General features: G+C 39.9%; 6 protein-coding genes and 10 pseudogenes across 12 annotated transcripts; 10 read left to right on the top strand and 6 right to left on the bottom strand.

Moving 5' to 3' along the window:
- The first annotated feature begins 11081 nt into the window (after window positions 1-11081).
- Window positions 11082-11591, top strand: LOC148936382 (uncharacterized). Its single transcript, XM_089078385.1, has one exon. It carries the CDS (start codon window positions 11082-11084, stop codon window positions 11589-11591), a length of 510 nt encoding a protein of 169 aa, XP_088934511.1.
- Window positions 11592-13648: 2057 nt separating this feature from the next.
- LOC105425492 (matrix metalloproteinase-24-like) lies at window positions 13649-14560 on the bottom strand. Its single transcript, XM_011636288.2, has one exon. The coding sequence runs from the start codon at window positions 14558-14560 to the stop codon at window positions 13649-13651; it is 912 nt and encodes a 303-aa protein (XP_011634590.2).
- A 7546-nt stretch (window positions 14561-22106) lies between these two features.
- LOC148936381 (uncharacterized) lies at window positions 22107-25092 on the bottom strand (annotated as a pseudogene).
- Window positions 25093-25347: 255 nt separating this feature from the next.
- Window positions 25348-35978, bottom strand: LOC105425490 (uncharacterized; annotated as a pseudogene). Its single transcript, XR_016139568.1, has 2 exons — window positions 33488-35978; window positions 25348-26292 (listed from the first exon to the last, which is right to left on the bottom strand). The product of XR_016139568.1 is annotated as an uncharacterized LOC105425490 (transcript).
- A 20-nt stretch (window positions 35979-35998) lies between these two features.
- Window positions 35999-37327, top strand: LOC148936380 (uncharacterized; annotated as a pseudogene).
- Window positions 37328-54099: 16772 nt separating this feature from the next.
- LOC105431879 (uncharacterized) lies at window positions 54100-134679 on the bottom strand. 6 transcript variants are annotated; one of them, XR_016139569.1, is made up of 5 exons: window positions 56827-58219; window positions 56664-56750; window positions 56518-56577; window positions 56368-56421; window positions 56179-56264 (listed from the first exon to the last, which is right to left on the bottom strand). XR_016139569.1 is itself a non-coding variant. In XM_089078357.1 (4 exons), exons 2-3 carry the CDS (start codon window positions 56184-56186, stop codon window positions 55617-55619), a joined length of 345 nt encoding a protein of 114 aa, XP_088934483.1. In that variant the 5' UTR covers window positions 56187-56264; window positions 134579-134679; the 3' UTR covers window positions 54100-54733; window positions 55582-55616. The 6 variants fall into 6 exon arrangements, 5 of the variants coding, with proteins under 5 accessions (XP_088934483.1, XP_088934480.1, XP_088934481.1 ...); XM_089078357.1 differs by lacking the exons at window positions 56368-56421; window positions 56518-56577; window positions 56664-56750; window positions 56827-58219 and adding exons at window positions 54100-54733; window positions 55582-55747; window positions 134579-134679 and having other exon boundaries at window positions 55973-56264; XM_089078354.1 differs by adding exons at window positions 54100-54733; window positions 55582-55747 and having other exon boundaries at window positions 55973-56264; window positions 56368-58219.
- Window positions 57538-58726, top strand: LOC148936379 (uncharacterized; annotated as a pseudogene).
- On the top strand, window positions 74757-75527 carry LOC148936378 (uncharacterized). Its single transcript, XM_089078384.1, has 2 exons — window positions 74757-74995; window positions 75071-75527. Exons 1-2 carry the CDS (start codon window positions 74757-74759, stop codon window positions 75525-75527), a joined length of 696 nt encoding a protein of 231 aa, XP_088934510.1.
- LOC148936377 (uncharacterized) lies at window positions 85554-86839 on the top strand (annotated as a pseudogene).
- LOC148936376 (uncharacterized) lies at window positions 86611-87871 on the top strand (annotated as a pseudogene).
- On the top strand, window positions 89368-90877 carry LOC148936375 (uncharacterized). Its single transcript, XM_089078351.1, has one exon. It carries the CDS (start codon window positions 89769-89771, stop codon window positions 90759-90761), a length of 993 nt encoding a protein of 330 aa, XP_088934477.1. The 5' UTR covers window positions 89368-89768; the 3' UTR covers window positions 90762-90877.
- LOC148936374 (uncharacterized) lies at window positions 92412-93581 on the top strand (annotated as a pseudogene).
- Window positions 93724-96346, bottom strand: LOC148936373 (uncharacterized). Its single transcript, XM_089078350.1, has one exon. It carries the CDS (start codon window positions 96344-96346, stop codon window positions 95183-95185), a length of 1164 nt encoding a protein of 387 aa, XP_088934476.1. The 3' UTR covers window positions 93724-95182.
- LOC148936372 (uncharacterized) lies at window positions 99437-100553 on the top strand (annotated as a pseudogene).
- Window positions 100649-101256, top strand: LOC148936371 (uncharacterized; annotated as a pseudogene).
- Window positions 133882-143227, bottom strand: LOC148936370 (uncharacterized; annotated as a pseudogene).
- Between the last annotated feature and the right edge of the window lie 952 nt (window positions 143228-144179).

Genomic DNA, 144179 nt, shown 5'->3' with positions numbered 1-144179 from the left:
GAGATTTCAGTCTTGAAGATGAACCGTGCTGGACGCCCTCAAAAGATTGAAACGGACGAATTACAAGCACTGCTGGATATAAACTCTGCGCAAACTGAAAAGGAGCTTGCAGAATAGCTTGGCGTTACGCAGCAAACCATTTCCGTACGTTTACATACGATGGGAAAGGTTCAGAAGGAAGGCAGATGGTTTCCGCATGAATTGTGGACCGAAGACAACAAAAATCGTCGACGTGACACTACACTCACTTTGTTTTCAAAGTTCCGGAAAAAAGATTTTCTGTACAAAATCATTACAGGCGATGAAAAGTGGATTCTTTATGATAACCCTAAACGTAGAAAATCATGGATTGACCCTGGTCAACTTTCGACATCGATGCCAAAGCCCAATATCCACGCCAAGAAGGTTTTGCTCTGTATCTGGTGGGATTGGAAAGGAGTGTTGTATTACGAGTTGTTACAACCGGGTGAAACAATCACGGCAGACCGCTACCAACAACAATTGATCAATTTGAGCGATACATTAGAAGAAAAGAGGCCATTTATTAGCCAAGGACGTCGTAAAATGATCTTGCTTCATGACAATGCTCGACCACATGTTGCGAAAGCACTCAGGACCATATCTTTGCATTTGGCTGGGAACTTCTCCCACGCGGTGTATAGCCCAGATATGGCGCCTTCCGATTACTACCTATTCCGGTCGCTGCAGCATTATTTGGCTGATACACATTTCGTGAGATTTGTAGAGATACGAAAATAAATTGATGACTTTATCGCTTCGAAGCTGGTGAGCTTCTACCGTCAAGGAATTCGCAAGATGGCAAAGAATCGTTGATGCAAACAGGGAATATTTCGCTGATTAATATTTTTTTGTTTGTTTTTGAATAAAGATTGAATTTTACAAAAAAAAAGCTCAGAACTTTTTTGTACACCTAATATAAGATAACAATTTTTAAACGTCTTATTAAGGACATCTTAATATTTCTTAATATTTTCTGAGATTTGCAGATTGTGTTCTAAATATATTGGCTTTCAAATGATAATGGTTGAATTCACATACTTCCTAAAGAAAAATTATGTAAGAAAAAATAATAAAAATCAAAATAGAAATAGTTTTAAAGATAACATAGTACTCTTGGGTTTATGCATAATTCCGTAGCGAAAATCGAGTAAATTTCAAACGCAAAATATTTAGCAAAAAGCAATTTTAATCAACTAAATATGTTCCATTCTGTTCAATGACTTTCTGCTATTTCTTCACGAGCTTCATTATTCCTCTTTCATAGAAGTCCTGAAATTTTTGGGCAAAGAAGTCATTCAAGTGGTTTTTAAGAATATCCAGGGAATTGAAGGTTTTGTTATTCAAATTGTTCTGTAGCGCCCGGAACAAGTGATAGTCTGAAGGTGCAAGGTCCGGATTATACAGTGGGTGCAAAACATCCCACCCAAGCCGCAATAACTTTTGCCGAGTCATCAGAGAAACGTGTGGTTTAGCGTTGTCCTGATGGAACACAACGCCCTTTCTGTTTGCCAATTCGAGCCGTTTCTGATCGATTGCTCGCTTTAATTTGGCCAGTTGTAAGGAGTACTTAGTCGAATCAATCGTTTTGTTGGGTGGCAGCAGTTCATAATAGACGATTCCTTTCCAATCCCACCAGATACTGAGCATGATCTTCTTCGGGAGTAGATAAGCAAGGGGCATCCTAAGCCCTCCGAGGCGAGAGAAGGGTGAGGGAGCGAGGAAGATCGTAGAATCCCCAAGAGATTCGTATCCGCAGGAATATCCTCCTGGGTTAGTAAGGATGGTTTTCTTTCCCCAGGGGATTTGTATCCGAGAGAAAGTGGATCCCTCTGGCGGTCGTCGGGGTAGGTTTATCCTCCTCGGTCGGTAAGGCGATCGCGGGGTTTCCCCGGGTCGGTTTCTCCTAGGCGTTGTCTACGGGGATGCGACGTGTGCGTCTTCGACGCCGCCCTAGCGACGCCTAGCGTTTTCCACGGGGTCTAGCGCGTCCTGTTTCGCGGAATGCCGCGGTTTGTATTATTGTATTATTTTTATTATTGTATTATCTTATTATTGTATTATTTTATTTATTGTATTATTTTATCAGAAACGTAAAAAGAGGAAAGAGATATTTGTAGGATGCTGCGTGTTTTGTGTCTAGGCGTTTTCCACGGGGTTTAGCGCGTCCTGTTTTCGCGGCAACGGGAAGACGCGCATTCTGATTATGTAGAATGCCGCGCGTTTTGTCATTTCAGTATGTCGCGGTTGTCGCGATTTGACACGTTTTCGACGCTGCCTCCGAGCATATATTTAGTCGTGAGAGGCAGTTTTTTCCATTGTTAAGAACATGGTATATGGAAGAAGTCGCGCTTAATAGCGGCTCGTCTTCGAGCGAGAGCGATGATCCGCTTTTACGCGCGTTCGATCGTAACGTGACGCATCACGATCTCGACGACGGTCGTTGCGAGTTGATTATCGAGAGTGACGATAGTTTAGAGTGTCACGAGACTATCGCGCCTGGCAACGATGAGGAGTGGATCGTGGTGAGAGAAGACGTTCGCTGGAACGTGGCCACGTGTCACTTGCGACGGGAGATCGGTACAGAGAGCCCGCGAGAGAAACTGTGGATCGGAACGTTGCTCGCTCTGAGCGACAGAGCGGTGATCTACGAGAGAACAGCGAGAGAGAAAAAAGTTCGAGATGTTAAATTCGTCATTCTTACGGACGGTTGGGGTAACACTGTGTGGGAGGTTGCGACATGGAGAAGAGTCGCGATCTTCTCGAACGCGCAGCGGGAGTTGAAGGGATGTGCGCCTATCGCGTTTAGAAACGGGAGTGTATCAAGTGTCTCGAGGTCTTGAGAGATAGATGTGAGAATAGAGTCGATCCTACAGTTACCGGAACGATAAATTCTTTGGTCTCTCGAATAGCGCAGTTGGAGGGTGCGAGACTCGCTTTGAGTCGACGTTTTGGTTACTTGGGTGCAGGATACGACGGTTCGAAGGGATTCGAATAGGTGGATATCGAGACGGCCTTCGCGAATCGCATACGAACAGGTGATAAACATCGAGTACGTCGAACCTCGACGATTTCTCGAGGACGCGAGGGCCACGGTGCTCGAGCGAATGCAAGTTGATTTCGATATGCACGCGTGTTTAAAGATCAACACTGTGTTTCACGGGGAGTTCATCGCGAATAATAAGAGCGCTGTTAAGAGCATTCGCACAAGGAATCGTCAGCTACTCAGTATGTCCGATCTACGAGAATGGTACGACGGAGATGTTATGAATGTTGTTCTGACGTCGCTGGAGGAATTTCAGGAACGCGATAGCTATTGGGCTTACTTCGGATATTAAATTTGATGATCAATGTGAACAAGTGCAATCCTATGCACGCTGGATGTTGGGTGACACTTCCTCCGAAGATAAGATATAAGAGAGCCGTGATTAATGTACATTCAAACGACAACGCGTGCTTCGCGTGGGCGGTAATAGCCGCTCTATATCCCGTTAATCTACACTCGGACAAACCGTCGTCATATCTTCACTATTCGTTGGTGCTGAATTTCGATGGTATCGACTTTCCTATGACGCTACGAAACATCGCTAGGTTGTAACGGCAGGGCCGTTACGAACCTACATACATATATATATATATATATATATATATATACATATACATAAATATATACATATATAGAAACGCTTAGCTTACTACCCTGCACTACCCATCCCGCTTGCACGTACACCACTTGCGCTATCGCAGTCGCTCGCTTGCCTATAGGTCGCACGCGTCATCTCGCTCACGCTATCTCGCTCGTGGTGCCCCCACGCGATACCGACTCCCCGCCACCGGATCGACGGCGCGCAGTGGGAAACGCCGGCCGGGTATATAAGCCGGCCGGCCGAGACATCGAGACCAGATCCTATCCTGCGATCCGACTCCTGATACCGACCTAACCAGTTACTATCTCTCGGGGCCAAGGTTTCACTTGGCTCTGCCGGCTTTCTCTACCTACGGGCTGAGGTTTCACTCAGCTCTGTCGGGTTTCGCCGACTCCTGTCACCGCTCCACGGGCTGAGGTTTTACTCAGCTCTGTCCGGTTTCGCCGACTCCTGTTACCGCTCCTCGGGCTGAGGTTTCGCTCAGCTCTACCGGGTTTCGCCGGTTTTCATTGCGAAGGCAGGGCTCGACGTGGCACTCGACCCTGCCCGCAATACCTAACCGTCCCGCCTGACATTAGCTCGTAAGTGCATGCGATAGAGATTAAGGCCGCTAGTTATAAGTTAGTAATCCTAAGATCCCTAGTGGTAACCGCGCCGTGTAAATAGACCGTTGTTGACCGCACGCCGCACCCGTCCTGCGCATCTCATCGCCGTACGCCAACCGGTTGCGTCTCCGCTTTGCTACCAGCGACACTGCGACATCATCCGGCTCTGCACTCTATATCTACCTTCCACCAATAAGCGATCTTTTCGTCGCCACTTGTGTTCGCGTACGCTTGAGTCTCCCTTCCTCTCGAACCCGGACACCGACGAGCCGATCCGAGCGTCGAGCGAGATGACTGCGTCACAAGGTTCGAACGTCTTAACGATGTGTCTATCAACGTATTTGCCATTCGAGAGAAAAGGGAGAGGAACGGTATCATGATCGTTCCCTTGTCACTCACGGGGAACAAGAAGTCTATGCACATAAATTTGCTTTATCTGTTGAACGAATGGCGCGGCGATAACGTCGGTCACTTCGTATGGATAAAGCACCTGCCTCGACTGTTAACGTCGCAAATAAACAAGCATAAGGAAAAAAAATAAAAATACATATGCGACCAATAAACGTAAAAGAGAGACTATGCTCGTCGCGAGATAAATTTTGTATTAATTATAAATTGTATTTTTCAGATGTCTACATTATTTTTACTCGAACGAGAAATTGGTCGCGCATAGTATCCAATGCGGAAAAGCGAACAACTGCGCCGTTATTCTTCCGAGCGAGGACGACAAGTTACTCTTCTTTCATAATCACGACAAAAAGGAAAGACTACGATTCGTCGTGTATGCCGATCTGGAGTGCGTTTTAGAAAAGGGAGATCAATGGTTCACTGGGAATCTCGACGATAGATTCACCTATCAACACCACAAGGCGTTCAGCATGGGATATTATTTGCGCAGCACGTATAACAGAATCGTATCCGTATAGATCTCGCCGAGGCGACGACTGCGTCTCGTGGTTCGTCGAGGAGCTGCGCGCTCTCGCGTGTCGCGTGAGAAAGGTTCTGTGCGCGAGCGTACCAATGTCGGAGCTCACGCCGGACGAACGGAGCGCTTTTCAAAATGCGACAAATTGTCACGTGTGCAGAAGGAGCTTTGAATATCGTACGATATTCGCGTGCGCGATCACTGTCATCTTACCGGACAGTACAGAGGACCCGCGCACGCGAGCTGCAATTTGAACTATCAAAACTCGTTCGTTATTCCCGTTTTTTTTCACAATCTGTCCGGTTACGACGCGCATTTCATTATCAAGGATGTAGCGAACGCTTTTGAGGATAGAGTCGATCTGTTACCGTTGACTAAGGAAAATTATATCACGTTTTCAAAAATCATCAACGATTTGGCGTATGGAAAATGGAAAAATTGTGTTAAGCTACGTTTCATGGATTTGTTTAAGTTTTTCAATACCAGTTTAGAAAAAGTAGCTTCGTATCTAGATCGGGAAAAATTGATCACGCGATTCGAATTTTCCGATCTCGTCGCGGAGAATTTCGAGTTGCTCACGCGCAAGGGCGTATTTCTGTGCGAGTACATCAATAGCGTTGATAAACTGTTAGAGACCGAATTACCGCCGATCGAAGCCTTTCACAGTTCTTTAACTGGCGAAACTGTGAGCGTTAGCGATTACGAACACGCGCGAAGGGTATGGGAGCGTTTTCGCGTGAGAACTCTCGGCGAGTACAGCGATTTATATTTGAAAACGGATGTGCTTCTCTTGGCGGATGTTTTCGAAAATTTTCGGGATACCTGTATGGAAAGTTACGAATTGGATCCAGCGCATTATTTTACCGGGATACACGTAGGACGCTATGTTGAAATACACGAACGTTCGATTCGATCTGCTTACCGATATCGATATGGTGATGTTCGTAGAGCGTGGTATACGCGGCGGTTTGCACCAATGCTCGAACAGATACGCGTGAGCTAATAACCAATATGAATCGTCATACGACTCGTCTCAACTGTTGTCGTATCTCATGTACTACGATGTAAACAATCTCTATGGCTGGGCCCTTATCGTATGCGGAATTTCAGTGAGTCGAGGATGTCGAGAGTCTCGATGTTATGTCCGTGCCACCTGATTCCGATATCGGTTATATTCTAGAAGTCGATCTCGAGTATCGTGATATCTTCACGACGACCACGCGGATCTTCCGTTCTGCCCGACCGCCGGGAAATCGAAACGAAAAGCTACTCGCCACGCTCTACGACAAGTCGCGTTACGTGACGCACTATCGTAATCTTCTGTAGTGCGTGCGACACAGTTTACGCGTGACAAAGGTCTATCGCGCGTCGCGGTTCGTGCAATCTCTTTGGCTGTGCGCGTACATCGAGCTCAATACGGAACGAAGAACTCGCGCGAGCAACGAGTTCGAAAGGAATCTATAAGCTGATGAACAACGCGGTTTTCGGCAAGACAATGGAGAACGTGCGCGATTACGTAGACGTGAGGCTCGTGACGCGTTGGGACGGAAGGTATGGCGCGGAGGCACTGATTGCGAAACCGAATTTTCACAGTAGGAGCGTCTTCGACGAGAATCTCATGGCTGTCGAGTTGCGCAAACTCGAGGTTCAGTTTAACAAACCAATTTATGTTGGAATGTGCATTTTAGAGATATCTAAGATGCGATTGTACGAGTTTCATTACGATTATATGATGCCGCTTTATCGCTCTAAATGCAAAATCATGTACACGGACATCGATAGCTTGATATATTTTCTGAAATGCCGGAACGTTTACGAGAATATGAAGCGAGATATCGCGAGATTCGACCAGCGATTATCCCGACGGCAACGCGTACGATATACCGCATGCGAACAAAAAGGTTCTCGGTTTGATGAAAGATGAGAACAACGGAGCGGTCATGACGGAGTTTATAGGACTCAGGGCGAAGAAGTACACTCTGAGAGTTCTGGGAAAGAGCGATACGAAGAGAATAAAGGGCGTCAAGAGGAGTACCGTCGCGAAAACGATAATATTCGAGGATTTCGCGCGTTGCTTGAACGAATCGTTGCAGCAATCGAAACGTCAGATGTGCGTACGCTCGATGTTACACGAGGTTTACACCGTGTTCGAACTAAAGCTAGCTTTGAGTTCTCACGACGACAAACGATACTTAATACCTGGTTTCACCGATACATTACCGTGGGGTCATTATAAGATACCGTTATTAGATATTAATGTAGTATAAAACTTTTACCAATGTAGAATAAGTAATATTTTATACTCTTTATTCATTACAATACAGCTGTTTTATGAATTCAAGAGTTGTGTGTATTGTCCATTCCTAACTATTTGACGAAAACTCTATCATTCTTTCTACGTAGCACTTTCTCTACGAGACAGATATCGGATTGGAAACTCGCAGTAACTCGTGTTTGTAAAATCCTCCGGCTATTGGCTCTTTACGATAGTCTTTCAGCAGATACGTCACGGGATTCGTACACTTTAGCGATTCGAAAAATTTCGGTTGTCCAGTTAGGCATATATCCCTTCTCGAAAATCGTTTTGAACTTGCTGACGCTGACCGGATCGTTCACCTTGAATCTTGCGGGGGCTGCGATCTTCAAGTGACTGTATACCGTGGAGAGGAGTCTCTTGGCAATGGCAAGAGTTACGTCCACCGGTCGCATTCCGATCGTTCGATGTTCGCGGGTATTATACTCCGAGATTAAACGCAGTAGAGCATCGAGCCATCTACGATCCATTGAACGTGAAGAGCTTCCACATGTTGTTCTTGAGCGTGCGATTAAATCGCTCCACAACCGCCGCCTTCATCACCGAGTACGTCGAATAGTGACGTATATCGTACCTATCAGTAACCGCTTTTACGGAGGCAGAGTAGAACTCCTTGCCCTTGTCCGTTTGTAGATTTCGCGGATGTCGAGCGTCGTCGCGAAATATCTTGGACAATGCCGCGGCTACCTCGCTTCCACTCTTGCTCTTCAGCGGCACAGTCCACGCGTACTTGCTCAACACGTCGATGACCGTCATCACGTAGTTGTAGCCTTTGTTTCGTCGCGCGTACGGACGCATCTCGACGACATCGGCCTGCCACAGGTTGTCGTAACCGCGCACCACGACTCGACGTGGCCGCGGAAAGTTTCTTCGCGCGGGCGCGTGAAGCTCCTCGACGAGTCTCCTCTTCTCGACGCTCATCGCTGATTTATGAGGACGCGCGATTCGTGTTGGTTTTATTCGTGCTCGCGCATTCGCTCCTGTTCCTCGTTCCAAACGTTAATCACGTGTTTCATGGTATTTGGATCCATTATATTATATTATATCCATTTTTAGTGCGACTAGTAATTCGTTTATCGTTTCTCTAGTTACTATTTTATTCAGGTTCAACGAGGCCAGCGTCTTGTCCAGCGTCTCTCTCGTTACCGCTTTGTCCGTCAGTTCTCTCGCGATCCTCGTCAGATCTGTCACGCTACGCGCGAGATTCTCCACGTTCGTCGATATTCTCTCGCGGCTCATCGACGACGCGTCGCAGGAACTTCTCTAGATTTCGCAGATTCCTCTAGGATCTGCGTTCATTTCTCCTGAGCGTCGCCAAGCGTCTCGACGGTCTTTCGGATCTCGCTCGAGTCTCTAGCTCGCAGTTTATCCTGTTTTTCCCCCGTTCGTCCTAACGCACGTTGAAACATGGACAAGTCTTTAATTCGTTGGTTGTTCTATTTATCGAGCACTTATTCCGTTTTCCTTATTCGTTTATCGAGATCGATGAGCGAGGCCTCTCTTCTCTCCTCTCCTGTCGCAGTGATTCCTCTAGATTTCGCATTCGTTTCTCCTGAGCGTCACCGAGCGTCTCGATGATCCTTCGGATTTCCTCAGATCTTTCTCTCGCGATTCGTCCCGTTTCTCGAGGTCTCATTCCATCGCGTCTCCTCTATTCGTTTGTCGTGATCGACGAGCGAGGCCTCTCTCTTCTTCTTGAAGTGTCGCAGAACACTTCGGTCTTTACATCGTAATACTGTTTGGAAAATATTCCGAATTCGCTTGTTCATATCTTCCAGCTGTTTTCGTAACTCGTTCGTTAGAACTTTCGACTCCTCACTTCTTATGCGAAGCGCGTCGTCGACGTAATCCTTGGTCGTCGCGTTGGTATCGTCGATCGGCGTATCCAAATGGCATATCTTGCGTCTGTTGACGTAATCGTCCGGATTCAGGCAGAGCGCGCTGCGACGCACGTACGCCCGCAGGGATGCGATCGTCGAACGATCGTCAACGCTGTCTCTCCAGAGACTTCTCGAATTTGTTTACGGACATCATGCCTTCGCGGATGACGAATCTACCGCGCGCGATAATCTGCTCGTAATCCGGGATCTGCGTATCGTATTTGAAAAACAATCTGACTACGTGCGCCATAGATTCCTCCAATTCGCCGATCGATCTGGCCGTGCTCTCGTTCATCTCCGACAGCAACGTTCGAGTGCTCGCCGAGAGTTTGCTCGTCTCGGAGATTCTCGTTTCCGCGTCTCGAAACTGAGCTACGCTGTCCACGTAGCTCTTCCTCGCGATGTCAGTATCAGTTTTAGGTGCGGCTAAACGCCGTATAATTCTGTCTCTCGCGTAGTAATCGTCACATAGACAGATCGCGTTGTTACCCACATAGCGACGTAGGGAATCGATCGACAGTCGCGAGCGTGCCCTACCACCTCCGCCGAACGATTCCAACGGTCTTCCGAACTTGTTCACCAATATAACGGGAATACCGATCGCCGCGAGCGCGCGCCGCGTTTTACTCGATCGCGTCGCTCTCGCGAAGCTCCTCGAGTATCGATAGAATCTCGTTGTCGTGAGCGTCGTTGCCAACTCATCGAGAGGCATCGAGCAATTGAAGTCGATCGACTAGCTCGAAATGGAATCGTCCCAGTGAACGTACTCGATTCCTTTGTCTCTCACCCGCATAGCGGATGGAACAGAGTCGATCCCCTTTTTTCTCGCTTTACCAGTATCAGCGCTACTTTTGTCTCTATCGAGCAATAGCGGCGCGATGATATGCTTGTATTTGAAACCTTTGTTTCCTAGAATGGGCATAAGCGCGTTGTGACCACACCGATGAGTGTTCGTAGTCAACAGTATACTCTTGTACGTTTGCTTGTCGTTTTCCGTGTACACGGCGTCGTCGGGAAGTCTCTTGAAGATCAATTCGTATAAGCCCGGGGTACCCGGATATCGCGTGTCGCCCACGATCACGCTGTCGTCGGCGACCACGTCGAATCGCCTGTCGCCAAGCATCGAGCCATCCAAGTCGAAGTACACCCCGTAAATGTGATCGATCTCGCTCTGTCTGTCCCCGCTTAAAAGCACGCCCATATATTTGCGACCTAACAGTCCCCATTACGCGTTCGAGATTGATTCCTCCGATTCATTTCTAGGGACTCACTGTCGCGATCAATAGCGATCTCGTCGAGAGGCGTCTCTTCGTCGATCTCGACGGTGACTCGTCGTCGTCATCGTCGGTCTCGCGTTTCCTCTTAGCGCCGAACGCGATCGATTCTCTCGGTCGATTCGTTTCGCGCGGTGTTCTCGGCGATTCGTTTCAACGGTTAAACGATCGGCTTGAGTCGCCTCTCCAGCGCGATCTCCTCTTCTATCTCACCCGGTCTTTAACTCTCTGTATTTTTTACATATACGTATATACGTATACGTAATACGTATATACACGTATATACTCTATACGTATATACGTACGTACAGAGTTCTGAGATCTTCGCGCCGTTTTTTCTCGCCGAGCGACGTCCATACCAGCGTCGCGTCAACGTCCATACTCGCAGCAGAAGCTAATCAACAACTGCGTCACGTTTATGTTCGACGAGATTCGATACGAGCTTAATGGCGTGGAGATCGATAAGAACAGAAACATCGGGATAACGACCTTGATGAAAAACTACGCATCGTTAAACTATGAAAGAGATAGAGCTTTACAGAACACCGGATGGGAAATACCGCCTATAGCATTGAACGATTTCAACTTTTGCGTGCCTCTCAACGTACTCCTCGGTTTTTGTAAAGATTACAAACGCATAGTGATAAACGCGCGACACGAACTTCTGATATGCGCTCGCAACGGTAACAATTGCGTCGTGGCGCATTCAGATCAGAGACCGCAGATCACATTGTTGAGAAGACAGTGGCGAATGCCACACGTGATACTGAATGACGTTAATAAACTGTCGCTTCTGCGAACGCTGGACAGCGGACGATATCTGAGTATGGGCTTTCGTTCGTGGGATCTGTACGAATTTCCACTGTTGCAAAGTACGACCAAGCATTCGTGGGCGGTAAAAGTGGCGACGCAATTGGCGAAACCGTGATCTTCGCGCTACAGACCAGAAGGAAAAACGTACCATCGGAAGACGTTTCTAAATTCGACGATTGCAAACTGACTAATGTAAAATTCTATTTGAATTCCGAGTTCTATTCCTACGACGATATGAATCTAGATTTCGAGCGTAACAAGTTCGCAGTGCTGTACGATATGTGTCTGAAATTTTGAAAGGCGTATTACGGGTGCGAGACCTGCGATCTGTTCATGATTGTCACTAGATATTTGCAATACGGTCCGCTCGTGGTCATCGATTGCTCCCCGCCAGAACGAATCGATCAAGAACGCCACCGTCGACGTTCGCGTAGAATTCGAATGCAAAGAGAACGTTCCGGCTAACACAACGGCTTATTGTCTCATCATTCACGATAGAGTACGTACGACGTTATAGAATATAATCCGCTGACGAACGTCGTACGTAAACTCACGTAAAAAAAAACAGGAAACCGTGATTTTCTCTACGCGATATCGATTACAAACGTATAAGGAAGAGCGGAGCGTGAAAAAACAGGAAATCGCGGTTTTCCCTATGCGATAGCGATAACGAACGTATAAAGAAGAGCGAAGCGCAAAGATATCGAATTCTCGCGACGATGTCGAACGTATCGATCTTCGTCGATCTGCAAGGTTTTACCGTTCGGGAGAAATTTATGGTTAAAGAGATGGCGATATTAAAAAATGGAAAAGAGCTGACTCATCGAATGTTTCGAGAAGCGATTCCCTGGAATCTTCTTACAAAGACGGAAAAATGTAAAGCGTGCTGGATAACCTCCAATCATCACGGCAGTGGAGCGACGGCGACGTCGCATACAGATTTTCGAAGCACGTGATTCGAAGCGGCGTGTGCGATCAATCGCGAGACGCGCCTAAACGAGTGTACGTCAAAGGCTTGGAGAAAAAGAAGTGATTAGAGGAGATTCTCGGCTGTGACGTTATCGCGGACCACGACGTCGAGATTATCGACGCGGAGCTGGAAAGGACGGTTCTCCGTTAGTATTCTGCAGATACTTCAAGAGAATGTGTCATTGCTCGACAAACTGCCTCCACGTATCGGGCGACATCGAGACCTTCTTGCCATGACTATCTCCCAGGATAATATTCACGCGCGAGGAACGTTCAAGAGTGACACATATATTGAGAAACTTGTATCCCGTCTTAGTCAAGGGATATTTTCGTTCTAGAATTCTAACTGGATTATTCGGCATTGTTATGACTCAACGCAATCGGTCTGTCATCGTCGAGCGTCCTCTTCCTCCTCCTCGCGTCGTCGCTCTCGTCAACTCGACGCGTCTCGGAATCCTGCGAGTGCTCGATATCGTACATCTTTACGATCGGAGAGATCGCGCGATACTGTTTGTAAACGTTTCGTATCCTTCGCTCTATACACTATACGAAAACTTCCGTGCCTCTTCCTCCTCTCTCTCTTCTTCTAAATCGTCCTCGCTCGAAAATACGTTCCTCATCTGAACGAGTCTTTTCAAAAGAGCGTGCAATTGTTCTAACAGTCCGTCCCTTGGACACACGATACCAAAAATCTCCGGATCGAATTTACTGGCCATAGTTACACTCCTGGTAAATTCGTTATACTTGAAGAACTGTCGTTTAACGAGAAAGTACAAATTATCATCGATGTATCGAACGGCGGACGTTACAGCGGGTGGAATCCCCGGAAATATCGCGTGTAACGAGTTATGTCTGACGGCTATCATCGAGCAGTCGTCGATCTCGGCCACGATCTCGTCGTTGTAAATCGCGAACGTTCGTCCCGCGTTAGTCTTAACTACAGCGTTGATTTTTGCGTTAGGAAGAAGATTCATATTTTTCAGTTTCCTCGGCCAACCCGGTACTAGCTCGAAACTCGGAAATTCTACCATGTAAACCATGTAATCGTCTATGAACAATACGAGTTGGTCGTCGATACGCGCCCGCCAAAATTATTAGGAAGGAAACGCAAATAGTTCATCAGTAACAACGACCTGCCGTAAGATTTTCTGTTTAAGTCGACCGTCCATAAGTGACGCCGATACGTCACGTACGTTTTATTTTCTAACACCAACACCGCATTGACGCGTGTCGCAACGCGCACAGATTCGCGGAATCCTCCGTGTTGCGCGTCGCGATCGTCGTCGTCGCTGGTCTTAAGACTTCGCTCTTATTTCTTAAACCGTATAAATTCTGAATAGCGAGAAAATCCGCCTCGCTCAATCGCATGGAAAAGGTCTTAGAAGGGACGAAGGCGTACATTATCGCATTTTTCTGAGGACTGTGATGTAATCCTAACGCGTAACTGATCTCGTGCGTCAACGTATGTAGCAGATGAATCGTATCGTCAGGATTAGCGGTCAGCTCGATGTGCCACCTCTCCGCATTATCCATGTGTACCTCCGACACTTCGGACGATGATAAAAAAGCGTGAGCTAGCACGTTTCCTGATCCGTTCAGCAACGACGGACATATTCGGCTTGATGTCGAGGATCTACGAACATGTGAAAACTCTTCCGAAACGATAGCACGATATCGGGATTTATCGAATCGCGCTCGAACATCAGCGACGAATTCGCCGCCCACATCTCGAACGCGACCTCGGTGACTCGTAGAACGCTCTTGCCAGGTGAAAGTTTCAAGCGAGATGCGTCTTCGCCCATTTTCTCGGAGACTTGTCCAAGTCACTCGATATATCTTTGACGCCACATCGCGGCGTTTACGCATTTGTTCCAATGTAGCTTCATTAAGAACGCCATCACCAGGTATACGGTAATACTCCTGGAAAAGTGCAATCGCGTGTCTAAGAGCCAACGTCGCGTTATCGGATATTGTTTGCACGTTATCGCCATCCAGGTATCCGTAGGTTTGTAAAAACCGAATCGCCTCCTCGTCGCTATCGACGATAGAGTCGTGAATCGCCGCGATAACGGCTATCGCGCACGCGATCACGGCGATCCCGCGCGCGGGCGTCATCGCGCGAGACGGGAGTCGAATCGACACTGCGCGTCGCCGATCGAAATACGCGCGAACCGCTCGATTGATGTCGCCATCGATCGCGAGAGAGCGGAGATCAACGCGATGAATCGATCTGAGTCGCGAATCGGAAATTTCAACCGCTTTAATTTCTATTCTCTATTGTGCGATAGCGAGATTATTTACGTCGAACGAGCCCAAATATAAGATCTCTCGTAGCGCGATTACACGCCAACGAATGACGAATCTCGCTAAAGATTTCATACGCAATATCATTAAAAGTACATAATAGAGAACAAAAAGCATAACGATAGAATAGCGATAGAAACAAATAAAGAACGATGGAATAAACGATAGACAAATCTCTTATCGCCGTTGTAGTCAGACTTTCTGTAGTCACGCGTAGCGAGCGCAAAAATGACGCATCGCACAATCATCTAGATATCTTTTTTTCCTCATCACTCTTTACCTCTCTTTTTACATTCCTAATGAAATATTCTCTCGTTATTATTAACACTCCTACGACGATTTTCTCTTCGCGCGACTCCCACCTCTCGTCTCTCTCTCATACGTTCCCGATAACGTCATCCTTGGTATCGCAAAATTAAAGACTTCCGACGCGTCGCCGATCCGCCTCTCGTCTCCGCGATATGCAAACAAACGAGGAAAGGAAACTCCGTCTCTCGCGGTTAGTTAATCGTCGCAACAACAATGCGTATTAATGACAATTCGCTTTTTTTTATTTCAGCATATCTCGTACATATATTCGTTGTTTTATTACTCAACATCATATTTGTATACATACTCTTACACATATATATTCGTATACATATTCGTGTACATATTTTTATACATATCAGTAATTAATATACATATATTCATATCAGTAATTAGTATACATATATTCATATCAGTAATTAGTATACATATTTAGTATATACTCTTTTACATAGACATATACTCGCGCAAATTCGCATTCTTTACCACAATCGATGCCTTTAACGATAATTCGCGCGAGCGTCATAGCGATACATCCCTATTCGCTGTCGCACTCGACGCTTCTCGCTTCCCCGCGCACTCCGGGCACTCTCCCCAGATCATCGGCGACTCGATCTATTAACTATCGCACCAACTCCTTCTTCCGATCCGACGCGGAGTGCAAAAATTGAACTTTCAATTTCGCGTATTTTCACCAGTTGCATTTCTTCTTGACTATATCCTTGACGTTGTACACGTACATTCGAACCAATTCGCAATCGGTTCCTCTCTCGCCCGGAGATCTCGCCTCGAGCTGTCGTCCACCCTTCAACTTTGTCACGTACTGAACGAATCAGTCAGTCTCCTCCTTGTCTCCAGATAGGGACGCGAACAATGCATCTAAACCACTGCCACAACTCTCGTCATTCCTCCTCGCCGTATTCAGATGCGCAAGATACTTCTCGTACTCGACATCGAGATCCCTCTTCGTCATTTTTAAACATGCCAGATATTCCCAGTAATCTCGTATCCAACTCGAAGAAGCCTTCCTCGTTATCTTGATCTCCATAAGCGACGCGCGCTCGTCCGGCGTCGCGGAACTCTCGACCAAACGAACCATGCTCTCCCCAAAATAATACGAGTTCCACAGACCCTTCCGACTCCATACGTCGGTGACGATACGTATAGCGTTCCTCATACGCTCGGCCTCGCGTATACACGCGATCGGCTCCGTTCCTCGACGAAGCGCCAGATTAGACAGAAATGCCATCATCAACCGCAAATTACACGCCGTCGAATGCATAGACGTCCACATCGCGCGCATCAACTCGACCGCGTCGCTCTCGGCCTCCGCTGATATCTCGTTCTCCTCTTCCCGCTCGATCGTAGGCCGTTTCTTACGTTCCATCGTCATCGCGCGTTTCTCCCGTCCACCATCTCGCGTTCCATCTCTCTCGAGAGCTCGAGCGATTCGTCTAAGAGCAATATTATCTCCGGATCCTTCAATTGACTCTCCGGAACATTAAACTGACTCTCCATCTTGCAAACTATATAACAATATATCATCGATACTCTTAGTTAAATATTCTAACGCGACATAAAAAAAACGCCAAACCAGGACGCGCTAAACCCCAGATGCGGGAAGCGCTAAACCCCACGAAAAAACGCTAAGGTGACGCGCGTATTCTACATAATCAGAACGCGCGTCTTCCCGTCGCCGCGAAAACAGGACGCGCTAAACCCCGCGGAAAAACGCCTAGACACAGAACGCGCCTAACCGCAGTATCTTACAAATATCTCTTTCCTCTTTTTACGTTCCTGATAAAATAATACAATAATAAAATAATACAATAATAAGATAATACAATAATACGATAATACAATAATACGATAATACATTAATAAGATAATACATTAATAAGATAATACATTAATAAGATAATACATTAATAAGATAATACATTAATAAGATAATACATTAATAAGATAATACATTAATAAAATAATACAACAATAATAAGATAATACAACAATAAAATATTCTCTCGTCATTATTAACACTCCTATGACGATTCCCTCCTCGCGCGATCCCCATCTCTATATACATTCCCGATACTGTTGTCCTTGATATCGCAAATTGAATCTCTCGTTATTATTAACACTCGTATGACGATTTCCTCCTCGCGCGACTCTCACCTCTCGTCTCTTATACGTTCCCGATAATATAACGTCACCCTCGGTATCGCAAATTGAAGACTTCCGGCGCGTCGCCCGATGCGCCTATCGTCTCCGCAATATGCAAACGAACGAGGAGAGGAAATTCCGTCTCTCGCGGTTAGTCTTAATCTCATATATATTCATATACACAAGCCATAGTTATATTACAATTATAGTACATAATTATATGCACGCACACTTAGTTGCGCTAATTGATGCCAACGCGCTCTCTTCTTTTTCTCTCCTCCTCGTACGCAGCTGACGAAACGGTATTGCTTTTTCTCCAATATTTGCGATGAGCGCAAAAAAACATTTCGTCGTCATCGTTGTCGTTAAATACGTCGTAATAGCCGCTTTCATGAAAGTTCACCATGTACTCTTGTCGTCTGCTAATCTCGATCGGTTTCTTCTTTTCGTAGAGTACCTCCAGTAAAAGATTATATGCCAGCCCTCGATAGCGATGACATACACACGCCTTTATTATCTTTTTAGGTGAAATTTCACGCGGAAATCGATCAATCGCGCCTCTTTAACTAATTAGAAATCGGAGTGTATTGTCCTCTCACCACGTACTCCGTCACATTGACCGATGGATACGCTGTCACATTTCGCAATGGAGAAGATGTTAGGTCATCCAGCGAATGGCACCAACACATTTCATCGTCATCGATCATTCCTGTCTGGCACCGATTCGCTACTTTGATGGTTCTCGCCATCGTAAACACGACGACAAGTATCGCTCAAAAGAATCACCTCGATGACGCGTCAAACCGCAACGTTCTACAAAACAGGACGAGCGGCACGCGTTATATCCTCATAGACGACGCCTAGACACGCCTAAGGCGACGTAAAAAAAAAAAACTGCGACATCCCGCGAAACAGGACGCGCTAGACCCCGCGGAAAACGCTAAGGCGACGTAACAAACCGCGGCATCCTGCGAAACAAGATGCGCTAGACCCCGCGGAAAACGCTAGAGCGGCGTCGAAGATGGGGAGGACACACACGTCGCATCCTCGTAGATAACGCCTGGGGGAAACCGACCCGGGGAAACCCCGCGACCGCCTTACCGACTGAGGATAAACCTACCCCGATGACCGCCAGAGGGATCCACCTTCTCTCCACCGGATACGAATCCCGTGGGGATTCTACGACCCCCCCCTCCCTCACCCCCCTCTCGCCCCGGGGGACTTAGGACTCCCCTTGCTCATCTACTTTCGGGTGTAATCCAATCTTTGCGACCGTCTCAGCAGCCTCTCAGCGCTTCATGATCTTTTTCGACTGACATTGTTATAGACAAGCCACTTTTCATCGCCAGTGATCATCCGCTTTAAAAATGATTCGTTTTGATGGTGTTTAAGCGAATCGCAAGCTGAAATTCGGTCCATTAAATTCTTTTCGCTCAGTTCGTGCGGCACCCAAACATCAAGCTTATTTACAATCCCAAGCTTCCGTAAATGTCTCGAAACAGTTGATTGGTCAATGTTGAGATTATCCGATCTCTGTAGTCGTCAAATGGCCGGTTGGAGTCGATTAAAGTCTTGATTTGATTGACATCAAATAGTGACTGGTCGACCAGAGCGAGGAGCATCTTGGGAATCAAAATCTCCGCAACGAAATTTCGCAAACCACTTTTGACACACTTTCGCTTACGGCATTCTCTTCATACACAGCGCATATCTTTTTGTGAGTTCGCGACGCGTTTTTTGCCTTTTCGGAAATAAAAAAGCGAAATACACCGAAAATATACGTTTTTTCCTTCCATGTTCAAAATATAATTAAACTTCATATACATCACGGATCTCGATAAATATTTTCTTAAAATGTCGGCACAAATTTCAGCTTTAATATACGACACTTAATGTATGACACTTCATATGTTTGACATATGTGCGAGCAGAAAAACAACTGCAAACAATATCTGTCGGAATTTCGCTACGGAATTATGCATAGATCCAAATAATTATGTAACGGAGTGCATCCCTCCGCTCCGTTCCTCCTCCGATTTTCCCCCGACCGACTATCCGTCGGGGACCGCCGAACAACAGGCGGAATGTGGCAGTGGCCGCAAAAGGCATTTATGCCTCCTTTTTTAATCATTATAATACGCGAACTCCGAAGCGGAAATATGTCTGTTTTCGTGGTATTTTCTCGCACCGCGCCACGCGTCGCGCCACCAAGCGCTAGCGTACCCCGCGCCGCATCACGCACCGTACCACCGAGCGTAAATGCGTCCCGCGCCGCACCGACGCCGCGCCACGCAAGCAAGCGAGCATCCCGCACCGCGCCATTACCTTCCCACCGAATTCCTTCCCTATTCTTAAACATCCCCGGCTCCTATTCCTTATAATCCCCAAAAAATCAATTATACCCGATTCTTTTTTTTCCGCTCCTGGGGAGAGGGATGCTAATCCCGAGATCGACCAATCCGACCGATCTGACCGAAAATACCGAGATCGATCTCAGTATAAAAAGGCATCGCTCTCCACAGGAAATCACTCCTCGTTGACTCCTGTTCCTCGCTCGTTTTCCGAGAACACGTCTCAAGGAAGCGAGCATCCGAAGCCGGTAGAAAGCCTGAGTTTTGTTGGGGCCTTCCCCAACGCGCCAAGTTTCGCTTGGCTTGGCCGAAAGCCGTATCTCTGAATCTCTCACGGCAAGCCGAGAGCTGCTGAGGTCTCCCCAGCGCGTCGAGTTCGCTCGATCCGACTTCGCCGTTCCCGAGATTTCTCCGCCGGGCATCGGGATTCTCCCCGATACCACCGTTCCTTTCCGAGCATCGGGGTACGCCCTGGTCGGCCGAGTACATTCGGCACCGACGCTTCTTTCTCCGCACACAGCTGAGGCCTTCCCCGGCTGGCCGAGTTCATTCGGCACTCACTGAGACAGACGAGGGGTACACCCTCCGTCAGTCAAGCCTTCTCGGCAGCGAACGGGCCCACCCGTTCTCCGATCTAAATGATCAAATGCCCTCGCGAATACGTCACCCTCGCGACAGCGCTTTAACATCACTGGCGATTTAAAGATCCACGGTGAGCACGTGCGACACCGCCGCTGCCGCGCGCGCCCCGCGCCACCAAACTTCGCGCAGCGAACAGTATCGCATCGACCGCCGAAGCGATATCGCATTTGTACACTCAACCATACGCGCGCCGATCGCCGTTTCGCCCGTCCACAACCACGACCATTCGCGAAGATCGGTGCATTCCAACGCACCGTTCCCTATCGTTTGGTGAATAAATCATTGTTGCAATACATGTCTAACAACAATAAGCGAATTTCTGTCTCCAACGTCCTCGCTTCCTCCTCCTGGTAACCGACTGACCGCTCTTCGCGCGGAAAAGCGAGACCATTTTAATTATAATAAAATAATAATTATAATAAAATTAATACCTACATTATTTCTAAAAAACTTTGAACAAGCAATTTCTAATTAGATTCAAATTAATTTTTAATGCTATCGTTTAATGAATATTTGTTAAATACATGAATATTTGTTAACTTTAAAGCAAGCCAATTTTCTTTTCTCTTTCCTGAACAATTTTTGAGTGGTATCACTCTTCTTGCAAGAATACGGTATATTATGAGCACTAATATTTATATATATCTATCGGTGCATGTTTTTATGAATAAATTTTTCAAATTTATTTTTAAATAATTTTAAATTACTAATCATGTAATAAGCCATATTTATGCTTAAAAGTATTGCAAATTAATAGGCCATCGTTTTAGTACAAATTGGAATATTTTTATTGATTTATTTATAATACAGTATATGCTACTTTTCACTTATTAATAATCTTTTAATAAACTTTTTAATAACTGCAACGACAATTATTCAAGATTTTATTATATTTTTGGGTCTTAAGAATAACATTGTTCTATATTTGATATTTATTAGTCATATACATTCTTGTCATCAAAAGCAATAATTTATATTAATTTATAATGATTTATACTAAAGATGTTATGATATTGAAGCAATATTGAAGCAATATTTCAAAACAGATGTATTAATTGTATTTTATTAAAAATATTGGTTCTCGAAATATATTATACAATTAATCTATAAAAACAAAAATTTTCAATAATTCAAAAAAAATAATATACAATATTATATATATAAAAAATTTCAATAATACACTCATCTACGTGTTAATGTATACCTATGTATGCGAAGAAATCTATATGTTAGTATCGGGCCTCACATACAGTTTGCATATATATATATATATATATATATATATATATATATATACATATATATATATATAAAATCACGTAGTGTACTCCAAATGCGGGAGTTTTGAGACATCCTGTATATATATATATATATATATATATATATATATATATATGTATATATATACAGGATGTCTCAAAACTCCCGCATTTGGAGTACACTACGTGATTTTTTTATGCTAAAAAAAACAACTTTTTCCTTTAGCAAAATTGCGTGCGACGAGTAGTTTTTATCAAATTAGTAACCAAATTAAAAGTGACGAATGAGCGCGCGTATGTACGTAGCGGTCAAGGCCGGCGTGCGTTCCTCAGGCCGATGCGGTACCTAATCTTTGACAACTTCACGTACTATTGTTTAAAATATGATAAAATATGATAAAATATGATAAAAGTTAACAAAATCAGTGTTGTTTTCATCCTTTAACGATTTAATAAAAAAATTGTTTGATTTCGTAGCATTATCTCGAAATAAAAATAAATGTTAATAATATAGTGTGTGAACTGAGCATTCTATTATTTTAATTACTGCTCAATTGCATATAAAAAAATATTGAATTTAACGAATTATTTAGACTTCATAAAATTTTTTTGTTAGTTTTAATTATTCGTTAATTTTTTTTTTCGTTTAATTTATTTTTTAATTATTTTTTATTTTGGAAGATTTGCCATTAAATATACGAATCATGCCGGAAATATTTCAACTTACGCAAGATAGTTTTATTCACAGAATTAATGTATACAAATAAAAGGATTGCACTTCGAACATCTTTTATAAATTTAAAATTTTAATCAGCTCTTTTCAGAACTACAACTATTATTATTAAACTTAACTATTATTATTAAAACTTACGAATATCTCAGTACATCACAAATGCTTACGAATTGTGTTTTCTATTTTATTGTTTTAATCGTGTAACCAATAGAATGTTTTAACAGAATATGTAACGCTTAATAAGGAAAAATTGAACTTTTGAACTTTTTAACAATTATAAATAATTTAATCAAATTTTTTATGAAGGAAAATTTTTTGCAGAGCATATATGCAATATGTATAATACTTTAAATACGGTTATTTCAAAATATTTAAAATATTTTTATAATATTTTTGACATATTTTTAAAACAATTATTTACATAATGTCTAAATTATAACTATCAAAATTATTTATTTTATCAAATATAATTTTTCATATTTTTCTTACTTAAATAATTTTAGCTTTTTATAATTTTTTTAGCTTCTTTGATACAAGATATTAAAAATAATTTTACACATTTACGAAATATGTGAAAAAGTTTCAAGATTTCGGTACAATCGTTATTAAAATTTTATGAGATTATGTAATTATTTTAATATTATAAAGATAAATATTATTATAGTATAATCTTTTGTTAATTTTTTCTGAGAAAATAAAAAGAGAACCAGCTTTTTCAAAATATCTTAAATTATAAATTTAAATATTTTATCTTTAAACATATTATCAATCAATTTTTTTACTTTTCGTGATTACGTACTCACGTAATTAATAAGTATTCGTTAAATTCAGTATTTTTTAATTGTCATATGCAATTGCGCAATTATCAAAAAATATATTAAAAAATAATTAAAATAATAGAATGCTCAGTTTATATACCATATAATTTACATTTATTTTTATTTCCAGATAATGCTACGAAATCAGAGATTTTTTTTATTGAATTGTTACATAAAGGATGAAAACAATATTTATTTTTTTAACTTGTATTATATCTTAAACAAGTACGTCAAAGTCGTCAAAGATTAAGTATCAGGCCGCGCCGGCCTGAGGAACGTGCGCCAGCCCTGACAGCTACGCATATACCGCAACGCGCTTATTCGTCACTTTTAATCTGGTCCACTGTAAAAACTACTCGTCGCAATTTTGCTAAAGGAAAAAGTTGCTTCTTTTGGCATAAAGAAATCACGTACTCCAAATGCGGGAGTTTTGGGACACCCTGTGTATATATATATATATATATATATTGTGAACATATATATATATATATATATATTGTGAACATATTGCAAAAATAATAAAAACATTACATATGATAAATCATATATTAAATAAAAATTGTGTAATAAACCAACACATTATATAATTTACAATACATTTTTTATAAAAATATATAATTCTATATAAATATATTCGAGCGTAAATTATATATAAATATATAAAAGATATAAATATATTTTTTTAATTTTTGTAAATATAATATAAATATAAATATAATTGTAAATATATTTAAAAAATTTTATTTTTTTATAAAATATTTATTATAAATTACATACTGTTGTATAATATATAGTACTAAATAATTTTAATTTAGTATTTCATTTGTTATTAATTTATACTCTTTTTACTATTTTTGTAATATACATATATTTTGTAATATACATAACATGTGTAATAGAACTACACATATTATATAGGACAAACTGTACCCAAATAAATAAAATATTCTTAGATTTTATAAAGAAAATAGAATGCATTTTATTATTTGCATATATGTTGCGCATGTGTGCGTGTGTGCACATTTTTACATTTAATCAGTTTCGATATTATTTACTAAAGACATGACGACTAATTTATTATTATTATTTTTAAACGTAATAGTAATACATTTATTTGCAATTTCGTTAAGTTGGCAACACGAAATATCGTCAGATTTTTCGACGATATATGAAAATTGTTGAGATGATATATTGCCACTTTTATATAATTGTTCGCGATGAAGAATTCGTAACCTATTACAAAATAACACATACTTTTCGCCTGCAAGTGTTTCTACACTACATAAATATAATATTAGAAGTATGGATTTCTGTTTTGTTATGCTATTCGATCTCTTTATTAATCTTGAATAATTCGCTCCGTGGTACAAAATGTTTTTATAAATAAACCTCAAAAGTTTTTACAGTATCATTAATACGTTTTCTCATTAAAAATTTACGATATTTTTCAATTAAATTTAATTGCTTTTCATGTCAGGAACCAAATGCTCTTAAGGTATCTTCATATTCGAGACATTTTTGTACTTTACATTCGTTCATAATGGAATGAAAAACAACTTTTCCTTTATCACTACAATTTTGGTGATTGAAAACAGTATTCTGTTTAATATAATTAAAATGAAAATAGGATTTATAAATTTGTTCGGGTACAAATTGAGTATCATCAAATGAATTTTGTAAAATACGGTTGAAACTTTCGAAAGAAAAAGTGGACTATGCCCAAAGTGCACCAAATTTTTTAACCGCTGCCGGTATATGTAATAATAAGTGAATATTGTAGTTCATAAAATGTTCACTGTACAATTGTTCAACGTCTAGTACAAATTTCCGAATTGCAAAAGTAGCGGTAATGTATTCGTCATTAGAAATTTTTGTCTTCAGAAAAATGTGTATGTTATAAACGTATAGTAACCATTGCTTAAAGTGCAACCAGTTATTTTTGTGACAATAATCCATCCAAACAGCTTAATGAATAATATAATAGGAAATTTTTAAATTCGGATGCCTTCCACAATTTATAAAGAGAAATGGATTGAGGATTTCTTGTTTTAGAAGGAGGTTTTAGAAGGAGGTTTTATATTGGTTAATCAAACAGCGCTTCATGTTTGCATAAAGATCACATTTTTTTGTGATTTTTGGAGTCAAACCATGCGTTAACAAACTATTTAATTTCTTCTTCTGTAATATTATGCAGATATTCTGGTGGAAAAGATGATATAATATCAATTTATTATTAAATATAATAGATAATAAATAATTATTATTAAATATAATAGATAAAAGTGCTATAATGGATGGACCCTTAATTCCTTTCATATGTTTTGAATTTAGCAATGCTTTTTCTGCCTGTATTTTGTAATGTCTTTTTGTTCACAATGTGTGTACATCATTGCAATAGACATTTTTGTGTCCCGTTTATCATCAACCCAAATCTGCTTATCTTTATGATAACAATAGGAGCATCCATACTTTCCTGTTTCATGCGTTGTATCATTGGCCTTGCGATAGTATCAACAGGAGCCACAAGAATGTGAATGTGTATTTGAATTGGTTCTTTATGGATAAATGTGATGCTTTGAAAACTGTGATTATGTAAATCAATTTTCGGTAAAGTTCTTCGGTAAAGGGTTTCAAGAAAGTACTCATAACGGATGTAGCAGAACCATAATCCGATTATCATCATGTGATGTTTACGCAGACGATATGGCAATTCGTTGATTGTTATTAAAATAGGCTAAATAGATCACGAAGAAGAATTGAATAATTGAACATCATCAGTGTTCCACTGTATAATTATGTCATTTATTCCAATGATATTTTTGAACTTCAATTTTTGATAGAATGTACCGTTTGTAATGTCAATTTCCATATCACTGTTTTTTCGAAAATGCAGAAAATCTTTGGTATTTATTAGTATAATTAACTGGTCTTTTAAGGGAAGATATATAAAATATTTCCTATCTTTTTTTAGTTTCTGTCGATTATAAACTTTGGCGCAATTATTACATTCAATAGTAACTTCTGGATCAGCAAAATGTAAAATGGTAACACATACAATCTGAACAATAGTAGTATATACAAGCATTACTAATCAGGAATGACTTCAGAAATAAATGTTTGAATACATGGCACTTGCGTGGCAATCAATTACTTTGATGAAATCCTGCAAAGCAGCGTCGGTGAAATGATGACGAAGAGCCAAACTCATTATGAGGATTTCACTTTCTTCCTTCGTGAGGTCGCAATCTTCGTACAATACTTCTCGCAACTGCAAAAGAAATGAAAAATAATAATTCTTTTACTAATATTCAAAGATATTATTTTTAATTATTTGAAATAATTTAATTTGAAATATAATTTCTGTATTTGAATCAGCGATAATTTCACTCATTGCCAGCTCAGCTCTTACATAAAAGACTCCAACACATTAAAAACAATAAATGACAAGTTTTTCTTAATATTATATTTTTCTATATATAATAATTAAATACTAAATAATAATTAAATTATCTAAATCTGGAAAATGCAAAAAGTCATATGACACTGAATATATATTATACGTCATATGACACTGAATATATATTATAGATAGATAGATTTATTGTTCCCCTCAGGGTTACAAAAAACAGAGAAAAAAATCCGTACAAATCCGTTACGCAATTAACTTAACCTAACTTAAAAGTAACTTAATCTAACTTAACCTAACTTATAACTACCGCCGCTCGCTACACACACGGAGGCCCGGGTGGGACCTCCGCTTCCATCGCAGGCTTCACTCCAAAAGCAAAACACGCAAACAACCGCGACCACGACCGGCAGATTCTCTCTCTCTCTCTCTCTCTCTCTCCCTCTCTCTCTCTCTCTCTCTCTCTCTCCTCTCTCTCTCTCTCTCTCTCTCTCTCTCTCTCTCTCTCTCTCTCTCTCTCTCTCTCTCTCTCTCTCTCTCTCTCTCTCTCTCTCTCTCTCTCTCTCTCTCTCTCTCTCTCTCTCTCTCTCTCTCTCTCTCTCTCTCTCTCTCTCCTCCCTCCCCCTCTCTCTCTCTCCCTCTCCCTTTCTCTCCCCCCTCCCTCCCTCTCTCTCTCCTCTCCTCTCCCCTTTTCTTTCTCCCTCTCCCTCTCCCTTCTCTTCATTCCTTCTCTTCCTACACCTTCCTTTCCTCTCATCCCCTTACCTTCTAAAATCCTCCAATCTCCTTAGCCATTCCTCTCCCTCCCCTGCCTCCCCCAAGGCTATCTCCACGATCTCCTGCCAACTTCCTCCCTCCCCCCACCTTCCGCACTCCTCCCACACATGCTCCCACGACTCCCTAACCCTCCCGCACATCTTGCACATTCTGTCCTCCTTCCTACCCCAATAAATGCCTTCCCTCTTCCAGCCTGAACTTTGCCACTCTCAACCACCTACTTTCCCCCATCTCTTTTTTAAATATCCCGGTATACCGTCCCCTTTACCTTCCCACTTATTATATTTCGATTCCCCAATCCTTTGCCACCTCTCCTCTCTTTGCATACTCCTCCCTTTCCACCAAAGCATTAAAGTCCATGTCCCCTTCCTCCTTTTCCTCCTCCATCCTCCTCATTTCCTTTTCTCTTTCCCCGAAGAATTCTCCTCTCTCTTCCTCCCAGTCTGACAGCTTCCTCCCTGCTTTTATCTTTCCCCTTATTTCCTCCCAGTATTCTCTTGCCACCTCACTTCCCCTGCTACTTGCCAATCTCTCCTCAAATCCCCACGTTCTCCTTGCCGCCCTAACTCTTAATTTATCTCTCTACAATTCTTCCCTTAGCAGATATCCTGGAGGTTTTCCAACTCACCCCCCAACACACCCTTAAATATCTTTCCTGCAATCTTTCAATTCCCTCCCTCTCCCTCCATCCCGTACAAAATCACCGCCCACACCAAAGCGTCGAATAACCACACCCTTTTCCCCCATTCCCCCCCTCTCTTGTCCTCCGTTTTTTTAGAATACATATCCCAGATACTTATGCCTTGACCTCTTCCACCGCTCTTCCCTCCCAATACCTAGTTTACCTTCCTACTTCTTCCCCCTCCCTTCCGAAACCTCAAGATCTTCGACTTATCCACGTTCACGGTCAAATCCTTTTTTTTCATATATCCCTCCAATCTCGCCATCATTGCCATCATCCTCTCCTCCTCCTCAAACAACAATACCAGGTCGTCTGCGTATGCCAGAATGTACACCTTCTCATCCCTCAGCCTTACTCTTTTCCAGCCTCCATTCCTCATATAATTCCTCTACATCCGCTATCAGCAGATTAAACAACCTCGGAACTAACGGGCAGCCCTGTTTCACCTCCCTGCCCGTCCAGAACGCCTCACTTATTTCGTGCCCTATCCTCACTCTATTTCTTGTTTCCCTAAATACATCTTCGCATCTTCTCACCAGTCTCTCCCTCACCCCCTCTCCTTCTTATTTCTCTCCCCAGAACTTCCCTGTCCACAGAATCAAATGCGGCCTTTAGGTCAACAAAAAACGCCACCATTTTCCCTTTTCCCCTCAACTGTCTGTTCACCAGATAGTTGAGCGCGAACATATTATCCATTGTACCCAGTCCCTTCCTGAAGCCCGGGGTTTTTCTCCTCTACTTCCTTCTCTAACCTTTCCCTTAATACCATAACGTAAATCTTATAAAGCGCTGGCGCCAGGATCACCCCTCTGTAGTCCTTCATCCCTCCCCCTCCCCTCTTTTTTTAACCGGAACAATTATCCCATCATTCCAATCCTCTAGCCACTCCGCCCCCTTCCCCATCCTCTTGCATAATCCCCATACCCAATTCATCAATCTTTCTCCTCCGTACTTCCACACTTCCCCCGGGATTCTATCCATTCCCATCACCTCCTTCAACTTTCCCACCGCTCTCACTACCTCTTCTCTCGATATTTCCGGTTCGTCCCCCTTCCCCTCTGTCCGCCCTAGTTCCTCTCACCACTCTGCCCTCCACTCCTCCCAACAATCCCTTAAAGTATCCCACCCAGTCCTCCATCCCAATTTTCTCATTTATTCCCCCCCGCCTCGATCTCCTCTCCTTGTTTATCACCTCCCATACCTGCCCTTCTGACCTTGCCTGCTTCGCTACCTCCATTTCTCGCTCTCTTCCCTCTTCTTTTTTTCGCACAAATTGTTATACTTTCTCCTTCATTCTTTATACTTTTCGCCCTCCCCTTTATCCTTCTTCTACCTTCTAAGTTCCTCCCTAATCCTTTTTTTACACTCCCTACATTCCTTATCCCACCATCCCTCCTTTCCTTTTCCGCTCCTATCTATCCCTTGTCCTTCCCTTAGATTTCCTTCCTTTATCCCTTCTTTCAGCCTTTCCCAACTTATTTCTTCTTCCTTTCCCTCCATCTTCCAAAAGCACTCGACCTTCTCTTAAAAGAGCCCCTTACCTTCTTCCGTCCATTTCCATCTAATTCTCTCCCCACTCTTTCTTTTTCTTGTCCCTCCACCACCACCTTTTTATTCAAACCGTCACTGGAAAATGATCTGACTCCACCCTCTCCTCTATCTTTAACCTCTCTACCTCCTCCCACATTTCCCTATCCCCTATTACATAATCCAGTACCGAATCCCCGCGCCCTCTGGAATATGTCCAAGCACCCTTCCTACCCCCCTTCCCGCATCCATTGAAGATATACCATCCTACTTCCTCCAGCTTGCCTACTAACCACCTACCCTCTTTGCTTATCTTCCCACCCATCGATCTTCTCTCCTCCTCCCCCTCTCCTCTCTCCTCACCCTCACTATCCCCCCATCGTTCCCATTCTCGCGTTAAAGTCCCCCCCCCCACTAATGTCCTTATTCCCTCGCCGCAATCCTCCGCCCATGTATCCAATTTCTCCCACTTCTCCTCCAAATCCCCATTCACATAGACCCCCACTATTCTCCACTCTTTTCCCTCCACCCTTATCACCTTCGATAACAGACTCTCCGCCTTCTCCTTCTCCACGATCTCGATCCCCCTCCTCACTCCCATCATCATCCCCCCCATCGCTCTACCTTTTTTGCTCCTTCTTTTTGCCAATTGTACATCCCAATTATATCCCTTCGGCAGTTTTCCTTTCGCCTTCTCCTATCCCTTCTCCCATGTCTCCGATAGACATATCTCAGTCCATTAAACTCTTCCAGAAATCCCCATCCTTATTCCCTATGCCCGCCACATTCCAGAATACCATTTTGCAACAATCCTCATCCCTGCTTCCTCCTTCTCCACTGCGTCTCTCTTTTCCCCTCCCCTTTCTCTCCCTTCTCGCTCCCCCCTCCATACGTCTCCGCCTCTCCTCCCCTCTGGCTCTCCCCTCATCCATCTAATCTTCCGTTCCACTATGCCCTCTTTCCCCCTTCCCCCGAATTTCTCCTCTCCTGATCACCTCTTTTTCTCCCTGCCCTATCCCTCAATACTTCCTCCCTCTCGTCCCAGAACCACCACTCCCCCCTTCTATTATCACTTTGTTGTTCCCTATCCATACCCTCGCACCTTTTCTCTCCTCCTCCATTACTACTTCTCTGAATTTCTAGATCTTTTCTCCATCCACGTCAGGTCATCTTCAATCCAAACTTTTTCCCCCTTTAAGTCCTTCTTTTTCCCCATTACTTCCCTCTTATCTCTCTCTTTCAACCTTATCACCGCCACTCCCCCTCTCCTCCTTCCCTGTTTTCACCACCTTTATTTCCTCCATCTTCACATTTGTCCCTATTTTTTTTAGCACCTCTTTCACCCCTTTCCTTGGATCTCCTCCCTCCTCCCTAAAGTCCCTAACCACTATGTTATTTCTTCTTTCATATCTTTCTCTTTTTTCCTCTCTCCTCCTCCAAGATTCTCACCCTCTCCTCTATCTCCTCGCTCCCCTTACCTCCCCTTACTCGCCTATCTCCCTTTTCCAGCAATTTTATTCTTTCCTCCAACTCTTCTATTTTCTTCCCTCCATCCCCTCCCTTTAAGTCTTTTTCCAGCTTTAACTTCAGCTCTCCCATTTTTTTCCATCCTCTCCCTTTCGACCCTCCATTCCTCCTCCCTTCTTTTCATTTCCTCCAGTTCCCTTCTAATGCCCCCCCCCAACTATTCTCCATCCTTTCCCATTTCCCCTTGAACTTCTTCATCCAGCCCTCCAGTGCCTTCGGAATAACATCTTCCCGCCCTCTTCGGACCTCACCGGCGACCTTGGAGTTATCTTGCTCCTCTGGAAGCCTTGCTCCTCCTTTTCCCTTTCCCCCCCTTCCTAATCCATTCGCTGCTTCCTCCTCCAACTCTCTCTTCCTCTTCATCATCTCAATAATTCCCCCGCTATTCGTCCTTTCCCTTCCTCTCTCTCTTCCTCTCGCGTCCTTTCCTCTTTGCCCCCTCTCCCTCATTATCTCCTCCCTTACCCCTTTGCTCTCCTCTTTCTCCATTCCTCTTACCTTCTTAAGGCCACCTTCCTTTCTCCACTCCGGCTTGACTCTACAACTGCCCCTTGTATGCGCGCCTTAAGGCCCATGTGCCGCATACTCTAGAGGTCATCTCTCTACCTTCCCACTTTACTCCTGACCAGAATCCGCTCGCCTCTATGCGTCAAATACTCTCTCCCTTCCCTCCGCTCCTCTACCCGCCCTCCCTACCAAAGTACCTAATCTCTCTCTTCTGTCTCCGACTTTCAGCATTCCACTCTCTCACCCTTCTCTCCCTCACCTTTCCTTCCACTCTCCACACTTCTCGCTTCTTCTCTCTCTGCCCTCGCACACCTTCCAAACTCGCCACTTTCTCACACTCTGCCTCAAATTATGCTGCCACACGACTCTTTCCACACCCGCTCCGGAAACGAAAGTCCATGTTATATGTATATATGAATATATATATACGTATTATAGCCAACGACGATTGTCTAAATGCTTAAAATCTTTTTCGCTTGATTTGATACTATTTGACAATTTCCTTATTAATTTAAAGTTACAAATGTTTTGATACAATGTGCTTAGTTTAGCTAGTTCAAAATATATATTGTAACAAATTATTAAGCAATGCGAAGAAAATATTTCGCACTTACTAACATCGGCTATAATTAACATATTTTGCATCAATTTTAATTCATCATATATTAAGTGCAGTAATAAGTTTGTTAAATTTTATTAAATTGTGGACAGTTTATATTTATAAACATTTTCATGCAGAAACCAAATTTAAAGAAAATATAATTATAAAATATAATTATTTATTCTTCATGAAAAAGTGCAGTAGACATCGAACATACATGTGTCATAGCTACGAATGTAAGTCCTTAAACTCTCTTTTTCGCTTAATCTGATATATTACTTACACTATTCATTTTTTAATTAGTTACAAAGTCAGCATGCATGTAATAATCAAGTTTAAGCAATTAAATTATAATAAATTAGCACATCAGATTAAGTGATGAAAGTTGATATGAACCATATATACTTTTTATCGATTGTAATTTTTCATCAAGCATATGTATAATCAAGTTCATTAACGCTTATTAAAGTGTAGATAATTTAATATAAAAATGTAAATGTTTTCATACAGAAATCATGTTTGTATAACATATAAATCTTATATAATATTTAAAAACCTATTTATATATTTAAAAAATGAAAAATAAATTATAGACTGAATAAATTGCTGCATGATTTTTCTATGGATTTGAGAATTTTGATATAAAAATGTTTACTAACAGTATTCTGAACGATTTGACTTAGAGGGCACATTTTTTAAACATATTTTTTAAGCAATCATTATTTATAATATCAATTCATTAATTAATATTTACAATGATCGACGTGTTGGCTCATGTAATTTTTCTGGAGACTTGCAAAATGATGGGATGCTCATTAGCATCTTGAATCACAAACTGGTTCAATTTGATGGCAAATATTTTCGCTTATTATTTATTAATAAAATTTATTAGTAACTATATTAGTAAATAAATAAAAAAATCTGTCTCCAAAATTTTGCATCAATTTCTAATATGTATCAATAATTTATAATTTATTTTTTATTCTAAAATATTACATAATTATATAATACATTCATTATATAATATAAATAGTTTAATAGTTTAATAGTTAAATATTATATCCTCCGATAATAAATTATTTTTGAATTTTATGTTCTTTACTTGTGAAAAATATTAATTTTTACGTAAAATGATTTTAAACAGATATGAAAATGCTATGTACTGTGTAGGGAAGGAGAGTACCAAATAATGAGCACTTCAATTTAACTTTTCTTCGCTGCATATAATAATACATTTTTTGCACTTCTATCAGACGTTGATAGTTTAACTACATACTTTTCTACAAAGCTCTTATTTACACTAATCAATAAGATGAAAAATGGACATACTAGATGGAATAGAAAGTTGTACAGACCGAGTATCTTCTATGATAATTAGCCTTTACAACTTTCTATTAAAGCTAAATCTGACACATTAAATATACTAAAACATGTACCTGCTCTAGTGCATTATTAGAATTAGTCGCAGTATTTACATTTTCATTCATTTCATAATTTTCTTCATTATCATCCGATATATCATTGTCCAATCTATCACTGTTCATATTCATGTCATCGATGGTATTATTTTCTTCATTATCATCTGATATATCATTGGTCGATCTATTATTGTTCATATCCACATCATTGATAGAATCATCATCACTGATTCAGTCACGACGTCTATGACTGGAAATGTGGAAACATTCGGCATACTGACATCACTTATCATTACCACGGGTTCAAGTTGCAGTTGATATTCATTATAATCATCAGAGTTACATGGTTGACTTTGGAAAAATGAACACGTTGTATACAAAAAATAAGATAATTAAAACATTAATTAAACACAAATTACACAATACATTTCAAAAACATTAAACAAATAAAAGTGTAAAGTAAAAAATTAAAATAAACAACTAGAAGCCGATCGAAATCTGAAATATCAATATTTTATCAGGTAATATACGATTATATGTTTACTTATAAGCAAAATATGATATATGAACCACAAGAAATTGTTTTAAAATATACTTATTTAAAATAGTGCCTTCAACCTTCCAGTAAATATATAATTCTTTTGACATTTTTGAAAAAATTGAATATACACTTGTAACGGAGCGCATCCCTCCGCTCCGTTCCTCCTCCGATTTTCCTCCGATCGATCATCCGTCGGGGATCGCCGACCATCAGGCGGAGTGCAATAGTGACCGCAAGAGGCATTTATGCCTCCTTTTTTAAGCTTCTGAAATTCGCGAACTCCGAAACGTCGGAGCATAGCAAGGGAATACCGTGTAAACATGACTGTGTTGTATTCGTGGTATTCCCCCCACGCCGCACCACGCGTCGCGCCAGCAAGCGCTAATGCTCCCCGCGCTGCACCGATACCGCGTCACGCAAGCGAGCGAGCGTCTCGCACCGCGCCACGACCGCATCTATAAGCGCGTAACCGATCCGCGTCCCGCGCCGCGCCGTTATCTTACCACCGAATTCCTTTTCTATTCTTCCACATCCCTCGCTCCGATTCCTTATCATTCCAAAAAACAATTATATCCGATCTTTTTTCTCCGCTCCTGGGGAGAGGGATGCTAACCCCGAGATCGACCAATCCGACCGAAAAATACCGAGGTCGATCTCGGATATAAAAAGGCATCGCTCTCCACAGAAAATCATCCTGTTCCATGCTTGCCTTCTGAGAGCATGTCTCGAGGAAAGCGAGTATCCGAACCGAGTCTGGTAAAAAGCCTGAGTTCTGTTGGGGCCCTCTCCAACGCGCCAAGTTCGCTTGGCCTGGCCGAAAATCATTTCCGAAACTTTTCACAGCAAGAGCTGCTAGGGTCTTCCCAGTGCGAGTTCGCTCGATCCGACTCCGTTGTCTTCGAAACTCCACCACCGTGTATCGGGGTTCCCCCCGATACCACCGACCGATTCCGAGCACCGGGATACACCCCGGTCGGCCGAGCTTACTCGGCACCGACACCTCCATCTCTCGTCACAGCTGGGGCTCTCCTCGGCTGGCCGAATTCACTCGGCACTCTTGAGACAGACGAGGGGTACACCCCCCATCAGCCGAGCTCTCTCGGCACGGAATGGGCCCACCTGTTAACCGACCTGAACGGTCCGAACACCTCGCGAAAATTTCACCCTTGCGACAACGCCCGCGCTTATAACACGCATACGCAATTTAAATCATCGGAGGATTTAAAGGTCCGCGACAAACACGTACGACCCCGCCGCCATCGCGCGCGCCCCGTGTCACCGACTTTCGCGCAGCGTATCGCGTATCGCGCCGACCGCCGGAGTGATACCTCATCCGCGTAAAAACCGTAAACATGCGCCGTCTCGCTCGTTCACGGCCAATTTTATTCGCGAATATTGATGCATTCCATCGCACTACCCACTGTTATTCTTTTTATTTGAATAAACTATTGTTACAATATAATTTCGCCTAACAGCTGACTCGAATTTATAACCAACATTTCTGTCTCCAACGTCCTCGCTTCCCCCTCCTGGTAACCGACTGACCGACTGATCCGCGCGAGAAAGCGAGACCGTTTTACACTTAAGAATCAATCACAGAGAGGCTGGTCATATGACTGTCTTGCTATCTCTTTCTTATACTTGAGGTTTCTATACTGCGCATCCACTTCGTGCAGACATCACTTATACATAAGGGAAAAGTAGAAGTTAGCAGTTTAGTGTAATATATAGAAGTCTGTGGCTCGACTGTTCGGCTAGCACACGTACAAGGTTCCTTTCTCGTGTGCGTCATCTCCTCCACATCAGCGACGATATGCCGTTGTACGCAAAATTGACATCTTTGGCGTCGCATTTTTCGAGCGTGCGCATTCGCGATTCATACAGGTGCGAAACAAAGAAAGAGATAAGTACATATGTGTCGGACATTATTGCGAATAGCGCGAAAATGCTTATTGAATCTAAAAATTCAATAAGACTACCTAATAAACTTGATCCACTACTGGAAATAAAAAATAAGTACATTATCCAAAATAATGAATAAATAAAACTTCGTGATGATCGAATGACAAAATTATTTCATTATATTCGTGGAGAGATCGCAAGAATTATAATGATGGACGATTATGAAATGTCCATAATGGTAGATGATAAAAAATGTATTCTCGTTGAATTTGCAAACGAAAACGGCAATGTCGCAGTGGGATATTTAGATTGATTGATCGGCAATAACCGAAACAAAAATAATATAGATCAATTAATTAAAAATTGTGAAAATGTTATTACACATTGGCCAACATTCGAAATCAGCAAATAAAATGAACAAAATTATAAAAAACGTGCAATGAAATATGCATGTGATAAAAATCATTGCATTTGGAGGTTAGTATTTAATGAAAAAAATAATATAAATATTGATCGATATAACAATAAGATATGTGTAGGTGTGTAGGTTTATTGTTACTATAATTTGGCTATATATAGGGGACATACGTAAATGGATTATGAAATGAAATTTCCGCTGTACACATATATTGATTATATATATTGATTAGTATATTTTCATACATGTATATTATCATTTTTATAGATTGGTCGAGCATGTTCAAATAACTGATTACATATGTGAAATATGACGTGGTTAATCTATCTAAAGAGGAGCGAAAAATGTTCGCAAAAAAGAAAATCAGCAGCGATAAAGAGACGGATGATCAAAGCAGCCAGTAAAGCAGTAAAAATAGTAAATTAAAAGTAAATTCATACTTTTACTTCATCTAATTTCTATTTTATCAAATAAATTGGAAATAATGAAACCATGTAATATATAATGCAATTTTAAAATATGATTATCGGGAACATTAAAAGTTTTTACTTCATTATGATAATTCTAATTTTTCCAAAATCTTTTTCAATTGTTGATTTATTAATTTTATTCACATTTATTTTGCTTTATATTTTTTTACAGCGAAAAAAGGAAATTATGAAATTAAGAATCAATGTCCAAAAAAAAGAATACAATAATATTATAGAAAAATTAAAAAAAAAACGATGAAACCAAAAGAGTATCTATATATAATTTTCATATATATGATTTTTAATGTTTTTATTTGAAGTTTATGTAGTATTCCACTTTTTTATTATTATTAATCAATATTGAATTCGCAGAACAAAAAGACCAAGAGGGTAAGGATTCATCCAATGATGAATTCATTGGTTTGCAATTATTATAATTTTAACAAGGATTGAAAAATTGAATTAGGCATTTGAAAAAAAAGTACAAAAATCTAAAAGAAGAGAACAGAAGGCTAATAATTTCAGCATCAGAAGGTATTTACATATTTGTCATTAATTATTTGTTTTTCGCTATCAGGAGACACGGTAGTGTCTCGGGTGTCAAGTCAACCGAGAACACTACCGTGTGACTTTATGCGAGTCGTCGAGGTTCGAGCATCTGAAATTATCGAATCTCAATAACGGCTATACTGATCAAGTTCTAAATAGGCTTGATCGATAGCTTGAGTCTGACTTGCATAATAAAAGTATTTTTATTTTTCTGCTACGTGCCCTACAAGCAGAGATATTGCTACACAAAGTTCGATTTGGAAATTTTTACTTTAAGAAACGTCATTATCGTCGCCTTTGTACGGCTGCAACGTCTGTTACGAGATGTCATTATTAATCTTATCGACCCAGCGGATTATCAGATAACTGAGAAGTCAAGGTTATTGTAGAAATCTAGCGAATCAATGTTCGCTGGGTCCTGCAGTGACCCTGATTTATCGACTTGATTTATCCGCTGGGTTCATAAAATTGATTGATGTAAACACGGTAGTATTTTTGGTTAGACCTCTCGGGTATCAATATAATAATAAATACGCGTATATTAAAATTAAAAAGGAAACATTAGCAGTATTAATAAATTGCATACTACTATTATTCTTTTTCTGCACGTCCGAGTGGCCAAAGATGTTGACGTTCGCGGCGAGTTTGACAATTTGTAATAATTTCGGAGTGTAACTCATGTTTGTGTCTATACTTTGCAGATAAGTTCTTTCTTTGCAGTAAGTCTATTTTTCATTTTATCAGAGATATTATTCTTTTATTCAATCTTATCTACATACTCTTATTATGTCACTCTAGAAAAATCAGTTCCAAAGCGAATAAAAATGAAAATTTGTCAATTAAAAAAATAACATATCTAGAGAACTATACATATATTATAATTTTGAATCATATTTCTAATCAACTATTTATTATTAGACAATTACATACACATATATATATATATATATATATATATATACATATATATATATATATATATATATATATATATATATATATAATTGCAAAATTTACAAAGAATTTAAAGATTGATATTTGATAATTTCATCTTAAACTATTTAATAACAATATATATGTGTGTATATATACACATTGTTTGATCGGATTGCATAGATGATTATTTAAGTTTATTATTTCTTCCAATATATATATATATATATATATATATATATATATATATATATATATATATATAGAATATATGAAATAATAAGATTACATGTTTATTTATTAGGTATATATATACACTATAAAATTACCTTTTTTTTAAAAAAAGGTAAACAAAGGGTGTCAAGTATAGTGGATATTGCCAACTCAAATGATTGTGTAAAATTTACATAAAAGATTTAATATCAATAATTGGCGCCAAGTTATAGTCTTACAAACATGAAGCTACAAGTCAATTTACGTTTTTATTACAAAGAATTATAAAGTAACAGTAATAAAACAGTAATAAAATAAATGATAAAATTTTATTTAAATAAAAAAAATTTTTATGTAAAAACATTTGGCGCTGCTTAGATCAAACGAAAATGCAAAACTAATGATGAGATTATTTGAATGTTACAAATAAAGGCAAAATTTATTATTTAATTTGATTAAATTATAATTACACACACACACACACACACACACACACACACACACACACACACACACATTTTATTCATATTCTTTTTAGAGGTATGAGCAGCGCCAAGTATTTTTACATAAAAATTTTTTTTATTTAAATAAAATTTTATTATTTATTTTATACTGTTACTTTATAATTCTTTGTAATAAAAACGTAAATTGAGTAAAGCAATTTTGTGATATAAAAATATTTTAAAGCTAAATAATTACTACCACTTGGGTTAGAAAAAGAAGTTTTTAATGGATAGAAAGATATACATATAATTTGGTTTTTATTATTTTGAAATTAAAAAACTACAACTTGAGTTTTATTTTTTTAAAACAGTGGTTTATCAAATCTTTTATACGATTGAAATATATAATTTGACTAAAATGAACTTGTAGCTTCATGTTTGTAAGACTATAACTTGGCGCCAATTATTGATATCAAATCTTTTATATAAATTTTACATTATTTGTGTTGGCAATATCCACTATACTTGACACCCTTTTTTTATCTTTTTTTAAAAAAAGATAATTTTATAGTGATATCAGACATTTTGAAGTATTCCACTATACTTGACACCCTTTTTTTACCTTCTTTTAAAAAAAAGGTAATTTTATAATATATGTATATATGTAACGTACCCGCCGTGCAATTTCACGTAGTTCCACCGTGAAATGTTCGGAATCGGCTGTCCCGTGAATCCATTCGATACCGTGGAAGTTTTGCGAGAGCCAGTTGTTTTCTTTTCTCGATTTTTCGGGTAATTCGGTAAATGGATACGGTAGTAACACAAACCAATGATCTACGAAAGCTTCGTTAACCCCGATGAGCGCAACTTCCTTCGGTACAAACTTTCCCTCGATGTCACGGAAACTTTGTATCGACGATTATATCCATGATGTAAAATATGCTTTTTTCCGAAGTGGCGTAGTTCATGTGTCGAGTAAAATTGAAGCTGTTTTCCGTTGTAGTTCGAATAAATATAAGGAGTGACCACAGTGGGGGGTGAGGTTTCCCACCATTGTCTTTATCCGCTAAAATCTACAATGACTTGACGCGAAGAGTTGATTTCCATCACGTTTTCGAACTCTGCGTAAAGGATACAATTAATCGTTGTTGTAATCGCCTTTTCGAATCGTACCCTCTAATCGTAAACTTCCATGTCTGACAAGATTCCAATGTCCTGCGCAATTTGCCGATAGATCGGGAGTGAGATCGAAAACGAAAGCGTGAATCCATCGGCATAATCTTCTCTGCTTATGGAATTCCCCTCGTTTAGAAAATGGATGCCAGTTCCTGAGAAGAGGATGTTATAAGCCTCGATGTAGAGCGGCTCGTCTTTTGAAAAATTTGGTTGCAGCGGTCTGCTCGGAATTTGCATGCCATCGGCATATAACGAGAAGAAATTTATACCGTAATTTTTGAAATTAAATGGATTTAGCTTTCTATCGCCGTTAAACGCTTTGTTATCGACGAATCCGACTATTACGCGTTTTGGAAGCTGGCCGAGTATCGCGTTATCAATCGATTCTCCTACCACTCCTGCGTGAATCGTGAACGTTTTAACTTCGACTCGTGTCAGAGGATACTTGGCGGTTGTTTTACTCAACATTCTCGCATGATCGAGTAACACTCCGGGGCTTATTTTTGCTCTTCTTATGAGCAAACTAGCATCTAGAACGTATTTTCGACGTTGAGTTGGCTTCCATGAGATAAAACGCATCTCTCGAGCGAACGAGTCTCATTCTAATCTCTACCCCATTAATTAAAAATTTATCCTGATTAAAGACGTCACAATGAAGATGTCCTATTAGATCCAGCGAACGACCTCCTTGGACGTATCGGGCGCGTCTTACGAGAGCTTGATTTGGGGTTCTCAATTCTAATAGCGCGTCTATATGACCGGACTCGTCCGTGTCCCAGAGAGAATAAGTCAGATGGTTTTTGTCAGTGAAGAATAATTTAACAAAATGCTTCGATGTACGCACGGTACGCGTAGGCGTTCGGGGGTGATACGAGTTTTTGATTGAAGTATACATCGATCTGGTTGAATATCGAATGTAGTAGATGATTTACAGGGCCTACTTTGTTTCCTCCGCTGTTCGAGGGCCGGGTAAACTTTCCACTCGTACGCGAAGGCTTAGCATGGTATGCATGAGATCTGGATAATCTTCTCCGTGTCCGGATACGACGAATTCTATAGGTGCATCGTCCGCGAGTGAAGTTTGTAATAAATCCATTGTGAACTCTCGATACTCGTTTGAGTAGGTGGTAAACTGAAAAGATCGAACTCATTCTTTAAACACTCGCTCGAGTGAGTATGGAGAAAAGACATATTTCTCAAACTTATGATTCACACTCGCGTCAATTAAACGAATATATCGGATACGGTGCGCTTTTTCCCGCTATTTCATCGATGTTTCGCCGGCTTGTTAGTTTTTTCGCCGCAGCTTTCCTTTTCGATGATTTTTTATTCGTTTTTTTCACGCCGATTTTCGTCGATTTCTTTTTTTTACCGACTCATCTACGTTTACGAACAGAGCTTCTCCCGGATTTACCGGTGCGTGCGTCGTGCCCTCCAAAGGGAAACTGAGCCACGCGCATTTTTGCAAATGTTTTATATCCCGATCCCTTCATTAATTCGCTTATATTTTCTCTGGTTTTTCTCTTGAGATTTCTACCCGATTCCTTGAGTCGCGTTTTGAGAGCTTCCTTGAACGGAGTATTGTTTTCAACATCTTCTATCACGCCAATTCCTGCGCGTAAAGCTTCTTTTCCGAGTGCACGTATTTTTTTCATCCTTTACGCTCTTCAAATCGGCAAATCTAATCTTATTATCTCTTTGACGTACGTGGAAGAGACTGGAGGGAAATTGAATTTCGCTAAGCGCGACTTCCCATTCTCCGAATAAATGTACACTGTGTGGTGAAAAAAGAGGATGTATTTCCCGGAAAATACTTCTTACTACTATCGCTCGGAAAAACCAAAAAAATGCTGATGAAAAATTGCTCCTTCTCCATCTTGGAGAAAAGTTAAACCCGAAGCGGGGATCCAACTGTCGAATTTGTTGAGATATCCTTGCTAGCTAACTAGCAGCTGTTTATTAACACCGCGTCCTCTGCTCTTTATCACGCGCTCGACGATAAACTCTTCTTCCATCAAGTTTTTATTGACCCGTGCTAATTCTTGTTCATAAAAAATCTCATCGATGTGTTCATCCGATAAATCGTACAATTCGTACACGCGGGATTTTCGCCAATGGAGAACGCGACAAACTCGAAATATTTCCTCGCTCCACCGCGCTTCGTATCCTTTCTCGAAAGTGGCTTTCGCTCTACTGACGCGTACGAGATCGTTAACATCGAATTTAGCCTTTTGTTCTACTACTTTCGACGCCCCCTTCTCTCTCTCCCCTCTACGTCGTTCCATATTTTCGCGTGCGATGCGGGCATTTTCTCTCGTAACGGTCGCCGGTTGCATCCTGATGGACGAATGATGGGTGTGATTGTAAGTGCGCACGATATCTTGCAACACATCGATAACGCCGCGTGTTTTTATACGTAAAATAGCGCCACATTCAGTCCTTCAACGTTCTATTAAAGCATTCAACGACAGCGGCTTTGATGTCTGGATTGGGAGCTACGCGATAACGTATGCCTCTTTCTTTCAGAAAATCTTGCAGCGGACGTGCGGTAAATTCTTTACCCTTGTCGGTTTGTAAGTACACGGGCGCTCGTCCATCGCTTCTCGAGAGAATGTTTTGGAAGCCCCTTGTCACGCAATTACTCGTTTTATCCCGCAGCGGTTCCACCCAAACGAATTTGCTAAGTACGTCGATAATCACGAGCAGATAAGAAAATCCGTCGTTATAACTCTTGAGACTACGGAGTTCGATCAAATCGGCCTCCCACAGATCGTCGATATTCGTTACGTTGTAACGTAATCGTGGAAATTTTCGCCTCGAGGGGCGGTGCAGTGTGTACGCGTCTTGCGATTCGAGCCAGCGAGCTACTTCTTTACGAGAGAAATTCGGTTTAGCGGCACGCGATAAGTTATCCGTTGCCGAATACCCCGCATAATGCGCTGAATTGTAATACAAATTTTCAAGCTGGTCATTTCAATTCACTCCAATCGAGTAAACGTCTCTTTCTTGCCTGTCGAGAATCTTTCGCGAAGGTTATAGGGATATCGTCTTTACGAAAACGCGGCGAAAGAAACAATGCGCACTTCGCTCGCTCTTCTTCTTTGGTCTTGCGTTTTTTTTCCTTTCTCATGCGTCGTACCCTCCTCGTCCCCGTCGTTGTCGTCGTCGTTAAAAGTTTTCTTGGTATTTTCGGGATGAAACTCGCTCGTAGTGGTGATAATATCTTGACAAATGTGATTGCTAACAATTCCTTATTTCCTAAAAGTACAGCCGGGGTGTTCGTCGTACGCAGTAATCGTGCAAACTGACCTCTTCCTATTGCTTTCACCGTTTTTCTTTCGCGCATCGCATCGTTTATCAGTTCCGTGATATTCGAATCTTTTATAACGTTACCCTCGATAGTCACGATTCCTTCTTCGTTCCAAGTAATTCTCGCGAGTACTGCTTTATCAATCAAATGTTTCAAAAGTAAACGTGCCTTGGCATGCGAGTTTCGGCACATTTTCTAATATTTTTTCGACGCTTTGCCGCTCGCGCCTACGCAAAGACTCGGTCCGTAGTGTATTACTTACGTATTCTTCGAGATGAGGAGATTTGCTCGGTGATTCGCGCGCCTGTTCCGCTATGTCTCCCTCCCGCGCATCTGAATTGTTCTCATTGACGGCGTTACGCGTCGAATCTTTCTTTTGCGTTTTATCAAAATGAAGATATCGCCAAAGTACTTCCTTATACAATTTCCATTTCTCGCTTACATCGCGCGGAGTGGGTGAATTAAGAATCCTGCTCATATCTGAATCGAGTCGTGATAAAGGCGTACTGGGTGTTTGTACGGAATTTAAATTTTCTCCCTGTATCATCTCCAAATTCTGTCGTACGGCGTTTTCCGTCGTGCCTATTACCGGATGTTGTTGTTGGAGCCGATGTTGCATTCTTTCGAGATCCGTGGAAATCAAGACCATCTTCTTTGCCCTTTCCATAACTCGATTTCTTTTCTCTTGAACTACCCTCCGATAATTTTTGAAAATAGGAAGGATAGTATAGGCCCGATAAAATACGGTAAAAATCCGCCTCGCTGTAGTAATAGCTTTTTTTTACTTTTCCAATTACAACATTTTCTCGCTAAGTGACGCAAAGTTGTTTTATATCTTAGATGATTTTTTTCACTGCGTTCGAGCGGAACGTTATCCTTGAGAGTATTGAAAACGCACTCACAAATACAGCGAATGAATTTTTCGTCTGCCCAGCGTAAGAAAGAGGCGCGCTGATTTTTGTTCGAATAACACAGCGCTTCGAGAAGACAGATATTTTTCTTATTGATCGAGCATTCCGCGATTTTTTTCGCATTAATCGATGACGTTCTCTTCTTCATCGCGAGGAATTTGCGCGATTGCCGCGAGAGAATGCGTGGACGATACTTTTATAGGAAACTTCCGGAAAAGGATCTGCGTGCTACATAAATGTAATTCGCTGTATCATCAGGAAATATGCTCGTGCGAAAACGATACTCGTCCGGAGTCGATTGTTTTAAATCGAGCAATAAATATCCGTGAGGTTGGGATGTGGCGTCGTAATACGCTTCCTCGAGAAATTTTAAATCGTTCGGATAAACTTGACGAGCAAGATGACGAATTTGCGCGCGATCCCGGGGATTTTTGAAAACCGCAAAGTAATTCGCGTTCAGAGATATATCGCGTTGTCCACACCCCTGATGAAAGAGATTTTGTGTGATGAGAATTACGCTGAGATTTTTATGATGACTTCCCTTGGTAAACAGATCGCTTCGCTCGAAGATGATTCCCTCATAAGATCGTCAATTATTATCAATTTCGGACGAGCTGGATCGCTAGAATAATCTTCCGGACGCGGTAATCCCTCGTGAAATTCGATCGCCGCAACAAAATCTCGAGTTTCGTATTGAATAGTTGATAAGCATTCTGCCATTCCGCGTAATAAAGCAAAATTCTTTCGAAACGTACATCGGCCATTTTGGATAAATGACGAAGAAATTTCTTCACAAAAATCGTTTTCCCACATCCTGTGGGATCGCACACGATCGATGTCCACGGATGTTTCCACCAAACCCCGGATAAGAAGGGAGGGTGTGCGTCACGGCGGGGCCCGACCACGAACCAGTCGTGAAAACTCGTAATTATTTTGCGAAAAAATACCACCTCAGCCAGGAATCGAACCTGGATCTCCTGCTTACCGGGCAGGCATCTTATCCTTTCGACTACCGAGGCATGTGATGATATTTATCGCAAATAACGTGTTTAGAATAACACGTCAACAATACAATGATACATATATATATATATATTACAATATACATATATACATGTATTCTTTCGAATCCCCACGACCGGTACTCCAGAGAGATGATGGTCCTATTCTCTCGATGGATGCAGGTCGGACTGCAGCGGCGACACCCTCCAACGCCATTGGCAAATATACAAATAATCCTCCTGGAGCACGACAGGAGAGATTGCATCAAGCATGGCTCGAGCCCCCGAACATCCATTTTACGAAATGCCAGATTCGCGTCTGTGCGCGATTTCATAAAGGCTGATGGTTGTGAGAGGGCTGTAAGCTTATCCCAGGGGGGCTCATCGCGGCGAAAATACACTCGCGCCAGCGTTCCCCCGCGAGAGCGAAAAACACCGCGGGGCGAGCTGATTCACCCCCGCGGTGTGAGCAAGCTTATCCTCGAAAATGCTCGCGCCAGCGAAACAGCGTTATAAGCTAGCCATATAGTTTGCGTTAAAAAATTAAAGATAAAATCATTTTTCTTAAATATAAAATATTTTTATATGAAATGAAAAATCTTTTTTAAAATTTGTTCTATATATATATATATAAAGGTAAGAATATATATATATATATATATATATATATATATATTCTTACCTTTTCTATAAAAGGTCGTTTTTATAAAAAATACAGCGAGGGAAGGAAATTAAAGAAATCAAATTTTTCTGTGCATGTAAATGTTTATTTTTTTTAAATGGCGGAAGAAAGGCGGAAAGGAGTTACGGGAAAAAACATGTTTTAAGAAATATAATTTTTATAGATTTATTTAAATAAATCGAAAATCAATTTTATAAAAATAAAATTTCTTAATTTTAAAATTACAATATTTACTTAAGATATAAATTAATATTAGTACATATACACATTTACATTATTTTTACATCTCATTCTCTGAGAAATATATTTTACAAAAATTTCTTACAATCTTTGATTAGGGGCGGAAAACTCGATTATTTAAGAAAGATTAGGACGAGAAAATTTATTCCGATACATAATCGTACGGAACCGAATAATGGTTATTAATAAATCTACGTTTCAGCAATACCGGTGAGCATATCTTTGTTTCATCTCGCGTAATAACGTGAAACGCTGTGCGTCGAATTGCATTGAAATGTAGATTTATCGATGGACCGGCTTCGTCTCGTATTTCCTTTTCTATTAACATATTCTTAATACTACTAAAATTTATTAACCCGCTATTCGATGAATTTAAAGTAATACTCTTAATTTTACATGTTTTGTGTGTGCACCTCGACGGAGTACGAACAACGTACGCGTAGAATTTTGGACTACCGGAAACGAACGATTCGATGTAGCCGCAGCCGTAGCTCTCGAGCTCGTCTGTCATATCGCCCAAGAAATTTCCCATACGCGGGCATACTCATTCGGATCGCTGGTACTAACATATATACACGAATCCGTGTCGTAATATAAAACCCGTTTATCCAATAATTCTAAGTAACTGTACAATTTTAATCGTGCTTGCGCCGTTGTGTATGCCGCGATCACAACATTCGTAAGCGGAGAATGCACGACCGCCTCTTTTCGGAGTCGCCACGAAACATATATTACTTTGTCGTTTACGGGTAATATACCGGTTATCTCGTGCTCAGGACTCGTAAGCAAAGTCATAAATTGCTGGTAAGATTTTATAATTTCAGTATTCGGCAAATTGGATCGTTGGCCGAATTTTCCCCAAAATGAATTTAAATAAAGCTTAGCGACCGAACATAAACCGGGATTGCGTGCGATGTTTCGCCTGTCGAGTGTGATACCCTCGATTTCCTCATATTCCCGAAGATAACGCTCCTTAGCATCATCGTCAGCGTCTCCCTGCATTTGCTCGGACAGCCGCTCGCTTCTTGTTTTAATTGCAAAAAGGTATTAATATATTCGGCAAACAGTTCGCCTTGACGAGTATCGCTATCATATCGCGCAACTTTATATTCCCAAATTTCGCTCACATGCGTCACGAGATAATCCTTCTCGACGGTTTTGCGTAATTCACAAGATACCCAGGTACCCTCAAATTCTCGATCCACCGGGCTCTCGTGAGTACACTCAACTTGTGAGAACGTTTCGCAGCAACTCCAACATAACGCATACAATAATTTACCTTGTACGCGATACCGGATGAAAGAGATCACGTGGTGGGAGTACTTTACATCGCACGAGACCTTCGACCGAGTTGAAATTATAATTTAGTGATACCTCGATTAACGAAGAACACTCTTGCCCTACGTAAATTTTAGGATGCCCGATCGGGAAAACGGTTTTCAATACGAAAGGATACAGAGAACATACGTCGACGTAACGTATTTTTTCCGTACCTGAAACTTCGTATCGCGACGACGATATTTCCCGTGCATCCACCATAAAACGCTTCGCGAGGATCGAGAGGAGTGTTCTTTATAAACGGATGATCCTTAAGAAAATTCTGCATTTCTCTATTATTCGAAATTTCTCGGTCGAAGGAGCACTCCCATTTCTCTATCACGTGGTAACCGCGTTTACGAAGGCGCCATGACATCGCGAGCGTCCGTTCATAGCGCGCGTCGATCGTATCCCCACGATTCACAAACGAAAGCGTACTATCGCGATTTACTTTAAAACACGAAGGGCACCCATGTCAGAAACAACCGTGAAATTGTAGCACCCAGCGTCGTGACCCATTTTCCGTAATCGTTTCGTAATATCCATCAACGGGCGTACCATCGACTTTATATTTGCGGCCTCGCCCCGCGTGGATAATGGGATGTCTGAGTTCGCGTTCCAGCCACTGCAGAGCTTTGTGCGATTGCCTGTCAACGTTTCTGTAACCGCCCGACGGAATGACTCCTATTTCCTCCTCACGCAAAAAGTGTTTACAAAAAACTCTCATGCATGTGGAAGCGATAGTCGCATTTGCATTCTTCAAACGGACACACGTTTCCGTTCCACGTTCTAAAAATATTTTTCTAAAATTCATGCACGCTCGTCGAAGGATATCTACATCGTTTCGACAATATCTGATAATTTCGCGTTGAAAGTCAAAAATATAATTTTCACGAACCATTTTCGCGTGCCATGCGTGGAACTTTTCGCGTTCTTCCGGCGACATGTGATCGGGAGAATAATATCTAGCATCGGGAATTGATCCTATATACGATTGGTTATCGATAGTATTAAATAAGTGCGGGAAATAGCCTTTATTCGACGTATCGCTCAGACCAAAGGCCTCAGGTAAATCGGATAAACGCATCGGCAGATAATTAATGCTATCGATAAACTTCGTATGTCCGACCGTCATTACGATGAATTTTGTTCCGTTCAAAATAACGCGCGGTTCATGGGTGGATTTTCTACTAAATATTTTAAGATAAATTGCGCATCAAACGCTTTCGTTAAGCGCGATACAAATAATTAGCATTATGCGCGATACAAATAATTTGTTTGAAACATTTTGTCGTTCGCGTTGCGAAATCGACAAATTGTTTCACGGGGTCGAGACGGAATACGAACTCGCGCATTCCGCACCATCGGCATGTCGCACCGTCATGTCGTCTTCGTTTGCACATGCTACGCAAATTTATTGCATTACGCAAAGAGTCGGTACATGAATTCTCACGTTTTCGGTACCTACGAGCGTCTCGTCTTGCCGCGTTTCAAAATCGTAAAATATAAACGCGACACGACCGTTTGTTTGTTCGTTCATCGCAACGTTATCATTTTCATTTTCACACACCTTTTTTTCTGCTCGCATTATCAGGGTACTTGTACCTTCGCCGGGATCACTAGCTTTACGAGCAAGAGGGCGCATGAAACATAGATGATTCGACGGTTGTAACGAACGACATATTTTACAAAAGATCGTGTCGCATTTATATACCGTGTTTGCACGTATAAATCGCCCGCAATCGCTACAAATTTTAACGGAATTACATGCTCGCGCGAGATTTCCCGTTATATGATTTTTCCGCTCGATGACGCTCGAAACAAGAATTACTGAAAAACGTACGGTTACACGCTTCGCACCTAATTATTTCTCTATTACGATTTACGCACGGAGGTGAGGCGCGACAACGAGGGCATTTTTTTGCGCAACGATGTCCCCTATCGTTTCGAAAGTATTTTTTCGCAAAATAATTACGAGTTTTCACGACTGGTTCGTGGTCGGGCCCCGCCGTGACGCACACCCTCCCTTCTTATTCGGGGGCTCGAGTCATGCTTGATGCAATCTCTCCTGTCGTGCTCCAGGAGGATTATTTGTATATTTGCCAATGGCGTTGGAGGGTGTCGCCGCTGCAGTCCGACCTGCATCCATCGAGAGAATAGGATCATCATCTCTCTGGAGTACCGGTCGTGGGGATTCGAAAGAATACATGTATATATGTATATTGTAATATATATATATATATATATATATATATATGTGTATCATTGTATTGTTGACGTGTTATTATGCAAAGTCTCGTCCGGATGGATATATTGTAGTCGCGCTCCGTCGCGCTGTCTCCAACAGGCTTCTTAAAAGTTCCTTAAAAAGGCAAAAGATGGCGTTCTCGCGACCTCGGCCGTAGCGCGCGCCAAGGACTTCATTGTGTTTCCTGTTGCTGCGTTCTTCAACAGCTTCGTGAACATCTTCTTCTTTATACATTTTATAGTGTGTTTTTTCTTTTAGAGAGCATGGGCAAATCTAAGAAAAGGAAGAGGTCAGCTTCTCATCACCGTTTAGCAGGTCTCGAGGATAAACTGACGCAATTAATAGACGTCCTGGCACAAAGAGAGGTTAGGAGATCCCGATGCCTGTCTCGATCCTCTCCTCTACCTTTAACCCCGTGCCAGGAAATGGTCTTTGGGCAACGCCTGCGAGTCAGGAAGGGCCCCCAGTCTTGAATGACTCAGGTGTGTACGTGCTTTCTGGACCCATATTTGGAAAATATGGACGGAAAAATCGACACAACCTTTTTTCCGCTCCTGGCCGGAAAATTGTTTTGGGCAACGCCTGCGAGTCAGGAAGGGCCCCCAGTCTTGAATGACTCAGGTGTGTACGTGCTTTCTGGATCCATATTTAGAAAATATGGGCGGAAAAATCGACACAACCTTTTTCCGAGGTATAACTCCGGATATGTGACAGGTTCGACAGATAAAGGTAACGTAGCTTTTGGATCTCCCCTGGTGGTTGAAATTATGCAGATGGACAATCCTCTGCCTGATAGAAACGCCGCCCCGGAAGCAGATTCCGATCAAACAAACTCCTTGCCGGAAAATTGTTTTGGGCGGCGCCTGCGAGTCAGGAAGGGCCCCCAGTCTTGAATGACTCAGGTGTGTACGTGCTTTCTGGGTCTATATTTGGAGAATATAGGCGGAAAAATCGACACAACCTTTTCGAGGCATAACTCTTTACATGTGACAGGTTCGACAGATAAAGGTAATGTAGCCTTTGGATCTCCCCCGGTGGTTGAGATTATGCAGAGGGACAAACCTCTGCCCACGGTTCTGCCAAGTAATGACCTTGCAAAAGAGATATTTGCTTCGGAACTCGAAAAGAAGGAGGTGCGGCCCTGGAACGAACTAGTCTCCGACAAAATGGCACCTTACAGGTAAGGGCCTCCTCACTGATCAGCGCGACAGTCTCTTAAAGAAGTACTCTCCCTCTGAGGAATTGGCTTTCCTCAAGGCTCCCAAGCTCAATCCAGAGTTTGAAGCCGGGCTAAAGACCAATTCTATCATCCAGAGAGACAAATTTAACAGCAGAGACCAAGAGCAAATAGGATCTGCATTATGTGCTTTTGGGGAGGCAATCTCGGAACTCCTCATCCCTGAAATTCAGCAGTCGCTCCGGAAGTACGCCCAGCGGTGCCGAAAATCAACGAAGGAGCGAGAATTTTGGCAGATCTCTTGTATCGGCTTCCCTTGGTCAGGCGGGCACAGATCATGCCTGCCCTTAATCTGCTTGCCAACAACAGGGCAGATACTATCCTATCAGACGATTTTATCTTTGGTGAATCCTTCAGAGAAGAATTAAAGAAAGCGGCTACCTTGGAGAAATCAAGCAGAGACTTAATTAGAGCAACGTCAATAATATCCAGGAAAGGACAACCTAGCAAGCGTCAGATACATACGGCTCCCGCGAATACGACATCGGGAAATGCCCGGGCCCCCGTACCTCCGAAAGCCTCGACAATACGGAGAGCAGGGGCGTCGACAAGCAATCGTCAAGCAATGTATCGTTCGAGATCTCGGTCGAGGAGACGTTAGCTGAAGAGGTAGATATAGCCGGTAGGCTGTTCCTTTTCCCTCCTCGTCGGAAAGAAATTATCACAGATTACATAGTTTTGCAAGCAGGTTCTGAATACAGACTACTTTTCAGTCACCTTCCGCCTTTTCAGACCGACGAACCTCCGGCGTACCTGTCTGAAAAGGATCGAGAGATTTCCAGTCAGGAAATAAGTAGACTTAAGAAAAAAGGGGCAACCGAATCTGTATCGGATTATATAGACTAACTTTAATTCCGTTTTTGTGATAGAAAAATCATCAGGAGGCTGGAGATTTATATTAAAATTAAAATGCCTTAACAATTTTATTATAGCTCCACACTTCAAACTCGAGGACTGGAAGACAGTTATTCGCCTTTTTTCACAGGGCGATTTTCTTGCTTCGATCGATTTGGAAGATGCATATTTGCTCCTGCCGATTCATCCTGATGACAGAAAGTATCCACAGAAAACTCGCGTTATATTAAATAAATACGGAATGCTACACACTAAAATTTTGAGAGAGAGAAATTTCTAGCTCTTTTGTCGGTAGACGGTAACCTTGAGGCTCAAACGTCTTTTCCTGCCTCAATCAGAGAAGATCTTTTATGATGGAGAGCAGTGTTCGAAAATTATTCACAATGCAACAACATTAGAACAGGCTATTTTAAGCTTGAAATATTTACGGATGCCTCCCTGACGGGACGGGGCGCTATCTGTGGTGAGGCCCGAACACACAGTTTCTGGTCTCCAGAAGACAAGTAAAATATTAATTATCTAGAACTTTTAGCTACGTTCTACGGCTTACAATGTTTTGCTTCGCATTTACGTGAATGTGATACTCTCCTGAGAGTTGACAGTTCTACTGCTCTCTCTTATATAAATCGCATGGGCTCAATTCGATTCCCCTATTTGTCTGCCCTCGCCCGAAAAATCTGGTCTTGGTGTGCAGACTGCGATTTATTTATTTACGCTGCATATATCCCTTCGGCTCAGAATAGTGAGGCAGATGCCGAATCTCGAGTTCGGAAGAAATGGAATGGATGTTCAATCAGGATAATTTTGACACAATTGCCCCTACTTTTGGTCCTTTTGATATCGACCTATTTGCCACATCAACTAAGGCAAAATGCTCTCGTTTTGTTCCTTGGTTTCCGGGGACCCGGGGGAATATTAATAGACGCTTTCTCGCTAGATTGGAGAAATTTTTACTTCTATGCATCTCCTCCCCTTATCTTGATTTTAAGAACCTTACGAGAAATTATTTCCAATAAGGCGGAAGGAATTTTAGTTATCCCGTGGTGGCCAGCACCTTGGTTCCCAGCATGGACCAGGATTTCCCTGGTTACCACGAAATTATCCGCCAAGCTTTCTTGAGAAGGGATACATCGGTGTCCGCGATTGAGCCGATGTTAGCATCGATTACAGAAGTTACAATTGCGCAGTATTCCAAACCTCTCAGATTATGGTCGCAATTCTATAACGAGAGAGGTGAAGATATCTTTTCCCCGTTTACCTCATCTGCGCTAGAGTTTTATCATCTTGTTTTTCAAATTCAAGGTCATACTCCACCTTAAACACGTATCGCTCGGCTACTTCCATTATTCCTTCTAATAATAGAAAATAGGTCTCCATCCGTTCGGGAGACTCTTTAGGGAGGTTGCTGTGTTAAAACCGCAAAAGCCGCGTTACGATTTTACTTGGGATCCATCTCCGGCGATTGCTCATTTAGCTGCTCTGTATCCATATGAGGAGCTCTCTCTGGAACTTATTTCTAAGAAGTTAGTTACCTTAGTCTCGGTCCACGGTGGTGGTTTGCGCTTTGGGAGGTAAGATTGGCCGGTTATAGTCGAATATGAAAAGAATAATCGACTGTGATTGGTCGGTTTCTTGTGGCTTGGGGATTGAATACTTATTGTGGACCGACACTTACTCGCCTTTACAACTGCACAAAGAATGCAGACTTTAGCGGCCATCCAGTGTTCGAATATTGTTTTCTCGAACTCTATAGTTAGTAAGATCCCGACGCGTCTCAAAACTTCGGGGATTGGCAGATACCAGCCTCGACGCGTTTTTCAAGCCTTTTCTGGATAAACCAGATCCTTGTATCTTTTCCCTAGTGAAATAGTACCTTAAATTTACACAAGACCTTCGCCAGGATAATCATGACTTTTTTCATATCATATCGCAAACCATATAAGGCAGTCTCCTCCCAAACATTAGGTAAGTTGAGTTAAAACAACTCTTGAAATAGCAGGAGACATTTCTATTTTTTCTGCTCATTCTACTCGTCATGCCTCCACTTTGCAGCCAGCAGAGGCATTAACATAGACGAAATTAGACGAACCACAGGTTGGAGCAAATCTTCAGACATCTTTGCTCTTTTTTATAATAGAAATATTAACGACTCGTCTTTTCAGACGACAATTTTGAATACACAAGTTTTCTTTATTTTGGCATTGAGATGTTCAGAATGATTAAAATATACTTTTCTACCAAATCTTAGCTTTAAATAGTTACAATATATCCATCCGGACGAGACTTTGCATAATTGAAAAATTGAACGAACTTACAGTGAAGTTCGATTACAATTATGCCGTCTCGTTCGGATGGATACTCCCACCCACCCAACCCTTAGTATCAGATTTGGCAACTTTAAAATAATGAAGTCCTTGGCGCGCGCTACGGCCGAGGTCGCGAGGACGCCATCTTTTGCCGTTTTAAGGAACTTTTAAGAAGCCTGTTGGAGACAGCGCGACGGAGCGCAACTACAATATATCCATCCGGACGAGACGGCATAATTGTAATCGAACTTCACTGTAAGTTCGTTCAATTTTTCAATTCTAAACACGTTATTTGCGATAAATATCATCACATGCCTCGGTAGTCGAAAGGATAAGATGCCTGCCCGGTAAGCAGGAGATCCAGGTTCGATTCCTGGCTGAGGTGGTATTTTTTCGCAAAATAATTACGAGTTTTCACGACTGGTTCGTGGTCGGGCCCCGCCGTGACGCACACCCTCCCTTGTTATTTGGGCTCTCGTTGCACGTTTCGCAGTAACCGCCGCACGAACCGCCTGCAGCTGTTAAATTTAATATAGGGTTATAATGACGCGAATCTTCGTAATACATTATATTTAATGTATACAAAGGTTCGCGTCCGAGGGAGGCGAGTAATGCGCGACCGTCGTACCTCGGTTTTTCACCTCGGCCAAAACTACTAAAATTATAAATTATTATAGCGATATTTTCCGCGGCGAGAAATCGTTGAAAACGCTCGATTTCATTATATCCGCAACCTTCCTCGGGGATCACGATACCCGCGCTCCTCATTAACTCAATCGCCAACTTACACTGTAACGAAGAAGTCGCGTATCTTACAGATTCCCACCATTCGTGCAATTCTCCCGTGCGCAGAGTACCACGTTCGCAGTAAATCCTCGCCGCTACGAGGAAGCGAGGAAGGCATAGATTGTCGGAATTTTTTATTTGTAAAATCGAGCGTTTCGCGATGCTTTCTCGCGTTAATTTATTTGATCCCCTTGCCCCAAAGGTACCGCTACGTTAAAAATGCGTATGGTAAAATTCATCGCAATATCGAAACCCCCGGCGCTTTGCGTTACCGAACTCACGAGTTTCCATATGTCCTCGTGAGTCAAGTCTCGCGCCAGACGAAACGAAAGACCTGCCGGGCCAAGCGATAAATTTGTCGAATCGAAGGATAACCCCACGTAATCGTCCAGTCCGCTCAAACGTATCGCATACGTGGATTTCGCGAAACGCGTTTTCTAAATAATTCACGATATCACTAGCACCTTCCGCGAGAGGACGTATCGCGAATGTCGCCTCCCTACCTAGTACTTCAAATTTTTGAAATTTACGGGTTTTTCGCCCGTAATTCAATATAAGTGAAATTTTCACTGACCGTGTCGCTGTCGTCGACCGCGGCATCCTCGTCGGTTAACCGGTGCTCCTGCTGTTGCTGCTGTGATGCTGCTGTTGAAGATCCGTCGAATGGTTCTGAAGCTGGTGTAAATAACGATCTTCTTGTTCTTCTTCACGTGAAACGCCTCCTGTATTGAAAATTTGTACTGAAAATGGGAAACAAAAAATATTAATGATAAATATTTTAATTCTATTCGATTTTTATGTTAGCGAATAGATTCCAGCATATCGAAGGTATCTCTTGAACAGCTTTTCTCTTCGCTTTTACAAAGCTTTTATAGAGCGTATTAATCTAGCAAAAAAAACATTTAATTATAAATTTATCGGAAAGAATAAATTATCTTAAAATTTAAAAATAATATTAAATTTACCTTCATAATTTTCCGGAGAATAGCCCGTCCGTGTTTCGCACTGATGGAAAATCGTGCGAACCTCGATTTCTTCTTCTAAAAGCTCATCGCATATTTGCTCAAAGGCTCTTCTCCTGTTTCCATTTTCTTCGCTCGTCTTCTTCATCGTCATCGTCATCTTCTTCTCCTTCTCTATCTTCTTGTCTTTCTTCGTCAACTTCTTCTCCTTCTTCATCTACATCTTCTTCTTGTTCTTCGTTTTCCCCCTCATTTTCTTCTCTATATTCGGATTCATCTAGGTCGTTTGCTTGTACTAAAAAAAAGAAACATCGTTGTTATTATTATTATTATTATTATCTTTTTTTCAAGAATTAGCTAATATGAGTTTTATAACTTTTATTATTTTAAATAATTACTCATGCGGTGTGTAAATTTCGGTGTCGGCTCATCATCGATATTTTCTTCCGCATCTGAAACAAAAGCTTTTATTAATTGAATTCGATATTCAGTGAGATAATTTTGAAAGCAATATTTGCTATTTTCTTACCTGAAAGATATTTTCTTACCTAGATCAACCGTTGGGATACCCTCCTCAGGTTACACGTCTATCCGCATTCGCACTCGTCCTAAAAATTCGATATTTTAATTTAAAAATCTGAAAATTTAGAAATCTAGATTTTCAATTATATCAATTTTCTATTATTTTACTCACGCTCATTTACTCCTTCCGCCTCGTTTTCGGCGGGGCATCTCAATCCTCGTAGTTGGTACGGATGTACAATCGCGATGTTATCTCTCGCTTAAAAAATATTTAAATTTAGAATTTTTTATACCTACATATTCTAATTTCAATTACTTTAAAAATAAATATTTACCTCCTCCGGTGCACCTTGTAAAATAAGCGATATGTCCGCCAGCATCATCCTCCCCCACACCAGCTATTGCACCGGTTATATATTCTTTTACAATATTCAAAAGTCTTTTGTCCACGAAATACCCTAATCTGAACATAATGCTCAATAGGGTTTTCGAACACTCCGGTACGAATTTTGCAAATGTGATGTAATTTGTTTCTTCTTCATTTATTAATAATGAAATATAAACACTCGCGTTTATCGTCGGGTTGATATTCGCGCACACGATAAAAAATCTTCTTAATTTTTCACAGAATGCCATTTTTTCACTCCTTTACTATTTTAGAATTAAGACAGCGAACGAATCGGCGCAATAATGTAAAAACCGACCAAGTCAGAAAATATAATCTCGGAAATAGACTTTTCTATAATTCCGTGCGGTATTTTCTTTTCTTTTCTATTTCTCTAGCTAAAACATAGCTAAAAGAAAATGAGCTCCCCACTCAAGAAACATCTCTAACTCCCTTATTTTGTAGTTTCTAGGTTTATTAAAAAATATTTTGCGAAGAAGTTTTAAAAGTCTAGAAAATCTAAAGTTTAAAAGATTTTATAATTTTACAATTTAAAATTTTTAAATTTTAAAATCTTAAAATTTAAAAAATTTTTTTAAATTTTATAATTTTTCATTTGCCCATCTGCGCGCGCAGTTCTTTTTTCTTAGTAGATAAGTCAATGAACTCGACGAATTCGTCAGCCCTCGGTTCATTCGAGTGTTATCCTTCGACGTTTCAACTTCGTAAATCCGAAGTAGTCTCTCATTTCGATGCTTGTGATTATTAATTACATTTGAGAAGAAAACAGGAACAATGGCGAGCCGAAAAGCTGTTCTCGATACCGAGAAGCGTAATACTCCGGAACCGAGCAATGCCCCCGATTCCGAGAGGCGCAAATACATCTGCGATATTTCGAAAGGAACGAGGAACGAAACGACAAGTTCCATATGATGCTCTCGACAACATATGGACTCAACATCTCTCACACGAAAAGGATACACGTTGGATTGCAAACAACAAACGAAGGAATTTTTGTGCCAATGGTTAAATTAACCGGTAATACAAAAGGAATTTATTTCGACGCTGATTCCTGGCAACAATTCCTAAACAACATGGGGCTTATCGATGAGTATTTAAACACTAACAATAAACCGGATCCTATCATTGTCAAAAATGTTGCGATCAACTTTACCTCCTCTTATGGGTCACGATCCATATTACTGGCGTATAAAGAAAATGAAGATTATGGAAAATATCGAAATTCAACATCGAGGAACGACTAGCGAGGATTCGCAGCCACCGACGAAGAGGCGTAAAACCTATGCTATCGCAATTGTGATGCAGAAGAGTACTTTCACGTTTGAAAAATATTGTGAAATGTGTCGACGCGCACTTAAAACATTTACAAAACATGACCGACAATGTTAACAAATGCGCGCAATATCTTATAAAAGAAATAGAATTAAACCTTCCAAAAAGTTACATAGATAGCGATATTGTAAAACTCAGTTTGAAAGGAAATTATCACGAAATCGCACGCAATGTACATACGCAAATAAACGATTTAACATTTCTGGATATGTATTTCGATATAATATTTGTGGAATTAACTTCTCTGAGATTTAATGAAATTCTTTATATTATTTTTTCAAATCGTAATTTGTAACTTTTATTTATGAATTGATATAATATGTACAACGATATAACAATAAACTTAATGATTTTGTAACTTAAATTCTAGTCTTTGCCCCTCTTATTTTCTTTTCAACCAAAAAAATTAATGCGCTACGTTGCTTCGAGCTAGAAATATCTAAAAAATTTTTCAGACATTGCGTTTGTTATAGAATAAGAGCTTCATATAGCTCCGAGTTCGTTAGAAAAACATTTAGTGCGAACTTGTTCATTCCTGTTTTCCTATCGCATTCCATTCTCGTCAGGTCAAGTATATTCTCTTCAGACTTCCCTCATCTTTCTTGTCGCAGATATCGCTTTATCGAATCCTGAGCGGTCTCGAAACAAATTTTTAAGGTTCGCTAGCTATTAGGCGTCGAGAAACCTTTCGTCTTAAGAAAAACTCGATTTACATCTCATATATACAAAGTAACAAATTCCCATATATGCAAAGTAAATTCCTACTTTCGGGGCGTTCTGCGTATCGTACCGCAAAAAATCTTTTTCCATTAGCGCCGGGGTCGAGCATATTCCCTTCAGACGTTCATCATCCTTCTTATCATTGGCGCCATTTTGTCAAACCCACGAGCGGCCCCGGAACAAATTTTAATAGTTTTTCGTTAGCTATTATTATTAGGTTTGGAAAAACCTTCCGACTTAAGAAAAAAACGTGATTTGTATCTCATATATACAAAGAATCAGTTTCCTTCGATCTAAGCTGTATATCATACCATAAAATTTGCATTCCGTTCTCCAGGACAAGCATATTCTCTTCAGACGTTCGTCGTCCTTCTTATCGCTGGCATCATTTTGCTGGAGTCCACGAGCGACCTCGGAGCAATGCAAAGAATTAATTTCCTTCCTTCAATCCAAGTTATAAAGTCATTCATACCATATCATACCATAAAGTTCATATTCCATTCTCGTCAGTATATTCCTTCAGTCGCCTGTCATCTTCATAGTCGTTATTTTATCAGACCCCAATCAGCTCCGGAACAAATTTTTAATGGTTTCACTAACTATTAAGCCTCAAGAAGTCTCTTCAGAAAAATCCGATTTATTCCCCTCGTATACAAAGAATCAATTTCCTTTCTTCGCCCCGTCCTGTTTACCGTACCATAAAACCGCATTCCATTCTCCGCTAATCAGGTATATCCCCCTTCAACACCCCGTCATCCTTCTTGTCGCAATTTTATCGCACCCCCGATCAGACCCCGGAACAAATTCTCCTCAGGTGTCCGCCATCTTTGCACACGCCATTTTGTCGGACCTCGAACGGCCCAGACACTTTCACCCCCTCCCCCTATCTTTTCGTCTAGCATTTCGACAACTAATCACACCCCGGGCAGCTTTGGGAGCATCCAATCACACACATGGGCAATTATGGGAGCGTCCAATCACACGCCGGGCAACTATGGGAGAATCCAATCAGAACGCACCACTAATTACCTAATTATCTCCTAATTATCACGCCCCTCAGTCAATCAGAACGCTCCATTTCCACGTGGAGACCCTATCTTGACAGCTGAAGGTCATGCCCCTGGCGCCAGTGGGAAAGTGATAGGGGTTTGTTTTGACGCCCCATAGCAGCCCACATACTACTGACGGACGTGCTGTCGTATCAGGGAGGGCTCCGATACTCAGCGGTAGAATTCGGTGACAGCGGAGATGGATCGAGCGAACTCGGTGCGCTGGGGAGACTCCCAGTAACCTTCGGCTTGCCGGGGAAGGGCTTGAAGACGGTTCGGCCTGGCTAAGCGTATTTAACGCGTTGGGGAGATCCCCAATAAGTCTTAGGCTTTCACCGGAATCGGATTCAGATGCTCGCTTCTGTCGAGACGTGCTCTCAAGAGTCGAGCGCAGAACAAGATGATCTTCTTTGGAAAGCTTTTATACCGAGATCGACGGTATTTTTTGGTCGGATTGATCGATCTCGGGGATAGCATCTCCCTTCACAGAAGCAGAAAAAAAGAAATTGTGTAATTAGTTTTTTGGATAGATAATGAATATGGATGGATAGGAAAAGGAGTTTGGTGATGAGGTATCGGTGCGGAGCAGGGTGTTCGCTGGCTTTCATGGCGTGGCGTGATGCGACGCGGAGAGCATTAGCACTCGGGGACGCAGCGCGTAGTGCGATGCGGGGCGCGTTAGCACTCAGAGACGCGGTGCGGGGGGAATACCAAGAAAACACGCGTGGATTCGCAGTATTCCCACGCTATTACTCTGAATTTCGGAGCATACTTTGCACAGATTAAAAAAATAGGTAAAACGGCCTTCTGCGGCCTCAATAACCGCGTAATACCTAAGGAACATTGTATGGAGAAATAAATACATGGAGATCAAAAGTAAAATCAGAATCTATCAAACGTGCATCAGACTAATAATGACCTATGTAAGAGAAACCAGAGCAGAGACAACATGCACTAAGTGATATCTGAGAACAACTGAAATGAGAATACTCCAACTAACTATAGAGTATACAAGACGACAGAAAGACGAATGAGAAAATGAGACAAACGTGTGGATTCCAGCACGTAGTAAGATGGATGGAAGAAGAAGACGCAGGGAGTGGAGAAATCATGTCAACAGGATGGAAGATGACAAAATTCCAAAAATCGTAAAAACGAAGACCAATTACAACTAGACCCGTACGAAGACCATCAAAGAGATGATACGAGAACTGAACATCAGGTTCACAGGAATAAAGGGAGGACAATATATGTTGAGAACGACATGTTAGGACCAAGTCCTAACAAACGACGAAGAAGAAGAAGAAATGAAAAGAGTATGAATGGGCTGGACGGCACAGTTGCTCTCTCGTCAAGTGTCGGTCAAGTATTGAAACATGACCCTTCGAGTCGAAACGCACTGTGTATGTGTCGGCATTAGATCAACGATAAGGAAACGCTATGACACCGTGGCATAAACGTTCATCGGTGATTTTCAGAAAATTTAACTTATTTTACCAGGAAAAAACTTCGTGCGATTAATAGAATAGGGGAAAGAAAACGAGGACTTATAAAAAAATTAAGAAAAATTAAAATCTAAATTAAATTTTTAATGAACATAAAAATATATATGATTTAAAGAAACAAGAGAGATGGTATGTGTGTAGAGGTGTGTGAGTGCGTGTATGATCGCGGGTGTTACATTGATACGGAGGCCATCGGGTAGGATTTCAACAAAGAGTGTGAATGTTTGAAATGAATCTTTTGAACGATGATTCTACCAAGTTATACAATGATAATTCTTCAATTAATTTAATTTAATGATATCGATATTTCGTCATGAGATTAATAAAAAGATTTAACAAGAAGTATATAAATGTAAATAAAAATTAATATGTGAGAGTTAAAGAGGAGAGGTAACCTTGGTTTTTTTTGGAGGTGGATTATTAGGTCAAGCGAACGGGAAGGTTCTTCGAAATCGGGGAAAAAAAGGTTCGTCATGGAACATAGGAATGGGGGGAATAGGACTCGAAAATGGATACGAGATTCTGATTCGGATCAGTGTACGGGGGCATAATTTGGCTTTATCGCATAAATTAAACATTTTAACGGGTCGATAAGTAAATTAGGAAAAAATTGTAAAAGTAGATTATGAGGAGATTCAGAATGGTCGAGTTTGATTTTGATGGTTCGATTGATTCTTTTGAAATTTGTTTTGATTGTTTATCACTGTTCTTGAGCACTCGGCCATTTCGGCAATTTCGGACACAACGTTTACGAGAGATCGTTATTGCGGTTAAATTGTTGTGGTCTAGAAATTGGTATATCCGATTGGTTCACTGTGAGAGAAAAGGATAAATAAATAAAGAGAGGAGAGAAACATATTAAGGAGAGAAGAGAGAGAGAGAGAGAGAGAGAGAGAGAGAGAGAGAGAGAGAGAAGAATTTATTAGCTCATAGCTATCATTACAATTACATATATTAATAATTACACAAATAAATCAGGTAATGCTAGCCTCTCTTAATTAGTTTCCACACATTATCTTCACGCTCCTTCCTCTTAATATTGAATCAATAATCTTCTGAATCATTTTAAATTTTGTTCCCTCTTTAGTTCGCTCGGCAGATCATTATACATTTTGAATTCATTGTATAATAACGTTCTCTCTTCTTTACTAGTTGTACACCTATATAATATATATGTTACCTCTTTGCCTCGTATTTATTGCACTGTCACATTACACTTACTTTATTACGCAAGTAGTGTGGACACATTAACTATTCTATATATCAATAAACATTATACTCAACTCTCTCTTTTGTTAACATAAATTGCAACGTCTTTAGCATATCTATAATCCATACTCTTTTGTTACACCTAAGTATAATTTTCATAGCCTGATTTTGTAATTTCTGCAAATAATGTAGATTAGTCTTATCTACACTTATCAATATTGAAACACAATATTCAAACAATGATGCAACAATCGATTTGTATACAATACATCTCATATTTGTTGTCTCATATTTGTTATCTTTACCAACTCTTCGCAAAACACTTAGTTTAGTTCTTATTTTCTTACCAATATAATCTATATGTATGCCGCAAAATTTAATTTCTTATCTATTATTAGATAGATACTTACCCTAGATACTTACCTAGGTACTTTATCTTATTCACTACCTCCAGCTCTTTGTCCTGAAATTTTATCTTAAAATTACTCTCCGTAACTTTTCTCCTAATTCCTCTTATCAACATTACTTTGATTTTATTTACATTTAGTTATAACCTATTCTTTCTCAATCACTCATCCACTATTATCATTTGTTCATTCAATTTATCACTAATCTCCTGCCTCGAATGTTGTGCTGTCCAGTTGTGAATATTAACGTGTCATTCGCAAATAATCTTATTGAGCAATCATTATTTATTATCTGTGTGATATCGTTTATATTGTTGTGGCCGAGCAGTGGTCCGCTCGCTTTTGATCCCGAGTAATATTGAAAAGATTGTTCCTTGCCAACCCGCCGTTGTTTATGTTCTATTGATTGATTAATTAAAGAGATTTGACATAGATTCGTGCGAGATGGTTTTGAGAAGTGATGCGCGAGCGGATTGTGAGCACGAAATTGTATCGCGAACAATGTAATTAATTGTGTTCGTTAAAGTTCCTTCTTTATAAACGGCCTCTGTTTATTTATGCGTGTCGTTTGAATGAAAGTTGTGCGAGTGACCGCCGCGAAAGTGTGATAATATATAACAAGAATAACAACGGCCCTAATACTGATCCTTGAGGGACACCTAAATCAACATTAATTGGATTGGATAGAATTCCATTAAATCTGATTTTCTATCTGCTAAGTAATTTTTAAATTATTTCAAAACAGAACCTTTTAACCCATATTTTTGTAATTTTTTTTATTAGAATTTTCCTATCAAACGCTCTTCTTAAATCTAAGAACATCATCTTTCTTTCACCTATCGTTTTCTTCCAATCTGTTAATGTTGCAGTCCCACTGCAATGTCGTTTCACGTCATGAATGTTTACTTCTAAATTCTGATTGACATTTCTTGATAAGTTCGTTGCTTTTTAAGTACTCCACTAACTGCCTGTGAACTATTTTTGAAGATATTTCTAATGTTTCTCTCTTTTCACAGAAATCTGGTAAATTGTTTATCGGCCTAAATTCTTCAATTTTAATCATTCCTCGAATCTTTGGTATTGGAATAACAATCGCTTCCTCCCTAGAAAATACCTTCTTCTAATAATCTATTTAATATATAATATATCGTCTCATTAGTCACCTCTACTACTAATTTCATTATCTCTATAGTTATCTCCTCCTCAGTTCCAGATTTATTAGCTAATTTTCTCACTACCTGCATTAAGTACTCTGTATTTATTTTATTGAACTTTTCAAGAGCACTAATAGAATATTCGTTTTCAGTTTGAAAATCACCTTCAGAGTCCCTCATTGCTACTTGTCTTAGATTATCTACAAAATACCTATCTACAAATACCTATTAAATTCATTAGCCATTTCTTCCACATTATTTATTATTCTATTTCCATACTGTATTTCTTTATATTCTTTGTTATGTGAGTTACCCTTTAACATTTCTTTCAGTAATCTCCACATCTGTTTTGGATTTCTTTTATTTTTCTCTAATCTTCTCTCCAAATATTCCCTTTTTGCTTTCCTACAACTACCTATTGTTTTATTTTATCAACTGCCTAAACAGGTCCCAATTTTTACTGTTACTCATACGAGCTGCCTTATGTGCGACATCTCTTTGATTTATAAACTGATATATATCTTCCGAGAACCATTCCCATGCCACTTATTTTTTAGAACAATCATCTTTCTCGGCGCTTATCAATACATATTACAATTAAATTACAATTGAATCAATCGTTCAACTAGCTAATTCATTAATACTGTCTCCCTCAATAACATTAACGTTGATTTCAATTAATCTTTTAAACTCATCAACATCTATTCTTTTGTAATCTCTACATATAACACTTTTATTTCTTTTTTTAGCATCTCTCCTATTCCCAGCGTAACATTATCACTGAATGATCCATTATCTTGGGTTCATGCCTTACTTCCACAAAATCTATATTCGAGAAAACTACATCAATTATCGTTTCAGATGTACTTATAACTATCTGTATCGCTTCTCTAATTAATGTTTTAATTATTGTATTCATTGTTTTCGTTAATCTATCTTAAATGTAATTATTTACTTTCATATATATGTTAAAATCGCCCATAACAACAATCGCCTCTATCAATAATAGCTCATTACATAAATCCTCAAGATAATTTACATATAACTATCTCTATATAAAACTAGCATCACTACTATTCGATGAATGATAACATAATTATGACTAACATAATTATCCCCCTGAAATTTGGATCGATAATTTTAACCATTACTGTCCACCAGTTTCTTTCGCACGACTCTATTGACATTAATTCAAACTTAATTTCTTTTTTTATATATAATAATGCGTAACGCGGTCACCTCGCTCGATTTGTCGTGTACGCCGATCTAGAATGCGTTTTAGAAAAGGGAGATTGACGGTGCGCGGGGAATCTCAACAATAGATTCACCTAATAACATCACAAAACGTTCAGCGTGAGTTATTATCTGTGTAGCTCGTACGACGGAATCGCAGCCGCGTACAGATATCGTCGCGGCGACGACTGCGTCTCGTGGTTCGTCAACGAGCTGCGCGCTCTCGCGTGTCGCGTAAAGAAGGTCCTCTTCGCGAGCGTACCGATGTCGGAGCTCACGCCGGACGAGTGGAGCGCTTTTCGAAGAGCAATCCGTTGCCACATATGCGGGAAGATATTCGTACTGCACGACGTAGGCGTGCGCGATCATTATCATCTCACTGGACGTTACAGAGGTCCCGCGCATGCGAGCTGCAATTTGAACTATTAGAATGCGTTCGTTATTCCCGTGTTCTTTCACAATTTATAGGGTTACGATGCGCATTTTATTATTAAAGATGTAGCTTTCGAGGATAGAGTTGACTTGTTATCACTGACTAAGAAGATTACATCGCGAGAATTACATCACGTTTTCGAAAACCGTCAACAATTCGGCGTACGGCAAATGGAAAAACTGCGTTAAACTACGTTTCGTAGATTCGTTTAAGTTTCTCAATGCCAGTCTCGAGAAATTAGCTTCGTATCTAGATCGGGAAAAATTGAGGATCATGCGATTCAAATTCTCCGGTCTCGTCGCGGATGATTTCGAGTTGTTACGCGCAAAGGCGTATTTCCGTACGAGTACGTCGACAGCATTGATAAATTATTAGAGACTAAGTTATCGCTGATCGAAGCAATTCTTTAACTGGCGAAACCGTGAACGCTAGTGATTACGAGCACACTTGAAGGGTATGGAAGCGTTTTCACGTGAGGACTCTCGCGAGTACAGCGACTTATACTTGAAAATGGATGCTCTTAGCGCACGTTTTCGAAAATTTTCGACATCTGTATAGAGAGTTACAGTTTGGATCCCTCGCATTATTTCACATTACCAGGATACACGTGGGATGCTATGTTGAAATATACGAACGTTCGATTCGATCTGCTTATCGATATGGTGTTGTTCATAGAGTGCGGTATATCATACGTGGCAGTTTGAATCAATGCTCGAATAGATACGCGCGAGCTAATAATCAATACGAATCATCGTACGACTCGTCTCGACCGTCGTCGTATCTCATGTTCTATGATGTGAACAATCTTTACGATTGAGCCATGTGCGAGCCTTTACCATACGCGGAATTTCGATGGGTTGAGGACGTCGAGAGTCTCGACATTATATCCGTGCCGCCTGACTCCGATATCAGTTATATTTTAAAGGTCGAGCTCGAGTATCTTCACGGCCACGCGGATCTTCCGTTCTGCCTGACGCGCAAGAAACCGCCGGGAAAGCTACTGGAACGAAAAGCTACTCGACATGCTCTACAAGCGTTACGTGACGCAATCTTCAGCAGTGCGATACGATTTACGCGTGACAAGGTTCCATCGTGCGTTGCAGTTCGCGCAATGGTCTTGGCTTCACGCGTATATCAAGCTTAATACGGAGAACTCGCGCGAGCAACGAGAGTTCGAGAGAAATCTATACAAGCTGATGAACAACGCGGTTTTTGGAGAACGTACACGATCACGTAGACGTGAGACTCGTGACGCGTTGGGACAGGAGATACGGCGCCGAGGCGCTGATCGCGAAACCGAATTTTCACAGCAGGAGCGTCTTCGACGAGAATCTCATAGCCGTCGTGTTGCGCAAACTCGAAGTTAAGTTCAACAAACCGATCTACGTCGGTATGTGCATTCTAGAAATATCCAAGATGCGTTTGACGAATTTCATTACGATTATATGGTCCCGCTTTATCACTCTAAATGCAAAATCATGTATACGAACACTGAGCTTGATATATTTTCTAGAATGCAAGAACGTTTATGAAAATATAAAACGAGATATTGCGAGATTCGACACCAGCGATTATTCCGACGATAACGCATACGATATGCCGCGTGCGAACATGAAGATTCTCGGCTTGATGAAGAATGAGAATAACGGAGCGATCATAATGGAATTCATAGGGCGAAAATGTACGCTCTGAGAGTTATGGGGAAGAGCGATACGAAGAGGATAAAGGACGTCAAGAGGAGCATCGTGGCGAACATGATAACGTTCGAGAACGTTCGTGCGGTGCTTGAACGAATCGTCGCAGCAATTGAGACGTCAGACGTGCGTACGCTCGATACTGCACGAGGTTTACACTGTGTCCGAACTGAAACTAGCCTTGAGTCCGTACGACGATACGAGATCCCCGACTCTACTGATACATTACCGTGGAGTCATTATAAGATATCACTATTAGATACTTTTTTACCAATGTAATAGTGTAAGTAATCATGTCACGTAAAATATCTTTGTACTCTTTTATTCATTATATTATAATACAGCCGTTTTATATATCCAAGAGTTATGTGTATTGTCCATTCCTAAACATTTGACGAAAATCCTATTGTCCTTTCTACGTAGCACCTTCTCCCGATAGATATCGGGATTGGAAACTCACAGTAACTCATATTCGTAGAATCCTCCGGCCACTGGCTCTCCACGATAGTCTTTCAGCAGATACGTCATGGGATTCGTGCGTTGCACCTTGGCGATTCAGAAAACCTCGGTCGTCCAGTTAAGCGTATCTTTTCTCGAATATCATTTTGAACTTGCTGACGCGTACCAGATCGTTCACCTTGAACCTCGCGGGGGCTGCGATCTTCAAGTGACTGTATACTAGGGAAAGGAGTCTCTTGACAAGGCGGGAGTTATGTCCGCCAGTCGCATTCCGATCGTTCAATGCATGGTTGTTATACTCCGAGATTAAACGCAGTAGAGCGTTGAGCCATTTGTACGATCCGTTGAGCGTGAAGAGCCTCCATATGTCGTTCTTGAGCATATGATTAATCCGCTCCACCATCGCCGCCTTCATCACCGAGTACGTCGAGTAGTGATGTATATTGTATCTGTTCATAACTGCTTTTACGGCGGCGTTGTAGAACTCCTTGCCCTTGTCTGTTTGCAGATTTCGTGGATGTCGAGCGTCATCGCGAAATATCTCGGATAACGTCGCTTCTGCTCTTGCTGTTCAGCGGCATCGCTCATGCGTACTTGCTCAACACATCGATAACCGTCATCACGTAGTTGTAAGCCTTGTTTTGCCGCGCATATGGACGTATCTCGACCACATCGACCTACCACATGTAACTGCGCATCACGACGCGACGACGCGGGAAGTTTCTTTGCGCGGGTACGTGAAACTCCTCGACGAGTCTCCTCTTCTCGACGCTTATCGTTGATTTACGCGGAGGCGCGATTTGCGTTAGTTTTATTCGTGCTCGTCGTTTTGCACATTTGCTCTTGTTCCTCGTTCCAAATATTAATTGCATGTTTCATGGTATTCGGGATATCCGTTTTTAACGCTACTAGTAACTCGTCTATCGTTTCCCTAATTACTATTTTATCCACGTTCAACGAGGCCAGTGTTTTATCCAGCGTCTCTCTCGTTACCGATTTGTCCGTCAGTTCTCTCGCGATTCTCGTCAGATCAATCATGTTACGCGCAAGATTCTTTCTCGAAATCCTCTCGCGACGACGCATTGAGTTCGTTTCGCAGGGATTCCTCTAGATTTTGCAAGGATTCCTCTAGCTTCCGCGTTCGTTTTTCCTGAGCGTCGCCGAACATCTCGACGATTCTTTGGATTTCGCTCAGATCTCTAGCTCGCAGTTCGCCTCGTCTCTCGAGTGCTCCTTCCATGACGTCTTTCGTCTCTCCTATTCGTTTATCGAGATTGACGAGCAAACCTCCTTTTTCTCCTCGATCTGTCGCAACACGTTGAGCTCTTTTCGCAGGGATTCCTCTAGGTTCCGCGTTTGTTTTTCCTAAGCATCACTGAGCATTTCGACGACTCTTTGGATCTCGCTCAGGTCTCTCGCTCGTAGTTCGTCTCGAGCGCTCGTTCTATCATGTCTCTCGTCTCCCCTATTCGTTTGTCATAATCGACGAGTGAATCCTCCCTCTTTTTTTCGAAGTGTCGCAGAATGTCCACTTCGGTTCTTACATCGTAATACTGTTGGAAAATATTCCGAATTCGCTTGTTCATATCTCCAGCTGTTTTCGTAGCTCGTTCGTTAGAGCTTTCGACTCCTCGCTTCTTACGCGAAGCGCGTCATCGACGTAATCCTTGGTCATCGCATCGGCATCATCGATCGGCGTGTTCAGATGCGTATCTGGCATCTGTTGACGTCGTAGTCGTTCGGATTCAGGTAGAGTGCGTTGCGACACATGTACGCTCGTAGAGACTCGATTGTCGGACGATCGTCGACGCCGCGCTGTCTTTCCAGAGACTTTCCGAACTTGTTCACGGACAAGCCTTCGTGGATGATGAATCTATCACGCGCGATAATCTGTTCATAATCTCGACGATCTGCATATCGTCCTTTAGAAACAATCTGGCTACACGTGCCATAGATTCCTCCAATTCGCCGATCGACTTGGCCATCCTCTCGTTTGTCTCCGACAACAACGCTCGGGTGCTCGCTAAGAGTTCGTCCGCGTAGCTTCTCGTCTCGAAGATCCTCATCTCCGCGTCTCGAAACGTGCTATGTATTATAACTCTCCCTCGCGGCGTCGATGTCGGTTCTGTTGCAGTTAAATACCGTAAGGTTATCTCTCTCGCGTCGTAGTAATCGTCGCTCAGACAGAGCGCGTTATTACGCACGTAACGACGCAGGGAATTGCGAGTGTATTCTGTTGCCTCCGCCGAACAACAGTCTTCCGAACTTGTTCACCAACATAACGGGAATACCGGCCGCCGCGAGCGCTTTTTATGCTCGATTGCGTCGATCTTGCGAAGCTCCTCAATTATCGAGAATCTCGTTGTTGTGAACGTCGTTACCCGCTCGACGAGAGGCGTCGAGTAATCGAAGGTGGTCGACTATCTCGTTGGGATCGTCCCAATGAACGTATTCGATTCTATTGTCTCTTACTCGTATAGCGGATGGGATAGAATCGATCCTTCTTCTTCTCGTCGCCTTACTAGTACCAGCGCCAATTTTGTCTTTATCGAGCAAAAGCGGCGCGATGTACTTGTATTTGAAGCCTTTGTTTCCTAGAGTGGGAATTATGCCAACGGACATAAGCGCGTTGTGGCCACGTCGATAGGCGTTCGTAGTCAACAGTATTTATTTTTGTACGTTTGTTTGTCGTTCTCCGTGTACACGACGTCGTCGGGGAGTTTCTTGAAGATCAACTCGTATAAGTTCGGAGTACCCAAGTATCGTGCATTGATCCCCACGATCACGCTGTCGTCATCGGCCACGTCGAATCGCTTGTCGCCGAGCATCGTGCTGTTCTCGTCAAAGTGCACTCCCGTAACGTGGTCGATCTTACTCTGTCTGTCCCCGCTTAGAAGCGCGCCCATATATTTGCGACCTAACGGTCCCTATTGCGCGTTCGAGATCAATTCCTCCGATTCGTTTCTAGTTGCGGAACAAGCCATCGTGATCGAGGGTGATCTTGTCAAGAAGTGTCTCTTCATCGGTCTTGATCGGTGACTCATCATCGATCTCGCATTTTCTCTTAGCGCCGACGATGGATGCGATCGGGTCGATTCCTTCGGTCGACTCGTCTCGCGCGGTGTTCTCGGCGATTCATTTCAATGATTGAACGATCGGTGTGAGTCGCTTCTCCAGCGCGATCTCCTTCTCTATCTCACCGGTCTTTAACGCTCTGTGCTTTTTACGTATAGAGTCCTGAATCTTCGCCATCTCTCGCGCTGTTTTTTCCCGTCGAGTGACGTCCATATTCGCCGTAGCACCGATGTCTATCCTCGTCACAACTAATCGCTCTACACGGCGTTAAATCCTTGTCTATATCTACCGTTTCTTAACGCGCTATCCTTATCGATGACTATGAAATCGTACTTGCGTTTTCAACACGCACGATACAAAGCGCAAAAATCCTCGTACGTATATCCGTGTTCACGTGCTCGTTGTAAACGTGCTTTAGGTTAGTGCTATTCTGCCTAAACAGTACCAAGAGATTGGCGTTGTCATGTATCAGATGTTTCGTTTTAGCGTACGTCTGACAGAGATAGAAACAATCGATGTTCGAGTATCGACCCATGGCGAAATATTCCCTGAGCGCGTCCTGCTTGTCACAGGCCACGAATATCGGAAGGCACCATGCTCGGTGGCACGACATCTTATCCATCGACTCGAGCAACTCCACCATCAATATTTCGGTTGTTGCCGAAGGATTTCGAAAAGACGTACACGTTCTCGAAGCGCACGCGGGCTTTCGAGCATGCTTATCAACATGTTCATTTTACCGCAATTGAAGAGGCCGCAAATGATGTAACGTATCGTGTTCGGTAATAGAAGGTCGTGTCTGCGCGCCCTCCCACGTCGTCCGAGACTCGGCGAGCCTTACGATCGCCTTGACATTTGACTCCTATAGTTGGCGACCGTCGAACGAATCGCATTTACGCGCGTGCGCTCGCTTCGAGGAGACGCGACCGATAATCACTCTATTTATATTCAATAATGATTCGATTGCGCACAGTGATCAATATGTTTCCCTTATTGACGGACAAACGCGATATTCTCAACTTATCCGCCGAACAGTTGCGACTTATCCCGAAGATCGTTCTCGTGCGCGATTTCAACAGATACGTGGAGCTATTGTGGAATAGACTACCCGATCATCTGAGAGTGGACCTCGAGGTGCAACGTTGTCGCGTGTGTCTGGAGCATTACAATCGTGGCAACAAAGACCAGTGCCTCTCATCAAAAACTGTAGCAAATGCTCAGCGGCGCGGGATTATTCGACACGGCGATAAATGCGCTTCCCTTCGAACTATATATTCCCGGATATCAATTTTGCGGACCTGGCACCCGTCTCGCGAAGCGATTGGCGCGCGGCGATCGAAGCGTCAACCCATTGAATGCGGTGTGCCGCGAGCACGACATCGCCTACTCGCGAAACAAGGAATTCACCGATCGCCACGCTGCCGATCGAGAAGACGTGCGAACATATAACGGCCAGAGATTCCATCTTCGGCGAGAGGGTCGCCGCGACCGCCATATGTTCCGCGACTATGAAAACAAAAACAAAGTTGAGCATAGGTTTGAGAAAGAAGAAGAGGAAGACAACGAGGAAGATACTTCCGACGGCGAAACGCGGAAGCTTGTTGCCCATTTTTCCGATATATAGGCGCACTCGGTTCTTTAATCGGTGACACGGTGGGCGTCGCGAAGGCGATGAACGCCGTTAAAGCCGCTCGGAATCAACTGGAGGAGTTGCAATCGTCACAATCGAGGGATGGATCATGGATTGCATCTAGCGCCTTACAAACGTGGCAGCGGTATGATGAGAAGAACGAAAAAAAAAAAAATTGTGAAAGGAAACGTTAAGATCGCTCGAGTTATCGCTCTGCAGCATTACGACGAACGAGCAGCTGAGCCGCTAGGCGCGTCGTCTGCGAATACCTTTCTTCAGAGAAGTGTTTATGCATAACGCGTTATCGTCGAAAGCGCAACGCAATGAGAACGGCATCGTGAATCTCGATGACTCGACGGGTTCGAATACTCACTCGGGTCGCGAAAAGGGGCAACGACGAGGCTTACTTCAACGGTTTCGGCAATCTTCGCCCCCCGAGGGAATTCGAGAGATATCTCCACGACGATGTAAATATAATGTACAATCGCGATTCAGAGCGTATCGCGTATGATCAAAGCATCTGCGGTCAGTTGTGCTTACGATTTCTGTCGGGGATTGGTCGCGATGTCGCTGAGCCTTTCGTTTACCAGAAAGAGTAGCGTCCTCACGGCGTGTACTTTCCCGTCTTAGATCTGAATGATGACGATTACGAGTTAGGTCTCACGGATTTCGAAACGTACAACACGATACCGAATGTCGATTCTATGAATAATAACTTCTTCTACGACGACGACGACGACAAAACGATTGCGATTCCCGAGAATTCATACGAGTTGAGTGCGATAGACAGAACGCCATTATCTCTCAGAGGTGAAGAATCGACGAGAGCAAGAAAGAGAGGTTGACGAGCGACGATGACGAGAGCGACGAGGACGAGAAAGGCACGCTGGTCCTGATCATTCGCGACAATGAGAACACCGTGAGAAGCGAGAAGCGATTAGGTGCGCGTATCAAGTCAATTTCACGAAACCGAACAACATCGGTTTGCTGGGATTCTCGCGTGTTATGATCGAACAAATGGCACACATCCGACGGATCTGTGAATATCATGAGCGTGAATATCATTCGGATAGAGTGTAATATCACCGCGTACAGCGACGAACCGGTTCACACGACACACGAATTTTCTCCGAACGTTCCTTCGGGATATAAACTGTCGAACGCTCCGACGTCGATCATTTACTTCCCGATCATCATGCGAAACATCACTGATATCACGCTCCAAATCGTGGATCAAGACGGACAACCGATCGATTTTCGCGGGGAAATAACGGTGCGACTCTACGTGCAACGACGAAGGCAATAGAGAAAGAGATGCGCGAGAGCTCATTCTGAACGAGTTGTACGCGAGAAGAGACGCAAACGCTACGTCCGCAATCCTACCGCAGAACGACGCGACGAGAAAGGTGCGCGAGGGAAAGGCGAATGAGTTGAACGCCGTGAACGTTCTTAAGATCTTTAGGCTTCATGAAGAATCGACATGGCGAGCGACATTTTAAGTATCGGAGGTACTCCGATCTTTGATGATCGTATCGTGAGAATAGAAACCCACATTTACAATCCATACGCTAACATTCGGACATAGCGACGAGATACGAATACTATACAACAGCAGGATCTGTACACGTTGCCGTGCGAAAGTTTTCTGTACGAAGGAAAGGCGAGAGAGGGTGCGAAGGAAAGCACGGCGAAGGAAGGTACGAAAACCGCCGCGAAGCTAGTCAACATCTGGATTGCGTTTATTCGACAAGATTCGATACGAGCGATGGCGTGAAGATCGATAAGAGCAAAAATGTTGGAATAACGATCTTGATGAAAAACTACGTATCGTTGAGCTACGAGAAAGATAGAATTTTACAGAACTCTGGATGGGAAATCTCGCCTATAGTGTTAGACAATTTTAACTTTTGCGTGCTTCTCAACGTACTCCTCGGTTTTTGCGAAAATTACAAGCGCATAATGATAAACGTGCGACATGAACTCATTCTGAAACGAGCTCGCAACAATTGCGATAACAATTGCGTCGTGGCGCATCCGGATCAAAGACCAAAAATCATGCTGTTGAGGATACAGTGGCGAATGCCGCACATGATACTGAATGACGTCAACAAATTGTCGCTTCTGCGAACGTTGGACAGCGAACGATATCTAAGCATGGGCTTTCATTCGTGGGATTTGTACGAATTTTCTGTTACAAAGTACGACCAAGTTCGTGGGCAGTAAAAGCGGCGACGCAATTGGAGAAACCGCGATACGTGATCTTCGCGTTATAGACCGGAAGGAAAAACGTATTATCGGAACGTTTCCAAATTCGACGATTGCAAGCTGACTAATGTAAAACTCTATTTGAATTCCGAGTTCTATCCCTATGACGATATGAACCTAGATTTTGAGTATAACAAGTTCGCCGTGCTGTACGATATGTATCTGAAATTTCAAAAGACGTATTACGGGTGCAAGATCTGCGAACCATTCATGATTATCACCAGATTTCTGCAATACGGTCCGCTCGTGGTCATCGATTGCTCCCGCCAGAACGAATCGATCAAGAGCGCCACCGTCGACGTTCGCGTAGAATTCGAATGCAAGAAGAACGTCCAGGGCGGAATTCGATATATGAATTACGCTCTAACGCCATATCGCGGTTTACGCATTTGTTTCAACGTAGTTAAGAACTCCATTACCGAGTATACGGTAATACTCCTGAAAAAACGCGATTGCGTGTCTTAGAGCCAACCTCGCGTTATCGGACGATATCGTTTGCACGTTGTCGCTCGATATCTTTCTTTAATACACACTGAAACAACAATATTAATAAATATATCATACTTCAATACACACCGAAACGATAATATTAACAGTAGTAACACATAATAATCATATTATATAAATAATTTAGAATATACTTACGGAAATATCCTCAACAAATTCACATTTGATGCTATGTAAAATCGATGGTAATTCACATTGAAACAATAATAGTAATAAACAATAATAATAAATTATTAATTTACGAGACGGAAGCATATTTAATTCTTTCAACATATACCAATTGCTAATAAACAAAATGGCTCACTCACCTGTCGAACAATAGAACGAAATCGACAACGAAATTTTGCAACTACGACATTCGGTCGAGAGACATGGACCGCAAGAAAGTCGAACGAACCGCCGCGTCACAATCGACGCACCGCCCGATAACATTCTCCTTCGAGAATTAATGGATGAAATATGCGATCTCCGTGTGCAAGTCAACGAATTAAGCCAAACACAATTGCCTATGGGCGAACGAGAATATCTCAGGATTTTCTGCCGCACCCGCTATAGATCTAACTTACGGATGTTCGTAACAAGATATACGAAACCAACCGGGGAATGCACTGACATTCCTCACACTGAAAGACGTGCGTAACATGATCCCAGAGATCGACGGCACGTCACGAGGACGCGTGTACGAATTTCTAAATGCAAGTACGTACAATAAAAAATATACATCCCGCAGATGAACAGCTTCTCTTTAGAAGCCATTCTTTGCACTAAATTCAAAGGCAAGACCATGATGTATTTTTTCGTACGCGAGATATAATAAACTTCGAACAGTTAAAACAAGAACTAGAAAAGGAATATTTAAGCAAATGAAGTACCGCACATTTACAACTCGAATTTAACTCGCTTAAACAAAAATTAAACGAGAATGCACAAGAATTCGGCAGACGAACAGACAATATAGCCATGGAATTATACGAATCCATCGAAGAAGGAAAAAATCATACGGTCGAACAGCAACGCGCTATTTTAGAAAATATAAAAGAGCAGGCACTCTACAATTATCAGAACGGTTTACATGAAGAAATTAAATTGATTGTACGATCACAGCGATATCAAACGATACAGGAAGCGATCGCAGGAGCAACTGCAGAAGAAAAGATGCGAGGACCTAGCACTCGAACACAAACTTATCGAAACCGGCCAATAGTTAAAACGCATCCGCCGAGTCCGCGTTGCGAAAAATGCGGAAAAATCGGTCATTACGGGCGCGATTGTAGGACTAGTCGTTTCTCAAATAGATATACCCTGCCTAAGCCAAAAGGACAACCACGAATAAATACAATTGAAAAACAATGTAGCTATTGTAAAAAGATAGAACATTTGTGGCACGAATGTTGAACACTGAACAGAAAATCGGAAAACAGCAAAAATTCCGGAAAAATTTTTTCGAATTCGCGAAGAGAAAATCCCGCGAAGAACTTTAAAAATAAAAAGAGCGAAATTGGCGAAGGTAAACCGACCGTCCCGCGCCCCGCGTCAGAGTATCGCGTGGCACACGTCAAGGGGACATCGCTCGTCAACACTGGATTAAATGCGATCACATTACCGATTGCAGAAGCCAAAGGTAGAAAAATAAACTTCTTGTTTGATACGGGCGCATAATAATAAAACTAAAATATGTACTAGACCACGTCCTAATCTATGAGGAAAAAACTAAGCTAACAGGCATAACAGGACATGAAATAATAACATTGGGCAAAACACATGTTACGGTTCAACTGTCGCGAAAAAAGATGCGACACTCCGTATACATAGTGCGAGATAACGCGCCAATGGAATACGATGCGATCCTAGGAGCAGATATCATTTGGAAATACATAACTGCGTTCAATCCAAAAACAAATTCAGTACAATTTAAAAATACGAAATTCCAACTTTACCCATACAGGCGCGTAACTTTAGGGCCGCGCAGCGAAACAATCGTGCAAGTCACGACTAACCAAAACATAATTGGATTGACGAAACCAGAGGAAATGATACTGGAATTTTTATTGGATGTTGCCTAGTCGAATCGCGAAATTATACATGTCCAATCAGTATAATAAATATTACGGAAGAAGAAAAATCGTTTAGGTACCGCAAGTAATATTAGAAGAAATAAACATACAAGAAAAAATAACACAGGAATCTGTGAACGCAATGCAGACAAAAAATAAAGATACAAAATTAATATCTCGAGAAGAGCAAATAAACAATTCCTTGCGCACAGAACATTTAAATGAGGAAGAACGAAAATCTGTATTAAAATTATATCACGAATATAATGACGTGTTCCACCTAGAAGGAGATACATTAACGTGCACAACAACAATTAAGCATGACATATCAGTACGAACAGATTCATCACTAATAAACGTACGACCTTATCGTTTACCGGAAAAACATAAAGACGAGGTAAATAAACAAGTTCAAGGAATGTTGAAACAAGAAATTATCAGACCGAGCGTCAGCCAATGGAACGCACCACTATTAGTCGTGCCCAAAAAGACAGACGCGTCAGGAAAAACAAAATTACGAATTGTAGTAGATTTCAGAAAATTAAATGATCTCACAATCGGAGATTCATTCCCGTTGTCCAACATAACGGATATACTTGATCAGCTGGGCAACGTGAAATACTTCACGACACTGAATCTCGCATCAGGTTACCACCAGATATCAATGACGGAGCGAGATCAAAATAAAACGGCATTCTCTACATCACACGGTCATTATGAATTTAATAGAATGCCATTTGGTTTAAAAAACGCACCTATAACCTTCCAACGACTAATGAATTCAATTTTAACGAGTTTGCAAGGAATTAAATGTCTAGTGTATCTTGACGACATTGTAATATACGGTCCTAGACATTGTAATATACGGTCCTTATAGAACACAATAAAAGATTAAAAGTAGTCGTTCAAAGATTAAGAGAGAATAATCTAAAGCTCCAACCGGACAAGTGCGAATTCTTACGAAAAGAAGTAGTTTATTTAGGACATATAATTACAGAAAATGGAATTTCGCCAAATCCATCAAAATTGCACGCCGTAAAAAATTTTCCTATGCCCAAAAAGGTAAAAAATGTGCAATTATTCATCGGATTAGCCGGATACTATCAAAAATTTATCGAAGATTTCTCACGAATAGCAAAACCATTAACAAAACTCACAAAAAAAGAAGAGAAATTTGAGTGAACCGAAACACAGCAAAATGCATTTGACATGCTAAAAAATAAATTAACGACGGCACCGATATTAAAATATCCCGACTTCACGAGAGAATTCCTCCTAACCATGAATTTATCGGACTATGCAATAGGAGCCGTCTTATTGCAAGGCGAGGTAGGTCAAGACCAATCTGTCGCGTATGCCAGCCGTGTACTATCACGAGCAGAACAGAATTATAATACGACTGAAAAGGAATTACTCGCAATAGTATGGGCAGTAAAACATTTTAGACTTTATTTATACGGGACAAAATTTTAAATAATTACCGACCATAAACCGTTAATATGGTTATTTAACGTAACGGATCACGTTTAATCAGATGGAGATTAAAATTGGAAGAATTCGATTACGAAATAATACATAAAGCTGGGAAAGCAAACGCTAATGCTGACGCATTAAGCCGTAACGTGGCAGCAATAATAGAAGAGCAACAAACTGACGACGTCGCGTCAGAAAAGCAATATGAAGAAGAAGAAAAGAAACAAATATTATACGAATACTACAACGCACCTATAGGAGGACACCAGGGCGTTGAACGAACAATAAATAGAATACGATTACACCACAACTGGCCAGGATTAAAACGAGATGTTGAGCAATACATCTCAAAATGTGAACATTGTCAGAAAAATAAATTGCAACGACGCGCTAAAGCACCGTTAATGATAACAGATACGCCAACAAAACATTTGAGAAATGCGCATTAGATATCGTAGGACCATTGCCTGTAACGACGATGGGAAACAAATATATATTAACATTTCAAGATAATTTAACAAAATTTAGCAAAGGAATACCAGTACAAAATCAAGAGGCAACAACAATAGCAAAAGAGTTAGTGACAAAAATCATTCTAGAATATGGAATTCCAGACAAAATCCTGACCGACCAAGGAACAAACTTTACCAGCGAATTATTTAAAAATACGTGCAAATTATTAAAAATACAAAAATTGCAAACGACGGCCTATCATCCAGAAATAAACGGAGCACTCGAAAGATCACATCGGACATTAACCGAATATTTACGACATTATATTAATAATGATCAGACAGGGACGAATGGATACCGTATGCGATGTTCGCATATAATACGACACCGCACACCGCTACGAGTTTCACGCCCGAACTGGTCTACGGGCATCAGGCATCACTCACTACCTACGGCCCTAACTAGCTCACCGAAACCATCGTACACATACGATGATTATGCGCAAGAACTCCGTAAAAGAATACGAGCCGCGAATCAGATAGCGAAAGAAAACGTAAAAGAGGAAAAACAAAAAGCGAAGGAAACCTACGACAGAAAAACAAAAATACACACATTCGAAATAAGAGATAAAGTCCTATTACACGACGAAACAGTTCGGCGAGGGAGATCGAAAAAACTAGACGCGTTATGGATCGGACCCTATACAATTTTAGAAAAAATAGGCGATCTAAATTATAAAATAAAAATGGGCCGCCGAACGATTAACGTGCACGCGAATCGAATTAAACCGTTCGTCGAAAATTAAAAAGAGATAGGATAAAAGCACATAATACAAAATAAAAATATAGAAAAATAAAAATAAAAACATTGGGACTTACCGAAGAAGAATGCCAGCAGGTCTGGAGAATAATCTAATCACCAATAATCCAATCAACAAAAAGCATTACAAACTAACAACTACACTAGTAAATAACTAAGTGTACTATAAACTATACTACACTACACACGAGTCATGATTAGGTCCCAGGAGAGCGGCCTCTCGCCTCTGCGGGATTGACCGCTGGGTCATCCCCCACATCGACCTTGTCCACATCATCGGCTGGAAAATCTTCCAACGGATCATCCAGATCATCTCCCGAATCCACTTCCACGCCAGCCAAAACGGCCTCAGGCATGGACACAAGCAACTCGTACAGTTCCACCGACCATGGCAATTCGATGACTCTACCAGGAGCATCATTGCCAGCAAACCAAATGCAATCCTCACAAATGTGGAACACACCGTTACTATAAAACCGATTCACGATGGATAGCCACTCTCGCACGCGATGGAAGTGCACCTGAGCGGCAGGACTATCCATAAATTCGTTTACTTCAGTATTATCTATTTCAATGTCGAAGCCTTCGTCATCGGACGATGCTTCCGCCGCGGCATTATCATCAAAAACCAGCGGATCGCGCCTACAATTCTCCCGGGAACCCATGATGTCGCAAGAAAGGTACTTCGACAACTGACGAGATGCAGGCAGTAGACTCATCGCGAAAAGAGATGAAATATTAGAAGGGTCACACGGAATATCTAACACCGATATAATAAAAAGGACACCAAGAGAAATGATAAACGTTATAAAAAAGCAAGCTCAACAGATTCACAGGAGAATCTTTTTAACTAAGATAGTAAAATAAGAATAAAGTAATATTACGCCAGGGAATATGATAAAAAAGAAACGTCGATTTCGAACACCACAAACTCTTCATGAGAAATAAGAATTTTTATTTTAACATTGCAGAATACAGATATGGATAACCAATGGAGAAGGAGAAGAAAAACTACTATTTGAAGTAGAGAGCTTCAAACACCATCCCGGAATATACTTCGAGGAAATAGGAAAGCTAAACATAGTCGATTCATTCTGGAAAATAGTTATAAAAATAGATATCTCACCAATCGAAAAACGAGCAGAGCAAATAGAAGAATACATTCTAAAAACGCAAAACATATGTACTATGTTACAATTTACAAACAAAGGGTCATGTCATAACTATAATACCATAATTGAAAACAATTACCAGCGGTTAAAACATTTAACAAAAAGAATAAACTCTCTGTATAAAACACAAGATACAAAAACGAAACGAAGGCTGATAGATGGAATAGGAACTATTGCCAAAACATTATTTGGAACAATGGATAATGAGGACAGACAACTAATCAATGAACAATTAAATATCTTACATAACAAACAATAAACAACAGAGAATATAATAAAAAATCAAATCAAAATTATAAACGTAACGATAGCGCATATAAGTAATCACGAGAAAATAATCCAAAATAATGAAAACATTTTAGCTAACGCAATCAAAAAATTAGAAATGGCACAACGGAAATAAGTAGTGAAAACATAAAAGAACATTTTATAATCACCAACACAATACTTGCCGCAGTGACACAAAACGCGGAGAACACACTAGAATATCTAACTGCGATAAAAAATGGAATACTACACCCGCGATTAATACCGTTAGAAGAAATAATGAAGAATCTTAAGGAAGCAATCACACAAATACCGCAAGAATCATATTTTCCATTTAAAATAAGGGAAGAGGATTGGCCTACAATAGAAAAAGTAACGAAAATGAGCGCACACTGTAACAAAACAAATGTCTATACAATCCTACAATTCCCGCTAATTTCACTTCCACTATACGAAATATTAAACATAATACCACTACCGGTACCATACAAATAAAACATGTCCGCATTAATTGAAACGAACAATCCATTAATAGCTTTGGATACTGACAGACACACGTACGCAAAACTGACTCATGAAAAGTTAAGACAATGCAAGCAAATAAATACGAACTACTTGTGTGAACAAATCTTTCCAATTAGAAATGTAAAAACCGACCCGCTATGCGAAATAGACATATATGTAGAAAACGACAATTATTATAACAATTGCAAAATTAAATATATAACAATAAAAAATAGCATATGGATAGCCTTAAGTAATTCATATTCTTGATTATATTCCACACCAGCAAAACAAATTATTACAATTTTATGTAAAAATAATAAAGAAATGCGTAGAACTATTACAAATACAGGAAAAATAACGTTATCAAGTAACTGTAAAATAGTTACATCAGACGCGACAATAAAATCAACAAGTACCAACAAGGGAAAAGAAATAAAAACTTATTTACCACAATATAACATTACATTATTAAGCGAAACTCTCAAGGTAAATAAGACAGAAAAAATTAAATTAAAAGTTATACAAGACGCAACAGACCTAATAGAATTAACAAAGAAATTAAATAACATGAACGAAATAAACAATAACGAGATACCTTTTTTTTACAAAAACACTTTGTATATCCTGTATCAATTAGCAGCTCATTAATAATAATCATCGCTATCGCAACAATAATAATTGTAATAAGAAAGAAAAAACAAAATGAAATAATGACACGCAATGTAGATCGCGCCGTTAAAATAAGCGAAAGTACTCGATTCTAAGCAAACGATTATAACAAAAAATGTATCGGAAGAAAAATTATGTAAAAAGCGAAAATTTCGTACCTCCGTTTTCTTTTACTAACGGGGAGGGGGGATGTTGTAGCCAGATCTACAACTAATAATAAAAGTAGTCCGCATGGCAACAAAAATAGTCCGCATGAATCTCGAGAAGTCTTTCGAAAGACGACACAAATGTGTGACCGCCGAAATTGCGACCAGTCTTTCGAAAGACCGCAGAAATGCATCACGCGAGAACATTGCGAAAAGCTTATCAGCAAATTCCTAAATTTGATGATCAAACCGAGCGTAATATTGATCAATCAATATCACGCAACCGATCGGAATGCTGATCGGGCATCGATTAGCCTATATAACCGATTACACAAGGCGGAGTCGAGAGAGTCAAAAATTACGTGTCGTCCGGAATCGAACTTATAATAATCGCACGAGATATTACCGAATCTCGTAACGAAGTTCACGCGAGCCGTACTATCAGCATCTCAGGTGACATATTCGGTCGTCGGCCGCCAGAGTAATGCGAGACGCACCGAGTCACCCGATGACGTTTAACCGTGTATAAAATATAAAACGGTCTCGCTTTCCTGCGCGGAGAGCGGTCAGTCGATTGCCAGGAGGGGAAGCGAGGAGACGTTGGAGACAGAAAGTTGTTATTAAATTGTTAGGCGATAATTATAACAAATAACGATGCTTTATTTAATTAATAGTGGTGCGATGGAATGCACCGAATCTTCGCGTCAATTGTTCGTGGCCGTGGACGGGCGAGACGGCGATCGGCGCACGGATAGCGCGTGGATATAAAATAAGATATCGCTCGGGCGGTCGGTGCGATACTGATCGCGGCGCGCAGTTCGGTGGCGCAGGGCGCGCGCGGCGGCGGCGGTATCGCACGTGTTTGTCGCGGGCCTTTAAATCGGCGTGGATTTAAACGTACACGCGCGTCGCGGGTGTTGTCGCGAGGGTGGATATTTCGCGAGGTCGTCGGATCGTTTAGATCGGAGAACGGGTGTGCCCGTTCCCTGCCGAGAGGGCTCGGCTGACGGGGGGTGCGTCTCTCGTCTGTCTGCGTGAATGCCGAGTGAACTCGGCCAGCCGGGGAGGGCCCCAGCTGTGTGCGGAGAAGAAACTCGACGGTGCCGAGTGTACTCGGCCGACCAGGGTGTACCCTGGTGCTCGGAGAGGTGATATCGGGGAGAACCCCGATGCCCGGCGGAGAAATCTCGGGAACGGCGAAGTCGGATCGAGCGAACTCGACGCGCTGGGGAGACCTCAGCTCTCGGCTTGCCGTGAGAGATTCAGAGATATGGCTTTCGGCTAGGCCAAGCGAACTTGGCACGTTGGGGAGAGCCCCAACAAACCTCAGACTTGCTACCGGTTTCGGATGCTCGCTTCCTTGAGACGGGCTCTCGGAAAACGAGTTAGGAACAGGAATAAACGAGGAGTGATTTCCTGTGGAGAGCGATGCCTTTTTATACCCGAGATCGACCTCGGTATTTTCGGTCGGATCGGTCGGATTGGTCGATCTTGGGGTTAGCATCCCTCTCCCTAGGAGCGGAAAAAAAGGATCGGGGGATGATTAAAGGGAAGGAATTCGGTGGGAAGATAATGGCGCGGTGCGGGGACGCTCGCTCGATTGCGTGGCGCGGCGTCGGTGCGGCGCGGGATGCGTTCACGCTCGGTGGTACGGTGCGTGGCGCGGTGCGTTAGCGCTTGTTGGCGCGACGCTTGGCGCGGTGCGGGGAAATACCACGAAAACATACATGTTTCGTGGTATTCTCCGACGCTTCGGAGTTCGCGTATGGATGTATTAAAAAAGGAGGCATTACTGCCTCTTTGCGGCCACTGCCGCACTCCGCCTGGTGTTCGGCGGTCCCCGACGGGTGGTCGGTCGGGGGAAATTCGGAGGAGGAATGGAGCGGAGGGATGCGCTCCGTTACAAATATAATCGTTAATATATCAAGCATCTGTGCACTTGTGAGAATAAATCAATTAAAATAAAGAAAGTGTGTGTTAGTGAATTCAAGAAGATCGTTATATTCTTTTGATCCTCGGAGTCTCAACTCCTTAGGCTTAATGAATTCGACTATCCCTAATATTAACGTTGTAGCCCATCCGGGGTACAACACTGTGTCGCAATAAATAAATTCTCTAGTCATATGCTGAACTGGTTGCTATTGGCAGAAGATGGAACTTTTATTAACTAATATTACCCATAACCAATTTCAGTTTTATGAGAATTGTGTGAACATTAAGAGAAAAGTGTAATTTTGCAATAATAAAGGTAATTACGGAAATATATTAATATTTTAAAATAATTCAATATCAATGTCAATGTATATCAATATCTATTTATAAGTAACAATATATAAGTTAAGTATTTGTTTTGCGTCTTAGATGAATAGCCGAGGTGAATTTGCATTATCGAATATTGCAAATTCAGTAAGAGGAGCTATTTAACAACAACATTCTCAAATTATGCAAGCTACCAGGGAAAATTTTAGACCTTCGTTTCAATCATCTGAAAGGCCAAGAGGCCGATCAAAACAATCAGTAAAAAAATGTACTCTTATTACGTAGATCAAATGTCGATTATTATTCATGCGTAACCGAATGTATTTATTTAAGAAAATGATTTTGGTAAATATTACACAATATAATGTTTCAATAAAAAAGGCTTTTAATACTAACTGAGCTTCCATAGCTTCCATTTTAAAACTAATTCAAATTTTTTTAAATTATTGACAGATAAGAAAATTATCGAATTTAAATTAAATTGGTCAATAATTAGAATCCAAAAATATATTTGTGAAATTTATTCAAGAGTGCAATTAGAATCAGTTGGATTTCGTTTTGGAAAATGTGCTAAAGACAAAAAAATAACAATATTAACAATAAATACATTAGAAGAATTATTAAATAAAGTACCCAGAGGAGTAATTATTATTATTCCAAATAGAGATTTATCTTGTTCTGATTATGCGATAACAAATAATGCAAATATTGACGAGTCATACGGAATCTTATCGAGAAGATTTAGGACATAATAGAAGATTTAGGACATAACAGAATTATTAGAAGACATTCTTTACAGTCAAATTTTAGACAAGAATCAAATAATGAATCTGATGATAATAATCAAGGTTTACTAGAGTACCAGAAATAGACATATCATTAAAAGAGAGTCTATTGATACACAATCAGATTCTCGATTACAACAAAATAACGAATCTGATGATGATTTTGAAGATATTCAGAATCAGGATAGAGTAGTCATTAGAAGAGTCTCTCATCAAATTCATCAAAGTCCAAGTAAGTTTATTAGCATTATTTGACGAATATATTATAAAAGCATAGCATGTTGAACTTTTTTGTTAAAATAAAATGTATTTTATTAAAAATATATGTATTTTGTTAAATAAAGTGTATGTATTTAGGAAATTTTTAAAAGAAAATACTGTTATATTAAATAGCCAAGTTTTTTTTTTTTTCAGATGAATTTGTCTCAGACTTATAAGATTTGGACAATTTCATATCTATTATAGAAACAACTTAAGAATAGATATGGATTTACTAACTGATGAATTTACTAATGAAATGGATATTGAATATCCAGATCTATCTAATAACAAAGAGAGTAGTGTAAAAATTTTAATTAAAAAAGAAGATTATCGAAGAAATGTTGAGATTATATGATGATGAAACCATAATACAAAAAAAGATCTATAATCTAATTCTTTAAAAGTCACTTTTAAAGAATTAGATTATGGTGATTTAACAAAAGAATTATTTTCTGAATTTTGGAAAAAAATTACGTTGGAATTCTTTAGAGGAGAAAATCGATCAGTAGTTTCTTTGTTATCTCTATCAAAAATAAGAAAAGGTCTAGAAGAAAAGTTTACAATTATTAGTAGAATTTTAGCTCACACCATCATTTTAACAAAATCAATTCCAACAAATATATGTAAATCCATATATTTAAAACTGAATTCGCTAGAAAAAGAAGTAAAACATGAAATTTTATTGGAAGATCTTTTCCATTTCTTAACATCAGTGGGACAACGGCTAATATATAAAGCAAAAAGTTTCTTTGAAGAATTAAACGATTTTGAAAAAGAAAGAATGTGTTTTGAAAAGAATGTTATTAGGCCTTTTTACAACTTACGCATTTCTAGAAAATCCAAAGAAATCAGAAATAAAAGATCAACTTAGCATTATAGCAGAAAATGTATTATGCATAGAAAGTTATAATTTTATTAAGAAAATTAAAGATGGAATTCCATTATTTTGTGAGAAATTTTTTACAGACTTGACTGATTCTAAAGTGGATTTTTTATTTGAACAAACCGCTAATCCAAATAAAGTTATTAATGTTATTACTGTTTTAAAGACTGTTCCAGAGTTGAATAATATTCAAATTCGTTTTTTACTTCTTTAAAACCTATATAAAAAATTTGACACAGGAAGATCTTTCGAAGATGTTATTATTTATAACTGCATCGCTACATTTGCCTAAAATAACTATAAGTTTTAAAACTTTGGGTTTTGCTGCAGCTCATACATGTTCGAATGTCCTAGAATTGTCAACAATTTCTTCTTCCTATCAAGAATTAAAAACTCATTTTGATTCAATTTTAGGAGATAAAAATTCTTTTCAATATACTTATTTATGAAAATGTATTTTTTTATATTATTTTATATTATATTAATATCTCATTAACAGAATCTCATTTATTTTTTTATAATACATAATTATTTTTATAAAGATGAGACTTTATTTAATTGCTAATTGCTGCTATAAATAAATGTACATGTTGCAACGAGTTAATTTCGAACAATCTCGAAAAATCCGTTATTTAATGAAAATAATGTACTTAAACAAATTCGAAAGATTTATAATGATGTCCCGATATAGAAAAAAATATCATTGACGATTGTATGTGTCGCAGCATAGTAAGAGAAGCGCCAATAATCCGGCTGCTATAAACAAATGTACACGTTGCAACGAGTTAATTTCGAACAATCTCGAAAAATCCGTTATTTAATGAAAATAATGTACCTAAACAAATTGCGATTCGGAAGATTTATAATGATGTCCCGACTTAGAAAAAATAGCATTGACGACTGTATGTAGCATGATAAGAAAAGTGCCGATACTCCGGCTGCAATAAACAAATGTACGTCGCAACGTATTAGTTTCGAACAATCTCAAAAATCCGTTATTTAATGAAAATAATGTACCTAAACAAATTCGAAAGATTTATAATGATGTCCCGATTTAGAAAAAATAGCATTGACAATTGTACGTGTTACAGCATGGTAAGAGAAGCGCCAATAATTCGGCTGCTAAACAAATGTATATGTTGTAACGAGTTAATTTCGAACAATCTCGAAAAATTTATTATTCAATAAAAATAAGTCGGTAAATGGACACTTCTTCTCTCTTAATTTTTTCCTAATAATAAATATTGAAACATGTTCGTTCCTGTTTGGTCAAGTCCAAGTTTTCACGTAAGAGCCAAATAAATTTTGATAGTGACACGGAACGGAAACTATAAAACTGAATACGATTTTTTATCGATGTTACACCGATAAATAATATTCCCTCATAAATACCAAGTTTCTTTCTTTTTATGTTGAAAAAAACTTTTTCCGGATATCGATTGATATTATTCCAACTGTTACTTTCAAGTTATGCTGTCTTTAAAAAAAAGTCATCAAATCTTTTCTATCGAATCTTCTTATCGGAGAAAAATTAGAGGTAAAAAAAACGGGAAAACTTGGGCTGCTACAAAAAATCAAAATTGTGACTCGGAAAACTTATGACCATGCTTCGAGTTCGACAAAGGGACAATGAAATTATAGACGATATATATAGTAGATCCTTGGGCACACAGAATCACAGTAGATCTCGGAAGTCTCGAAACGAATATCGATCGCGATACTGTGTAAGAAAAATAGTTGACGATGAATAATGTGTTAAATATAGAAAATGTGATTAATATAAACATGGAGAACCTCAGGAATATAGTGGACGAAGAGTTTGGAGATGAACTAGAAATGGAGATTAATAATATTGACAATATTAACATTGACATTGAAGACGAAGATGAACATGCGTTGTCTGATGACAGTGATTGCATAAGTGATCAGAGTGACGAGCTAACGGATTATGCAGAAAAAATTGTTATGCGTTCGGAACTCCTTGCGTTGAATAATAATAAAAAGTATTGTTCAATACAATTTTATTATTCGACAGGTGGTGCTCTAATTATATGTGCCGAATGCATGGTTCGTCTGGCGGACATTGGAGTATTGTATGCCGTTAGGAAGCATGAGATAAATACTCTTGATGCGTTAAACGATCGATTTTGCTCCAATTGCCAACAGTCCGTCTGTATAATAATGCCATGCAATATGTGCCCAATTTGCACCGCGTAAAAAAAGACGATATTGTGGACAAATCACGTGCAAGTGCAAGTGCTTCGTGGGACGCAGTATAAAAAAATGGAACATCTCGAGCGAGTGGAACGCGAGCTGCTAGAACAATGTAGCTAGGTCGCTACTTTGGTAGAGTGTTTCGCGTGGCTGCAACAATGCGACGAGTGTATCGAACAACTCGAACTTAGTCGTGTTAAGCGTCCTCGACTCACCGTTGCAAATAGACAATCTGTGATGACGAGGATCGCACGACTCGCGGGTGCAAAGGTACAATTAGAAAGACGTTTCATGTACGTTGGTGGCGAGTACGCGAGCACCAGTAGAGACAATGGATCTCTCGTTTGGCGCGAGATTGATACGGCGTTTGAAAGCCGTATATTGACTGGTGCGGTGATCAACGTGAACTATATCGAGCCGCGACGATTTTTGGAAGATGCCGGTGGTGTAGTGCTCGAACGAGTGCGAGACATTACAGAAAGACACGATAATGTAAAAGTGAACACCGCGTTCAACGGCGAGTTTGTGATGGGCGATAAACGCGCCAATAAAAGTATAAACACTAAAAATAGTGAACTCTTTCGAGTGTCAAATGTGGATGAGTGGTACGAGCAGCACGTCATCGAACCTACGTTGGCATCGCTCGAAGAATTTCAAGAACGTGACAGTGGATGGGCGCTATCATGTATATTAAATTTAACAATTAATGTTAATAAATATAATCCCATGCACGCGGGGTGTTACATCGAGTTACCGCGAGAAATTATGTTAAAGAGAGCGGTAATTAACGTGCAGTCAACGGACAATGCGTGTTTCGCATGGTCAGTGGTCGCGGCCTTGCATCCGGTCGAAAGGCATACAAATCGGGAATCATCGTATCCACATTATACGACGGTGTTAAATCTCCAAGACATTACGTTTCCGATGACGTTAAATCAAATTAAAAAGTTCGAACATCTCAACGAAATCTCTATCAACGTCTACGGTATCAAGGAAAAGGAGATTTTCCCAACACATCTGACAACAAAGAAAATGGAGAAACATGCAAATTTGTTGTACATGCAGGATCCGCGCGACGATAATGGACACTTCGCGTACATCAAAAACTTATCCCGTCTTGTGAGCTCGCAACTAAATAAAAAAGAACACAAGAAATACTTTTGTGATCGGTACGTATGCACATTTTTTAACAAAATATGTAAAATATGTAAAATATTTTATAATTGTTAATTTAAATGCTAAAAATACTAAAAAATCATGTTTTCCGTTTGCAGATGTTTACATTATTTTAATTCATCCGAGAAATTGGAATCGCATACGGTGGATTGCGAATGTATGAACGATTGCGCCATCCGACTGTCGAATGAGGACGACAAGTGGCTCGGCTTCAAGAACTATTGCAACAAAGAACGACTTCCATTCATCGTCTACGCAGATCTTGAGTGCATACTGCGAAGGATGGAGCCACAAAGAGAAAACACGTCATACACATATCAACAGCAGCACAAGGTATTTAGCGTAGGATATTATGTGCGATGCTCGTACGACGATGCGTTATCGGCGTATCAATTTCGTCGCGGCGAAGACTGCGTTCGTTCAACAACTCGAAAATTTGACGCATCATAATAATAAATAAAAATTTTGTTATCCGCGAATGTCTCTATGGAAACATTATCGAGAGATCAGTGGGAGACATACCGTAGCGCGACGCGTTGTCATATTTGTGAGAAATCATTTGCGTCGGACGACACGCGGGTACGTGATCATTGCCACCTTACCGGTCGTTATCGCGGACCCGCACATTCGAATTGCAATCTAAACTATAAAAAATCATATTGCATTCCTGTAGTCTTTCACAATTTATCCGGTTATGACGCGCACTTTGTTATCACAGAAATAGCTACGGCGTACGAAGGCAAAATTGACGTGCTGCCGATAACAAAGGAAAAATACATTTCATTCTAAACATGTCAAAGATAGATCAGATTCGCAAAATTGTGTATAATTACGATTCACCGATTCGTACAAATTTTTGAGTACCAGTCTTGATAAATTGACATCTTTTTTAAGTAGAGAGAAATTGAAAATTTTACATTCCGAATTTTCCACATTATCGAACGAGGATTTTGATTTGTTGACGCGTAAAGGTGTCTTTCCTTATGAATACGTGGATCGCGCGGACAAGCTGCAGGACACGCGCCTACCATCGCGCGAATCATTTTATAGCTCGTTGACCGGTAACACAGTGTCGGAGAATGATTACGCGCACGCCGTGAACATCTGGCAGCGGTTCTCTATTGAAACCTTAGGCGAATATAGCGATCTATATTTGAAGACTGATGTCTTGTTATTGGCCGACGTTTTTGAAAATTTCCATGAAAGTTGTATCAAAAGTTACAGTCTCGATCCCGCTCATTACTACACATTGCCAGGTTTCACGTGGGACGCCATGCTGAAACATACGCGTGTAAAATTTGAGTTGCTCACCGACATCGACATGGTTATGTTTATCGAACGCGGTATACGCGGCGGTCTCAATCAATGTTCCGGTAGCGTATACGCGCAGGCCAATAACAAGTACATGCGTTCGTACGACCCGTCGAAACCGTCATCATACCTTATGTACTTTGACGTAAATAATCTGTACGGATGGGCGATGTGTCAACCGCTGCCCTATGCCGAATTTCGATGGATGGAAGACATTGAGAACTTTGACGCGAGCGCGATCGCTCCGGATTCGTCTACGGGTTATATTCTCGAGGTCGATCTCGAGTATCCGCATCATTTACACGATCGACACACTGACCTACCTTTCTGTCCGACGCGCGATAAACCACCCGGCACGCGGCAGAATAAACTTCTCGCGACGCTGTATGACAAAAAGCGATATGTCATCCACTATCGTAACCTGCAGCAATGTACGCGCCACGGTCTTCGTATCGCAAAGATACACCGCGTACTACAATTCGCTCAATCCACCTGGCTCCGCGATTACATCGAACTTAATACACAGCTTAGAATGTGCGCGAAAAACGATTTCGAAAAAAATTTATACAAATTAATGAACAACGCGGTATTCGGTAAAACGATGGAAAATGTCCGGAATCACGTGGATGTAAAATTGATAACGAAATGGGACGGACGATACGGTGCGGAGGCAATGATCGCGAAACCAAATTTCCACAGCCGCAGCGTCTTTGCGGAAAATTTAATCGCCGTTGAACTGCGTAAACTCAAGATAAAATTCAACAAGCCGATTTATGTGGGTATGTGTATACTCGATATATCAAAAATCTGCTTGTATGAATTTTACCACGAATATATGTTATCGCTGTATCGCGACAAATGTAAAATCATGTACACTGACACAGACAGTCTTGTATATCACATTGAATGTGATGATGTGTACGAGACGATGAAACGTGATATCGCTAGATTCGATACGAGCGATTATCCGGCGGACAACGCATATGGTATGTCTCTTGTGAATAAAAAAGTACCCGGCCTAATGAAGGACGAAAATAACGGTGCGATTATGACGGAATTTGTTGGACTCAGAGCGAAAATGTATGATGAGAATGGATGGTAAAAAGGACACCAAAAAGGCGAAAGGTGTAAAAAATAACGTCGTAGCGCGAACAATAACGTTCGATGATTATACACGGTGTTTGAATGAAGAGATCGAAATGACTCGTCGTCAGTCATGTATAAAATCCAAGTTACACCAAGTATATACGGTATCCGAGTCAAAAATTGTTCTGAATCCATACGATGACAAACGATACATCATACCGAATTCGACGGAAACGTTACCATGGGGACATTGGCGAATACCTTTGTAATATACATGTATTTTTTATATATAGTTTTATACATATATATGTACATATGTACGTATTTCTTATAGTTTATATATACATATGTACATATGTACGTATGTAATGTACAGTATGTAATATACGTACATATATATGTATGTATGTATTTATGTACGTGTGTACGTATGTATATACATACTTGTAATTTATGTACATATGTACGTATGTATATATGTACAGTATGTAATGTACGTACATATATATGTACGTATGCATATACATATGTACATATGTATGTACATATGTACGTATGTATGTACATATGTACGTATGTATGTATTTATGTACATATGTATGTATGTATTTATGTACGTGTGTACGTATGTATATACATACTTGTAGTTTATGTACATATGTACGTATGTATGTATTTATGTATGTATGTACATATGTACGTATGTATTTATGTATGTGTGTACGTATGTATATACATACTTGTAGTTTATGCACATATGTACGTATGCATATACATATGTATGTATTTCTTATAGTTTATATGTACTTGTAGTTTATATGCACTTGTAATTTATATGTACTTGTAGTTTATATGTACGTATTTCCCGTAGTTTTATACATTTTATATATTATCTTAAGTTCATCGTAGTTAGTCCATCTGTATAGTTTCTTTATGAAAATGTAATAGAAGAAAAAATAAGACTTATTGTATATATTTTTATATAAATATTTTTATATTTGTTTACAATAAATGAATTAAATCACATTATTTTTGTGTATCCAAGAATTGTGTGACCCATCAAATCCCAGCCACTTGACGTAAATCTTATCTTCTTTCCTACGCAGTACTTTCTCCACGAGATACACGTCCGGATGAATCGCGCGATGCAACTCGTGCTCGTAGAACGCTCCAGCAACTAATTCTCCGTGATAATCTTCGAGTAGATAGGTTACGGGATTAGTACGCTGCACTTTAACGATCTTAAACACTTCGGTGGTCCAATTTGGCGTGTAACCTTTTTCGAAAACTGTCTTGTACTTGCTCACGCATACCGATTCGTCTACTTTGAATTTTGCTGGACCTGCGATCTTTATCGCGCTGTACACCGTGCCCAAGAGTTTTTTAGCAATCGCGGGAGTTACGTCAATGGGTCGCATGCCAATAGTGCGATGTTTGCGCGCGTTGTAATCTAACACGAGACGTGGCAGCGCGTCGACCTACTTGTAAGTACCATTAAGTGTAAACATCTTCCACATGTCGTTTTTAAGTGTGCGATTGAACCGTTCGACGATCGATGCCTTCAATATCGAATACGTGGAATAATGATTAACGCTATGTTTTTTCAAGAGTTTCTGCACATCGGCGTTGTAAAACTCCTTCCCCATATCCGTTTGCAAATTTCTCTTCCGCTCTCTCGAATTATCTCGGCGATAGCGTTAGCTGTCTCGCTTCCGATCTTGCTCTTAAGCGATACGGCCCAGGCATATTTGCTCAACGCATCGATAACGGCGAGTATGTAATGATGACCTCTGTTGAAATTCGAATATGGGCGCATCTCGACGATATCAGCTTGCCACAGATCGTCGTATCCTCGAATTATGATACGTCTTCGTGGAAAATTTCTTCTGGCTGGAGCGTGCAATTCCTCGACGAGTCGTCGCCTTACGGAGTTAATATTTTTTTCACGTCCATCAGATTTTGACGATCTCATGTTTCGACGATGTTTGATATTAATGCGTGTAAATAAGATATATTACAATTAAAGTTTTTTTTCCTCACTGACGTCAATCAACTGGCTCGTTTCGTCGACACGCGATTTAATTTATAATAATGCCGGCTTCGCGAAGTTCCTCGATGATCGACAGCATCTCGTTGTCGTGAGCGTTGTGACCAGCTCGGTGCGAAGCGTCGAGTAATCGAAGTCGATCCAGTTCGTTGGGATCGTCCCAATGCACGTAATCGATCTTGTTGTCATTTAACTTCATGGTGGATGGTATATTATTCATGCCTGCACCCTTTTTACTGCTTCTTTTATATGTAGATACGAGCGGAGCGATGATATTAATGTACTTGTATCCCTTGTTGCCCATGATGGGATTATGGGCGCTGTGACCACGTCTATGAGCATTCGTTGTTAATAGTATATTTTTATACGTTTGTTTTTCATCTTCGGTAAATATAGCTTCATCGGAAAGTCTCTTGAAGATCAATTCGTATAATCCTGGTGTACCATTGTATCTCACATTGTCTATGATTATGGAGTCATTTTTGTCAACGTCAAACTTTTTGTCACCGAGCATTGTACCACTTTTGTCGAAATAGATACCGTACACATTATCGATCGCTTTATCTATGTCGTCACCGAGAAGAAGGCCCACGTACTTTCGTCCCAATGGTCCTAGCTGACCATGAAGCGTCTCACGACTTCCATGCGTTTGCAGATTCTGTTTGATGGTTGTTTCGAGTGACGGTTCACCAACATCTTTTGTTTCAAAAATATTTTCATTTCGCACGAATAGCGGTATTTTCGGTAGTTTTTTTGATGGTTCTATCGATGTAGAATCGAACGTGAATGAATCTGACGCGGTATTCAATTGTTTTGTACGCTTTTTAGATTGCAGCGATAATTTCAACCATCCAACATCCGTCCAATACGAATCCCTGTTAGTAGTAGTAGTAGTAGTAGTAGTAGTAGTAGTATCGTCATCGTCATCGCTGTCTTCACGTTTCTTTTTTTTCTTAATACTGATATCCTTTGCAATATTGGCTACTTTTTTAATTGGATATGTTTCCTCGACAATCTGTTTTAAAGATTCGACGATGGGTTTGAAGCGTCTCTCCAACGCTACATCTTCATCTATTTTACCAGTTTTCAAAGCGCGATATTTTTTGCGAATCGAATCGCTCGTTTTCGCAATCTGTTTTGCTATTTTCTCGCGATCTTTGATGTTATTCATGTTGCCTAATTGACGTATCAACATCGACTAATCACATTATGGTACCGCGAACGTGTTAAATTCTTTTCTGTACCGCTCGTTGACAAGCGGACTGTCTTTATCTATCACTAGGAATCCATACTCGCGCCGCCAACAATCGCGGCATAACGCACAGAATTCATCATACGACATGTCAGTATTCACATGATCGTTGTAAACATGTTTCAAGTTGATACCATCCTGTTTAAATAAAATCAGCAAGTTCGCATTGTCGCGTATCAGATGTTTAGGTATCTTCGCATACGTCTGACAGAGATAGAAGCAGTCGACGTTCGAGTGGCGACCCATCGAGAAATACTCTCTCATCACATCTTGCTTATCACATGCAATGTCGTCGAAGACGAAGATCGAATTGGGACGTGCCTCGCTGGTCGGTGGGATGACGTCACTGTTGTTGGAAAACGTAAAATAGCCGATTTCGTCGATCGATGCCAACAAAGTTTCGAGATATCGATATTTTGGTTGTTGCAATGACTTCGAATATACGTACACGTTCTCGAAACGTATATCGTGCGGACTCTCGAGCAAACTTATGAGAACGTTGGTTTTACCGCAATTCGATGGACCGCAAATAATCGCGCGTATAGTACTCGGTAGTATTTCACTATGCTTGCGCTTTGTCGCGATGTCTCCCATCATTTGCACTTTCTCGTCGTAGTTCACGACGTGTATCGTCTGCGGGTACCGCACGAATTTCATGTTCACACTGCGTTATCTAGGCTTTGATTGAACGCCTATTTATAGGCGCGCGAAACCGCGATTCGCTTAGTAGCAAAAATGTATCTCGCGCCATCGCATCTATTTGATATTTGGGATTTGCGCGCTGAACAGTTGCAATATATACCGAAGATCATATTGTTACGCATATGTGGCGACTATATCGACCACGTGTGGAACAAACTTTCGGAGCATATAAAGGCGGATTTGGAGGTTCAAATCTATCGTCGCTGCGTCGAGCATTATAATCAATCGTGGCAACGCATATAGACGGTCCCGCACCGAAGATAAAGGATTGTAACATATGTCAGCAGCAACGAACAAAGGCTGCGTTGGAGGACTGCTCAATCGAGCGATAAATGCGCTTCCTTTCGAGTTATATATTCCCGGCTATCAGTTTTGCGGTCCGGGTACTCGGCTGAAAAAGCGATTAGTCAGAGGTGAAACGGGCATAAATCCACTACACGCGGCGTGCCATGAACACGACATTGCGTATTCTCGGAGCAACGATCTCACCGATAGACACGCGGCGGATAAGATACTCGCCGATAAAGCTCTAGGACGCGTCATTGCGAGAGATTCGAATTTGGGCGAAAAAGCTGCCGCTACAGCTGTTTGGGCAGCGATGAAAGCCAAGACCAAGATCGGCATGAGTATGAAAGCGAAAACAAAAAAAAAACGAATACTTCCAACGGCGAAACGAGACGGCATATTACCGATTCTGCCAATGTTGGGCGCGCTCGGTTCCATGATTGGCGGAGAGGCCAGCGTAGCGAAAGCGGTAAACGACAAGAAAGCCATACAACATCAGCTCGAGGAACTACAACGTCACAATCGCGCAAAGGAAACGCGCGGACAGGGATTGTATCTCGCTCCGTACAAATACGAACGGGGACTATATCTCGCTCCGTACAAAGGCGGACGAGGTATAACAGCGAAAAAAGAAAAAAAGAAAAAAAAATGTCAAAGAGACAATAAAAATACGGGTGTAACTACCAACGTACAATTAGACCAGCTGGCGAAGCGTATGCGCGTACCATACTTAGAGAACATAGAAGCTTTTTCATGCGTGACGCATTACCGATTAGCGGCGCGCGTCGAAAAGAGAGCGGTATCGTAAATCTGGATGACACGATGGGTCCCGGCACTCATTGGGTAGCATACGCAAAGAGAAACGATCGTGTTATATATTTCGACAGTTTCGGTAATCTTCGACCGCCGAAGGAACTGGTACGATATTTCGGAGACAATGTTATGATAGAGTACAATCGAACGTCCTATCAGACGTATGATCAGAGCGTCTGCGGACAGCTGTGTTTGTGGTTTCTCCAAACGGTCGACGCGCATAAATTTATAAAGTCTGACAAAATGCTGCGACGTTTCAGTATTTATTGAACGCTTTTCCATTATGTCGCTGACGCTTACGTTAAGCGGGAAGAGCAGCGTTCTCACGGCAAACTACTTTCCAGCCATAGATTTGAACGACGATGACTACGAGCTTGGTCTAACAATTTTGGAGACTTATCACACGATACCGAATGTAAACGTTTCGAACAACAAATTTTATTTTGACAAAGACAACGCAGAAATTACGATTCCCGAGGGGTCGTACGAACTGCAAGCCATAAATGAATTTTTGAAACGTGAGATTTTACGAAAACATCCGCAACGTGACACATCCGATGGTAACGCCGGTGACACCGCGCGCGGCGATGATGACATTGGTGAATACCCGATAGTGCTCCGCGCAAATTACAACACGATGAGGTGTGAGATTAAATGTGATTACAGAATAAACTTTAACAAGCCCAATAACATTGGATCGCTGCTTGGTTTCTCGTCAAAGCGTATATTGCAACCGCGAAAGTGGTATAAATCGGACATGTCAATCAACATAATGAATATAAACATTATCCGTATAGAGTGCAACGTGACCGCGGGCGCGTATAGCAACGACAAAAGTGTGCACACGATACATGAATTTTCGCCGAGCGTGCCACCAGGATATAAGATATCGGAAAGGCCGATGCAAATCATTTACTTGCCAGTCATCGTACGGAGCATTATGGAGCTAACGATACGCATTGTTGACCAGAACGGACGATTGCTCGATTTCAGAGGAGAAGAGATCACTATCAGATTGCACGTACGACGGCGACGGCGATAACGCGAGCGCGACATTTGGGATGCTCGTGTTGAACGAAGCGAAGCACGCTCAGAGAGATAACGCATCTTTTATAAAGAAAACACCAATCGACAATACTCGCTCATCCGGTTGCATCAAAAAAAGAAAGAAACTCAACGCATCGAACGTTAAATTTTTACAAGCTTTAGGATTCGCGGTACGCAACTTGTGAGATGACTGACATCCTAAACATCGAAGACGAGCCAATCTTCGATGATCGCATCTTCAAGATTGAAACTCATACGTATAACCGTTCGCCAATACAACGTTTGGGTACAGTGATGAGATAAGAATACCCATACAGCAACAGGATCTGTACACATTGCCGTACGAAAGCTTTCTATATATCGAGGGAAAATTAACGAAGAAAAATGTTGTCGACGGATCTGATGTGATGTTGGGAAATAATTTTGTGGCGTTCATGTTCGATGAGATTCGATACGAGCTCGATGGCGTGGAGATTGATCGTAACAGAAACGTGGGCATAACTAGCGCGCTCAAATACTACGTAACGACGTCATCCGAGAGAAGCGTGATTCTGAGAAATTCTGGCTGGGATGCGCGTACCAACGCGGATGGATATTTTAACTTTTGCGTATCTCTCTACGTACTGTTGGGATTCTGCGAGGATTACAGACGCGTGGTAATCAACGCTCGTCACGAGTTGATCTTAATACGATCGCGCAACGACAACAATTGCCTGATGGGAAATTCGGCATTGGATCCCGTGATCGACTTATTCAAGATACAATGGCGAATGCCGCACGTGTTATTGAACGAGATAACAAAACTATCGATGCTGCGCACTTTAGAGAGCGGACGATACTTGAGCATGGCTTTTCGCTCGTGGGATCTGTACGAATTTCCGCTGTTACAGCGTACAACCAAGCATTCGTGGGCCATCAAGACCGCTACTCAGCTGGAGAAGCCGCGATATGTCATCTTCGCTTTGCAAACAGGCCGAAAGAACATCATGGTCGAGGACACGAGCCGATTCGACGACTGCAACTTGACCAACGTGAAACTCTATCTGAACTCAGAATGTTATCCGTACGACGATATGCATCTTGATTTCGACAAAAACAGATGGTCCGTGTTGTATGAAACGTACGCGCGTTTCTGCAAGGGTTACTACGGATACGAGTATCTCGAGCCGAGTCTCACCGTCACGTCTTTTCTACATAACGGTCCATTCGTAATCATCGATTGTTCTCGACAAAACGAATCGGTCAAGAGCGCAACCGTGGACGTGAGATTGGAATTTGAGACTAAGGAGAACGTACCGATGAATACCACCGCGTACTGTCTCATTATACACGATCGCGTGGTTCAGTACAACCCGTTGACTAATGTTGTACGCAAGATCACCTAAGAGCATCGCTGGTATATGAGAGACAATAAAATCTATACATCGAAATCGATCGCAGTCTTCTTCTCGACAGTCATGTCTGTGCCAATGTTCGTAGACCTGCAAGGTTTCCTCGTTGAAGGACAGTTTGTCGTAAAAGAGTTTGCTGCTCTCAAAGAACGGACCGTTCTTTCTCATTACATTTTCGCAAGCCCTATACCGTGGCATTTCCCGGCAAGTGCCGACAAATCTCGCGCACGCTGGGTGATACGTCATCATCATAGACTGCAATGGAACGATGGAACGATTCCGTACAGCGAAGCTAAAAGTTTGATTACGAAAGCTGTGCACGAAAGAAGATAACGACGGCGATGATGCTGTCATATATGTCAAGGGACACGAAAAACGAAAATGGTTGCGGAATTTGCTTCTGGACGATGAGCGAGAGCGCGTGTACATCGAGACCCTGGATGCGGATTACGAAGACATAGATTCTTTAAATAATCTAAATGCTGATAATTCTATACGATGTGGATATCATTATACCAATTGCGCGTTACAAAATGTATTTAAATTGTTTAATTGGTGGGCAGATAATCTTAAATAAACATATATAACATGTAATATATTTTCTTTTATTCCTTTTCTCCGCTATTACATTGATGATTACTTAATATTCCAACGATCCTATATATTTTTTTTCAATGTAACGTTCGATCGACTCATCGATGACAAAGAAATTGCGTTATGATTGAAGCGTGAAACTTTTTATTCACATTTTTCTTTTTTTCTCTTTACATATTTTTATAGCTGATTAGGTTTTTTTTTTCTTGAAATAAAATTTTATAATTAATTGATAATGACGCAATCTTTTTTTCTTTCAGTTTATAATAGTTTACAATAAAACAATTTATAACAGTAAACTCATTCTCGATCTGCAATTGTACGATTCTTTGTCTTTTTTTTGGTCACTAACATGCCTATTCACGAAATACTATCATAATAGAATATTGTTGTTCAGCGAGGTCATTGGATTTTTTGTCCACTCCATCTTTCAAATGAGAAGAAGGGGGGATTAACGCTCTGCCGTGTCAAAATTTACGCGGGTGCGATCAGTCCTCCGTCATTCGTTTGTATAAACGAACCATACGCAACGTACTCCGCTTCTTCATCATTCGTTTATACGAACGATCCACACGCAATGTACTCCGCCAAAGAAAGCAGTGCACTGTACGATGGTGAAACGAAGAAGGAACGTAACGCGTAAGTTCGACATTTTCTTTTTTTCTTTTTGCAACATTACGCAATATTATGTACTTAATTGCTGTTACACAGCATTTCGATGGAGCCTCGCGCTTGATGAGCAGACGTTACAACCTGACGGCTACGGGCTTCAAGTTTCTGGAAATTGGAATTAATGTTGGTCCACCGAGCTACGTAGAGATCGCCCTAGGAGATCATCGAGGACAAGAGCTGATATTGTCTCTCGAAACATGGAAAGGACTCCATGAGCAGCAATGGAATATCTACAAATTGCTACGAAACAATTACAAAGACAATTTTATAAGCGTCGGACCGTTAACAATCCGAGTTTGTATGATGAACAACGTTACACACGTTACAACTCGTACGTCTTGAATTTTCAAACGTACGCATTATGATGATCGAATCGATGCTACGCCGTATGTTTAATCTCGCCGAATGTATTGATATAACGTTCACTCAACTAGACAGACTCGTTGAAACGATCGATGAAAAGTATACGCGATTCTCCAACATTGCGTCTATTATAACAAATCCCGAGGAGGTACCATACGCGATAGCGATATCTTCGATAGGCATCAACTCGTCGATTGCGAATTGTTAGCTTTAGTTTTTAGTATGTATGAAAAAAAGACGATATAACAAAAATGTGAATAAAAACACGTCGCGTTTCACGTTTAAAAATATGATTTCAATCAAAACAAATTTCCCTATTTCCCATCTTAAAATAAAATAAAATAATATTTCAGTTATAATAAGATATTATTTATTGGTATAATCAATAAAAAACATCAATAAAAAAAGGGTAATATCTTTTTTTTATTGAATTCATTTCATTTTTCTATAATTCACTTTTTTTGTAGTTTCCCATTTTCTGTCGCCATCAAAATTTATTGTTTCCTACGTGAGAACTTGATCAAATAGAAATGAGCACATTCAGTATTTATTACTAAAAAAAAAACAAGAAAAAAATTAAGGAAAAGTGTCCATTTACCGACTAATACATTATTTTCATTGAATAACGTATTTTTCGAGATTGTTCGAAATGAACATGTTGCGACACGTACATTTATTGCAGCCGGAATAACGGCGTTTTTTTTCCTATGTCAATTTCTACAAAAAAATATCTTTTCTAGCAGCTCTTTCTAGACAAAAAAAGACCCCCTCCTCCCTTCCCTCTCAAAAGTACATTCCAAAGGATCATCGACAAAGCATTCCCCCTTCCTCGTGTCTATCAGTTACCTTCTCTCCTTTACCCCCGCGTCCCCGAGTTACCCCGCACACCCGCACCCCGCTCCTGGGTTAGAACCGGCCTAGTATCACTACTTACAGTTATTTAATTAATACAGTTCTTAAGCTTATATTTTAATACTTATATAATAATACTTTATATAAACATTTTAAATATTATGTTTAATAACCATTATTTCTTAGTACACATAGATTTTAAGTTTATATTATAATTACATTTTTAATAAAGAAAAAGATTTAATTTTATATTATTATAAAACTAGTTGGAAAGAAGAAGATAGATACTTAATAAAATATCTTTTTTTTTAAATTTATTTCATTTAAGGTACTTAAATATGATACTATTTGCAAATACTTTGACTTATAATCTAAAGAAATATTATCTAATATATTAACTATAACTAATTTATTTAATTTATTTAATTTATCTTCACTGAGTTCTGAATTGAACAGTTAAATTGGAATTGTTTTCTTCATCATAAGCAACAACTGCAATGTTTAAGTCATCTATTCCAAAAGCATCAATAATTTTATTGTACAAATCATAATGAATGATAACGAAAAAGATACGCTAAACATGAGCGCATTTTTTTCGTTATCATTCATTAATGCCAGTGCATTTTTTGAAGAATTATTGATACAACTACTAAAATAAATTTAAGTAAATTATATGTATTGATTATTTTATTGCTGGCTACAAAGCGCTTTATTTTATATTTGTAAAATAACTATAATCTTTTCGATTTGACATTACATGGAATCTCATTCATTTCAGGTGAGTATAATTCCTTTTCTCCTTCAAGGAAAACTTCTTTTCCTTTGAAACAAGCATGATGCTTAACATCATCTATATAGAAATAATTTCTTTACAATACCGACAAAAGAACATATCTGCAATAAAACTTAATCCAATAGAATATGTACTAATAATGGAAAAATCATTAACAAATACGTAATGTTTTTAAGCTTATATAGTTCTTTAAATAAAAAAAAAACTGAATATTGATTATCTAAGAATTCTGGATTCGGTACTACGTTATTCGAACGCGACAAAGACATTTTTTTACAAATAAAGGATGCGTTTCTCGCATGATGCGCATGATGTATCATTTATCCTTATCACTATACATTAAACAAGAATAAATGACGCATTATGCGCATCATGCAAGAAACGCATCCAAAATGACAATAATGACCGGTATATGTAATGTATATTAGTACCACACTTTAAAAAAATAATTTTGCTCGATATGTTGGCGCTATTGACGTCCGACACGGCCAAACTTAGGCTCGAGCTGTGTTTCGCAGTGTCGTTCTGTGTCTCTTTGTGTCATAGATGGAAAGCACCAGTAGTGTGTTACATGGTTGCCTGTGTATGTTGTTAGAAAGCACCCAATGAAAGTTTCGCCTCCTGCTAATAGCAACCAATTTAGTTAATAATTTATATGTTAATCATTTAATATATGACTAGAGAATTTATTTATTGCGACACAGGTTTATCACAATTTAAGCAAAGCAACGACTATTGCATAAAATACAAATTTATTCAAATCGATGACAATTGAAATCAGTAAGTACAATATAACATTAGTTTAAAAAAATACTAAATATTTAATAAAACATATTTTTACAATAAAATGGTAACTATGAAAAATAATGAACTTTTATTCTCTGATTAATATACTCTGTTTTACAAAAAAAACAATTTTTTAATGAGAGCGATTTAAATTAATGCAATTATTCAAAATATTTTGTATTTTGAAAGAAATATTGATTAAATACATTATTATAGTTGGTATTGCAAAAAAGTCTTTAAATTTACTTTTAAAGCAAAATTTATTAAACCATTTTTAGTAGTACTATATAAAATGTATTAAATTGAATATCTTCTTTTAAATAAATGTTGTAATTTATGAAATTATATAAAAATAACATTAAATAGAAAAGAGTAGGAGAGAGACTCCAAAAAAGTTTTCTTAAAATATAATCATTATTTCTTTTTCTAAGATTATTGTATTACTAATAAATAGTAAAATGGCGTTCCATAGAAGTGTCAATTTTTATATTTCGTACATAATTTGCTACAATTATCCACTAAAAAATGAAAAAACGTGTTAAAAACGTGTTTTTTTAAATCTAATCATTGGAATAAAAAAATAATTCGATAATTACCCCGTTCAACGGATACTGTAGAGAAACACGTTTGATCTCCTCGTTACTCATCGCATTTAACAATTGTTTTCTAAACACGTTAAAGAAATACTAACAACTATTTTTCTAAACATGTTACAAGAAATGCATAAAATGTATAATAAACGATAATAAACTATCGTAGATGCGATTGAACTTTCGATAAGTCACGCGTAACGAGCAGCGTACTCGCACCTTATTCCCAATAACGTCATTTTCGATATCGCTAATTGAAAACTTCCGGCGAACCCCTGATCTACCTTTCGTTTCTCGACAGACATCTCGCGGGTGACGAACGGAATAAGGAAAACTTTCTGAATCGACGAAATCGCGGAAATCAACGAAATACGAGATGCAAAAAGATGAGATCTTTCGTCGCGCGATTAAAAAGACACGCGATTCCCGACAAATGACAATCTCGCTCCCCCGAATCGACGTAATACCGCTACGAACAAAGATAATAGAACGCAAAGATAATAGAACAATAAAACGGAAAAAAAACGATGGAATAGAAAAAAATAAAAAAAAAAACAATGAAATAAACGATAGACAAGTCCAATATCATCGTTGCGGTCGAACTTCCGGTAGCCACGCGGAAGAGACGTATCGCGAAATTGAAATCATCTAAATCTTTTTTTCGTTGAGAGTCACTCTTTTTTACATTCCTAATAGAATCCTTCCTGTTATCATCCCTCCTAGAATGTTTTTTCCTCGCGCGCGACTTTATCTCTCGCTACTCATACATTCCCGATAACATCACTCTTAGTAATTGAAAACTTTCGGCGAACTGCCTCTCGTTTCCGAAATATATAAACGAGCAAGGGAAAGGGAAAGCAAACTCTGCCTCTCGCGGTTAGATTCGCTGTAACAACGATGCGTATTAATGCCGATTCACATTTTTTTTTTATTTTAGCATTTCATACATATACTCATTTTTATTACGCAATATACTTATACATATACTTATACGTATTCTTATACATATACATATACATATACTTATACATATATTTATACATATACTTATACATATACTTATAAATATACTTATACATATACTTGTGCAAACTCGCACACTCTTTTACAATCTTATATGACTTTTCACGATAATTCGCACAAGCTTTTTGTATCGTGTCATAACAATTCATACATCGTGCGTACATAGATCTCTTGCGCGACATCCCTACTCGCTGTCGCACTCGACGCTTCTTCGTGCACTCCGAGCACTCTCCTCAGATCGTCGGCGGCCCAATTTATCAACTGTCGCATCAATTCCTTCTTCCGATGCGGAGTTCAAAAATTGAATTCTTAATTTCACGTATTTCTACCAGTTGCGTTTCTTCTTTTTGACTATATCCTTGACGTTGTACACGTACAGTCGAATCAACTCGCAATCGATCCCCTTCTCGCCTGGAGATCTCGCCTCGAACTATCATCCACTCTCCAACTTCGTCACGTACTGAACGAATCGGTCAGTCTCCTCCTTGTCTCCTGACAATGACGCGAACAACGCGTCGAGACCGCCACTATAAATCTCGTCATCGAGGTTCCTCTTCATCGTATTCAGACGCGCCAGATATTCCTCGTATTCTCGTATCCACTTCGAGGAAGCCTTCTTCGCTATCTCGATCTCCGTAAACGAAGCGCATTCGTCCGGCATCGCGAAACTCTCGACGAAGCGAATCATGATCTCACCCAAACAGAACGGGTTCAATGAACCTTTCTGATTCTATCGTCGGTGACGATACGTATAGCGTTCCTCATATGCTCGGTCTCGCATATTCGCGCGATTGGCTCCGTTCCTCGATGCGCCAGATGTCTAGACAGAAACGCCATCATCAGCCGCGAATTGCACGAAATCGCCGAATGCGTAGATGTCCATATCGCGCGTATCAACTCGAGCGAATTGATCACATCGCCATCGACACTATTCCACTGATCCATCGTCCTCCTCCTCTTCCAGCTCGATTGTCGGACGTTTCTTCCGTTCCATCGTCATCGCTCGTTTCTTCTGTTCCACGACCTCGCGTTCCATCTCTCTCGAGAACTCGAACGGTTCGTCTAAGAGCGTTATTATTTCCGGATCCTTCAATTGGAACTTTAGGCTGACTCTCCATCTCGAAGACTAACGATACGTCGTCGATATCTTTCGTCAAATATATATACCCTAAAGCAACGTCGAAGACCGCAGCATCCTCCCGAAGGGCGCGTGACATCCTCTCGTTACGGGACGCGCTAAGCCTCGTAGACGACGCCGAGAGACAGGATGCGCGCCTAACCGCGGCATTCTTCCGACGAGAAAAATAGGACATCCTCCCGTCAGATCCCATAGGCGACGCTGAGTGCGCCAACGAGATAACGCGCCAGCGAATAACGCGCCAGCGAATAACGTGCCAGCGAAAAAAAAACCATCCCCGAGTACCAGGCCCCCGATCACTAGGGGGAAATCCTTACCGATCGAGGGAAAAAAAATTATTGTGACGACCGCCAGGGAGATCTACCCCCACAGGCGCGCACCCCCAGGGATTCTAGGATCCTCTCTCATCTCCCATCCTCTCTCACCCCTGCGGTTTGGAGTCTCATTTGTTTGTCTACTTAGAAGCATTCTTTGAAATACATCGAACAGTATTAGCGATAATCTTTGCTCTTCTCTCGAAAATCCTACAGACTTTTCAGAAATGGGATTCGAAAAATTCTTGCGCCGTGATTGATATTATTAATAAATAAATTCGATATCCCGATTATTGAACTGTTTACTGTTCTAGAGCAGGACAATTTAGTAAAATATTTGTACGAGGTAGCGAACGTTGGGTAGCAAACGACGATGGTTGATGTGACCCCGTGTATATTGAAATCGTGCAGTATTGCTGGGACATTGATGGTGAGAGAATTAAATGAGTTGTCGGTCGTTGAGCTGAAAGAAATACTTCGATCGTAGAAATTGCCGACCATGGATGTCAAAGCGGAACTGATATCTCGATTGAACGAACACGATCCTACTGGCGAACGAATAGACAACTTCAGAGAGCGAGAGGAGAAGAGAATATAAGTATGCAGGACAGACTGACGAGGAAGATGAAGGTATACAATCAGCTGGTAATAGTGGGCTGACACCTGGAAATGTGCCGAAGTGGGCGGCTAGGGAGATGGAATTGTTGCGTCGAGGGCGTGATCTCCTACAGAGAGAATTGCAGGTAGCTAGAAGGGAACGAGCTTAGAGAAACAGAGCAAGCGAGTGACTATGGCAAGCCGATTAAGAACATCAACAAGATTGGTGCTCTTTTAGGCGAATATGACGGTAGTAGCAGTACTTTTTTGAAATGGCAACAGCAGGTGTCATTGCTTCGCAGAATGTATCAGTTGAACAAGGAAACTAAAATTCTGATTAGCTTAAAGTTAAGAGGGAAAATGTTGAATTGATTTCATTCTAAAGCAGAACATCTTGAAATAAGCACAACGAAACTTCTTGATCAGATGAAGCGGATATTCGATCATCGATCTAGCAGATTAGAATTACGAAGAGACTTTGAAAAGAGAACGTGGAAGGGTAATGAAACTTTCGACGATTATTATCACGAGAAGATAATCTTGGCTTGACAAGTCCCAATCGAAGGCGACGAGTTTGTCGATTTTTTTATTGATGGCGTACCTGATGCGCAATTGCGGAGTCAAGCTAGAATGCAACGTTTTGAGACTGCGGACGATTTGCTTGAGGCATTTGGCGATATAACTTTGTCATCAAAAACGCGAACCCAAACAGAAACAGAAGAGAAGATATCGGTGAGAGACAGAAAATCATTGCGTGAGGGATCACCTACGATTGCTCGTGACGGGTTGCGTTGTTCAACTGCAATTTAAGTGGTCACATCGCGACTAACTGCCGAAAACCGAGACGAGGAGCATATTTCCAGTGTGGCAGTACGATGCATCAGTTGCAGGATTGTCAGCGGAAAGTGCGGCCCGAAACGAGTGTAACGATTAATGCGATTCATGGATCCTCACAATTTGCTCCCCCATACATAGTGACCATAAAATATTCGGTTAATAATGAGTGGTGATAATCGGGAACATGTTATTAGCGCGATAATTCCGGATCCCCGATAAGTATTAAAATTAGTTGTGTTCCGATCGGTATACGATCTGTAAAGCAGGATTATAATTTTTATGGCGTGAATTAATCTAGAATAACTATTTTAGGTACGTTTAAAAAATATGTAACGGTTGACGGCATAGAAGCTGAGATTAATTTCTTTGTAGTACCGAAACGATCTCGTGTGATGCGTTACTCGGACGTGATTTCATTATGTTATCGTGCTTTAGAGTTGTACTCGACAACGGCGTAGAAATAGAAAAGACCGATACTTGTGTTGCCGTCGAAGACACGAATGATGCCGTATCAGCACGATCCATTGTTGTCGATCGCTTGCATGGAGAATCCCGAATCATTTCATCTTTTAAATATCGATTCGAAAGTAGATTATTGTATCGCGGAGGAGCTCAGAAGAATTCATACGGACGTATATTTGGCGAAGGGCGTTGACGCCGCTGTACACGATTTTGAAATGGTAATTACTTTAAAATATGACGTGTCGATTAGTTATCGCCCTAGGCGGTTAGCTTTTGTCGAAAAAGAAAAATTGCAAGTGATCCTGAACTTATTAGAGAAGAAAGTGATTAGCCCGAGCACCTCGCTATATGCGAGTCCAATCATATTGATCAACAAAAAAGACGGTAATTTGCGACTTTGCATGGATTATCGCGAATTAAATAAAATTAAAGACAACTTTCCTATTAAAGACAACTTTCTTACTCCATTGATTGACGATCATTTGGATCGTCTGAGAAATCGTAAGATTTTCAGTAGTCTAGATTTAAAACATGGATTTCACCATGTAAAAATGGCGGAAATGATATTCGTAGGTACTCATATTGCCCCAAGGGCGTTACGAACGACGTATGTTCAAGATACAATATACATCGAATATACGTCGTTCGTAACGCCCTTGGGGCAGTATGAGTACCTACAAATATCGTTTAGACTCGCAAATGCGCTGTTTCAACGATTTATATATAAGGTTTTTGAGCCTTAATTAGAACGGGGCAAATTTTGCTTTATATCGACGACATATTAATTGCGATTAAGACGATGGAAGGACATTTACGAATATTACGAGAAGTATTTCATTTGGCTCGAAAACATTGGTTAGAATTCCAATATGACAAATGTTATTTCTTGCGTTCTGAAATCACTTATTTGGACTATTTGATTGAGAAGAAAAATACATCCGGGAACAGCTAATGGCAGTCGTTAATTACCCGATTCCACGTAATGTGACGGAGCAGCACTAATTTGTCTGCTAGTAAGTTATTTTAGACGTTTTATCGAATTTTATTACCGAATTTGACTAAACCCTTATATGACTTGATAAAAAGAGGGGGATTGGTATGAGTTTGATCGAGCTGAATATGAATTAGTTGAGTCGTTAAAGTAGGCGTTAATTAAACAACCGATATTGGCGAATATATATATTCTCTGAAATTAGATACTGAGTTGCACTGTGACGTTAGTGCTAATTCTGCAATATTGATGCAAAAACAAGCAATGGAATTTGGAGACCCGTTTTTTTCTTTATTTTAGTCAGAGAACAACTCCGTTGAAAGCGATATCACAGTTTCGAACTGGAATGTCTGGCCGCGGTTTATGCTATTAAAAAATTCTATATCTATTTGTTCGGCATTCCGTTCAAGATTATCATCGATTGCGACAGTTTTCGTCTGACATTGAATAAGCAAACTATAAACCCGCATATTTCTCGATGGGCTATGTTCTTGCAGCAATATAATTATCAAATAGAACATCGCGCCGGTAAGCGAATGAGTCATGTCGATGCTTTGACTCGATGTCATGATGTAATGGTAATTGAAGCAAATACTTTTAAGCGAATACTTGCTATTAAATAAGACGCGGATAATGAAATAAAGAAGAATCGAACCAACAGACTAGAGCAACAAGAGGATAAGTTTTACGAGTTGCGCGATGGATTGGTTCACCGTAAATATAAAAATAAGAAGTTACTATTTTACGTATCCGCCATCATGGAGAATAATGTTATTCGCACGTCATGACAATTTGAGTCATTTTGCTCTTGATAAAGTGATCGATAGAATCTCAAAGATATATTGGTTTCCTCAAATGCGACAGAAAGTTAAAATATATATTGCCAATTGTTTAAAGTGTGCTGAATTTTCGCCCGTTAGTGGAAAGTCTCGTTAGTGGAAGCCTGAGGGTTATTTACATAGCATATCGAAAGGAAGATTATCGTTTCAAGCGATTCACATCGATCATATGGACCGTTAGAAGAAACTAGCAAAGAGTTTAAATATGTGTTCGTAATAGTAGATGCGTTTATTAAATTTGTCAAATTGTATCCTTGCAAAAATACATTCGATGAAGCCATTAGACACTTAAAAAATTACTTTCAATATTACAGTAAGTCGCATCGAGTAATAAGCGACAGGGATACGAGTTTCATGTCTCATTATTTTCAAGATTTTTTTAAAACGGAATTGATACAATCGATATTAATTGCCGTTGATATTCCTTGTGTCAACGGGCAAGTGAAAAGAATTAATAGATTTATGCCAATGCTTTCGAAATTAACAGAAGGCCTTTCAAAATGGAACCAAGTAATAAATCTAGCAGAATTTAGTGCTAAATAATACCACATGCCGATCCACTGGTGAAAGCTCAAGGCGCTTATTATTTGACATTGAGCAGCGGGGTCAGGCTAATGATGCTTTGTGATCGATTAGTACTCCGACGATTATAGAAACTTAGAGAAACTACGAGATAATGCGTCAAATAATATTACTAATTGTCAAAAACAAATAATATTACTAATTGTCAAAACGAGTCCTTATATGATAAGAGACATAAACGCGCTAAACTAAATATGAAGTAGGAGATTATGTACTAATTAGAAACGTCGACATTACTCTTAATGTGAATAAGAAATTGATACCAAAATTTAAAGGTCCCTATGTTATTAATAAAATATTAAGGAATGACAGATATATATTATCAAAGATATCGAGGGATTTCAGGTATCGCAGATTCCTGGAACGGTTAGCTGACCGCATGAAATTATGAAATGCGAATGATAAAGCAAAATATATTGATGACGAAGGATTGTGATTATTTTTGTAATATCTGTATACTGTATGAACGTGTATATAAAATATAATAGGCTGATGGTGGCGCATAGTCGGATTTAACTATTTGACTAACAAGTTAATTATTTGTTAGTGAATTTTACTTAGAAAAAGTGACCAGGACGATCAGGATGGCCGAGATTGTAGGCAATCAGCGGATAAATAGATATCATGAATACAAACACTACATATATGCGTGATTCTCACTAATGAGATGCGTGATCTTCGAAAGCGTTAGGAAAGGCATGAGGATCGGCCAGCAGTCTGCTTAACGACGCGATACGAAAACACAAAATTGTAGAAGCATTCTTTGAAATACATCGAACAGTATTAACGATAATCCTTGCTCTTCTCTTGAAAATCCCACACTTTTAATATTCTTCTTTGTTACTTCGCTAGAGAAATCCTTATTCTTTTTCTTTGGTTTAATAATGATTAGCACTGCATTTTCAGTTGCAGTTTTAACTTGCTCCACTATAGCTCTTTCTTTCAATAATTCTGGATTCAGCAGTTAGTTTTGACACAATATTCTTTATCTCATTTTTCATCACACTACTTATCAGCGATTCTAATTCATATACCTTCCAATGCTATTTCTTGCCATACTCTGTCCTTTTCTTCTTCAATAACTTCGGACCCTTTTAATCAAGCTTTTCCCAATCATTTCATCCTTGATTTTAAAACAGTGCATATTTTTATGAACCGGCCGTCCATCCGCTACCAAGTGGTGCCCGACTGATGATTCGTCGGACAAGGCCGCTTTGTGCCACTTTTAATCTATTTCAAATTAATCTCGTGAATTAATTACGAGACGGTCGTATTGTTTGCGTGGGACGCGTCCCATGCCATTCCGCCTTCCGGTTGAAGACCGCCGAGTGCGTCCGAGAATGAGATGCGCTCCCGCCGTTCAAAATCCGAATATCTCTGAATTTCTTCGAATTCTGCCAGAGATAAAAAAGCGCTGATCTCATTAAAGCGGCGAAAGTAGTATATGGGTAGCCATGACCCATCAAAACAAATTCCCACCACTTTCCCACTGACGCCAGAGGCGTGACCTCCCGCTGTCAAAAACTCAGTCACTTGGAAATGGAGCGTTCTAATTGATCAGTGGGCGTGGTAGGTGATAATTACGTAATTAGTGGGGGTGTTCTGATTGGCTGAAGCCAAAGCTGTCCGGCGCATGATTGGCTCTGCCCATAGTGCCCCATGTGTGTGATTGATTGTCGAAATGCCAGACAAAATAGCAGGGGAAGGGAGAGAAAGTGTCTGGGACCACTCGGGGTGCGAAAACAAAATGGCGTCTGCGAAAAAGAAAGATGGCAGGTGTATGAAAGAAATATACTTGAGGAGAATGAAATGGATTTTTGTGATACGAAGAATGGGGCGAGGAGAAGAAAATTGATTTTTTGTGGGTTTTGATTACGTATGTATAAGATATGATAAATTTTTCGTTTTCTTAGGACGAAAGGTGTCTCGACGCCTCATAACTAGCGAATTTAAATAAATTTCTTGACTTATTTGACATTTTTGTATGGAGAAAATGTATAAACGTTTTGAAGACGAGAGGTTTTCGGAGTGTAATAATAACCGTTAGAGTTATTTACCGAGTCATATGATATTTAGGGGAAGGAAACAGTAACGGACAGGTTCGCTCTAGAAGTTTCTGACGACGACGAATTTGGAGTTATACGAGGCTTTTATCCTATGACAAACACGTGGATTGAAAAAATTTTCTAGATGTAAAACTTTAGATTTTTCTAACATTTGAAGTTATATACTAGCGAGATTATTTTCCTTAATTCTATGGCAAACAAACGAAAAATATTTGAAAAATGATTAGATATTGCTAGCTTGGAGTTGTGTAGCTAAGATTGATTTTAGATCAGCGGGAAAGGAAAGTAAAATGGACAAAAAAATTGGAATTTATGTTACAAAAAAAATTAAGTTTATTATTATATCATTATACATATTATACCAATTCATAATAGTGTTTCTTTAATGTTTAATTATTCTTAAAAGTACAAATTTGTATATGACAACACGTTACATGAGAATTTTCGCATTTCCTTTTTTCATGAAGAAAGATTTTACGAAATAATTGTACGATTAGCCTATCATTATCTCTGTAATCTTCGCTGAATATTTTGAGAAACTGTTTAATATTATAACCGCGAGACAAATAATAAAGAAATACGCAGCAATATTCTGCAAGTCTGCAAGTCTGAGAAAATGTGCCCTGTAATCGCATGATGTTCTGTTTATAAGTAGTAGAATTTCGTCGGAGTCGTAGATTGAATCTGGAATCCAAGGGCGGTAATCCGTAGCTATCAAAATACGTGCTTTCTGCTTGTCTATGTAGAAAGCAACCCAGTATTATTCAGGACGATCGTGATTATCGATGTTCGCGACAATGACCGTCGACTTCGTCCACATTCGGGATTCTGTCGGCAGGATACACATCCGCATATCCGACATTGAGGTGATGCAACGCTCGTAAGATTTCGAACGAATTCATCTTTCGTAGAGAGGAATGATGTTTGAATTGTTTCCTGTCGGTGTCGTTATATTTTTATCTTCTTGCGAGGATTGGACGGTAGGAGCTTCTTTTTTTTCATGCCCAAGTTTCGATAGATCTTCTTTCTCCGCTTTTATTTGTTCGCACCTCGCTTATTCTGTTTCTAATCTCTTATTTCTCCACGTAATGAGATTCGGGAAATTTCGTTTTATCGTAAAAACCTCGCTTTCTGTATCATTGTCATCGGTAAAAGAATTATCTTGTCGAATTGTCGCAGTTTCCTTCTTGCGATTGCATCCAGTATCTCAATTTGCATGCAGTGCGATGATAACGTGCAATGAAATTTGTCGGAATTTCGATGAAACTCGTGATGACTGCAGCGTAATTCATGCTCTTCGCCTTCCAATAGGTTTTTGAATGCGAGAGAGATTCCTTCTAGACTATATACGTTTCTCGCAAGTGCGTTTTGCAAATAATGTACCTTCTCTCGGCCTTTGGTGTATATGTAACGCGCTTGTCGTGCAATTTCACGTAGTTTCGTATTGGAATTAATTGTTCCGTCAAACCACTCGATTCCGTGATTTCGATAGCCAGTTGTTTTCTCGTCTGTATTTTTCAGGTAATTCGACAAATGGATATGGAGGCAACATAATGCAATGCTTATGAATGCTTCGTTAACGGCGACAACCGCCACTTCCTTCAGTATAAATTTCCTCTCAGCGTCACGGAAACCTTGTATATCGATAACTGTATCCATGATGCGTAGAATGCACTTTCAATCTGTTTTGTCCGACGTTTGCGTCTAAAGCAAAACTGCGGCTATTTTTCGTTATGCTTTCGGAGAAATAGAAATGAAAAGTAGATAGTGGTGGAAGGGGGAAAAATTCAAGTATATCTTATCCACTAAAATCAACAATAATTTGACGCGAGGAATCGATCTCTAATACGTTATCGAATTCTGCGCAAACGATACAATTAATCATTGTGGTAATAGCTTTTTCAAATCGCACCTCTAATCGTAAACTTCCATGTCTGACAATGTCTCGCGCAATTTGCCGATAGATCGGGAGTGAGATCGAAAGCGAAAAGCGTGAAATCTTTGGCATAATTTTCTCTGCTTATAGAATTCCCCTCGTTTAGAAAATCCATTTTCACATCCATTCTAAGGATGCCGATTCCCGAGAGAAGGGTGTTATAAACCTCGATGTAAAGCGACTGATCTTTTGAGAAATATGGTCGCAGTGGTCTGCTTAGAATTTGTACGCCATCAGCATATAACGAGAAAAAATTTATACCGTAATTTTTTAAATTAAATGGATTTAGCTTTCTGTCACCGTTAAACGCTTTGTTATCGACGAATCAGGCTATTATGCGCTTCGAAAGTTGCCCGAGTATCGCGTTATCAATCGATTCTCCTACTATCGGCGTGAATCGTGAATGTTTTAACTTCGAATCGATCAGGGAATACTTGCAGTTGTTTTACAACATTCTCGCATGTTCGAGTAACACTGCAGGACTTATTTTTGCTCTTCTTATGAGCAAACCAGAATTTAGAATATGTATTTTCGACGTTGAATTGCCTTCCATGAGACAAAACGCATCTCTCGAGCGAATGAATCTCATTCTAATCTCTACTCCGCTAATTAAAAATTTATCCTAATTAAAGACATCGCAATGAAGGCCTATTAAATCTAGCGAACATTCTCCTTGGATGTATCATGCGCGTCTCACGAGAGCTTGATTAGGGTTGTCCGATTCTAATAGCGCGTTCATATAACCGGATACGTATCCCATAGACGTCAGATGAGAATCAAGAAGTCAGATGGAAAGTTTTTGCCGGTGAAAAATAATTTAACGCTTCGATGGTACGCGTAGGCGTTGTTTGGGGATGATACGAGTTTTTGAAGTACGCATCAATCTGGTTGAACATCGAATGTAATAGGTAATTTACAGGGCCTATTTTGTTTCCTCCTCCTGCTAATGTTCCAGGATAAACTTTCCACTCGTACGCGAAGGCTTAGCATAGTATGCGTGAGATCTAGATCTTTGCCGTGTTCGGGTACAATAAATTCTGTAAGTGCGTCGTCCGCGAGCGAGGTTACTAGTTTGTAGTAAACCCATTGTGAATTCTCGATACTGATTTGAGTAGGAGGTAAACTGAAAAAGTCGAGCTCGCTCTTTAAACACTCGCTCGAGTGAGTATGAAGAAAGGATATCTTCATATTCACTCGAGCGAAATTTACGAATCGCACTCACGTCGGTTAAGCGAATATATCGGATACAGTGCGCTTTTTCCCGCTATTTCGTCGATGTTTCGTTGCCTTTTTATTTTTTTTCCGCTTTCCTGCTCGATGATTTTTTTTAATCGTTTTTTTTCACGCCGATTTTCGATGATTTCTTTTTTTTATCGATTTGTCTGCGTTTACGAATCGTGCTTCTCCCGGATTTATCGGTGCGTACGTCGTGCCCTCGAAAGGAAAATTGAGCCACTCGTATTTTCGCGGATGTTTTATATTCCGACCCCTTCCTCAAGTCACTTATATTTTCTTTGACTTTTCTCTTGAGATTTCTCCCCGATTCCTTGAGTCACGTTTTGACTGCTTCCTTGAACGGATGTTTTCAACATCCTCTATCACGCCAATTTCGATGCGTAAAGCTTCTTTCCCGACTGCGCGCATTGCCCTGCTTAGATAAGGAAGTACTCTTTTAAATAATCCTCTGAGGAAACTTCCGATCCCATGACCACGCTGATAAGTTAAATCGACGAAAATTCGAGGAATTCCTCCTCCCCTATCTCCATCGTTCTGCATTTCGTAAAATTCGTATTCCATCGTAATTCCGCTTATTAGGATTAGTTTTTTCTCAAAGCTTCGTAGATTTTCTACCGCAAATGGTAATTAACGAACACGTCTAAAGTGTAATGTCACTATCAGCGTTCCGGATACGAATGGTATTTTTTCTCCATGATGATCTTTTATATCTATTTCAATTTTACGGAATTTTGTTTGACGCAATGGAGTATATTGCAGAGTGGAGAAATATTTTATTAGATTCGTACCTGTAATTACAGCCGGGTTCGACTGGAACGATTCGAAGAAACGGACTTCGCGTATCGCCGCGATGTAAGGCTCGCAAATATCGCAATAAACGTACATTTTATCGGATACCGTGTCATAGACTGCAGAGTTCTATAATTCAGGAAGATATAATCCTCCACCGGCGATAAAACCGAGTTTGAAAAACGGAATTAAATCATTGAAATTAAGTAACTTGTAATGGTAAAAAAGGCTGGCATCATTGATTTTCCCCAATTTGAAAAATATTAGCTGGCAGATTTATATAATGAACGAGATTGCAATTTTCGTCACATTCGATGCTTATAAGGATATTATCACCAGAGCCTTTTTGTAGTTCGAAATTAAAATACGAATCGACGTATCTGTACTCTCTATTAATCATAGATAAGATCCTCTTTATTTTCATAACACCTGACTGTAAGTGTGATTCTTTCACCATAAATTTATCAACATTCTTCTCATCCTTTACGCTCTTCAAATTGGCAAATCTAATCTTATTATCGTTTCGACATACATGAAAAAGACTGGAGGGAAATTGAATTTTTGCTAAACGCGACTTTCCATTCTCCGAATAAATGTACACTATGAGGTAATTGTTTGTGTGGTGAAAGAAGCATGTATTTCCTGAAAAATACTTCTCTGCTATTGCTCGGAAGAACCATGAAAAATTGCTTTTCCTCCATCTTGAAGAAAAGTTAAATTCGAAGCGAGAATCCAATTGTCGAATTTATTGGGATATCCTCGCCAACTAACTGCAGCTGTTTATTAGCACCGCTCTGCTTTTTATCACGCTACGATAAACTCTTCTTCCGCCAAATTTTTATCGACTCGTGCTAATTTTTGTTCATAAAAAATCCCATCGATGTGTTCTCCCGATAAATCACACAATTCGTACACGCGGGGTCTTCGCCAATGGAGAACGCGACAAACTCGAAATATCTCCTCGCTCCACCGCGCTTCGTGTCTTTCTCGAAACTGGCTTTTGCTCTACTGACACGATCGTTAACATCGAATTTAGCCTTTTATTTTACTACTTTCGGCGTCCCCTTCTCTCTCCTCTTACGCCCCCCACCCCGCTCCATATTTTCGCGTGCGATACGAGTATTTTCTCTCATACCGGCCGCCAGTTGCATCCTGATGAACGAATGACGAGTGTGATTCGTATGTAAGCGCGCACGATATCTTGCAACACTTCGATGTAACGCCGCGTATTTTTATGCGTAAAATAGCGCCACATTCGCTCCTTCAACTTTTTATTGAAGCGTTCAACAATGGCAGCTTTGATGTCCGGATTGCGAGCTACTCGATAACGTATGCCTCTTTCTTTCAGAAAATCTTGCAACGATCGCGCGATAAATTCTTTGCCCTTGTCGGTTTGTAAATACGAGTTCTCAATCATCGCTTCTTGAAAGAATGTTTTGACCCTTGTCACGCAATTATTCGTTTTATCTCACAACGGTTCTACCTAAACAAATTTACTAAGTATGTCGATATTACAAGAAGATAAGAAAATCCGCCGTTGTAACTTTTCAGATTACGGAGTTCGATCAAATCGGCCTCTCACAGATTCGTCACGTTGTAACATAATCGTGGAAATTTTCATCTCGACGGTACAGCGTGTACACGTCTTGCGATTCAAGCCACCGAGCTACTTCTTTACGAGAGAAATTCGGCTGCAGAATTTAGCTGCACGCAACAGATTATCCGTTGCCGAATACCTCGCATAATGCGCTGAATCGTAGTACAAATTTTCAAGCCTGGTCATTTCAATTCACACCAATCGAGTAAGCGTCTCTTTCTCGCCTATGGAAAATCTTTCATGAACGTTATAGGGGTATTGGCTTTATGAAAACAAGGCGAATAAAACAATGCGCAATTCGCTCGCCCTTCTTCATCGGTCTTGCTTCATCGGTTTTTGTCTCTTTCTTATGCACCATACTCTCCTCCTCATCGTCGTTGTTGTTGAAAGTTTTGTCGGTACTTTCGAAGTGGAACTCGCTCGTGGTGGTGATAATATCTCGACAAATGTGCTAACAATTCCTTATTTCCTACGAGTACAGCCGGGGTATTTATCGTACGCAGTAATCGCGCAAATTGATCTCTTTCTATTGCTGTCATGGTTTTTCTCTCGCGCATTGCATCGTTTGTCAGTTCCGTGATAATCGAATCTTTTATAACGTTACCGTCGATAATCACGATTCCTTCTTCGTCCCAAGCAATTCTCGCGGGTACAGCTCAGTTAAATGTTTCAAAAGTAAACGCGCCTTTGCACGAAAACTTTTCGACACATTTTGTAATATTTTTTCGACGCTTTGCCGTTCACGCCTACACAAAGAGTCGATCCGTAGTATATTACTTATATACTCGTCAAAATAAGAAAATTTGTTTGGCGTTTGTGATTCGCGCATCGATTCCGCTATGTCTCCTTCCCGCGTATCTGAATTGTTCTCATCGACGGCGTTACGCGTCGAATCTTCCTTTTGCGATGTATCAAAATGGAGAGCCAAAGTACTTCTTTATACAATTTCCATTTCTCACTTACGTGGGGTGGTTGAATTAAGAATCTTGCTCATATCGGAATCGAGTCGTAACAAGGTCGTTTCGGGTGTTTGTGTGTTGAATTTAAAGTTTGTCCATGTATCGTCTCCGAATTCTGCCGCGTGGAGTTTTCCGTCGTGCCTATTACCGGTTGCTGATGTTGTTGGAGGCGGTGCTGCATTCTTTTGAGATTGTCCGTGAAAATCAAGATCATCTTCTTTGCCCATTCCATAACTCAGTTTACCTCTCTCTCTTCTCTCTCTCTCTCTCTCTCTCTCTCTCTCTCTCTCTTCTCTCTCTCTAATAATCGCACTTCATTTTTATGAATATTTGAATATTGTGCGATGTTATTAATTAATATAGAAGAAACAAAATTGACGAAATTACAAAAAGCGCAAAATCGGACTATGAGAATTATATTACGATGCGGTAGGTATACCAAAGTGGACAATATGCTACTATATATATGCAATATGTATATATATATATATATATATATATATATATATACATATATATACATATATAAAATAATGAAGATATTAAAACGCACTAGTTTTTCATATTCGAATCGATTTTTATTTCGAGCGCGGAATAGTTCGCCGGTCGCACGAGTTCGGTTAATTGAAATAATTATTAGGAGTTATATGTAACAATAATAAATGAAATTTATTATGAGTTAAAAGCAACAATATAACAAAGATGTAATCATAAAACAAAGAAAGAAAATAATAATTTCACAAATTTTTACTGGTGTTAACAATCGAGGTTGTTATGTGAAATTTACATCGACGCGAGGGATAGTGCATATACTTGAGATCGGACGTTCATATATCGGTGGGATCGCCAGAGTGCGGTATCTATCCGAACACAAATTGACAAGTATGGCCGCGAGTTTTTTCGGTGATTAACTAGACGGTCGCGGGTTGTCGCGAACGCAGTGACATAAATCGACGACCATAAATCCTGAGCCTGTCGAAATTAGGGCGCGCTGATTCGATTATTTTGAGAGTGCGATTGGCCAGGATATCTCGGGCGGATTGCCCTCACCTCAGCGATTCGCTTGGTTTGTATTCGGTTGAATGGTATTATGAGCAATCGGATACCGATTTCTCAACGGAGCAGGGAATATCCCAACTCGTAGTCGTTCTTCTCGGTTGCGAAAAGCGGAGGTCAAATCAAAAAGGAGACCTAAGCTTCGCCGGGAATTTTCAGATGGAGTGGCGGCGGGATATCCTCATCTCGAGTTTGTTACGTCTCTTTATAGGTGCGGAGCGGATCAACTCGTAAGAGTGGGTTCGTGATCCAAAGGATATCTGACTTGATACAGCAGAAGACGGCTTTTTATACTGTCACAATCCGATATTTCGGAATGGTTCGGATCGAATCGTGAGCGGTAATTATGGCGGTAATTATGGTGGTAATTATGGCGCCAGTAGTATATGGATAGCCATGGCCCGTAAAAACAAACTCCCACCACTTCCTCACTGACGCCAGGGGCGTGGCCTCCCGCTGTCAAAAACTGTCACATGGAAATGGAGCGTTCTGATTGGTCGATGGACGTGACAGATGATAATTACGTAATTAGTGGGAGCATTCTGATTAGCCAAAGTTGCCCGGCTATACCCATAGTGCCCTATGTGTGTTTGGTTGTCGAAATGCCAGATGAAAAAGAAGGGGAAAAGGGAGAAAATGTCTGGGACCGTTCGGGGTCCGAAAACAAAATGGCGTCTGCGAAAAAGAAAGATGGCGGGTGTGTGAAAGGAATATACTTGACGAGAATGGAATGCGATTTTTGTGACACCAGGGATGGAGTGAGGAGAAGAAAATTGATTTTTTGCAGATTGTTATTACATGCATATGAGATATGATGAATCATGTTTTCTTAGGACAGAAGGTTATTCAGCACCTCAAAGCTAGCGAAATAAATTTCTCGAGTCGTTTGACATTTTTTGTATGAAGGAAATGTATAAACGTTTTGAAGACGAGAAATTTTCGGAATGTAATAGCCGTTAGACTTATTTACCGATCGTATGATATTTGGGGAAGGAAAACAGGAACGGATAGATTCGTACTAGAAGTTTCTGACGATGACGAACTTGGAGTTATATGAGGCTTTTATCTTATGTTGTAGCCCGTATTGGGTTACAAGATTGTAATTAGGGAAAGTCAGGTTCTCTGAGTCTTAGGAGTTAGAACTCCGAACAGGATCGTAGGTGGAAGGTTCTTCTGGCCAAATATTATTACTCACTTTCGTTAAGTAGCTGATTTATTGATACGGCTTCTTGACAATGTTTCGGGTGAATCTCGCTATTACTGATAATGACTGGCCATGATGAAGTACAACTGTCTTGTTACTATATTGTGACTGCCCGCTCTCGGTGATTTAGCGACCGTTTTTATTGTATTCTAATAGTGTCGTCTTATAATTCTAAATCGGATCATATATAGTCAAAACGGCGCGCTCTCGCAAATTCCTCGTTCGCGCTCTGCTTTGGAATTTGCGGACTTGCTTTTGCATGCTTGCATTTCCGGCCGGCGTTTCCATAGCACCGGCTATTCCAAGATTCGAGAATGATCGTGAGGATAAGATATAATATGGAAAAAAATAATATAAGAAGTAATTCGGGCTACAACACCTATGACAAACGCGAGCTGAAAAAATTTTCTTTCGATGCGACGATAACTTTGCAGGAATACTGAAGAGAGAGAGAGAGAGAGAGAGAGAGAGAGAGAGAGAGAGAGAGAGAGAGACGTGTGAGTCAAGAAAGCAGAGATACTAAGAGACAATACAAAAACACGTTCGTGCAGATCCGCATAAATGGCTTTCAAAAAAGGGAAGGAAAAATGTAGGATAAAAGGAAAGATAAAGAAACGACATAAATTTGAATTTATATTATCAAGTATAAGCTAAATTTATTGTACATTTTTCACATATATATAAATATGTTTTGTTACAAAATTAAATACATGATTCAGTTATTATAAAAATTATAACTCTTCATTAAAATTATATTAGTAATTTCTTTAAATTTTAGTGTAATTAATTCTAAAAATACATATTAACATATATATCCAAAAATGATAAATTATTTATTTGCGTTCTCACAGCAAGTTCGAAATCCTTTTGGTTGCCTCGGAGAATGAGTTTGATGATATCGGCGATATAATTGTTAGATAGGCATAGTTCTATCTCCTTGATCAAATAGCATGCGCACTCATTAATAGTATCGACGACAGATGCTAGTTGGTTTATACGAGCATCGATACATTTGATGATATTCTCCATTCCTTGAAAAGTAGCTTGCTGCATTACAACTGCGAGTAAATTTTCCTTTTTTCAACGATGATTGTTCCTCCGCTTTCGAGTCTGCTTGCATACTTTCAGTACTGCTTTCTTTAAGAAAATTTTCATTTTCTTTATACATCACCAATACAGCTTTCGCTTCGTAGGCAGAGGTGAAGTTGATAAATATGTTTGCAAATGTGATAGTATTTACTTTGCTTTTGTTGCTTCCGTTAAAGTACGCGCTCATGTCCCGAATACTCTCTTGAAATTGTTGCCAATTGATGCCGTGTCCGGATCAAAGTTGATTCTTTCTGTAGAATTATCACTCAATTGATAGGCTCGAAGATACTCTCCTTAGATAATTATAATCCTACGTGTAATTTCTTCGTATGAGAAGTATTGAGAAGGTATGTCGTAGAAAGCGCAACAAATTTTGTTGCACATTTTGCAACAAAATTTTAGAGTTCTTGAATATATTTTACTTTAGCGGGATTCGCAGCTTCTTGTTGTCTGGCTATATTACTTGATGAGAAAATTTTGAATAAATGTTCACTTTTAACAAACAAAAACTTGGAGGAATATTTTCGAAGTGGAATATTTTCGAATGTCGATATACTCGAGTGAAGCAATGTACCGTATAGGTATGTACGGCAATACCTACTTATATAGCATCTTCCCTTCCCTTCGAAATAAACAAAAAAAGTATATTTTATAAATAATACAGTCAAACCGAAGATTCTAGAAGAAACGCATATCTTTACTTTGTCTCTGCTCTTTTTCAAAGAAAAATTTTTCTCGAATAACACAATTATTACAGGTTCGATCATGTTTGAACACGCGTGTGTCTTGGATGTTAGATGAGACAAATTTTAAATAAATTGAACATGAATTGAACATGAACATTCGAGTAAATTATAATTTGATGCTGCTCTTTTTTCAATAAGAAAAGAATTTTCTCGAATAAAGCGAATATTGCAAGTTCGATCACGTTCGAACATGCTTGGATATTAGATGAGAAAATTAAAAAAAAATCATCGAAAAAAATCATACAAAAACTATTTCAAGAAGAAGAAATTATCGAAATATAGAATTACGAGTAAAAAATATTTTAAATGTTAAATTTGAAGAAGCGAGAACTTTCCTCAAATTTAAATAACTATTCATTTGAACGTGATATATGTCTGACACCGTTTATGCGTTAGTAAACAAAAAAGGTGAAATCGAAAAAGGGTCAAGTCTAGTCTAGATACAAGGAATACAAATTTACAAGAAAAAATGATTTATTACTTGGGCTGAGATAACATTCTTACCCCCTTTTTCCCTGAAACTACAGAATAATTCTATAATTTTTTATAAGTCTCTTTTCCGTACGGAAAAGATAGAATTTTTCCTATAAATAGTGCGTCTTGCGCTACCTAAAACTATTTCTGAGTTAAACTCTTTCGTGCTTCACTTCAGTTTCATCACATCAAGTTTTAAAAGTTTGTAAAGCGACAAAAAAACACGAATGTGCCGTTTTTTTTTGTAAAATTTGCAGTTCGCAAAAACCGCTAAATCATCTTTGCTACATGCAACCTTTCTCTCGTGAAGACAGATCCTCCGCTGTTGAATCCGAGATTCTTCTGTAATTACGAGAGAGAGCAAGCAGAATAATGCGGGTGAGCGGGAACGCAAAAAAAGACGAACGGCATGTTTCATGTTTTATGATTTTGAGACGCGTCAAGATCAATCGCTTGAGGGAACCGATATAAAAATTCACGTAACGAGTCTCTGCGTCGCGCAACAGATTTGCGATTCGTGCGCGGAGATAGATAATTTGTCGGTGCGTTGTGATTGGTGTGGAGTACGCGAATTTGTTTTCGGGAGGATCCTGTAAAACAATTTGTCGAATTTGCAACGCCCTACGAAACATTTTACTCGGATCATTTGTATAGCGCATAACGCAAAATCATTCGACACACAATTTATCCTTCGGTACATTGTTGAAAATTATTCCGAATTAGAACCTCGTATAATTTTGAACGATAAAAAAATTATGGTATTATCTTATCAGCAAATCGTATGAAATTATCGACAGTATTAATTATATGCCGATGCGTTTGTCAAAATTACCGAAGGCCTTCGGGTTACCGGATACTTGTGACAAAGATGTCTTTCCTCACTTATTTAATACTGCTGATAATCAAATATATAATATGTCGATCCACTACTGGATGTTCGTTATTAGTCGCCCGAAACAATGCAAACAGAGGAATACGAACGTTTTCTTGCCTGGCACGCGAAAATGACAGAAAAAATATTATGTTTAATTTTCAACGCGAAATACTTGAATATTGTCGCACTGACGTTGATATCCTTCGACGAGCATGCATGGCCTTCAGAAAAATATTCCTAAAGCGGGGAAACGTGTGTCCATTCAAGGAATGTACAACTATCGCTTCAACGTGCATGAGAGTTTTTCGGAAAAACTTTTTGCGCGAAGAAAAAATAGGAAATTCCATCGGGTGGATATAGATTTGAAGATAATCAGTCGCGCAAAGCCGTGCAATGGCTAATTTTGAAGGAATGCGAGATCGATTATCGAATAATTCACGCGGGACGTGGACGCGAATATCGATTAGCAGAAAGCATGCTTGTCGATGGGTGTTACGAATGCGAGAATGGAGATGAGACGCAATGTCATGTTTTACAATTTCATGGATGCTTTTTTCACGGATGCCCGTCTTGTTATCCAATAAATCGCGATAAAACCCTCGAATTTTAAAGATACGATTAACACGCGTTATGAACGAACGGTTACAACGTCTTGGCGGTTACGTCAGGAATATATCCTAATGGAAAAAGAGTGGGAGTGCGTTTTTGATGAAAAAATGCGCGAGAATCGAGAGATACGAGAATTTCTTAAGAATCACCCTATGGCACAAATCTCGCCTCTCGATCCTCGTGATGCATTTTTTGACAGACGCACCGGCAATATCGTGATTCGAGGTTTCAGGTATCGAGAAGATACGCTATATAGACGTATGTTCTCTATACCCATACGTACTCAAGACTGGAGTTTTTCCAATCGGTCATCCAGATATTTATGTAGGCGAGGAATGCAATAGTTTGTAACGGAGCATCTTTCGGATGCTCCGTTGCTAGCGCGCGCTAATGCGGCCCGCACCATCTGGGGCCGCCCGAACACTCCCGATCGCGACCGACCGACACACGCGCGCCGGCGAGCTGTCACGCATCGACGACGTGATCAACTATTTTATTTAACAAACGCTTAACTAACTAAACGTTGACACGTGGCACAGAGACGGGTATAAATACCCGACGAATTTTGTGAAAAAGACACAGTCCTATCCGCTCCTCCGACCTGTCCGTTCCAAACAACCATTCCGATCAGAACAGCGAGAGAAGATTCTCTCAAAGAATATCGAGCGTTCTCCGTATTCTTGTTCTATTTCTTCTCGAGAAATCGGAGTGTTCTCAGATTTTTCGCTCCACAAGAATACCGAGCGTTCTCTATATTCTTGTTCCTCCCTTCTCGGGAAAAATCGGAGTGTTCTCGGATTTTTCTCCTCACGACAATACCGAGCGTTCTCAGCATTGTCGCTCCATCTCATCCCGAAAGTCGGAGTGTTCTCGGACTTTCCCGCGACATCCGCTCCACGTGTCACGGCCAGCGTCGACGGTTGCCTAGCAACGCACACGCACGGATCCGGTTGCCTGGCAACACGTTACCGATACGACCCCCGGCATCCATCATATCCGCAAGCGAATCGCGTTACGAGCATCGCAAAGCGATCGGCGGAAAAACGACAACGAACGACCGCGTAGCGAAAGACGTCACAAATTATTAAATTAATTAAAATCCGGCGGCCGCAACGCTTCTCCCGAACCCGGCATCCGACGAGCAACAACGAGCGCACGTCCCCGCGTCCGTACCGTGGAAGAATACCGAGCGCGCAGGAACGTACCGTTACGTTTAATTGGAATTGCGTCAAATTTTAATTTTAGTTGAGGGTCTCGTACTCCCCTCGCGTGATCTTTTCCATCCGGTACTGCCGTATCGCTTAAATTACCGTAAATTACGCGATAAATTATTATTCGCTCTTTGTCGTACATGCTGTGAAACATTTTCTCACAATGCGTGCACTCACGACGATCCTACGGAGCGTGAGTTCGAGGGCACATATGTGTCCTGTGAATTACGCAAAATAATCGAAAAAGGATATCTCGTGACACGGGTAGATGAGATTTGGCAATACAAATCCACGCGATATAATCTCGAAACATGACAGGATAGATTGTTTGCGAGTATCATCACCTTTTTACAACTAAAACAAGAGGCGAGTGGATGGCCGAGCGAATGCGAGAACGATGTTGCTAAAGAACGTTACCTGAAGAAGTACGAAGCAACAACGAAGGTATCATTCTTGATAAAAACAACATCGTACGTAATTCCGGCTTACGCTCCGTCGCCAAACTCTGTCTCAATTCGTTTTGAGGAAAATTCATCCAGCGAAGTAACTTGCCGAATACGCAAATAATAAAAATCCCTCAACGTTTCGCCGAATTGTTGTCAAGCCCGGAATACGAGATAGTCGGCATATTGCCCATCAACAAGGATGCAATATATGTTTCATGGCGGTTAAAGAACGAAGCGATGGTACCTTCATTAATAATTAATGTGATAGCGTACACGACGGCACAGGCGCGTTTAAAATTATACGAATATTTGAAAAAATTAGACTGGCGCATATTATATTATGATACAAATTCTTGTATATATATATATATATATATATATATATATATGAGCAGCGGTGACCCCAACGAATACGAACCGCGTACAGGTAATTTTTTGAGTGATATGACTGACGAACTCGAAAGTTACGGATGTGGTAGCTTCATCGAGGCATTTGTATCTGGCGGACCGAAATTTTACGCGTACGTGGTACGCGTACGTGGTACGTATACCGGACGGACGCAAATATGAAACATATAAGATAAAGAGGCTCAAATTAAATTTGGAAAACTTGCGACTGCTTAATTTTAACAGTATTGTAACGGCACGCATGCCGTCACTAGTTATACTAGGGCCGACACTAGTTATTACTAGGGCCGACCATCAGCCTGGCGCTCTTCGAACGCCATTACCCGTGTAATCCCCGCCGTGAGGAACTCCCCCCACCGAGGAAAATTGAAAAGGTAGGGGCAGCCAGAGCGGTATATAAGCCGGCTCGACGGACGAGTCGGCACCAGTTCCCGTCTCGAGCGAGACCACTCAGGGTGTTCTCGAGTCTCGATCGAGATTTCCTTGCCTTCCTGACTTCCTGTCTAGACCACGGAGAAGGGTGTTACCTCTCCGAAGCTAGGATGTTACCGGCGTTGGTCTTCCTGACTTTCTGCCTCAACCATGGAGAAAGATGTTACCTCTCCGAAGCCAGGGTGTCACCGGCGTTGATCTTCCCGACTTCCTGACGCTACCGTGGAGAAGAGTACTACCTCTCCGAAGCCAGGGATTCCCGGTAGCGTGCTTGCACACGCGCGCGCGACTGCCCTCGTTTGGGTTTGTATATACTGTACATAGTTAGCTTGTAAGTCTCCTGCGTTCTCTCTCTTGCACCGTATCTCTAGTTAGTTTGTAAGTCTCTCGCTACTGCTACTCTGTTCCTGCGATCTTTGTAGATATCGCTACTCCGCTTCTACTAGCTCCGTATCTATCGCTACCGCTACTCCATTTCTGCGATCTGTGTAGATATTGCTCCTCGCTTCTGCGGCCTCTGTAAGTGCCGCTACTCCACTTTTGCTAGCTCAGTATCTATCGCTACCACTACTCTGTTTCCGTACCGTCACTCCGCTCCTGCGAACTCTGTATTTCTCGCTATCGCTCCGCTTCTCTGTACAATCTCTGTAGATACCGCTACTTCGTTTCGCAAGCATTGCATTTCCGCCTACCGTTGTAAATATTATCGTGCGGAACATTACACTGCGCCTGATTACATCGCATACACGCTCACACACACACACACACACACACACACACACACACACACACACACACACACACCCACACACATACACGCACTCACCTATCCTTTGTATATATGATTAGGCTCTCAATAAATTTTATATTTTGATTAATTGTTGTGTTGTTCATAAGCTCGGATCTCCCCCCTTCTCCCGAATCCTGGCACTGGCGAGTTAATCCGCGACGACGGGAAAGATATACCGTTACAGTATTTATAATTTATCATTAAATAGAGAAAGAGAGGAGAGAGAAGAGATAAATCTGCGATTTAAAGCAATTCATTGCATCGCGTTTCACGAGGTAATAACGCGAAACGAAGTAAAAACATGTGCTTCAGTTTTATTAAAACGTAGATTTATTTCGCTTTTTTTATCCGTACGATTTTACGTGATATAATATTTACTTAAAATTAAGTTAAGTTAAGGTTCGGATTTTCCGCGTCCTCGTGCAAATGTAAATATGTATATCAAATAAATATGTTTGTAAAAATTAAGTTTATTTTATTTTAGTGATTAAATTTTAGAGAAAAATGTAATTCGAAAAATATTTATTAGTTGAAGTTTTGATTAGAAAACGTTTTGTAAAATTAAAAATGTGAATTTGTGTTTACTTTTAGTTATTAAGAGAAAATGTAATAAAAATGTTTATTTTTCTAATTGTAAGAAAAAGTATAATAAACCTTTTGTAAAATTAAATTTTTTAAATTCCCAATTTTTCTCTATATTACTATAACTTTCTTTTAAAATTAATTTTTTATACAGAAAAAATTTTGAATTTTCGATGGAGAATAAAATACTTTGTAAAAGAAAAAAGTATAAATTTTTACGTCCGCAAATAAGTATTCAATCTTTTTCTGCGAGCAAGTTTTTCTTTGAATTAGCTTTCGAGGAGCACCGTGTACAAACTCGTTAGCGTCGGTGCTTTCGCAGTGAACGCTCCCACAAGCATACGAGCGAAGCTTGTCGCGGTCGAGTATGAACTCGTTACGCGAAGATGCTGACGAGCACACCCCCGCCGCGGAGGGGCCCTTCCGCGAGTAAGCTAATCTCAAAAATCTCAAAAATGTCTCTGAGAAAAAAAATCAAGAATCTCAAATGTCCCATTCTATTGTTTATTAAACTAAGTACGACGCGCAAGACGTTCATTTCGCGAAATGGATGTGCGCTGGAAACATCCATGGACATCGTGTGCGGACGGGATGCGGGAAAACAATCTTTGTAAAGAGATTTCTTCGTCATTTACTCGTTATGTCAGATATCTATTTTAAGAGAATTTTGTTTTATTACGCCGAGTGGCAGGATGTTTATCAGCAGCTTCAATACGAGATTCCGCAATCGGATTTCACGAGGGATTACCACGTCCGGAAGATTATTCTAACGATCCATTCCGTGCGAAATTGATAATAATTGACGATCTTATGAGGGAATCGTCCTCGAACGAAGCGTTTACCAACGGAAGTCATCATAAGAATAATCTCAGCGTAATTCTCATCATGCAAAAGCTCTTTCATGGATAACATCACGTGGATAACGTGATATATCATTCAACGCGAATTACTTTGTAGTTTTCAAAAATCCACGAAATCGCGCACAAATTCGTCATCTCGCTCGTCAAGTCTATCCGAACGATTCAAAGTTCCTCGAGGAAGCGTATCACGCTACGTCTCACCCGCGGATATTTATTGGTGGATCTGAAACAATCGACTCCCGACGAGTATCGTTTTCGCACGTGCATATTTCCCGATGATACGGCGAACTACGTTTATGTATCACGCAGATCCTTTTCCGGAAGTTTCGTATAAAAGTATTGTACTCGCATTCTCTCGCGATAGTCGCGCAATTTCCTCGCAATGAAGAAGAGAATGTCTTCGGTTAATGCGAGAAAAATCGCAGAACGTTCGATCGGTAAGAAAAATATCTGTCTTCTCAAAGCGCTGTGTTATTTAAACAAAAATCAGCGCATCTCTTTCTTACGCCAGGCGGACGAAAAATTCATTCGTTGTATCTGCGAATACTCTGAAGGATAACGTTCCGTTCGAACACACAGAAAAAAATCGTCTAAGCAAATATAAAACAACTTTGCGTCGCATAGCGAGAAAAGTCGGTAATTGGAAAAGTAAGAAAAGGCTATTATTACAGCGAAGCGGATTTTTACCGTATCTCATCGGATCTATATTATCGTTTCTATTTTCGAAAATTATCGATGGGTAGTCGAGAGAGAGAGAGAGAGAGAGAGAGAGAGAGAGAGAGAGCGAGAGCGAGAGCGAGAGCGAGAGCGAGAGCGAGCTAGCTCGCCGACTTATTCGACAACCATGAACCTTCAACGGCCTGCTACGATATTCGGAAACTCGAGAAGTTCACAGCGGAGGGTAAGATAGAAAAGGGAAGTTTCATCTTAGAAAGATGAAACCAAATAAATGGAAAGAAAATCCGAAAATTTACAACCTCAATTAATATGAATTTAATTGAGGATTTACTGCTTCTTGATTAAGGGAGTTGTCGTGAAGAAAACTCGTTAAAGTCTCATTTTCCTCCCAAAAAGTTGTCTTTGTTTCAGATTGGTAGGTTTCACTGACTCTAAATTACAATCGAAAAACGTTGACTGGGAATGACATGAACTGGGAATGAGATGACACGATGTGACTCTAATAAGGGATTAATGAATAATGTTCTATCGCGGCCTGGAAAGAGCTCCATTTATATAGGGTCTGATTCTTTGTTGAAGAGAAATGACGACAGCATGAAATCTGAGGTAGGGTACAAGGGTTGTTTACATTAGGTATTAGGTATTAGGTCATTATTTGTTCATCCTTGTCGTATGTGCAGTATTCGGATTTGTAACAGGTCCAACTTGAAAATTAATAAAAAAAAGTTCTTTGCGTTTTCCTTTAAAAAAAGATTATTATAATATATACTTTAATAGTTGGAGCGGTTACAAATCTTTCTCTTACTTCTCGAAATACATCTTATTAATAGAAGAAAAGAAATCAATATTCTTATATTTTATAAATGAAAATTATATTAATCATGTTTTTTAGAAAAGAAAAAAATCGTGGAGTCTACTAGACGTAATACAGTTATAAGACTCGCATTGTAGACCCCGCATTTCATTAAACATACGCACAGATTGCTACATATAAATTACATATAAAATGCTCTTTTACAACATTCAGAAAATGAGGACAATAGGATAACTTTGCAAACATAGTAGGATAACTTTCATTCTATATATTTTCAAACTTAAACTTAAGGCTCCTGATTGATCGTTGCGGTTACATTGGAATTGTGATCATAAGCGAGAAATAATATAGTGAAATTTATTACATATAATTTGTAAATAAAAAATATTGGACTAAAATGACATTTGAGATCGCAAAACAAAATGAAAATGTGAAAATGGACGGCTATTATTCTTTTCTCGCCTGATAGTCAGTAAATAGTCATAATTCGGAAAGAAAAATACACAGTTTGACAGCCATTGACAGAAAAGATGAAAAATATATTTTTACATAACATTTACGTAAAATTCAAAAGTAATTTTACCTGTCATCTATTTTTATGTATTTATTGTATTTGGTACGAGACAAGTCACATTTAAACGATTGTGATCATAATAATGAAATTAGGTGCAATAAAAAATTTCATTGTCAGCATCTTAATATAAAGATAGACAAGGACAAGTGATGATAAGAATAGATAAGATGAACAAAAATGAATAAGTTTTTAATTTTTATCGCGACGCTGTGTTTACCACTGTCAACACGGAGTTTTTAGTTGAGTATTCAGCCTTAAATGAATTTTCTTGTTTATTGTAATATCAAGAATTTACTGAACAAGTTTGTTAGAAAGGGATAGAAACATATTTTGTGGATATACATAGTAGATGGGTGCAAAAACATAACATTACATAATCATATTCACATAAATTTATTTCATTACTTTTATTTATAATTTTGGCATAACATGAGAAAGTATCCCTAAAAATTTCTTCTTTTTCTAGTGAAATTTCATACATTTTGTCGTTCACTTTTTTTCTTCATTATTCTAAGATAATATATAATTTATAATTATAAGATTGTTTCCAAATTTAATTTATTTGGATTGTTAAAATTAAAATTCTATATCTCCTTAATTCTTAATTTTTAATTAAAGTTCAATATTATAAACTTAATATTTCTTGCGTAATATTTCTTTTCTCATTATTTTACATTTGCCACTTGTTAATTTACATATAAAAATGTTATTATATATACGAATTACGAAATAAGATTTTTATTTTGCACAAATATCATTAAAATAAGAATCTTCTGTACATGACAAATGAATGTAATTGTAAGAATAGAAAGTGATGTGGTAAATGTTTTCGTTTTGGAAACCATAAGACTAGAGATTGAAAGAAAGAGCAAAAATAGACAAATTGTTTAAAATAAAGGAATTAGCTACTTGCATTCTTAACTTAAAATAATATAAAAAATATCTAACAATAATTTAATATTTTTGGATAATTAAATTGTGATAATTGGAATATTCTTATACTATTTTCAATCTACTAAGGACACACACGACGAGTATGAATGCAGCACTGCATGGAATTCATAACAGACTCACTGAAATTCATAGAAGAGGTAATGTTTCCACTTCACCCATTTCTGTAATAGTTTCGTCGTCCATCGTGTAGCTTAACATAAACTTCAAAGATATGGGCTCCTGAAAGAAATCATCAATTTTCTACAGAAAAAAACAACAAAAGATACATACATATAGGCGCGCATATATTATTTTGTACTCTTTATTCATTGCTTTACATATGTATAGAATAAAAATGTTATTGTGCAAATTAAAAACAAAATATGAGTTTTAAACACACAGTATAATACACAGTATGTTTCCAAATTTCTTTGGAAAACAAACTTTTTGACAAACTTTGAAAATAAATTTTTTACCTCATAATAAAGGAAAAAATTATAAAATCTGATCAATATTAAGTTTTAGTTTATAAAAAATACGTAATGTCCTTAATATATATACACTTGCAAATGAAAATAGAAATAGAAATAGAGAGAAATATTTTTTATGTCTGTAAAATCAATTATTATTTTCTTGGAACTTTTGAAAGAATGCAGCAATCCATAATTCAATGTATTATTATTTGAATTCAATTAAATAGAGGATATATCACATATTTTTGGACATAAGTTTATGTAATTGTTTTTTTGTTTATTATACTGCAAAGAATTCATTCAAGCTTGTCAAAGAAATTTTGAACAAAAAAAGACGCAAGTCCGTATGATATACTGTAACGGATGTATTATATAATTTCCTGTTATATTCATGTTATATTTATAAGTTCACATTGTGAAAATGAATACGTTTAATGCAATATCAAATATATATCAATTTATACATACATTATTATCGTGTTTTATGCGTAAATAAATCATCGGATAAATCAGAAAACATAACATTAAAATTATAACATTAAAATATATATATAAAAACATGTTATATAGAAGACTGTAATTAGTTATAGAATTATAATTACGCATTATTTATATTTCTTATTTATTATTAACATATAGTCAACATAGAAATTTATATAAGATAATATAATATGTATAATATATATAATATGTAGAATATGTATAATATATATAATTTATATAAGATAATATAATATGTATCATTCATATATAATTATTGTATGTATTACTATTTGTATATAAAACTTTCTGGTATGTTTTTGCGAGGGTGTCAAATTCTAATGTCTGACAAAATAAGGTTGTCAAGTTTGAACAGTTAAAAGATTGTTGTAGATTGTCCCAAGTAAGAAGGAAGAGTGTACGTCACGGCAGAGGTCCGACTAAGATCAATCGTGAAAATTCATAATTATTATTTTTGCGAAAAATATCATCTCAATCAGGAATCAAAACTGGATCTCCAGCTTACCGAGCAGGCATCTTATCCTTTTGATTACTGAAGCATGTGGTGACATTTATTGCAATAACGTGTTTAGAATAACACGTTAAACAATACAATACAATACACACATTACAATATATATACACATTCTCGAATCCTCACGACTGATACTCCAGAGAGAGATGATGATCTCGATGAATGCAAGTCGAACCGCAGCGATGACATCCTCCCAACACCACTGATCAAATATATCAAAAATCCTCCTGGAGCGCAGCAGGAGAGAGATTGCACGAGGCATGGTGCGAGCTCCCGAGTAAGAAAGGAGGTATAAATGTAATTGTTATTTTTTATAAATTAGTATTGGCACACTTTTTTATGATTTTTATATTCATAGTTCTTTTTTCATATTATTGAATATGTAAGAATATAAAAAAAAATATTCCAGTATCTTGAATTGATTGATTATAATAGTCCTTGATCCAAATAAGATTTTATTTGATATGTTTCGCTTGCAAGAATATTTTTTATATTTCGTTCATCCTTATAAGATGTATGATATGGTTTAATAACAAAATTGACTTACAATATATACAATATATTTTGCAACAATTTATTTAATTATATTAATAATTAATTTAACTGTATCAGGAAACACGGTAATGTCTCGGGTATCAAGTCAATTAGAGAACATTACCGTGTGACTTTACGCGAGTCGACGAAATGCGAGCATCCGAAATTATTAGAGCTTAATAACGATTAAATCGATCAAGTTTTAAGTTGACTTAATTGATAGCTTGAGTTCGACTTGCATAATAAAAGTATTTTTATTTTTCAGCTATGTGCTCTATGAGCGGAGATATTGCTACGCAAAGTCCGATTTGGAAATTTTTATTTTAAGAAACGTCATTATCATTATCGTCATTGTCTTTGTACGGCTGCAATGTCTGTCGCGAGATGTCACTATTAATCTTATCGACTTAGCGGATTATCAGACTGATAAGTCAAGGTCATTGTAAGATCTAGCGAATCAATATTTTCTGGCTTCTGCAATAACCCTGACTTATCAGCCTGATTTATCCACAGAGTCGATAAGATTTAATGATAAATATGCGCGCATCGAAATGGACACCTTAATGATAATCTAGAATAATAAGAAGAATAATAACAAATAAACATACTAATATTTTTTATTTGTTTCCATCTTTCTTTTCCCTCTTTCTAATTAAGTAAGAAATGCATAAATTATATCTTTATCATTGTTACCTCCAGCCCGGAGTAAATTAAAAATTGAGATTTAAGAATTAAAATTTGCGAACGGGACTTGGAAGGACGCGAACAGCTACTCTCTCTCGAAACGTGATTCCTCGAGTCCGACTGATAAGCGTACTGATAAGTCTTGGCACTAGCGATGCGAGAATGCTATGACGCTATTTCACAGATGTGCGCTGGTTGGTCATTTTCTGATCAAGAAACTTAATTCCTATTACCAGGAATAGACTTCATGCGATCAGTGGGAATGGGATGGAGGGAATAAGACGAGGGATTTTAAGAGAAATAAAGAGAAATTAAAATTAAATGTTTGATATGGTTAATGTATATGGTTATGTTGTACATGTTTTTGAGAAGCAAGAGAAATAATGTAAGCGAGTAGTGTGCATGTGTGTTATCGCGGGTGTTATAATCGTTCGGCGGCCATCGGGTAGGATTTCTAGTAGGAAGAGTGTGAGTGTAAGAGTATATTAAGCGATGATCCCTCGATAATACATTACAAAATATATTGAGAATAAACTTAAATTAATAAAAACGGAGGACATTATTCAATTGTGTGTGTGTGTGTGTGTGTGTGTGTGTGTGTGTGTGTGTGTGTGTGTGTGTGGAGGGAGTGTGTGTGTGTGTGTGTGTGTGTGTGTATGTGTGTGGATGGAAGGGTGTGGGTGAATGTGTGTGTGTGTGTATGTGTGTGGGTGTGGGTGGGTGTGGATGGAAGGGTGTGGGTGAATGTGTGTGTGTGTGTGCGTGTGTGCGTGCGTGCGTGCGTGCGTGCGTGCGTGCGTGCGTGCGTGCGTGCGTGCGTGCGTGCGTGCGTGCGTGCGTGCGTGCGTGCGTGCGTGCGTGCGTGCGTGCGTGCGTGCGTGCGTGCGTGCGTGCGTGCGTGCGTGCGTGCGTGCGTGCGTGCGTGCGTGCGTGCGTGCGTGCGTGCGTGCGTGCGTGCGTGCGTGTGTGTGTGTGTGTGTGTGTGTGTAATGGAAAATTAAGGAGGAAAGTAGGCTTGAATTTGTTCTAGAGGAGGGATTGGAAGATCAAATAATTCAGGAAAATCTATGTCAATATTAGGAAACAGGGATTTTTCGTTATTGAAGAATAAAGGATCGAGGAATAAAGTTTCGAAGTTGATGATAGATTCGAGGTCAAATGCATAATATGGATTTCCAGCGGGATCGGTAAAAAACTCGAGGGAAAGTGAGTCGAGAGGAGATTCAGAGGAAGGAATAATAGAGGTTAATTGAGAAAGAAGAGGAGAGAGAGATTCAAAAAAGATGGTAGAAGAAGTTGACGGTAGCGGTTCAGTAGATTGTTTCGTTTCGCTTTTTTGTGGCTCTGAACGCCCGCTCCACCACCATAATGACGACGGGGTCGGTTTGATAAGCAATCAGATTATCGAATTTTAGAAGACGGCACTTCTGTTTGATTCACTACAGGGGGAAGGAAGAAATGAATAAAAAGAAATTTGGCAGGAATAAGGAAAAGAAAACTAGGAGAGACAGAGGGAAAGAAATGCGTAGGTAAGAGTGAAGGGCCGGAAGGGCCTTCAACGAAATTCGGAGGTTCCAAAATAGTCCACATCAGGATAAGAAAGAGAGAGAAAGATAGGTAAGAGCGACCGGGAACCTTTGAGAGCCTTCAACGAAATTCGGAGGTCCCAAGTAGTCCGCACCGGTATAAGAGAAGGAGAAAAAATAGATAAGAGGAAAGAAGATAAAAGAGAGATGTAGCTTTAGGGAAGATAGAATAAAAATTAATCGTAAATGAAATTATTTTGTTATTAACAAAAGATTTATTGATAGTCGATTAAGATCGAGATTAAGATCGTGAAGAATGAGTCTGGGTATTCTTCTGAAAGATCGACTTGCTCACTGCTTCTAATTTATTAGTTGAATAAAAAATTGAAAAGAAATAATGATTGATAAATGCTGGCCCACATTAAAAAAGAATTTAGAAAAATAGTGCCGGATAAATGAGCCTTTTTACTGAATGAAAAAATGGAAAAGAGTGGCCCCAGAAGAGCCCCCCCGTTTTTACAGGCCGGCCAGAGTCTGATTCTTGTAGAGGAGAGATGTTGGTTCTAGAAATGTGGGGTAGCTAGGCGGGATAAGACAGGATGTATTAGATATTGTGACACGTTGTATACTTATGCTTAATATACAGACTTGCAACAGATCCAACCTGAGGATTTATAATATTTAATAATATTCTTTTCTTATTAAATAAAAATCTCATTCTAATATACTTGAATAGTCGGAGCGGTTACAATTCTCTTTCTCTTGCTTTGTGTCTGCTTATCTTATTAATAAAAGGTTGAAACCAATATTCTTGTATAAGAAAAAATATTATTAATAACGCTTTTGGGGAAAGAAAAGAATCGTCGAGTCCACTGGACGTAACATCAATATATTGTTTGTTCTTCGATTTTTCTCTATATAAACATATATTTCGTAATATGTTGTGCTTCGAATTATAAGTTATGCTAAGTATTAGGTGTACAAAAAAGTTCTGAGCTTTAAATTTCATACAATCGAAATAACAAATTAAATTTTATATATCTTCCCGCCCTTTTGCGGTTTTAAAGCGCATTGGTCTTCTAAAATGCCATACGGTTTGGCGTTTGATGCACATAACCTCAAAAATCAGTAGTGTTCACGATGGCAATAACAAAAGAGCATATTCGATTTTCCATCCACTTCGCGTTTCATCTGAAGAAAAATGCTGCTGAAGCCACTGCAATGATTTGTGCTGCATATGGAGAGAATGCTGTAAGTCATACTACATGTAAAAGATGGTATCAAAAATTTCGCCAAGGAGATTTCAGTCTTGAAGATAAACCGCGTTCTGAACGCTCTCAAAAGATTGAAACGGACGAATTGCAAGCACTGCTGGATATAAACTATGCGCAAACTGAAAAGGAGCTTGCAGAACAGCTTGGCGTTACGCAGCAAACTATTTTCGTACGTTTACATACGATGGGAAAGGTTCAGAAGGAAGGCAGATGAGTTCCGTATGAATTGTGAAGACAACAAAAATCGTCGGCGTGACACTGCACTCACTTTGTTTTCAAAATTCCGGAAAATAGATTTTCTACACAAAATTATTACAGGCGATGAAAAGTGGATTCTTTATGATAACCCTAAACGTAGAAAATCATAGGTTGACCCTGGTCAACCTTCGACATCGCCAAAGCCCAATATCCACGCCAAGAAAGTTTTGCTCTGTATCTGGTGGGATTGGAAAGGTGTATTACGAGTTGTTACAACCGGGTGAAACAATCACGGCAGACCGTTACCAACAATAATTGACCAATTTGGGCGATGCATCAGAAGAAAAGAGGCCATTTACTGGCCAAGGACGTCGTAAAGTGATCTTGCTTCAATGCTCGACCACATGTTGCGAAAGCGACCATATCTTTGCGTTAGGCTGGGAACTTCTCCCGCACGCGGCGTATAGCCCAGATATGGCGTCTTCCGATTACTACCTATTCCGGTCGCTGCAACATCATTTGGCTGATACACATTTCGTGAGATTTGAAGAGATACGAAAATGCATTGATGACTTTATCGCTTCAAAGCCGGTGAGCTTCTATCGTCAAGGAATTCGCAAGCTACCCGAAAGATGGTAAAAGGTCGTTGATGCAAACGGGGAATATTTCGCTGATTAATATTTTTTTATTTGTTTTTGAATAAAGATTGAATTTTACAAAAAAAAGCTCAGAACTTTTTTGTACACCTAATAATTAATCGAGTATTCTTCTCGTACAATTACTTGCAATCAATAATTCAAGCATTTTTAAATGTTTTTAAATTACTACTAATATATCCTTTTCGATAAGATGTATTTATCATTATTAATCTTATCGACCCAACGGATCATCAGACCGATAAGTTAGGGTCGCCGTAGGATCCAGAGAATCATTGGCAGGTAGAGTACAATATGTTTCGTGTAAAATTGGTTAATTGGTTAAATCTCTAACTTCTTTGCTCTTTATGTCACAATTCTAATTGACTGATTATTAATAAAAGGTCTCTATCGAGTTCAAGATTCCACAGCCTTCGCAGTGATATATAATAATGAGAGTGAGAAAGTAGAAAACGAAAGAGTAAGTGAGATAGTATGCTTGCTTTTTTCCACACATCCAATTGGCGGTCAACGATGTTGAGTTTCGCAGTGAGTTTAATAGTTGGTTTGTTTCGGAGTGACTGATGTTTGTGCACCATAATCTATTATTTTGCAAGTAATTTATTTGTTTCTTCATTTTCATTTTACATTTCTTCTTCTTCTTCTAATAATAATAATAATAATAATAATAATAATAATAATAATAATTCTTTATTAGCGATTCCCCTAGGGGTTACGCTCTTATATATACATAGTTATCCTTACAATATTCTTAAATTCTACTTCCGCTTTACAATTCCGCTTTCCATTTCCTTAAATTGTCTAGACTTAGCTTAAACCTTATCAATAACTTATGCTAGCTTAACCTACTGACTTAACCTACTCTCCCACTCTGCCCCTCTCCCTATCAGAACACACACACACACACACACACGCCGGGGGACTTCCACTTCCTTTTGCATATGCTCTTTTTGGCATGTTTCCGTTTCCTTCCCCACGGTCGCCCTCCCTCTCCCATACACTCCTCTCCCTTCTCTCTCTCACTCTTTTCCTTTCTCTCTCTCCATCTCTTCTACTCTCTCTCCCCTCATCATTCATTCCTTCATTCACCCCCTCCCTCCTTTCTACCTTCTCTCTTCTGTTCTGTGCTCTATTTTCCGTCTTTCTTTTAACCTCCTGCTCCTTTCTCTCTTCCTCTACCTTCCTCATCCATTCTTCTCCCTCTCCCTTCTCTCCTAATATCCGACCTACCACCTCCTGCCAACTCTTTCCTCCTGTGTCCCACGCCCTGCATCTTTCCCACACATGTTCCCATGTCTCTTCCTCACTTCCGCATAACCTACAAGTTCTTTTATCCACCTTTTCCTAGTACTCCTTGCCTCATTTCATTACCTAATCTGAATCTTATCACTCTCTTCCACCTGCTCTCCCCTTATCCTTTCCTCAGATATTCCGAAATACCGTCCTTACTGCGCCATACCCTCTGCAGAATCTAGATTCTCTTATCCTCTGTAATCTTTTTTCCCTTTGTTTCTCTTTATCCTTTTTTAAAATTTCCCCGAACCACATGTCCCCTTCCGTCCTTCACCTCTCTCCTTTATATCCCAATCTCTGTCTTCAAAAAATTTTCTTCTTTCCTTTTTCCAATCAGAGCCCGCTTTCCCTGCTTTGCTCCTCTCACTCATTTCCTCCCAACATAGCCTAGTCAGCTCACTTCCTTTTCCCTCCAGTCTTTTTTCGAATTCCCATGCTTTATTCCCGCTCTTTCTCTCAATTTGCCTCTTTTCGTCTCCTCCCTTGCTAAATATCCCGGTATTCTTCTATCCAGTTCAAATACCCACCTTAAATATCTTTCTTCCAATCGTTCCATTCTCTCCCTTTCTTTCCACCTCCAAATTTCTACACCATAACTCATCACTGTCCACACTAATCTATCGAATAGCCATATCCTTCTATTCCAATCTTTTTCTAATCTTCTCTTACCTACCTTTCTCTTTCCCCACACTTCCCCCATTACCATGGTTGCCTTCTTTTCCTCCCCCTATCCTCCATTCCTTTGCAGCCTATATCCTAAATACGTGAATTCCTTAATTTCTTCTATTTTCTTCTCTTTCCATCTCCAATCTCTCTTTGCTATTTTCCCCCTCTTTTCCTGAATCTCATAATTCTAGTTTTGTTCACGTTCAAAGTCCAGTTTTTTCTTTTCCATATATTCCTCCATTCTTCCCATCATATATTCCTCCTCATCCCTTCTTCATCCTCTGCAAGTAGCACTATGTCATCCACGTACGCTAATGAGTAGACCCTACTTTCTCCAATCCTTCCCATAATTCCTCCCCATTTAACTTTCTCCAATTCTTCTTCCAGATCCGCTATCACTATACTAAATAGTATCGGACTCATTGGATATCTCTGCCTTACTCCCCTTGCCATCCAAAAACTTTTTCCCATCTCTTCTCCAACTTTCACTCTATTTTTTGTTTCCTTTAGTATACATTTCTTCTATTTATGAGATAATTCATCTACAACGAGAAACATGACCATTTTCTCGGCAAGCAGGTTAGATTTGCTAGAAAAATTTAGCAAGCTAGATTTTTTAAATGAAATAAATTCAAAGAGTTATAGCATAGTTTATCATTTATATACAATCCTAAATTATATAATCATATATTTTCTTAATATTTAATTTATTTACATATATTTTTGAGAAGTCAGATTGATACAATTTAATTATAAAATATATGAATACTTGTTCAGCGTATTGTTTCAGATCTTGGACATTTCCTCAATCATCGTAGAGTCCTCAAAATAGATGGAATTCTCTTTAGATTTGTACTACAGACTAAATCGCCAAATGTTATCTATATATGGACTATGGCTTTACCAAAACGCAACAAACGCTTGCCTTAGTAAATAATAATAAAATAATTTTAATGATTTTATTAATGATTACTGCAATTTAAAAATCGAATAACGGAGAATTTTTTCTAGGCAATTAAAATATATATGACAGATTTAACAACAGATTTGTACTTGTCTATCTATTCTTATTCCTAATATTGGTGCAGTATTATAGTAGTTCATAAATCGTATAATAATTAAGGATGAGGTAAGAAATATAATATAAGAATATAATATAACGTATAAATAATAGTTCTTGTGTAGCTGAACAAAATATAATACATATTATATGTAAGTTATAAAAAATTATGTAGTTGCATTCTTATTTTAACTTGTATAAGGACGAATGAGTTTTTTATTTCCAACTAGGAATGTGATCAAATAAAAATTGATTAGAAATGTGTGTTTTAATCTCAGGATGAGATTAAAATTATGCAAACAACTGCGATGACATACAAGTAATAACAAAATTATTTTTGTATAAGTAAAACTCGAAACATTT

This window comes from Pogonomyrmex barbatus, unplaced genomic scaffold (assembly GCF_055798465.1).
Source record: "Pogonomyrmex barbatus isolate J1 unplaced genomic scaffold, ASM5579846v1 scaffold22, whole genome shotgun sequence".
Classification (NCBI taxonomy): Eukaryota; Metazoa; Arthropoda; class Insecta; order Hymenoptera; family Formicidae; genus Pogonomyrmex; species Pogonomyrmex barbatus.
Note: the sequence above shows the minus strand (reverse complement) of the source record. Positions and strands in the feature narration are given on the sequence as shown.

Coding starts and splice junctions, on each gene's coding strand:
- LOC148936378 (XM_089078384.1), top strand. CDS start 74,757: ATGATAAACGTGCGACATGAACTCATTCTGAAACGAGCTCGCAACAAT. Junction 74,996..75,070: donor TACGAATTTTCTGTTACAAA/GTACGACCAAGT, acceptor TTCGCGTTATAG/ACCGGAAGGAAAAACGTATT.
- LOC105431879 (XM_089078357.1), bottom strand. CDS start 56,186: ATGAAGAAGGAGAAGAAGTTGACGAAGAAAGACAAGAAGATAGAGAAG. Junction 55,748..55,972: donor TTCTCCGGAAAATTATGAAG/GTAAATTTAATA, acceptor TCCCATTTTCAG/TACAAATTTTCAATACAGGA.
- LOC148936382 (XM_089078385.1), top strand. CDS start 11,082: ATGTTCGACGAGATTCGATACGAGCTTAATGGCGTGGAGATCGATAAG.
- LOC148936373 (XM_089078350.1), bottom strand. CDS start 96,346: ATGTTGATACGTCAATTAGGCAACATGAATAACATCAAAGATCGCGAG.
- LOC105425492 (XM_011636288.2), bottom strand. CDS start 14,560: ATGACGCCCGCGCGCGGGATCGCCGTGATCGCGTGCGCGATAGCCGTT.
- LOC148936375 (XM_089078351.1), top strand. CDS start 89,769: ATGACGAGGATCGCACGACTCGCGGGTGCAAAGGTACAATTAGAAAGA.